The sequence below is a fragment of the Felis catus genome, chromosome E2 (genome assembly GCF_018350175.1).
Source record: "Felis catus isolate Fca126 chromosome E2, F.catus_Fca126_mat1.0, whole genome shotgun sequence".
In the NCBI taxonomy this organism is placed as follows: domain Eukaryota; kingdom Metazoa; phylum Chordata; class Mammalia; order Carnivora; family Felidae; genus Felis; species Felis catus.
In genome coordinates, this window is record NC_058382.1 from 2,378,206 (window position 1) to 2,519,916 (window position 141,711).

General features: G+C 47.4%; 5 protein-coding genes and 2 long non-coding RNA genes across 30 annotated transcripts in view; 2 read left to right on the plus strand and 5 right to left on the minus strand.

Annotated features, from left to right (window-relative positions):
- Positions 1–2,273: 2,273 nt before the first annotated feature.
- Positions 2,274–64,520, minus strand: ZNF667 (zinc finger protein 667). 9 transcript variants are annotated; one of them, XM_023246070.2, is made up of 5 exons: positions 64,205–64,520; positions 18,942–19,033; positions 16,410–16,536; positions 14,766–14,858; positions 2,274–5,136 (listed from the first exon to the last, which is right to left on the minus strand). In XM_023246070.2, the coding sequence occupies exons 2-5, from the start codon at positions 18,999–19,001 to the stop codon at positions 3,557–3,559; spliced, it is 1,860 nt and encodes a 619-aa protein (XP_023101838.1). In that variant the 5' UTR covers positions 19,002–19,033; positions 64,205–64,520; the 3' UTR covers positions 2,274–3,556. The 9 variants fall into 9 exon arrangements, with proteins under 9 accessions (XP_023101838.1, XP_044902689.1, XP_023101837.1 ...); XM_045046754.1 differs by lacking the exon at positions 64,205–64,520 and adding an exon at positions 36,934–37,114; XM_023246069.2 differs by lacking the exon at positions 64,205–64,520 and adding an exon at positions 30,483–30,609.
- On the plus strand, positions 29,483–42,643 carry LOC111558122. Of its 6 annotated transcripts, none has more exons than XR_002738698.2 (3): positions 29,483–29,868; positions 30,224–30,703; positions 31,818–31,866. It is a non-coding gene; the product is annotated as an uncharacterized LOC111558122 (long non-coding RNA). The 6 variants fall into 6 exon arrangements; XR_002738699.2 differs by having other exon boundaries at positions 29,705–29,868; positions 30,224–30,662; positions 31,818–31,875; XR_006590657.1 differs by having other exon boundaries at positions 29,705–29,868; positions 30,224–30,662; positions 31,814–31,861.
- A 4,798-nt stretch (positions 64,521–69,318) lies between the features above and the next one.
- On the minus strand, positions 69,319–83,210 carry EDDM13 (epididymal protein 13). Of its 5 annotated transcripts, none has more exons than XM_023246088.2 (12): positions 83,063–83,152; positions 82,872–82,880; positions 82,451–82,477; positions 79,401–79,418; positions 77,750–77,755; positions 76,947–76,955; positions 76,349–76,357; positions 75,971–75,997; positions 75,035–75,061; positions 72,807–72,934; positions 70,891–70,928; positions 69,319–69,598 (listed from the first exon to the last, which is right to left on the minus strand). In XM_023246088.2, the coding sequence occupies exons 1-12, from the start codon at positions 83,133–83,135 to the stop codon at positions 69,574–69,576; spliced, it is 396 nt and encodes a 131-aa protein (XP_023101856.1). In that variant the 5' UTR covers positions 83,136–83,152; the 3' UTR covers positions 69,319–69,573. The 5 variants fall into 5 exon arrangements, 4 of the variants coding, with proteins under 4 accessions (XP_023101856.1, XP_023101855.1, XP_023101854.1 ...); XR_006590653.1 differs by having other exon boundaries at positions 70,891–72,125; positions 83,063–83,205; XM_023246087.2 differs by lacking the exon at positions 69,319–69,598 and having other exon boundaries at positions 70,791–70,928; positions 83,063–83,202.
- On the plus strand, positions 70,848–85,326 carry LOC109497035. Of its 4 annotated transcripts, XR_006590662.1 has the most exons (6): positions 70,848–70,985; positions 73,447–73,591; positions 82,412–82,501; positions 82,712–82,993; positions 83,238–83,305; positions 84,131–85,326. It is a non-coding gene; the product is annotated as an uncharacterized LOC109497035 (long non-coding RNA). The 4 variants fall into 4 exon arrangements; XR_006590661.1 differs by having other exon boundaries at positions 82,412–82,993; XR_002153184.3 differs by lacking the exons at positions 82,412–82,501; positions 82,712–82,993; positions 83,238–83,305; positions 84,131–85,326 and adding an exon at positions 73,759–73,820.
- A 14,735-nt stretch (positions 85,327–100,061) lies between these two features.
- On the minus strand, positions 100,062–105,926 carry LOC101080671 (zinc finger and SCAN domain-containing protein 5B). Its single transcript, XM_045046912.1, has 4 exons — positions 105,591–105,926; positions 103,936–104,139; positions 102,005–102,211; positions 100,062–100,100 (listed from the first exon to the last, which is right to left on the minus strand). Exons 1-4 carry the CDS (start codon positions 105,924–105,926, stop codon positions 100,062–100,064), a joined length of 786 nt encoding a protein of 261 aa, XP_044902847.1.
- Positions 105,927–114,462: 8,536 nt separating this feature from the next.
- On the minus strand, positions 114,463–119,845 carry LOC109494653 (galanin like peptide). Its single transcript, XM_045046814.1, has 5 exons — positions 119,727–119,845; positions 118,003–118,051; positions 117,216–117,296; positions 116,155–116,232; positions 114,463–114,807 (listed from the first exon to the last, which is right to left on the minus strand). The coding sequence occupies exons 1-5, from the start codon at positions 119,808–119,810 to the stop codon at positions 114,752–114,754; spliced, it is 348 nt and encodes a 115-aa protein (XP_044902749.1). The 5' UTR covers positions 119,811–119,845; the 3' UTR covers positions 114,463–114,751.
- Positions 119,846–133,523: 13,678 nt separating this feature from the next.
- The window catches only part of ZNF444 (zinc finger protein 444), a 15,876-nt gene continuing 7,688 nt past the window's right edge, over positions 133,524–141,711 (minus strand). For all 4 annotated transcript variants that reach the window (XM_045046801.1, XM_023246081.2, XM_045046799.1 and 1 more), the window contains exons 3-4: positions 136,027–136,111; positions 133,524–134,612 (exon numbers count right to left, since the gene is read on the minus strand). In XM_045046801.1, coding sequence (XP_044902736.1) covers positions 134,017–134,612; positions 136,027–136,111 — 681 coding nt within the window. In that variant the 3' untranslated portion in view covers positions 133,524–134,016. The remainder of the gene's footprint in view (positions 134,613–136,026; positions 136,112–141,711) is intronic.

The window sequence follows — 141,711 nt, forward strand, 5'->3', positions numbered from 1 at the left end:
AAAAAAAAAAAAAAAAAAAAAGGAGGGGCGTCTGGGTGGCTCAGTGGTTAAGCGTCCGTCTTCAGTTCAGATCGTGATCTCATGGTCTGTGAGTTCAAGCCCCGCATCGGGCTCTGTGCTGACAGCTCAGAGCCTGGAGCCTGCTTCAGATTCTGTGTCTCCCTCTCTCTCTGCCCCTCCCCCACTCACACTGTCTCTATAAGAAAAATGAATAAACGTTAAAAAAAAAAAGGAATTTGTAGTTTAAGCCTTCCAAATATTTTCAGGTATCTTACTGTTGTTGCTAGTTTAGTTCTGCTATAGTCAGGGAATACAATTTATACAACCAGTTGTTTAAAACTTAAGATTTGTTTTATGGTTTTGGTAAAATGCTTCATGTGTATTTGAATGTATTCTCTTATGTTTTATAAATGTCAACTAGTTAACTTGGTCAATTTTGTTGTTCAGGGGTTCTATATACTACTTGTTCTATTAATAGCACAGAGACAATGGTGAAATCTCCAGTAATAGTGGATTGATCCATTTACCCTTTCTGTTCTTTTTTCATTTGTGTAATTTCTACCTCTGTAGTTTGATATATGTACAATTAGGACTGTTATGTTTACCTGGAAATTGATCCTTTTTATGTCTCTTTATCCCTGATTACATTTGTTGTTCTAATGTCTGCTTCGTCTGACACTAATATCGTGATTCCAACTTTCTTTCATCAGTGTTTGCGTGTTCTTTTCCCCCACTTTTAATTATGTATGCCTGTATATTTAAAGTTTCTGCTAGCATATGCTGGGTCCTGCTTTTCAATTCAGTTGTTTTGCCATCTCTTAACTGGTGTGTTTAGACCATTTGCATTTGCTATAATTTAAGAAATATATTTGGATTAAAAACCTACCTTCAAGGTTCACTTATTGTTTCCTTGGCTGTGTCAAGTATACTGATGAACCTGTTGAAAACGTGTTCATCTGTGTTCATTTCCATTATTTCCATGATTCATATAGTTCCACCTCTGCTCAAATGACCCATGTAGTTTGGCTGCTGTGCATCTTTTTGGTTACAGCCTCGAACATATTATAGTTGTTTAAAATTTTGTCAGCCCAACAGCTGTCACTTTGAGTAGTTCTGGAGTGCTTTGTCATTTGGTGGGGATGGAAAGTGTAGATTATTCTTGTTTTGCATGCTTTGTAATTCTCCCCCCCTCCCCGACCCCAAAAGCTAGGAATCGTGTGTAGAACCAAAACAGGTAAATAGATTCCTGGAAATGGTCATGTCATTCCTTCTGTTAAGCCGTGGATGGGGTGGGGGGAGGGAAGAATTCATTAATACAGACAAGAACTGGACTAGGTTTAAGTTTGGTTGCTGCTGTGGTTACCCTGAGTTCACCAGAGTCTTCAAACATCACTAGTGATTCCTTAGCCTATTTTCCCAAGGGTTTATCTCAATGTCTGAGTCACCTTCAGATTTAAGTGTTCCCTGACAACTATGGCTCAGAAAATCCAGTTATACTGAAACATTTTCATTCATTTATTCACTCAAGATCTCACTAGTACTTACCACTTCAATGTGCCAGTCACTATACTAAATACTGGAATTTGCCACTCCTCTAATACTCTACAACCTTCTGCCACTATCTTGTGCATGTGTACTTTCTCTCTTTGCCTTCAATAGCCTTCCAACTCTTAAGTGCCTAGTCAGCCTGAGTCCTGTTCTCCCTTTAATATGGTCACTATCTCCAAGTAATCCCTGTTCCCATGTCCTCCACTCACAATGGAGTTCACCATCTTCTTCTTGGTTATTATCTGTGTCTTTTATACATGTTTCCACATTTTAATATTATGTATTCCCTAGAAAACTCTAAACGTCTGCAGGCAAGTACAATGTCTTATTAGTTTATATTATATATAGTAGGTTTGTGACCATTGATTTGGAACCAATCTCTATGGCAGGTTGGCAAAGAAATTAACAAAGCCAGGGGTGTGGAAGGGGAGGAAGAATAGACCTGCCTCTCCATGAGCATTCTGTTAATTTGCTCACCCATTTGCTTCAAGTGTTGGAGATATTTTATGCTTTTACAGTACTATGACAAGTGTAAATGAAAAGTTAACTGTTCTATTATCCTATATGCATGCTTACCCTTCACAAATCTGGATGTTATTTTCTCAGTTGTGGTCAAAGTTAGAATGGCGTAACTCTCATGGTTATACATTTCGCAGTTATCTTAGCAAGATATGGGTGTTTACAAAAATGGTTTTTGCAGAATACTCCAACCGTATATAACCCAATAACAAAAAGAACTCTGATTTTATTTCTTACATACTTTGTACAAGCGGGAAACAGGGACTGAAAGCTGTTACATATGGTGATTAGCTGACAGGAAAAGAGACTGGTACATAAATCCAGAGTTTCCTCCCATGTATTAGTCAGCTTGGGCTGCCATAACAAAATACCATATCCTGGGTGACTTAAACAAAGGAAACTTATTCTTCAGTTCTGGAGATCAGGGTGCCACATGGTTGGATGGTAGGGAGAGCTAGCTTCCTGGCTTGCAGACAGCCACCTTCTTGTAGTATCTTCTCATGGCTTAGAGAGCAAGCTCTCTGGCATCCTTTCTTTTAAAGACACTAATACTATCATGATGTACCCTCATAAACTCATCTATCCCTAATTATCTCCCAAAGGTCCCTATCTTTAGAGGTTAGGGGTTTGACATATAAATTCTGAGAGGACACATTTAGGGAATGGCATCTCATTCTCCACCAGTCACTTATTGCACACCACTGTTCTTACATGAAAATACCACTGTTTATTCATATAAATATAAACAAATTTCTTTTCAAATAAAACAGTAACAAATAATTTCTCCCTGCTCTTAAGTTCCCATTCTTCAGTATATCCTGGCTTCTTTTTTCCCATTAGCCTGTCTCAGGCTTGTTAAGATTTTTCATACCATGAAGATTATGTATCTTCATCTTCATGGAGACAGTATGATAGTAACTCTACTGATTCACACACATTATGAGTGTTACCTTTATCCACTTGAAGATTCACTCTACTTTTTTCTCACCCACAATTTTCTGTCAGCTGAAAGTAGTACCCTCGTTTGCCCAGGAAATCTCTTATACATGATAGTCTAGTTCTAAGGGACAAACTTAAAACTCTTTCTTCATGTGACCTTAAATAAGGCTCAAAGCCCCATCTATAAATATGGGCTTTGTGGTTCCACTTTGTTGTATGTGACTAATGAAACAGCTTTCTAAATTACACTGCAAATAAAATATCAATGTCTTATGGAATGAAGAGTGGTCTTCATTAAAAATGATCCAGTCATCTGAACTTGCTGCTTTGAAATTAAGACCTATGGTAACATCACTGCCTCGGTTGATTACAAATTGTCTGGTCAAAGTCACCCTAATGACTTTTGCTCTTTGGCTTTCAAAGTGGGACACATCACCAAGACGGTCCCATTTTTACAAAATTTAGGTTATAGACAAAGGCATTTTTCCCATGCCTTGATCTCTGCTACTTTTATAGCCTCATTCTACGCTTTCACATATTTAAAACAAACTTAGGCTTTTTCCTCAGAATGTGTATTCTGATGTCGAATCAGAGATGAACTCCGACTATATGCCTTCCCACATTTACTACATTCATATGGTTTCTCTGAAGAATGACTTCTCTGATGCCGAATAAGATCTGAGCCACTACTAAATGCCTTCCCACATTCATTACATTCATAGGGTTTCTCTCCAGTATGACTTCTTTCATGTAGAATAAGGGATGTGCGTTGACTAAAGGCCTTCCCACATGTTTTGCACGTATATGGTTTTTCTCCAGTGTGAATTCTTTCATGTTGAGCAAGGTGTGCACTCTGACTGAAGGCTTTCCCACACTGATCACATTCATAGGGTCTATCTTCAGTATGAATTCTCTTATGCCGAGTAAGAGATATTCGATGACTGAAGGCTTTTCCACATTCCTCACACTGATAGGGCTTTTCTCCAGTATGAATTCTCTGATGTTCAATAAGAAATGACTGACGACCAAAAACTTTACTACATTTATTGCATTTGAAAGGCTTCTCTTCAGAATGAATGTTCTGATGTATTTTAAGGTTGGCAGTTCCAGAAAACATCTTCCCACATTCCTTACATTCAAACAGTTTCTTTTTCCTTGTATGAACTTTCTGATGTTGAATAAGGGATGAATGCCGATTACAGACTTTTTCACATTTACTGCATCTGTAGAGTTTCTCTCCATTATGAATTCTTAGATGTAGAATAAGGGTTGAAAGGCGCCTGAAGACCTTGTCACATTTATCACATTTGTAGGGTTTCTTTGATGTGTGAATTCTCTGATGAAGCAAAATGGATGAAATCCTATTAAAGGATTTTCCACATTCTCTGCATTTATAAGGATTCTCTAAATGGTGACTTTTCTGCAGTGGACTCTGACTTAAGGTCTTCTCACTTTCATAGGTTTTCTCTCCAGTGTGAATTCTTTTATGTATAACAAGGGCTGATTTGTTTTTGAAGCCTCTCCCGCATTTATTGCATTTATGTAATTTCTTTTTGCTGTGAATCTTCTTATGAAGTAAAAGGGATGACTTTCGAATGAAGTCTTTCCCACACTTTCCACACTGGTGGATATTCTCAACAAAGTGAATTTTCTGGCCCACAGTGACAGCTGGGTACTGACTCAAGGCCTTCCCACAGTCAAAGGTTTCTTTTCCATTATGAACTTTCCCATGTAGAATAAGAGATGTTCTCTGAATGAAGTTTTCTCCACACTTACCACATTCATGGCTTTTCCTTCCATTGTGAATTTTCTGATGAAGAATGAGGGATGAGATCTGTCTGAAAGCTTTTCTACAATTACTGCATTCATAAGGCTTCTCTCTAGTATGAGATTTCTGATGAAGTTTAAGAGATAAACTTTGACCAAAGGTTTTCCCACAGTCATTACATTTTAAAGATTTCTTTCCTGAATGCACTTTCTTGGGTTTTACTAGGACTGAACTTTTCTTGCAGCCTTTCTTTCCTATGGCAACTTTTTGTGATGCAGAAACTGGTTTCTGATAGCTGCTTTGCCCAGATTTGTTGCACAGAGATGTTGGTAACTTCTTGGTCTCATATTTAGACCTTGAGTCTGAAAGACACCAAGAAATTCAGTATTTGTTTTCCTATGCTGAAAAATGAAGTTTCTGTGCAGTTATTATCAATGATAATTACAATATCAATCATCATCAAACATAATAACAATGATGATAACCAGAAGAAAAATTTTGTAGTATCTTACTGTAATTTTAACATGCCAAAAGGCTTTATAGAAATATTTAGTAATTAAAAATCAAGAAAGCTTGTGATTTGAAATTAATAAATCAAAGTTTTATTTGTAGGATAAATTCATACCACATACCATATTAAACTCCATAGGTTATTCATTAGATGAATGTACTTTTATTACATGAAAGGTCCAAAAAGGGCAGAAGGTAAACTACAAACAGAAGGTAAATTAGTAGTTGCCTGTGGCTGGAGGTGGGACTAGGGTTTAATTGTAAATGGACATGAAGAATTTTATTAGGGTGATAAAAAAATTCTAAAACTAGATTATGGTGATGGCTACACAAGTTGTCAACTTTATTAAAAACCACTGAATTATACACTTAAGTGAATTTTACAATATGTACATTACATCCCAATGAAATTGTAAATTTTTAAAATGTATTCTTAAAATCCAATCTTAAAATAACAAACAAACAAAACACTGGAATTCTGGTTTGCGGTTCTTCATGTAAGAAGCTTGGAAAGCACAACTTCATCCTAACAAGTAAAAAGCTAAACAGATGTTAAAACCAACAACTCTTCTTGGATCCATAAGACAGGGGAGAATACAAACGGCTGCCTCCAATTTCAGCGGCCTCTAGCCATCCTGTCCCTCCTAAAGGGATAGGGTTTTGGTGGGGGGGCACTGAGAAACTGAAGACATTCACATTCCAGAGGCAAAGGCTCCCTAAAAGACACACCTCACCCATCACACATCACTAAAGGGCTGTTTACAATAGTTCCTTTTACCTGGTACATAACCTCTGGCAAGTAAAAAAAAAATTACAAGGCATACCAAAAGGCAAATAACACAATTTGAAGAGAAAGAGCAAGCATCAAAATCAGACTGATATGGCAGGGATGCTATTAATTCTCAGACCAGAAATTTAAAATTGATTAATATGTTAAGGGCTCTAATGATAAAGTATACAGCGTATTAGAACAGATGGGCAATGTAAGCAGAGAGATGGAAATTCTCAGAACCAAAACAAAATGTTTGAGATCAAAAACACTGTAACAGAAATAAAGAATGACTTAGACAGAATTCAACACAGCTGAAGAAAGATTCTGAGAGCTAAAGGATTTATTCTATTGGTAAATTAGAATTCTTAAAAATCAGGGGCTCCTGGATGGCTCAGTCAGTTCAACATCTGACCCTTCATTTTGGCTCATGTTATGATCTCACAGTTTGTGAGTCTAAGCCCTGTGTCAGGCTCTACACTGATGGTGTGGAGCCTGCTTGGGATCCTCCCTCTCCCTCTCTGCCCCTACCCTGCTCATGCTCACGTGCTTTCTTGCTCTCTAAATAAAAATAAACTTAAAAAAAAAAAAAAAAAAGAACCCTTAAAACTTGGAAAGCACAGTAAATAAAGACTGAAAAAAAGAGAACAGAATATCCAAAGACCATGGGACAACTACAAAAAAGTGACAAACGTATTATGAGACTACTAGGAGAAAGAAGAAAGAAAAGAAGAGCAATGAAGAAACAATAAGTGAAGGAAAAAAAAAAAGAAAAAAACCTTTATTTTTCTTATCATTTTCATTTTAAAGTTTGAGAGACAGAGAATCTCAAGCAGGTTCCGTGCTGTCAGCCTAGAGCTCGACGTGGGGCTTGATTTCACAAATTGTGAGATCATGATCTGAGCTGGAACCAAGAATCAGACACCCAACGACTGAGCCACCCAGGCACCCCTATTTTTCTTATTCTTAACTGACCTAACAGTAATATTCAAAATAATAGCATCAATGTATCCAATAATGTTTGGTCATCTTTTCATCTTATGTATGTACATGTAATATATACATGCTTATCGTATTTATATATAAATGAAATGAATGATAACAATGATACAGGTGATGGGAGGAAGAAATTAGCATTATTTTGTTATTATAAGGCACAGTCCCATGAAGTGATATACTGGTACCTGAAAGTGGACTTGGATTAGTTGTAAAGGTATACTGTAAACTCTAAGGCAACCACTTAAAAAACAAAAAAGTATAATTGATAACACTGGAATCATATGAAATGCTCGTTTAAAAACACAATAGGCATGGGGCACCTGGGTGGCTCAGTCGGTTAAGCAGCCGACTTCGGCTCAGGTCATGATCTCGCGGTCCATGGGTTCGAGCCCCGCGTCGGGCTCTGTGCTGACAGCTCAGAGCCTGGAGCCTGTTTTAGATTCTGTGTCTCCCTCTCTCTGACCCTCCCCCGTTCATGCTCTGTCTCTGTCTCAAAAATAAATAAACGTTAAAAAAAAAAAATTTAAAAACACAATAGGCAGAGGGGCGCCTGGCTGGCTCAGTTGGTGGAGCATGCAACTCTTGATCTCAGGGTTTGAGTTCAAGCCCCACACTGGGTGTAGAGCCTACTTAAAAATACATAAACAAAAAACAAAATAAAACCACAACAAGCAGAAAAAGAGAAGACAAAAGCAGGAATAAAGACAATAAAAAATATTTATTATGTATAGAAGTAGATATCAATCCAACTATATGAGTAATCATTCTGAATGCCAACAGTATAATTACTGTAACAATTAAAAGAGACTGTCAGGGTGAATTAAAAAACATGGCCCAATTGTGTGTTGTCTGTAAAAAACCCACTTTAGATATAGATTAGACATAGATTAAAAGTAAATGAATGGATGGATAAAGAAGATGTGGTATATATACACAACACAGTATCACTCAGCAATCAAAATGAAAGAAATCTTGCCATTTGCAACTATGTGGATGGAACTAGAGGGTATTATGCTAAGTGAAATTAGAGAAAGACAAATATCATACGAGTTCACTCATATGTGGAATTTAAGATACTAAACAGATGAACATAAGGAAAGGGTAGCAAAAATAATATAAAAACAGGGAGGGGGACAAAACATAAGAGACTCCTAAATATAGAGAACAGAGGGTTGCTGAAGGGGTTGTGGGAGGGGGGATGGACTAAATGGGTAAGGGGCATTAAGGAATCTACTCCTGAAATCATTGTTGCACCATGTGCTAACTTGGATGTAAATTAAACAGTACATTAATAAATTTTTTAAAAAGTAAATGAATGGAGAGAAATATACCATGCCAACACTAATCAAAAGAAAGCAGGAGTAGCTATATTAATTCTAGACAGAACAGACTTAAAAGCATGGAAAGTTACCATGGATAAAGAGGGGCATTACATAATGAAAGAATCAATTCTTCAGACAACGTAACAATTCTTAATGTGTACATGCCTAACAACAGAGCATCAAACTACAATCAACAAAAACTGTAAAACTGCAAGGAGAAATATATGAATCCACTATCATAGTTATTAAAACATTTCAACATCCTTCCCTCATAAATGAACAAATTGAGCAAGCAGAAAATTCAGGGGAACTCAACCACACCATTTTCAATTGAATATAACTGACATCTACAGACCACTTCATCCAATGACAGCAGTAGTCACATTGTCCCCAAGCTTACACAGAATATTCCCCAAGACAAACAACATTCTAGGCCTTAAAACACACCTTAACAACGAATAGAAATCACACAGTGCTCTCAGACCACAAGGAAATTAAACTAGAAATCAGTAACAGAAAGATCAGTGGAAAATCCCTAAATACTTGGAGGTTAAATTTTCAACAACACATGAGGGGCATGTGGGTGACTCAGTCAGTTAAGAATCAAAGTCTTGGGGCGCCTGGGTGGCGCAGTCGGTTAAGCGTCCGACTTCAGCCAGGTCACGATCTCGCGGTCCGTGAGTTCGAGCCCCGCGTCGGGCTCTGGGCTGATGGCTCAGAGCCTGGAGCCTGTTTCCGATTCTGTGTCTCCCTCTCTCTCTGCCCCTCCCCCGTTCATGCTCTGTCTCTCTCTGTCCCAAAAATAAACGTTGAAAAAAAAAAAATTTTTAAAGAATCAAAGTCTTGATTTTGGCTCAGGTTATTATCTCATGGCTTGTGAGATAGAGCCCTGCATGAGGCTCTGTGCTGACAAAGCAGAGCCTGCTTGGGAATCCCTCTCCCCCCACTCTCTGCACCTTCCCTGTTCATGCACCCGCACTGTCAAATTAAAAAAAAAAAACAAAAAACAAACAAAAAAAAACTCTCAAAAGGAATTTTTAAATATTCTGAACTAAATGAAAACAGAAACACAACTTACCAGAATTTGTGGGATGCAACGAAACTAGTGTTTATCCTAGGGAAATTTATAGCACTATATAGCACATTAGAAAAGAACAAAGATCTAAAATGAGGGGCACCTGGGTGACTCAGTCCATTGAGCATCCAAATCTTGATTTCAGTTCAGGTCATGATCTCACAGTTCGTGGGATCACGCCCTGCATCAGGCTATGCATGGACGGTGTGGAGCCTGCTTGGATTCTCTCTCTGCCCCTCCCCTGCTGGCGCACACTCGGTCTCTCAAAAAAATAAACTTAAAAAATAAATACATAATATCAGTAATCTAAGTTTCCTTCTCAGGAAAACATTAAAAGAGCAAATCAAATCCAAAATAAGCAGAAGAGGGGCACCTGGGTAGCTCAAGTTGGTTCAGCGTCCGACTTTGGCATGATCTTACGGTTAATGAGTTTGAGTCCCAAATTGGGCTCACTACTGTCAGTGCGGAGCTCACTTTGGATCCTCTATCCCTCCCCTGCTCTCTCTCTCAAAAACAAACATTAAAATAAGCAGAAAAAGTAAGAATTACAGCAAAACTCACTGAAATTGAAAACAAGAAATCAATAGAAAAATACAATGAAACCAAAACCTGGTTCTTTGAAAATCACTAAAATTGATAAGGTTCTAGCTAGGCCAAGAAATAGAGAAAACGCAAACTACTAATATCAGAAATGAAAGACACGACAGAAATACACATTTCATGAAAATTAAAAGAATAATAAAGGAAAACTATGAACAACTTCTATGCCCTTAAATTTGATAACCTAGATGAAAGAGACCATTTTGTTGAAAGGAACAGTATTCCAAAAGTCACACAAGAAATCAGAAAATGTGAATAGGCCTCTATCTATTCAAGAAATTGAATCAATAGGGGCACCTGGGTGGCTCAGTTGGTTAAGCATCCAACTCGGGCTTGGCTCAGGTCATGATCTCATGGGAGTTCAAGCCCTGAATCAGGCTCTGTGCTGACAGGCTCTCTCTCAGCCTCCTGCTCTTTCTCTCCCTCAAAATAAACTTAAAAAAAAAAAAAAAAAAAAAAAAAATGAACCAATAACCTTCCAAAACAGAAAGCACCAGGCCCAGATGCATCTGCTGATGAGTTCTAACAAATATTTAAAAGAACTCATACCAATTCTCCATCATCTCTTTCAGAGGACAGAAGCAAAAAGAATACTTGATAACTCATTATATGAGGTTACTTTTACCTTAATACCAAAATCAGACAAAGGCAACACAAGAAAAGGAAACTACAGATGAGTACCTCTGATGCATATTAATGCAAAAATTCTAAACAAAATACTAGCAAACTGAACTTAACAGCACATTAAAAAGATCACACACATGAGCAAGTGGGATTTACACCTGGAAAGCAAGGACAGTTCAATATGGGAAAATCAATCACTGTTATACATCACATTAACAAAATAAAGGACAAAAGCCACATGATGATCAATTGATACAGAAAAAACTTTTGACGAAATTCAAAACCCTTTCATGATAAAAACACTCAACAATCTACAAATAGAAAGAAACTACCTCAACATAATAAAATCTGTAATTGAAAAACCCACAGCAAATATCACAGTAAACATGGAAAGACTAAAACCCTTTCCTAAGATCAGAAGCAAGGCAAGAATGCTCACTCTCACCACTGCTATTCAACATAGTACCAGAAGTTGTAGCCAGAGCAGTGGGGTTGTTTTTTTTTAATTTTTTAAATGTTTATTTATTTTTGAGACAGAATGCAAGCAGGGGAAGGGCAGAGAGAGGAAGACACAGAATCCGAAGCAGGCTTCGGGCTCTGTGCTGACAGAGGTCAAACTCATGAACCGTGAGGTCATGACTTGAGCCAAAGTCAGACACCTAACCAACTGAGCCACCCAGGTGCCTCAAACCAGAGCAGTTTTTTAAAAAAAGAAATAAAAAGCATTAAAAAAAGGAAAAGAAGTGACATTCTGCCTGTTCACAGATGACATGATCTTCTTTGTAGAGAAGCCTAAACATTCCACACAGACATACAAAATGTTTGAACCAATAAACAAATCCAATCAAATAAAACAGCAGGATACAAAATCAAGACTCAAATCAGTTGTGTTTCTATACACTAACAATGACCACTCAGAAAGGGAAACAAGAAAAACAATCCCATGTACTATAGCATCAAAAAGGATAAAATATTCAGGAATAAATTTAACTCAAGCAATTTGTACATGGAAAACTACAGAGCACTGCTAAAAAGTCATCAAAGGTACAAATAAATGGAAAGCTATCTTGTGCATGTGGACTGGAAGACTTAATATTCCACCCAAAGCAATCTACAGATTCAATGCAATTCCTATCAAAATCCCAATGACATTTTTTACAGAAATAGAAAAAAAATTTCCTAAAATTCATATACAATGTCAAGGCACCCCAAATAGCCAATCTTGAAAAAAAGAAACAAAGTTAGATGCTTCACACTTTCTGATTTCAAAACATACTAAAAAAGCAGGGCCTGTGGCGCCTGGGTGGCTCAGCTGGCTGAGCATCTAACTGTTGATTTCGCTGCACTTATAATCCCAGGGTCATGGGATCGAGGGTCCTATCAGGCTCTATACTGAGTGTGGAGCCTGTCTGGGATTCTCTGTCTCTCTCCCTCTGCCCCTCTCCCCAGCTCAGGTGGTCTCTCTAAAAGAAAACAAATAAATAATTTAAAAAATCCTTCAAAACACACTACAAATCAACAGTAATTAAGATGATATGGTAGTGGATAAAAGATAGATATAAAGACTAACAGAACAGAATAGAAAGTCAAGAAATATACACTTGCATATCTGGTCAAATGATTTTCAATAAGGAGGCCAATACCACTCAAGAGAAAAGGGCAGTCTCTTTCACAATCAGGGCTGGGAAAACTGGGTATCTACATGCGACAGAATGATCTTGGACCCTTCCTTACACTTTATATATAAAGGTGTAAGCGGCTCAGGGGGTTGAGTGACAGACTCTTGATTTCAGCTCAGGCCATGATCCCAGGGTTATGGGATCAAGCCCTGCATCAGGCTCTGCACTGAGAATGGTGGAGCATGTTTAAGATTCTCTCTCCCTCTGCCCCTCTCTTCTGCTCACTCTCTTTCTCTCTCCCAAAAAAACCCTACAAAACCCAAGTAACAACAACAGAAAAAACTTCAAGGGGGGGGCACCTGGGTGGCTCAGTTGATTGGCATCCCACTCTAGATTTTGGCTTGGATCATGATCTCACTGTGGGTTCAAGCCCCACTTGGGCTCTGTCCTGACCGCGGGGAGCCTACCTGGGATTCCTTCTCTCTCACTCTTCCAAAAACAAAAATTTTAACTCAAAATAGATTAAAGACCTAAACGTAAAATCTAAAACTACTGAACTCTTGGGGTGCCTGGTGGCTCAGTCGGTTGAGTGTCTGACTTTGGCTCAGGTCATGATCTCGCGATTTATGAGTTCAAGCCCTGCATCAGGCTCTGTGCTGACAGCTCAGAGCCTGGAACCTGCTTCAGATTCTGTCTCCCTCTCTCTGCTCCTCCCCTGATTGCTCTCTCTCTCTCTCTCGTTCTCAAAAATAATAAACATTAAAAATAAATAAATAAATAAATAAAATAAAACTACTGAACTCTTAGAAGAAAACACTGGGGAAAAAGCTTCAGACATTAGATTTGGCATTGATTTCTGAGATATGACACCAAAAAACACAAGCAACAAAATAAAAAAAATAGGACTACATCTGCATGTCAAAAGGAACAATCAAGAGAGTGAAAAGGCAATCTATGAAATAAGAGAAAATAATTGCAAATCATCCATCAGATAAGGGACTAATACACAGAATAAAGAACTACAACTCAACAACAGATGACAACCCTATTTTAACAAACAAGCAAAAGACCTGAATAGACACTTATACACATGGCCAATACACCCATGAAAAGATGCTCAACATCACTAATCATTAGAGAAATGCAAATCAAACCCACAGTATCACCTCACACCTGTAAGGATGGCCACTATCAAAAAAACAAAAAATAACAAGTGTTGACAAAAAACTGGAACCCTTGTATACTATTGGTGGAAATGACAAATAGTGCAGCCACTATGGAAAACAGTACGGAGGTTCCCCAGAAAATAAAAAATAAAATTATCACATGATCCAGCAATCCTCCCTCTGGGTACATATCCAAAAAAACTGAAATCAGGACCTTAAATACATATCTGTACTCCCATGTTCATTACAGTATTATTTACAGTAGCCAAAAGCAGAACAACCCAATTATCCATTGATAAATGGATACAAAAAATGTGATAAATATAATGAAGTATTATGCAGCCTTAAAAAAGAAATATCCTGTCACTTATAAGCTACAACATGGATGAACCTCAAGGACATTATGCTCAGCAAAAAAAACCAAAAAACAAAACCAGTTATAAAAGATCAAATACTGTATGATTCCATTCATACAAAGTACCCACGGTAATCAAAATCAGAGAAATATAAAGAAAGGTGACTACTGAAGGCTGGGTGGAGGGAAATTAGTGTTTAGTGAGTATAGTTTCAGAAGTTATTAGAAGATGAAAAAGTTCTTGATACCTGTTGCACAACAATGTGAATACACTTAACATTAAAATGGTTAAAATGAACTCAATATTATGAATTTTTTTGCAACTAAAAAATTCTTATAAAACTGTTTAAGTAAGTAAAAATAACGTGATAAAAAAAGAATCTATCAGAAAAGAGAATGAGCTCTTGGAAAGTAGTCAAAGTGAACAGTTGTGGAAATTTTTTTTTTTTTTAAAAGAATGAAGGAACGATGTGAGCTTGAACATTATCATTAGAAATACTATCATGAGAGAAGGTGGAATATGCTTTCTCTGAAGGGAAATGCTGAGGCAAGGAAGGCTGGGATGAGGGCATTAAGAACTGAGCTTCTGAGACCAGAAACTGGGGTTCAAACCTAGCTCTAATGCCACTTCCTAGCTGGGTTACCGTAAGCAAGTCACTGAACTCTTCTGATCTTCAGTTTCCTCATATATAGACCAGAAATAATAATACCTACCTTAGAGGACTGGGAGGAACCTATACTTAAAGTATGTCTGTTACCTACTAAAGGTTTATTAAATGTTGGTTATTCTCCTTCTAGAGCTTGCACAAAAGAGACTGGAATTTTCTTCTCAGGCCTGGGGCCTTTAAGGTAAGGAAACTGGGAGCTCTCAAATATCAAGAGGTTGCCCCCTCAAGATGCAGGACGCTCTTACACACAATGGCAGTGTATAGGCTTTGGTTCTGTCACTCACCCAAGCCCCGGCGTTTTCTCACTGGCTCCACCATCCAAGGTGCTTTCCCTTTCTCCAATAAGGTGATCACATTTGGTCTCCGAAAGGAAAGTCCTGCATTCGGGAAAAACATCAGAACTGAGCAGGATGTGGATGCCACAGACGTCAGGGCCAAGCCCCATGTCAATGGGAACGGGGGTTTATGACCACAAAGGGTACACAGAAGACGTAAAGGGCAGGTGGAAAAGGAGGATGAAAGTTCAGTTACAGTGAGAGGTGGTGCTCATTTCTAACTCTACAAAGCCAACTATGGTCTTGAAAAGTCAGGCCAGAAACTCCTGAGTCTATTGCCTTTAGCTCCCACTCCCACCTTCTTTGATCTGTTTTGGGTCGAGGGGCTGGGGCTCTGCAATCCACACTTGTTCATCAGCAGCTCCCTATCAGCATCCACCAGCAACCAACCAGCAACCACCACCAGGGGCTCTGCTGGTTTTCATTTTTCTTTTTCCTGCACTCTCAGAACAAGCCTCAGCCTGACTCTTCATGACTGTAACAGACTAGTCAGCACACCTCTCTCTTCCTTCAGAAGTGTGAGTCCCTTCAAGTCCTAAAAACCCCAAACTCTCCCCTTTGTATGCCTAGCCCAAGGATGGTGGTGGCTGCAACCTACAGTTATCATCTATCAATCAGCTGTGTCCACTAGTTACCTTTTAACAGTACCTGCTGATTCCTTTTATTAAATTCTCTCTCTGGGGGCGCCTGGGTGGCACAGTCGGTTAAGCGTCCGACTTCAGCCAGGTCACGATCTCGCGATCCGTGAGTTCAAGCCCCGCGTCGGGCTCTGGGCTGATGGCTCAGAGCCCGGAGCCTGTTTCCAATTCTGTGTCTCCCTCTCTCTCTGCCCCTCCCCCGTTCAGGCTCTGTCTCTCTCTGTCCCAAAAATAAATTAAAAACGTTGAAAAAAAAAATTTTAATTATCTCAAAAATTTTGAGGGTGCCCTCAAAAGGTTACATATATAGTTACCATATGATAGCAATTCCACTCCTAGGTATATACCCCGAAGAAATGAAAATACATGTCCACAAAAATATTCATACACGAATGTTCACAGCAGCACATTCATAATAGCTCCAGTTAAAAACTGCCCAAAGGCCCATCAACTGATGAATGGATAAATAAAATGTAGAATATTATTGGCCATAAAAAGAAGGGGGCACTGATACATGCCACAATGCAGATGAACCTCAAAAACATTACGTTAAGTGAAAGAAGTCAGGCACAAAAGTACCACATACCTATGATTCCATTTCTATGAAAAGCCAAGAACAGGCAAATTCATAGAGACAGAAAGTGGATTAGTGTTTGCCTAATCTAAAGGAATTAGTGGGCAAGGAGAAATGAAGAGTGGTTGCTAATGGGTCTGGGATTTCTTTTGGGGTAATAAAAATGTTCTAAAACTGACTGTGGTGATGGATGTACAACTCTATAAATATTTAAAACCACTGAATTATATACATTGTATATATATGTGAATTACACATCAATACAGCTATTAAACAATAAAACAAAACTGTAGTGGCTTCTGTTTTCCTGACTAGACTAATTTATGTCCCACAATAGGCTGGTTGTGGATTATGGTGGTGGGGGGCGGGGGCAGGCCTTACCGAGTGAGACCAGATTCTGGTAGTTTTCCAACATGACGTCTTCATACAGATCCTTCTGAATGGGGCTCAGCCACTCCCACTCTTCCTGGGAGAAATAGATGGCCAAATCCCCAAATGTCACTGGCACCTGAAACAGAAAATCACATGTCCTTTCATCATGGGCTTATGCTTCCACATGGCTAGAGACAACAAGGAACTTGTTCCTAAAAGGGGACATAAATGGTGCCAGGAATCTTTTCAGGAAACATTTGGGGTTCTGAGGCCAAGAGGGGCAGGTATATTAAATAAAACAAATACAACACAATATGATATGATTTAGCTATTATCAAAGACTGTGTCGGAGCGCCTGGGTGGCTCAGTCAGTTGAGCATCCAACTTCAGCTCAGGTCATGATCTCATGGTTTGTGGGATTGAGCCCCATGTCAGGCGCTGTGTTGACAGCCCATAGCCTGGAGCCTGCTTCAGATTCTGTGTCTCCCTCTCTCTCTGCCCCTCCCTGCTCTCACTCTCAAAAATAAGTAAACATCAAAAAAAAAAAAAAAAAAAAGACTATCACAGGGGCACCTGGGTGGCTCAGTCAGTTGAGTATCCGACTCTTGATTTTGGCTCACATCACGATCCCAGGTTGTGGGATCAAGCCCAGCATCAGGCTCTGCTCTGCATGTGGTGGATCCTGCTTAAGATTCTCTCCCAGGGGCGCCTGGGTGGCTCAGTCAGTTGAGTGTCCGACTTCGGCTCAGGTCATGATCTCACAGCTCGTGGGTTTGAGCCCCACGTCAGGCTCTGTGATGACAGCTTAGAGCCTGCAGCCTGCTTCAGATTCTGTGTCTCCCCCTCTCTCTGTTCCTGCCATGCTCATTCTCTCTGTCTCTCAAAAATAAATAAACATATATATAAAAAAAAAAAGATTTTCTCCCCTTCTGCCCCCTTCCCTGACTCATACACTCTCTAAAAAATAAAGACTGCCACATAAAAAGCATAGCAACTTGGATTTACTGGGCACTGACAAAGGCAAAGCATTTTTCTAAGTACCCTACAGGTACTGACTCATGTTAGCCAGTGACTGGGGCACTGCTGAGAGGATCATAGCAATGTTACAGATGAGTAAACAGGAGGCCCAGAAGGGGAGGTGATTTATGGAAGATCCACAACTAGTGAATGGAGGAGATGGAATTCAATCTGAGCAGCTGGCTTCTGATTCATGCTCCTAACCACATACTCTCTAAAGAGCATGTGACTAAACTACACAGGCCCAAGATTCTTCGTAGATGTAATCAAGGTTACTAATCAGTTGATCTTAAATAGGGAGATTATCCTGGATTATCTAGGTGGGTGATGTAATCACAGGAGCCCTAACACTGGGGAATTTTCTGTAGCTGGAAGAGAACAGAAAGGAAGTCAGGGATTTCTGAAGCCTGATTTGACCTGCTATTGCTGGCTTGAAAATGGAAGGGGACCACGATGAAAGAAGGAACTGAATATGCTAATAACCAATGAGTTTAGAAGTAGACCCTGAACCTCAGATGGGACCCCAGAGCCAAGCGACACCTTTATTTCAGCCTCGTGAGACCTAAGGCAGGCCAAGCTGCACTCTGCCTGACCTCTGTCCCATGCACGAACTGTGTGCCATAAATACACGCTGATTGAGCAGCCAAGTTTGCAGAAATTTGTTATAACAACAACAGAGTACAAACACACATAACTTATAGGGCAAAAATGTTTGTTAGAGAAACTGCGTTCAAGGTGTTTACTGTAGAAAATCAGTTCATCATCTAAAGTGGTGAAGCACGGGGCGCCTGAGTGGCTCAGTCGGTTAAGTGTCTGACTTCAGCTCAGATCATGATCTCATGGTTCGTAAGTTCGAGCCCCACGTCGGGCTCTGTGCTGACAGCTCATAGCCTGGAGCCTGCTTCGGATTCTGTGTCTCCTCCTCTCTCTGCCCCTCCCCTGCTCACGTTCTATCTCTCTCTGTCTCTCAATAATAAATAAACGTCAAAAGAAAATTTTTTTTAAGTGGTGAAGCATGTTTTTTAATAGGAGGCTGACTCACTGGCCTGATTCCAACAAACCCAATCTGAATATAAGATTATGTGGAATTTCTTACACACAGAGAGATTTCCTCCTTGTATGTATGGGTTGTACAAGTGAAAACAAAGCAACATTAACAGATTAACTCTAGAGCACAACCTCGAATCTTCCTCTGCATCAGAGGTCTTGCCTGGGCACTCAGGTCTACCTCGAGAAATCATGGTGGCTCCCCTCTTCTGTCTGAGGAATAGCGCTGGCAGACACCCTGAAGATGCTGAACAAATAGGTGAATGGCCATGGGTACACTGAGAAAAAAGGAGAGGCAGGCACTGAGTGGTTACGTGGGGTGCTAGAGCTCTTATGCTCCTACCCTCCATGGTGATGGGAGGAAACAGAAACAGGTCTTGGATGGGATTCTGTCAGGTAAGAAGTTTCCATGGAAGGAAAGTAAATGGCCTATGTCTTATAAGATGAAACTTCCCCCCAAGAAGAATCGCTATTTACCTTGGACTTGGACTTCCCTCGTGCAGCAGGCATCCTTTCCTCCCCGTTGAGGGTCCGCATTTGAAGAAGGGCAGAGGGCTGAGAAGGTGGGGCTGGGGGAGAACAGAAATCATGAGGACGACAGGTCCTTTTGGGTGTTCCCAGAGTCTTTAGGATACAAATCCCCTGGCCCCTCCCCCTGGTTACCCATGCACGTACACGCGCACACACACGTGCATAGACACACACGTGCATAGACACACACAGAGGGATGACAGAACAATTTCTGCGGCATTCCTGCCCCTTCTCAGGGTTGGGAAAGGGCAATGGCCAATGCTATCTGCTCCCAAGACAACAAAAGGTTCCAGATCAGGAGGCAAATGAGACACGAAGACACCTATCCATTCATTTGGCAAGCATTTGTTCAGTTTCTACTACGTGCCAAGCATGTCCCAGGTGTTGGGGAAAAAGGAGAGTTAAAGCAGAGAAATACCAGCTCCCATGTACTTTACTCCAACAGGAATGGGCAATACAGAACAGTGGGGCATACAGAACAGTGTCAGCTGAGATCATTGCTATATTTAAAAAAAAAAAAAACAAAAAAACCACAGAGGAATGGGTAGAGTGATGGGACTGGTTGGGAGAGGCCTCTCAGAGGATGCAACATTGAGTTAAGGTTTGAATGTAGTGCGTGAGGCACTTGGAGAAGAACATTCTAGATAGAGATACAACAGGTGCAAAGACCCTACAGCAGGCACATGCTTGGTGTGTACAGGGAAGTGAATGGTGTGCTGAAGAATGAGGCGGAGAGTGGTGGCCTAGGAGATGGCTGAGGTCAGGAGAGAGCCACGTCATGAAGACAGTCAGGAGCACTTGGAATTGATCCTAAGTGTGATAAGACATCACTGAGGGAGCAGGGTCTGAAGAGTGATAAATCCGACTTAACATTTAACAAAATTTATTGGGTGGCTATGTGGTGAATGAACTGTGTCTGCTGGTGAGGGGTGGAGGGGACACAGGAGCTGAAGAAGGAACTCATTAGGCAGGTATGCGTAAATCCAGCAGAGACTTCAGTGGCCTGGATTAGGCCCCCTCTATCACTCTGAACCTGTTTTTCTACATGCGTGTCATTAGCCACTGGTGACAACTGAGTTCTAGAAATAAGGCTAGTGCCATTGAGTGTTTAATGTTATTTAATTTCAGTTAATTTATTACTAAAGTCATAATAAAATAATAAATATTAAAATAAATGAATTAAAATTTAGTTATCTAAAATTAAACACTGGGGCGCCTGGGTGGCTCAGTTGGTTAAGCGTCTGACTCTTGATTTTGGTGCAGGCCATGACCCTGGGGTGATCAAGTCCAGCATCAGGCTCCACACTGAAAGTGGGGCCTGCTTAAGATTCTCTCTCCCTCTGTCCCCATTCCCCACTCATGCTCTCAAATAAAATTAAAAAAAAATTGTTTTAATTAAAAAAATAAATAAAGGGGCGCATGGGTGGCTCAGTCAGTTAAAGCATCTGACTTCGGCTCAGGTCATGATCTTGCCTTTCATGGGTTCGAGCCCCATGATCTTGCCTTTTGTGGGTTGACAGCTTGGAGCCTGAAGCCTGATTTGGATTCTGTGTCTTCCTCTCTCTCTCTGCCCCCACTGTCCCCACTCACACTCTGTATCTCTCTAAAATAAACATTAAAAAATAACAATAAAAAAATAAAAAATAAAATTAAAAACTAATCTTCAATTTACTGTAAAACTTTGAAGGATGTTTGAAACTGGCTGTGTGAATCTACTTTTCCAATGGTAAGTTTTATGAAATTTAAATACAGATCAAATAATGTAAATTATGTATCTGAATTGAGGTGCACTGCATGTATAAAAAACACAGATTTCAAAGACTTAGTATGAAAAGAATGCAAAATATCTCATTGGTAATTGTTTATATTGATTACAAGTTGATGCTTAGAATATATTAAGTTAAATAAAATATGCTAAAATTAACTGTAATGATTTTTTTTTTTAATTTTTCCAATGTTGCTGCTGGAAAATTGAAAACTGTATGTCTTGCATTACATTTCCACAGGACAACTACTCTCTACTAGAGTCTACACCATTCTATTGCCCCATTTCCTTCATAGCACAAACTGCCTCCTGAAAACGGCTTGTTTATGTTTATGTAGGAACAATCTCCTTCACCTTAACTTGGGCTCCACGAGAACAAGCACTTTGACTGTTGCATTCACTGTTCTGGGAGCTAATAACATGCCTGGCACAGAGCAGTGCTCAAGAAATTCTTGTTGACTCAATCAATAACCAGTCCAGAATGCTTCCTTGCATGCTGAAATTGGGAGTGGAGTGTAACCATTTTATGCCAAAATCATCTTACAGAGAAACACTTCTAATAGCAATCATTCCAAGCCCTCTAAACTTGTCTTTTGGAGAAGGCCAGGGTCTAGAAAAGGCAGAAATGGGAGTATAATTTCCATTTTGAAAAATTTGAAATCTAGGAAAAAGAACAATAAAATGAACACCTGATTACTTTTTACCAAGTGTTAACATTTTCCTTTTTTTCTGAAATCATTTCAAAGTAACAGACATGATAGAAGTTCACGCCTAAATGCTTCAGCACACCTGAAGAATACCATCATCACACCCCAGTGCCAACAATAGTGGATACGGCACAAATTTTTTTTTTTTCTATGACAAAGGAATAGCAGCAAACGGTCTGGAAAACGGAAATAGGGATGTTTCTCTCTACAGATGTTCTTTTTTTTTTTCTCCCTTGAGGGTGGGGTTAGGGAAGATAAATGAAACCAAGGCCATAATTAAGTTTCAAATTTGAAAATGGTCATGTTTTGATTCAAAATCCCAAGTCGTTGGGGAGCCTGGGTGGCTCAGCCAGTTAAGTGTCTAACTTCAGCTCAGGTCATGCATGATCTCATGGTTTAAGCCTTCAAGCCCTACATAGGGCTTTCTGCTGTCAGCACAGAGCCTGCTTTGGATCCTATGTCCCTGTCTCCAGATCATTCTCTCCCCCTCACTCTCTCAACAAATAAAAAAAACTTTAAAAAAAAATTACAAAATGCAAGTCAGAAGATGACCTTGTACTGTTTAAGGGAACCTAGCCAGAAGAATGTTTGGTTATTACGCTTCTCTCTTTTAAAAGAGAAAAGCAGGGCACCTGGGGGAGCTCCGTCAGTTAAAGAACCAACTTTGGTTCAGGCCATGATCTCAGTGCTCGTGGGTTCAAGCCCCGCATTGGGCTCTGTGCTAACAGCTCAGAGCCTAGAGCCTGCTTTGGATTCTGCGCCTCCCTCGGTCTCTCTTAAAAAATAAACATTAGGGGCATCTGGGTGGCTCAGTCGGTTAAGCAGCCGACTTCGGCTCAGGTCATGATCTCGCGGTCCGTGAATTCGAGCCCCGCATCAGGCTCTGTGCTGACAGCTCAGAACCTGGAGCCTGTTTCAGATTCTGTGTCTCCCTCTCTCTGACCCTCCCCCATTCATGCTCTGTCTCTGTCTCAAAAATAAATAAACAAAAAAAAAAAACATTAAAAGAGAGAGAGACAGAGAAAGAGAGAGAGAGAAAAGCAGTAATAAGCAAGAGTAGCAATCCTAAGATTAATACTAAGATGAATAAATACAGGGCACTTTTGTGAAGATCATCATTTAATCCTCGCTCCTAACTTGCTGGGGCAGGTACTCTCATTAGTGCCATTTCCAGACGAGGAAAATGAAGCACAGAGAAGTAGGGATTACTTGCCCAAGGTCATATAAGGCTGGGAACTGGCAGAGCCCGGATTCAAGCTGAGGGTGATCCAGATATCCCACTAACCACTCTGGGTCAGAGGGAAGGGCTGTGTCAAACATCACTCTGGAGTCAGACCACCCAAGTGTGATGACTATTTTCATTAGCTGTGTTACCACGGCCACGTTACTGAAACTCTCTGCCATTTTTCTCCCGTTAAACAAGAACAATACAGAACTACTGAAGTTGTCCTCAGGCTTAACAAAACTTGAACTCAGATCCTACATCTCTCCTTCCTCATGCAGGCCTCCTTGCCAGTCCCAGAATTTGCTACCACAGCCCTGCCTCACTTCCTCACTCCTTTCTCTCTTTGTTCCAATCTCACTCTCTACCAGTCTCACCCTAACCTGTCTAGTAACACTGCAACCTGCCTCCCACCCTCCTACCTACCACTCCCAGTCTCCCTTGCCCAGCCCTGACTTCTCTTTTCTCCGCAGCTCTCATTGCTAATGCACTAAGTGTGAGAGAACTAAAAAGGCATACACTGGTCTCTGCCTTCCTCCTTGGTATGTTTCAATGAGGTGACTCTGGGTGGGCTCCTGGACAGGGTGTGGTCATCAGAAAGACCAAGCCATGAAGAGAAGAAGCCTGAAATTTTCAGCCTCAGGCAAGGGGGCCTACCAAAAGTCTTAGATGCCTGAATTCTCTCTGCATTAGACTCCAGGGCAGGGGTATGTTAAGTGATTTGTGGCCCTTGCCAATTTCCATGGTGTAAACACTCCCATTAGGGCCCCACTGTAAGCTACCAAACAGATGTCACTGAGCTTACAGCTGGGGAAAGGTGTACAGAACAGGTTTGTGAACTGGTGTCAGCCAGCCCCAGCACTCCGCAGCCACACAGCCTGAAAATAAAGCTCAATTCTTTGCCTGGGAGTTCTACTTTTAATTATCATTCCCAAAGCATAGAGGTAATGCCTAGTTCTGTGGGACACACCCCAAGGCAGTTTCCTCATTATAGAAAACTACTGCTGGTTGGTTCTATTTCGTTTTGAAACATCCACATGACTTTGGCATCCTATGTCATAATAAACCTGAGCCTGTATTAATGTAACCATACTTTAAACTGTTTACCAGATCAGTACATCCCTTGGCTTTTTTTCCCTTCCAATTCCTCAAGTACAACAGATTACTGCAGGAAGTGGCATCATGTCCATCCTGTGGTTTCTCATAGCTGCCTGAACTCAGCCATGCAACCCAATCTAGAAAAGCACAATCCTTGTCCACAAAACCATTTTCTCTGAGGAGCCCAGCACTGCTGGAGAAGAAAGAACAGCAGTTTGGTATTAGATTATTCCAGATTCAAAGTTTGCCTCTGCCGATTACTGGAGTAAAGAAAACCTACCTCACCATTAGCTGTTAGAAGTTTACATGAGCTACCTTTTTAAGAATTATTTTCAGCCACAGGCACATGGTAATTTCTTCCCTTCCTTCTCTTCTCACTTTTATCTCAGTTTATACCAAGCATCCCAAAGACCAAGGAAGCCTGAGATCCACTGAAAAGGCTGTGGGTAGAATTCTCACAGAGTGCTGACTGGAGAGAAACTGCCACCACCTCAAAGGAGGATAATTTGGCAACATCTTTGAAAACTGAAGGCACACACCCCCTCAACATAGTAAACCTCATTTCTGGTATTCGTCTTTGGAAGTCCTTGCATGTGGATAAAACGACACACAAGAGCATCCAGTGTGGCAAGACTTATAGGAAGAGGCAGTATGGTCCTGCGGTGAAGGACTTGTGCCTGGAGACTGTCTGGGTTCAACTTCTAACTCTGCTACCCTTCGCCAGTGTACTCTCTGGGCCTCTGCTTCCTCCGCTGGCAAATGACGCAAGCAACTGACGCCACAGAACTGTTCTGAAGACTAAATGAGTGAAAGCACATAACACATTTAAAACAGTGCCAGGGCTGAACAAATGTAAGTTACCAAGAGATTGGAGACAACCAAATTGCCCATCAACAGGGAAATGGCTAAGTGAGTGTTACATGAACATGATGCGACACGAGGTAGACCTTAAAAGGAACAAAGTAACACCACATCAGTGCTTCTTCGTTGAGGACAATTTTGCACCCAGGGGACACTTGCAATGTTTGGGGACATTTGTGGTTGTCACAGATGGGGTGGTGGTGGTAGTGCTCCTGGCATCTAGTGGGCAGAGGCCAAGACGCTGTTCGACACCCTACATTGCACAAGATAGCACCCCAAAGCAGAGAACGTCAACTGTGCCAAGGTTGAGAAATCTGCTGTACACGAATTGCGTGAAATGATCTCCATGATGTGATGTAATGACAGTGAAAAAGGAACAGAAAAACCACTTAGAGAAAACAAAATATGGAAAACATAATATATATGTTTGAAAAGGCAGACATGTTCTGGAAAAATAATCATGACATTGGCAGCAGTGACCATCTCTGAAGAGAGGACCTAAGTTACGTGGCATGGGAAAAGAAAACTCAAAAATTCACCATCCCCCCACCTCATCTGCACTTTGGCATCATGTTTCATGCACATATAACTACTTCTTCAAAGCAACACAAATAAAATCGTGTAAATCCCACACTACCTCAGGGGAGAACAGTATACCTAGCCTGTCTTCTGAGACTAAAACATAGTGTGGAAAGGGCTTGGCAATTTAAATTTAATACAAAGCTAACTTTTTTTTTTTAACATTTATTCCTTTTTTGTGAGACCCAAAGTGCAAGCAGCAGAGGAGCAGAGAGAGAGGGAGATACAGAATCAGAAGCAGGTTCCAGGTTCTGAGCTGACAGCACAGAGCCTGATGTGGGGCTTGAAAACCACGAATCGTGAGACCATGACCTGAGTCAGACAACCAACTGAGCCACCCAGGCGCCCCAATACAAAGCTAACTACTTGATCCTAAAGTGAGGTTGGCAAAAACCAGGATGGGAACAAGTTTCAAAGACATACTGGGCAGCGGCCATGCCTCTCCTCAGGAGCAGACAACTAGGGTTCTTCCTCTCAGCCCCAACATCTCTGTGATCCTGGGGGGCTGTACTGAGCACTCAACTGGGGGCAGGTCCTAATAATGTACCTGAGAACCAGGCACTTAATGAGCAATCTCATTGCTTCCCTTCAAAGTCAGCTTTTGCTCATAAGAGACTGTTAAAAACTGAGAACAAACTGAGCGTTGATGGGGGGTGGGAGGGAGGGGAGGGTGGGTGATGGGTATTGAGGAGGGCACCTTTTGGGATGAGCACTGGGTGTTGTATGGAAACCAATTTGACAATAAATTTCATATATTAAAAAAAAAAAGTCAGCTTTTGCTGTACCAGCTATCAAATATTTGACGATCACCCCTACTCTGATCCTGCCAGTCCCAGAGGCCAAGATAACAGGATACTTTCCTTAAGGACCCTAGTCTACCTGTAACAGAAAATACGGGCTTTGCACAGGAACAGATTTCCTCACTTGTAGGACGGGGCTAGGAACGTCCCTGATGCAGGAAAGCACAGCTGTCAAGACTGTCTTGGATAAAATATTGAAAGCACTTGTCACTCATGTCTCCTCCTCTTCCTCTACCAAATTAATTTACCTTATTACTCAAGTAAGCTCTCGGAGCTACAGCTCTCAACCTTGTTTGCCCATTAAAATGTCTCAGGAGCTTTTTAATAAACATTGATGGCTGTGCCCAACGGCAGACTAATTAAATCAGAATTTCTGAGAACCAAGTCTGGGCACTTCTTTTTATTTTTAAAAAAATTTTTAATGTTTATTTATTTTTCAGAGAGACAGAGTGCAAGCAGGGGAGGAGCAGAGAGAGAGGGAGACACAGAATGGAAGCAGGCTCCAGGCTCTGAGCTGTCAGCACAGAGCCCGACACGGGGCTCAAACCCATGAACCGTGAGATCATGACCTGAGCTGAAGTCGGGCGGGCGGTTCGACCAACTGAGCCACCCAGTTGCCCCCTGGGCATTTCTTTTTAAAGGAGATGCTAATGGAAAGCCATAGTTTAGAACCATTACCCCAGTCCCTATGAGCCTTGGGGTGGGGCTGAAGGTCTGACCTCTCCGGTAGAAACCCCCACCTCAGTGTTGAAGAAGAAAAGCCTACGATGACCTCAAAGCCAAACTCTTGGATTCCCCAACCAAAGGATACCACCAAGTCACTGACGGTGGCCACTACTGGCTTTGGAACCGAATGAGATGCCCACGGGAAGCCTGGGTATTGATCCTGTGCTTAGTCCCTAATCCCATCACCCTGCTTTACCCACAAAACGCTTGCCACTGCTTGTCATAAATCGAACCGTCTTCCTCCTGAATGCCAGTCCCAGATGGAGAGTACCCTGTCTTGTCCGTTAACTAGCACAGCGCCCGACCCATGGCAGCCGCTGGACTACGGAGTGAGTGACTCGGGCAGGCCGCAGACACATTCTCTTCTCGGGTAGACAACATCATCCTTATGTCTTCTTTACTCCAGCCCCTCGCCCTCTTTCCTATCTGCACACCTTGAGGGAGTCCACGGTGTGCCTTCATCACAGCTCTGACGATCCTGCCCTCCAGGGGACACCCCGCAACGTAGGGAAAGGTTTTTGCTGTCACACGTGGGGGAAAGGGGGGGCTCTGCTACGGCCATCTGATGGGTAGAGGCCAGAGATAATGCTAAACACCCTACAGTAGGCAGGGCAGGGCAGCGCCCCCCCCCCCCCCACAAAAATTATCTGGCCTGAAGAATCCACAACTCAAAGAAGGAAGACGCCTGGGCAGACACGGAAAAAATCTCCAGACCCCTGTGTTATCAGCAAATCCTTCCCCTCAGGCTCTGCCGCCTCCGACCCAGGTTATTCACCCCACAAGCTCCCCAGCGACACGTCCATCCTGGAAGACCCTGAGCCGCTGGCCTCCCCTCACACACCCTGCTACTGCCCTCCCAAGACCCGACTATGAAACTCCGGACCTAAGCTCCAACCTGGCCTTCCAGGTTACTTTCTAGGTGGGCCTGAAACCTCTACTCCGAGGCTCAGCTTCGGATTTTCCTCCCTCGGATTTTTTCCGGGTGTGAGACCCCTGGGGTGACTACGCCAATCATTAAGCAATTACCGCCCACTGCGGCTTACTTGGGCCAGGCACCCTTCTACTCCAGGCTCACCCCAAGCCCGGCATTATGAACCGTCCCTGTTTTAGAGATGAAACTGAGGGGCAGCGGAGTGACCTCTCCCGGGGTCGCACGACTAGTGAGCGATGGAACCTGGAGCCCCAGGGCTGCTGCAGAGGAGACCGGTCCCAGAGGCCAGCAGGGCTCGGCCCCCCACTTCAAATTCACTCGAAGGCAGGCTCGCAGGCTCGGCTACGGGGGGCAGCGCCCCTCAGCTGGGAAAGGCCGACCGCGCACCCCCAAGCTCGGAAATGCAAACGGCAGCGTTCACCACCGCACCCCTACCTCTGCCCCGACACGGCGCTTACTTAAGCGGCGCCAAGCCGCGGGCGGGGTGTCTCCCCGGCGTGACCGCGGGCAACCCTCCCACAGGGACGCCTGCACAGGGAAGGGGGAGACGACGGCACACGCACTCTCACCCGCCCAAGTCGCACAGCCGTCGGCGAGAAACGACCCCGTCGGTCTGGGGCGCACACAAACGCGCCCCACCAGCACGAGGCCTCGGAGCAGCACCCACGCACCCACATACCCACTCCCGGCTGTCCAAACATCTTTCCTGTCTTACAAACGACCACCGCGCACGGCGGTCCTCGGACGCGCGCCCACCTGCCCACGGTCTGTCTGTCTGTCTCTCACACACACACACATACACACAAGACGCAGAACGCCGACCACCTCACGTCCCAGACCCGGTGCTCCCCTCAGCGCTGCCACTGGCGCGCGCCGCCCCGGGCTCGCGACCGACCCCGCGCCGCTCCGGACCCGCAGCCTCACCCCACCTCAGGACCCCGCGTCCCCTCACGACCCGCGCAGCCCCGCCAGAACCCACACTGCGTCACGACCCTGCGCCGCCCCAGGCCCACGACCCCTCACGACCCCGCGAGGCCTCGTCAGGAATCCACACTGAGTCATGACCCGCGCAACCCCCGGCCCGCGCCCCCTCACGACCGCACGCAGACACACAACCCCACAGTCTGACAGGCCCACGCTCACATTCAACTCAGTCCTCCCGGGCCGGGTCCCGGCGGAGACCACTCAGACAACTGCGCGGCACCCCGCGCCCCCCAGTGCCCCTCCGCGCCTGCGCACTCCCCTCGGAGACCCCAGGCGCAACCGCCGGCCCCGCCCCCTCACACGCACAACACGTAGCAGGCCGCCGCCCCGCCCCCGGACCTCCCCGAGCGCGCCGGGCCCCGCCCCTAAACAAAGCCACGCGGCGTGCACGCGCTCACTCTCCTCGGGCGGGGGCGAGGGGACTCCCCACACGCTGAGCCTGAGGCCCGCCCCCTCACATGCAACAGACACTTACGCAAGCACGCCCCCGCAACCCCTGCACCGAAGCGCGCGCCAGGCCGAGCCCCGCCCCCGCACAACCCACGCAGCAGTAGAGCCGCGCGCACGTACAGAGTGTACCTGGAGCTCCCGGGGCCACGGTTCTCCTGTTAAATCATGTGGATGCCCTGAGGCGCGAGGGGCTTTCTGCGAGCCAGGGAACCAAACCCAGCCTCCGCAGTTGGCCTCCCTCACCGGCTAGCACACCCGCAGGTTCCCGTGCATGGGCTTGCACTGCGGCGCTCGGCGGTACTGGGAGCCGGGCTCCCCCGCGGTTGCGCGTGCGCACTGCGAACTCAGTCCGCAGCCCCCAGGAGCCTCCGGGGCGCTGCGGGGCCAGGCCCACAACGTGGGGCAAACTCCCGGTCTGCGCGTATCGAGATCTGTCCGGCCCGGAGTCGAAAAGACCGGGGAGAGGGGCCCAGGGACGGTGCTCAGGCCAGAAGTAGAGTCTCGTTCGCGCCAACGTAGAACGAAGGTTCCCCAGAGTCCCTTGTGCTGCGCCTCTCTGGCCCGCAGCCTACATTTCCCGGGAGCCCCTGCGACGCTTGGGGACGCGGCGGCGCGCGGAGAGGAGCGTCGGGCGGCCGCGCGCGCAGTGGCGGCATCTGAGGTGACCGCCTCGTCCCCCGGATTCTCTGATGAGAGGTGTGCGGTGTGGACCCGCCCCTGGCACCTGGGCGTGAGTCCCGGGTTGTGACGGTACGTCTGAGTCCGTGAGGCCCATTTTGTGCCATTGTATCTTCTGAGGCCCTGTGTTTGTGATTGTGTTTTGCGTGTGTGAGGGGAAACACCGGGGTTGAGTGTGTATGCTCGTGCCCGCAGGTGTGTCGTCTCTGGCTGCTTTGGCACCACGGCAGAGGTGAGCCTACAGAACCTTAAATTACCGTCTGACTCTGGATGATTGTGTGTGTGTGTGTGTGTGTGTGTGTGTGTAGGGAACCACAGAAACCGAATGGGGGTGTGCACAGAAACCACCGTTTGTGCAAGCGTATGTTTGTGTGCGTGACACCACGGTGACTAATTTTGTGGAGACTCTGTTTTTGCGTTTTTATAGGCGTGTGTGTACAATCCTGACTGCAGTCGCAGTGTGGACTCTCCCCGCCGTCGAACAATGACCCCACTGGCTTGAGCTACGATCCACCCTAATTCTGACCCTATCTCGCTGGCGACGGCTCAGCCCCCAGGACGGCGCTCACCCCCCCCCCCACCGGACCCCAGTTCCAGGTCTGTAGGTCAGAGTTTCTGGGGACCCTCCTCCGAGGGCTTAATATGCCAAGGGCGGATCACAGACCTGGGAGAGGCGTCTTACTTACCAGTCACCAGCGTTACAAAAGGACGTAACCCAGAAATGGCCCTGGAAGAGGTGCACGGGGTGAAGCTTCCACTCTTCCAGTGCCTCCACGCGTTCACCGACCCGGAAGCGCTCTGAACCGCGTCCTTTTTCGGAAGAGGCTACACCGCAAAGGCACTCTGGATGAAACCATTGGCCAATGGTGATGGAACTCAATTTCCAGCCCCTCTCCCCGGCACCGAGGTCAGGGGGTGGGATTAAAAGTTCTAACCCTCGCCCGCTGGCTTGGTTCCCCTGGCAACCAGCCCCACCAAAGGAGTTTCCCTCGATTTCCTGTTCGTTAACATAACAAAAGAGAGCCTTCCCTCTCTGCACTTAGGAAATTCCTAGGGTTGGGGAGCTCCAGGCCGGGAAGGGGCGAAGAACAAATACCTGTTTCTTACTACACAGCACTACATCGCACCACGTGTGGGGGAAACCCTGGGTTTGTGGTGGTGCCCTCTGGGAAAGTTTTATTTAATCCTTTTAACCCTACTGTTGTTTCTACTGAGCTCTCTGGTCTCCAGGTGCATAAACGGAGGCACAGGGAGGTCAGGTTAACTCACCCAAGGTCACACAGCTAGTAAAGATCAGAGCGTGTTTTTGAACCCGGGTCTTGCTGACTCCAAAACCCCTGCTTTTTGCACCCCTTCGGTTTTTTTTTTTTTTCCCCTGGAGCAAGCTGCTTCTTGAACTGGGAGATTCGTCAGTACCTGGTGGTGCTGGCGGTACCTCTGCTGACACCTGGAAGCTAGCACCTGCTGTCTGGGAAGGTGCTTTCCCTACGGAATTCACTGTGGGGTGGGCATCCACTGGCCAAGAGGCTGCTAACTGAATTCAGGAATGAATGCATGGATAAATGAATACTGCTAGTTTAGGCATACAGAAAGAACTGAGGCTCGAAGACATTAACACTGTTTCTTGACAAGTGAAAATTTGGGAGCCAAGGTTCAAACCAGAGATTTCTGGCACAAAGTCACAATGATATTCCAGAGCTTTATCTTAAGCCATTTTTGTCTATTTCATTTCACTTATTCTTTTATTTATCTAATATTTTAGTTTCTATTACGTACCAAGTATTTTGCCAAGTGGATGTAAAATGATAGAATCATAACAAAATAGAGGTGGTCTCCAAAGTCATGGAGATCACAGTAAAATAAACGACCCTTACAGTAAATAAGCAAATAGGAGTACAACATTCATATAACACACTGTAATTTAAGAATATTCTGATAGTTTATCCATTATGTCATCACATAAGATGGTTTGAAAGAATTTCATGCAATTTAGATAATGTGGGTTTTTGTTTTTTAGAGAGAGAGAATATCTCAAGCAGTCTCTGCACTGGGAGTCTGATGAGGGTCTCAATCCCATGACCTTGACACCATGACCTGAGCGGAAATCAAGAATCGGATCCTCAACTGATTAAGCCACCCAGGTGCCCCTATAATTTTGATGTTCATTTTTAACTTTGTTTTGAAATTGTACAAATTTCATAATTTTCATTCATGTTTTCCTTTTTACCCTAGAGTTGTTTAATGGAAATGTTTTATAATTTCTTGTTGTAAGCATCCTTTATTTAGGTTTTCATGTTCTCCTTTAAATCTCTTCATTTCCTGCATTGTGAGCATAAATGACACTTGTAATTTCAATTTTTTGACATACTGATGCATTCTTTGTAACCTAACCAAATATATGGTCATTTTTTTAAAATTTTTTTAACTTTTATTTATTTTTGAGACAGAGAGAGACAGAGCATGAACGGGGGAGGGTCAGAGAGAAAGGGAGACACAGAATCTGAAACAGGCTCCAGGCTCTGAGCTGTCAGCACAGAGCCTGACGCGGGGCTCGAACTCACGGACCGCGAGATCATGACCTGAGCCGAAGTCGGACGCTCAACCGACTGAGCCACCCTGGTGCCCCATTATATGGTCATTTAAAAAAGATTCTGTTCCTCACCCTGAATAGGAAAATTTTGAAGAAATAAAGGCTGAGATAGGCTGTCCCAAAGGTTTCCCTGGGAAGGCTATTAATCCTTGGTCAGATCCCGGGAAGTCAGGAGAAATCATGGCAGCCCAGCCAGGCTCCACCTTTTGGCCTACACGAACATCCTTCAATATAAACTTGCTCAGGAAAGCAGAACTGGAAGAAACAGACCAAGTTGTTAACAGTGGCCATCTATATAGAATATCAGTTATTTTCAGAGCGCCTGGGTGGCTCAAGTGTCAGTGGCTCAGGTGTTGGTTAAGTGTCAGACTCTTAAGTTCAGCTCAGGTCAGGATCTTACAGTTTGTGAGACCGAGCCCCACATGGGGCTCTGTGCTGACAGTGAGGAGCCTGCTTGGGATTCTCTCTCCCTCTCTCTCTCTGACCCTCCCCCACTGTCTCTCTCAAAATAAATAAGCTTTTTTAAAAAAATCAATTATTTTCAATATTTATCTTGATAACTTACATTACCCCCACTTTTCTAAAATAACCAGTTATCTGGGTGGCTCAGTTGGTTAAGCCTCCAGCTCCTGGTTTCAGGTCAGGTCATGATCTCACGGTTCGTGAGTTCAAGCCCCACATCCGGCTCTGCACTGATAGCACAAAACTTTCTTGGGATTCTGTCTCCCTCTCTCTCTGCTCCTCCCCTACTCGCTCTCTCTCAAAAATAAATAAATAAACATTTAAATAAAATAAGCAGTTATCACTCTTCCCAATGGTAAACCCAGACCACATTAATAAGGCTAAATAGTGGGAAGTCACACTTACCCATTTACCACAATTCTATCTGATAATAAATTACCTTTCCTCTAAGTGTAATGACTTAGCAGAAGCAAAAGTGATCGGAACCATTTAAGAGCTTTGGGTCCCTTAATCACTGATGCTTCAGTTCCTCCAGTTGGACTCCCTCCTACAGAAACCAAATGCCAGGCACAGACCTGGGCTTCACCCAAGCCTAGCCCTGCTGGAGCAATCAGGGTGACTTCCCAGCTGCTCCCACGAAGGCAGCCCCAGGGAAGGAGCCACAGTTATTGGAGAAAGTGGTTAAAACTGCAACAGCAGCAGCTCTGGGGAGTGCAGGGCAAGTCAGCAGGTGGCAAAGGAGGCATGACACCCCTCCTTCCAACCCACTGTCTGTGGGGCAAAGCACGGGGAGAGGAACTGTGCTCATAGCCCAGGAAACCCATCATTCAGTGTCATCCTCAGATGTTACTAGAACATGCAAGCAGACAACTGAGTATTCAGGAAGCATGAGATCCTCTCTCTGGAACTTGAAAGAAATGGCCCATTTCCCCAGGCTCCCCAAAGGAGAGATTCAACAATAGCACCCTTTTCATCCAGAGGGATGAAATGGATTCTGGAGAGAATGAACAAGCATAGATGGTATTTGCAGTACTGTTTTCCTGATGGCAGGAATAATGGGCAGTTTGCATCTTGTTGCGCATAGCTGAATAACTGACTTCTCATTCACCATTGCCATTTTCATGTGTGTGATGCGTTACTAGCACATTACATCACATTACTAGTCCCAGACTGACTCCTGGCTTGTGGTTGGCGCTCAGGAGCCAAAGTGGATGTATAGATGTATAGATACACCAGTGGTTCTAAACCTCAGGGGCCACAGGCAACATATGAAGATATTTTTGCTTGACACAGTTTGGGGAGGGGTTCTATTCTACAGCCTCTAGTGGGTGGAGGCCAGGGGTACTGCTAAACATCCCACAATGGACATGACAGCTCTCTCCTGAAGTTACCCTGCCAGAATCTCAACAGTGAGGAGGCTCACAGCCCTGCTTTACATATATAAACTTATGTCCCACAAAACTTTTCAATGGATTCACAGTTGTACATTTTGCAATATACTCTAATTTAGCCAATCCCCTTAACCATTCGTGCCTTTTCTCTTTTAAATATACTGGCATTACCTCTTGTGTGTTAATCTGGTAAGCAGCTGCCATCTCTGTTTCTATTTTCTTCTTGGGTCTACCCAGGAAGAAGGTGGAGGTCACAGGCCTGCAGCACGTTTTAATGTCCTTGGGGTTTCGGGGCTCTCCCAAATACATAGATGCCCTAAGTTCAGCCATTTTCTTGGGGTTTTGTGCTTCACTCAAAGCTCATGGCTATGGCAACAGACACTCCACCCTTAATTAAAACCTCTAGGAGAGCGTCAGGGGGGCTCAGTCGGTTAAGCGTCTAAGTCTTCAGTTTGGCTCAGATCATGATCTACGGTTTGTGAGATCGACCCTGCATTGGGCTGTGCAGTAGCAGCACAGAGCCTGCTTGGGATACACCCCCCCCCCCCCCCCCCGCCACTTCCCTGCTTGAGCTCTTTCTCTCTCAAAATAAACAAACAGGAGCATCAGTCATCTGGTTCTTCAAAGCCGATGACTACAGCAAGGACCCAAGAGAAAGACACACTGTGTGGTGTGACTCTTCACAAAAACAGCAGCCACTCCAGTTTTGCTTTCAGAAGCTTCCTCAAGGCTGAAGGGAGCACCAGCCTCCTTGAGAAAGGATGCCTCACCTGCTCTGTGGGATGAGGGGCAGCTCCTGGAGGATGCCCCTTGAGGCTCTGCTGTGTTGTCTTGTAGGCTCTGCGCCTGCCTTCAGCCCACCTGAGCAAGGGGCTCTCGGGCTTCACTTTGACAGGCCTGCTGATGTTGTTATGGTGGCCATCTTTGACCTTACACTCATCAAAAACTATTCCCTCATTCACTTTACCTGGAGACCACCTTGCAGAACTCTGCTAAGTGAATCGGGAAGAGGGGCACAGGAGAAGGGGACGAGATGACAGGGGGCTAGGCATGCCTGCACCAACATTTCCCATGCCCTCTTACAAAACATGACTCCTGGTCAACTTCCATGATTGTCTGCTACGTCTTACTCATGACTCTGCCTCCTACCTAAATTTGGAAAATGCAAATTTGATGACATCCGTATAGACGGTACTAATTAAGGATCACTTTTCCAAAATAATTGCAAGAGTGTGCTTCCCACACATTAAAATGTGCATCCAGGCTGCAGCAACTTCTTACTCAACACGTCTTCGGAGGCAAGGGAAACAAAAGCAAAAATGAACTACTGGGACCTCGTTAAAATAAAAAGCTTCTGCACACCAAAGGAAACAATCAACAAAACTAAAAGGCAACCGACAGAATGGGAGAAGATATTTGCAAACAACATATCAGATAAAGGGTCAATATCCAAAAATCTATAAAGAACTTATCAAACTCAACACCCAAAAAACAAATAATCCAGTGAAGAAATCGGCAAAAGACATGAATAGACACTTCTCCAAAGAAGACATCCAGATGGCTAACAGACACATGAAAAAATGTTCAACATCACTCATCATCAGGGAAATACAAATCAAAACCACAATGAGATACCACCTCACACCTGTCAGAATGGCTAACATTAACAACTCACGCAAAACAGATGTTGGCAAGGATGCGGACAAAGAGGATCTCTTTTGCATTGTTAGTGGGAATGCAAACTGGTGCAGCCACTCTGGAAAACAGTATGGAGGTTCCTCAAAAAGCTAAAAATAGAACTGTCCTACAACCCAGCAATTGCACTACTAGGTACTTATCCAAGGGATACAGGTGTGCTGTTTCGAAGGGACACATGCACCCCCATGTTTATAGCAGCACTATCGACAACAGCCAAAGTATGGAAAGAGCCCAAATGTTCATCGACGGATGAATGGATAAAGAAGATGTGTATATATATATACAATGGAGTATTACTTGGCAATCAAAAAGAGTGAAATCTTGCCATTTGCAACTATGTGGATGGAACATGAGGGTATTAAGCTAAGTGAAATTAGTCAGAGAAAGGCAAATATCCTATGACTTCACTCACATGAGGACTTTAAGAGACAAAAGAGATGAACATAAATAATATAAAAATAATACAAAAACCGGGAGGGGAACAAAACATAAGAGACTCCTAAATATGGAGAACAAACAGAGGGTTGTGGGAGGGGGGATGGGCTAAATGGTTAAGGGGCACTAAGGAATCTACTCCTGAAATCATTGTTGCACTATATGCTAACTCATTTGGGTATAAATTAAAAAAAAATTTTTTTTTTTAAATGTGCATCCAACACCTCATAGGTCAGTGATGCTGCTCTGAGTAACATGCACCCAGTGTTCTGGAAGTGAGCACACCATGGTGGATGAACTGAGATTGTGGCAAAAATGTATTCGAACCGTGGAAGAGTCCTACGAGCTAGGAGTAGTTTGGGTTCTCTAGAGGTGCACCCCACACACTATGATGAAGGGGAACGGAGGAGTCTGCCTGTGTTTGCAATGGGAAATCACATCTGCTGACTGTCATCCCAAATTGTCTACTGGGATTGGGGCCAATCTGTGCTTATATATTCATTCAACACTTTTTTGGTGACTGTCTACATGCTAGGGTCTGTGTAAGGGACCAAGGCTTACCTGTTAGGGGTCAGGCGGTAGCACATTGGTCAGGAACACAGGCTTTGTCTGTAGACTGCGTTCAAATCCCACGTCTGACTTGTTGATATAGTGGCTCTAGCAATTAGTAAGGACAATGCCTGTGATTTTTCTTTTCTTTTTTTTATTTTTTTATTTTTTTTTTTTTTACTTAAAAAAAAATTTTTTTTTTTTAACGTTTATTTATTTTTGAGACAGAGAGAGACACAGCATGAGCGGGGGAGGGGCAGAGAGAGAGGGAGACACAGAATCGGAAGCAGGCTCCGGGCTCTGAGCCATCAGCCCAGAGCCCGACGCGGGGCTCGAACTCACGGACTGCGAGATCGTGACCTGAGCTGAAGTCGGACGCTTAACCGACTGAGCCACCCAGGCGCCCCTGCCTGTGATTTTTCATTCACAAACTATGGGTAACGATAACATCTTCCTCACTGGGTTGGGATAAGGTAAACAAGTTAATACACATTAAGTTTTAAAGACTAAACGAGCTCATAGCCTTAATGCTGGAAAGTGCTGTCATGCTCTGCCCTACAGACAATTGTTGACAATGCATCGACATGGGAAGATTTTGAAAAATCAATGTATGAGATTCCAGAGAGAAGGTGACCTGGGGGATTGTGGGACTTCACAGAGGTGGGCAGAAGGGGATTTTAGAGTGGGCACACCTCATTTGTAAAGTCAGTTTTAAGGATCCTCCATGGTAATTCCTGTGCTAGGCCTGTGATAAACCTTTTTTTTTTTTTTTTCAGTTTTATTTAAGTAATCTCTATACCCAACATGGGGCTCGAACTCATGACCCTGAGCTCAAGAGTGGGACCCTCCTCCCACTGAGCCGGCCCCTGTAACAAGCCCTTAGCCCTCTGAAACCCTTTGTGATGCATCAGAGTCATGAGAAATGCTTTCCTCAACACCCCCACCCTCCAGTGATGTGACATTGGGCGAAACAGTCTCATTGCTTGTTTCTGTTTGGTTCACTCTCATATGAGATCATACAGTATTGGTTATAAAGATTAAGGAGAAATGACATAATGTGTGTAGTGCCTGTCCCTGTGCCTGGTCCTCAGAGCAGTCCTCTACCCATGGAAACACCCCATTTCCTTGCTCGGTTTTGTCATATCATTGTCTTCCTCAAAGACATTCTTGCCCTGGGGTGCCTGGGTGGCTCAGTTGGTTAAGCGTCTGACTTCGGCTCAGGTCATGATCTCACGCTTTGTGGATTTGAGCCCCGCGTTGGGCTCTGTGCTGACAGCTCAGAGCCTGGAGCCTATTCAGATTCTGTGTCTTCCCCTCTCTCTGCCCCTCCTGTTTGCACTCTGTCTCTGTCTCTGTCTCTCTCAAAAATAAATAAACGTTAAAAAAAATTTTTTTTAAAGATGTTCTTGCTGAGTAATTGGGACAATGTGACTTTGCATTGTGTCTACAAGAGTATACTCCTCTGAGAAATACAAAACAATTTTTTTAAATTTATTTATTTTGAGAGAGAGTGCACGAGCAGGGGAAGGGCAGAAAGAAAGAAGAGAATCCCAAGCAGGCTCTGTGCTGTCAGCACAAAGCCTGATGCAGGGCTTGAATTTACAAACCTTGAGATTATGACCTGAGCCAAAATCAAGAGACAGAAGCTTAACTGACTGAGCCACCCAGGTGCCCGAGAAATACAAATTTATATAATCATCCAACAAATGAGCTTTACAGTACTAACAGTTCATGATCTCTATGTCACAATGAATAATAAACATTTTCTCAGTGTTGCGAAATTACTTGTAAATATCACAAAAGGCAATGATAATCATCTTTGAAAAAGTCTGTACCTGAGATTCTGACAGCCTGAGGCCTCGTCACTAATCTGGGGGATTGAGGAAGTGACTGCAAAAGTCTGTCCTCTTCTGGTTTCCCTGGCTCCTGGGGACCAAAAAAGGTGACTCCAGCTCCCTCCTTGTCTGGGACCTGGATTCCAATTCTTTCTCTAGATATCTGAGGCTATCAGAAACTCAACTCAGCCTCTGGACTGCCTTTATTGAATTTAAAAATGTCCAGGGACACCTGGGTGGCTCAATCAGTTGAGCGTTCCACTCTTGATTTTGGTTCAGGTCATGATCCCAGGGTCATGGGATCGAGCTCCGTGTTGGGCTCCATGCTGAGCACAGAGACTGCTTAAGATTCTCTCTCTCCCCCTCTGCCATTCACCCTCACTCACACACTCTCTCTCTAAAATAAAATAATAAATATTAATTAATTAATTAATTAAAATGTCTACTGGGTTTTGAAAAGCTGCCCTAAAATATCATGAATAATCTCCTATGATCCTAAAGGAATAGGACCAGTAAACACTACTTTACTCTTTTGTTAGTGTTTTGATTCCACCAAATAGAGTTGTTCTAAATGACATTTTGGACATAATGGAAGAAGACCAATCACACTCTGTCTCTGAATGCTTGCTGATTAAGCAGGAGCATGCTTTTATTTTCCCGTTCTCTAGTTTACTAATCCTGCTCCAACCTACCTGCATGTATGTTCACCCTCCTCACATCTGTCAAATAGCATCCCCAGATATCAGCAAGACGACCCGTCCATGAGATAAAGCCAAGCTCCCTCCAATCCCAGCATGACAGAGCACTTCCTCAATGATGTCTCCTATGGCACAAAAACAGACACATAGACCAATGGAATAGAATAGAAACTCCAGAACTAGACCCACAAACGTATGGCCAACTCATCTTTGACAAGGCAGGAAAGAACATCCAATGGAAAAAAGACAGCCTCTTTAACAAATGGTGCTGGGAGAACTGGACAGCAACATGCAGAAGGTTGAAACTAGACCACTTTCTCACACCATTCACAAAAATAAACTCAAAATGGATAAAGGACCTAAATGTGAGGCAGGAAACCATCAAAACCTTAGAGGAGAAAGCAGGAAAAGACCTCTCTGACCTCAGCCGTAGCAATCTCTTACTCGACACATCCCCAAAGGCAAGAGAATTAAAAGCAAAAATGAATTACTGGGACCTTATGAAGATAAAAAGCTTCTGCACAGCAAAGGAAACAACCAACAAAACTAAAAGGCAACCAATGGAATGGGAAAAGATATTCGCAAATGACATATCGGACAAAGGGCTAGTATCCAAAATCTATAAAGAGCTCACCAAACTCCACACCCGAAAAACAAATAACCCAGTGAAGAAATGGGCAGAAAACATGAATAGACACTTCTCTGAAGAAGACATCCAGATGGCCAACAGGCACATGAAAAGATGTTCAGCGTCGCTCCTTATCAGGGAAATACAAATCAAAACCACACTCAGGTATCACCTCACGCCAGTCAGAGTGGCCAAAATGAACAAATCAGGAGACTATAGATGCTGGAGAGGATGTGGAGAAACGGGAACCCTCTTGCACTGTTGGTGGGAATGCAAATTGGTACAGCCGCTCTGGAAAGCAGTGTGGAGGTTCCTCAGAAAATTAAAAATAGACCTACCCTATGACCCAGCAATAGCAGTGCTAGGAATTTATCCAAAGGATACAGGAGTACTGATGCATAGGGCCACTTGTACCCCAATGTTCATAGCAGCACTCTCAACAATAGCCAAATTATGGAAAGAGCCTAAATGTCCATCAACTGATGAATGGATAAAGAATTTGTGGTTTATATACACAATGGAATTCTACGTGGCAATGAGAAAAAATGAAATATGGCCTTTTGTAGCAACGTGGATGGAACTGGAGAGTGTGATGCTAAGTGAAATAAGCCATACAGAGAAAGACAGATACCATATGGTTTCACTCTTATGTGGATCCTGAGAAACTTAATAGGAACCCATGGGGGAGGGGAAGGAAAAAAAAAAAAAAGAGGTTAGAGTGGAAGAGAGCCAAAGCATAAGAGACTGTTAAAAACTGAGAACAAACTGAGGGTTGATGGGGGGTGGGAGGGAGGAGAGGGTGGGTGATGGGTATTGAGGAGGGCACCTTTTGGGATGAGCACTGGGTGTTGTATGGAAACCAATTTGTCAATAAATTTCATATAAAAAAAAATGATGTCTCCTAGCCTCTGCGTGAAGGGGGCAAGTTGGGACCTTTTCTTTTGTGATTTGAAGGTGGTTTAAGTGGAACTTTCAATGCAGAGTTTTCCTAAGGATTGAGTAGGAATCATGCATGATACAATGATTTTGGAATGAAGAGACAAAGTGATGACAAAGTCAATCATCTGAGGTAAGGAGTTCAAAGACTCTTGACCTCTAAACTGTTGTATAATGATTTCTGTCAAAGAGATGGACCTTTCAGACAGTTCCTAAAATGAACGAAGGTTACTTGCAACCTTTGTTATGTTGTGTCCCACTCACAGCACAACGATAGCAAAGTTGTTGTGTGAGTAGAACTGTACAATCAAACAGGAGTGGACAATGGACTGTGTGTGAATGTTGTAGTAAGTACGCTGTATGTGTGGATTTATCCACTCTGATGTTCCGTGAATTTTTATAGGTAAGAGAGAAGTAGAGGGTACTAAAAACCACAGGTGAATAGTAGCAAGTTTTACAAAAGGCTAAATGGCCACTGGACAGCTAGATGACCACTTATTTAGCTATCAGAACAAAAGAAAGTGGAGGGTCAGTTCTCCCAACTATGCTATTTATCTTTATGGGTAATACACAAATATATAATGGATGCTAGTCCAAGACTCATCAGACCAATAAGGTGAAAAGGAAACCATAATTAGATTCCAAGTAAGCATAAAAGTTTAAGAAAAAATCTATGGAGTAAAAAATAAAAATAAAAATAAAAAGACAAAAGGTTATATCATCATTGAGAACCAAGGTATTAACAATACTATTGAAAGACACAGAAAGCACTAGAAATTCCCAAGAATAAAATTGTATCTTTTTTTTTTAAGATTTTATTTTTAAGCAATCTCTACACCCAACGTGGGGTTTGAACTTACAACCCCAAGATCAAGAGTCACATGCTCCACTGACTGAGCTGGCCAGGGGTCCCTGTCTTCAATGTCTTATATCAGTGTCTTATAGTTTTCTGCATACAGGCCTTTCATCTCCTTGGTGAAATTTATTCCTAGATATATTATTCTTTTTGATGCTATTGTAAATAGGATGGTTTTCTTAACTTCTCTTTTTGATAGTTCAGTATTAGCATATAGAAATAACTGATTTTTGTATATTGATTTTGCATCCTGCAACTATACTGAATTTATTATTCTAATGGATTCCTGACTAGTTCTTGATGTTCCTGTTCAGATTTTTGGAGACAACCTTTGAAGGGGCTGGATGCTTTGCGCTGGCCATTGAGGAGATCAACAGAGATGCCAATCTGCTTCCCAACCTCACCCTGGGTGTCTCCCTTTGGGACTCCAGGTGTCCCTGGCCCTTCAAAAGGTAGTGAATCTGCACTCAGGTTACAAGGGCTGCACTCCTAACTACAGGTGTTGGGGCAGCCCCCCTCTGGCTGCAGTGGTTGGAACAACAAGTTCAGCTCTTTCTAGTCCCATGGCAAGACATCTGGGGCTTTACAAAATTCCTCAGGTGAGTAGTCCTGAAACCCCCATCATTATGCTTAATTACATCCCTATTACAAGCATCATGGACTTATTTATACAAAGTCAAATTCTTTTTGAGCCTCCTTATCCTAAACTACAAAATAAAGAAAACCATAGTCTTCTCCTTGTAAGTTGGGGGAAGGACTGAGGAATAGATGTGAAGGGTGAAAACAGACTAAGTCCTAACGTGGTGTTATTGTCTTGACTCTTACCCTCCTCCTCTTCTTCATCCTTCTCCTCTTCTTCTTCAATTTCCTGTTATCATTGGCAGTTTTCTTATCACATAGTAAAATATCAGAAATTGTATTAAGGTCTCATACCCTGTGGTCATCATGTACCAAACCAACCTTTCAGATTCTCGGATGACAGTCAAATCTTGTCTCAGAGACATTATTTATACATCGCTACCATAACAAAAACAACCACAATAGTAGCATCCACTTAAGAAGGAACTCTGATTCTCCTGGAATTTTTCTAAGAAATTCTCATTTTGAGGAATCTGTGGTAGCGAGGAATTGTGCCTTCATTCTTGCCTGGGGATTTCAGAAGCCGTGAGTCCCAGCCCCCTGTACCAGCCAGGAGAGGAGAATAGAAATAGTGCACGGAGTATTCTCAGAAGAAAGCCTTATTGGACTTTCCATTCTTTTATGTGTGGCTGACTGTCAGTCAGAGGTCTGTCTGGGGCGCCTGGGTGGCTCAGCTGGTTGAGAGTCCAACTTTGGCTCAGGTCATGATCTCGCAGTTCATGAGTTCAAGCCCCACATGGGGCTTGTTGCTCTCAGTGCAGAGTCTGCTTTGGATCTTCTGTCCCTCTCTCTCTGCCTCTCCCCTGCTTGTGCACATGTGCTCGCGTGCTCTCTCTCTCTCAAAAATAAAGTTAAAAAAATGTTGAAAGGGGCGCCTGGGTGGCGCAGTCGGTTAAGCGTCCGACTTCAGCCAGGTCACGATCTCGCGGTCCGGGAGTTCGAGCCCCGCGTCAGGCTCTGGGCTGATGGCTCAGAGCCTGGAGCCTGTTTCCGATTCTGTGTCTCCCTCTCTCTCTGCCCCTCCCCCATTCATGCTCTGTCTCTCTCTGTCCCAAAAATAAATAAACGTTGAAAAAAAATTTTTTTTAAATGTTGAAAATAAAAATGAAAAAATAAAGGGGCGCCTGGGTGGCTCAGTCGGTTAAGCATCCGACTTCAGCTCAGGTCATGATCTCACAGTTCAGGGGTTCAAGCCCCACATGGGGCTCTGTGCTGACAGCTCAGAGCTTGGAGCCTGCTTCGGATTCTGTGTCTCCCTCTCTCTCTTCCCCTCCCCCACTTGTCTCTGTCTCTCTGTCTCTCTCAAAAATAAACATTAAAAAAATAAAAAATTAAAAAATTAAAAAAAAAAAAAAGATAGAGGTCTGTACCTATGGTGTTTCAATGCTTCGGGTTGGATTTAAACACAGCTTTTAAAAAGAAAGATGTACAAGTAGACACCAGAAACAACTGTCTGGCCTTCTGAATTACTCAGTGATGTAACGTATTTCAACAAATGCTATGGAAGGATATTCTCTCTTCCTATTTAGCCTAGCTGTGTTCAGTGCCAGATAAATGGGGCAAGCCAACCAAGAATGGAGATACATTGTTGATTTTAAAGTATGTCCATCCAGCATGGTAAAACGTGGGAGGAAGGCACAGTGGTGTGGGTGGTTGTCATAGAAACGGAAGCACGTTCCAATTGAGCAGCTTTCTCAGAAGGGTTATTAGTGGGATTTGAATTTTAACTCAGAGATGAGATATTTAACCACCACAGCATGTCCTGCTGCAAATGACACCCTTTGAACAAAAGAGAAAAGACAAAGGGTACTGGGAAATCTAGGGGATCTATTACATTGGTGTCCAAGCATTCAAGAGGTTTTATTACATGCTCTCCCTGGTATCCATGTTTTCTTTCACTCCTCCCTAACTGTTGTACCCTGCATCCTTCTTGATGCAAAGAAATGTCAATTTTATTATAAATTTTAAAAAGAATAATCCATAAAAATAAAATATTAAAAAGCATTATTTGAGAGAGAGGGGCAGCATGCGTGCAAGTCGGGGAGGGGCAGAGGGAGACAGAATCTTTTTAAAAATTATTTAATGTTTATTTATTTTTAAAATTTTTTTAACGTTTATTTATTATTGAGAGACAGAGGCAGAGCATGAGTGGGGTAGGGGCAGAGAGGGGGGAGACACAGAATCCGAAGCAGACTCCAGGCTCTGAGCTAGTCAGCTCAGAGCCCCACACGGGGCTTGAACTCACGGACCATGAGATCATGACCTGAGCTTAACGAAATGAGCCACCCAGGCGCCCCTAGACAGAGAGACTCTTAGGCAGGCTCCCGCTTGCGCTTTCTCTTTCTCTCTACAAAAGAATAAAAAGAACAGTCTACAAAAGAGAAAAACCATCAAACCTGGGTGGTGGGGGTGAGAGGGCTGGCTATCCACATCGTATCAAATGTGCAATGCCCCGTCTTGGAGAGAGTGACAATCTTTTTGTTCCTTCCAGACACAAACAGTGCAGGCTCTGCCCGAGGGTCATTATCCAAATAAGAAAGGGGACCACTGCCTTCCCAAAACGGAGACTTTCCTGGCCTGACTCTAGCATGTCTCACACTGTCCTTAACTGCCCTCTCCGTTCTGACCCTGGTGGTGTTTGTGAGGCATTGAAACCCCCCTGGTCAAAGCCAACAAGCGGACCCTCAGCAATGCCCTCCTGTCTCCCCCATGCTCTGCTTCCTCTGCCCCTTGCTCTTCCTCGGCTGCCCCACTGCTGCCACCTGCCTCATCCATCCGACAGACCACATCTGCAGCTGGGTTCACGGTGGCCCTGTCCCCCATCTCAGTCAAGACCATCACTGTAGTCATGGTCAACAAGCAGGGTCCAGAGGTGAGCGGGTCCTTGCACAGCTCACTCCTCTGCTCCTCGTTCAAGGGGTCCTCTTGGGGTCTGCCTGGGGATGTCTCCCCCCTTCCTGGACAAGGACCCTCAGTCTTCACTCGGCCACATCACCATCCAGTGTAATGAGGGCTCTGATGCCGCCTCCTACTGTGTCCACCTTCTGCCCTGTTACCTAGGCTTCTTGATCCTGGGACCCCTGCTGTTGCTTTCTGGGTAAGAAACCTGCCTGACACCTTCGGTGAAGTCAAGTTCCTCACCTTCAGTATGCTGGTGTCCAGCAGTGTCTGGGTGGCCCTCCTCCCAAGTCGCCATGGCGCCCAGGGCAAGGCCACTCTGGCTGTGGGGATCTTCTCCATCGTGGCCTCCAGCGCCAGGCCACTTGGCTGTATCTTTGTCCCCAAGTGCTGTGTGATCCTCCCTCATCCAAAGGAACACCCTTTGGTCTTTAAAGAAAAGGCCCAAGAAACCAGAAACAAAAGGACCCCATCAGGATCGGGTTAAGATGGTGGAGCAGGATGGAGGCCCTGAGCTTGTCTTGTCCCTGAAATGCAGCTAGATCAGCACCAAGCCATTTTGAACACCTAGGAAACTGATCTTGGGATTAACACAACAATCTGCATAACCTGAGGCACAGAACTTGGCCGTCTGCGGTGCAGAGAGGTGAAATGGGAGAAAGAAAAACCGTGGAGGGTAGGAAACTGTTTGTGCAGAGAGAAGACAGAGGAAGAGAAAGGGGAGAGTGTGGCACACTGGGGACTGTGCAAGAAAAGCACTCCCCTGAAAGCAGCTGGAGAGAAAGAGACAGAAAGAGTGAAAACACTCAGAGGGGACTGAACAAGAAATCTGTTCCCCAAAACCATTGAGGAGAAGAAAGGAGAGGGTTTCGATGCCACCAGCATTCTATAAACAGTGGAGCACAGAGTCTGAGGTTCCAGATTTCAGTGCCTGGCAGTGCTCTGGCAAGGAAATAGGACAAATCGCCAGGAGCAGGCAGTGGGGTCTGAGGGATCTGTGTGCCACACCGGGAGAAATGGTTCCCCTACTTGTAGTGCATTTGGTAGAAGCCATACAGCCTGGCCTCATCACAGGCAAAGGTCCCAGAGGACCCTGGAGAGCAGCCGCATTTGTTGGTATTGGGACAAAGACACCAGAGTGCAGTGACAACTGGTGCCAGCTGTGTGTTACGATTTGACTTAATCTCTGAACCTCTGCTGCTATGTGATTGCATGAACATTTTCTGGGGCAAGCTGGCACCTGGCCATTGATTTGTAAGACCCTCCCCCAGAGGGCTGGCACGGGTCCAAGCCACAGGGGTCTGTGGGGGTTTTCAAACACAACCCCATCTAAGATAAAACTCTGGAGGGAGGTGCCACCTAGCAGGCAGAGCTTGGACACTGACAGGGTAGAGGCAGGAAGTGAACGGAGGCCTGAGACAAAGGTAGGGTGCTTGATCATGCGGTGGTGAATGAACCAAGTTCCTGTGCTGGAGACTAGGGAGTTGGGTGAAGTCATTTCCACCTCTCCCTCCCCCCGGCCGCATGTGCATCACATTGATCCACCCCAGTAAGCTAAGCAGCGCCACCTAGTGGAAAATGGGGCCATTACACCAACCCCCACCCCCCCTACCCCCCACCCAACTGCGCCCTCCAAGCACATCCCCTAGAAGACCACCAAAGTCACTTCACCCACTTAGAGTATGGACTACAGAACGCTTCATAGTTTCAGTCCTAGGGGAAACTGGATGTAACGTCATTCAAGTTTCATTCTGTTTGCTGGCTCGTTTATTCGTTTTCTTTGCTTGTTTTTGCTTAAATTATTTTTTTCCTTTTTCTTTTCTCCCCCTTTCTTTGTTTCTTCCTCATTCTTGGATACAGAAAGATAAATTTTTATTTTTTTTTGTTTTTCTTACATTATTTTTTATTTTTCAAATTTTTTATTCTATTTCATTTTCTTTACTTCATTTTATTCTATTTTCTTATATAAATTTTTTTTAATTTTAAAAATTTACTTAACTTTTTTTCTTCTCTTTCCCTTTTTCCTCTATCCTATTGAGCTTCTTTCAATAAGCTTCTTTCAAAACACACCTAAGATCTAGCTTCCTTTATTCAATTTTTTGTTTTGTTTTTAATTTTTTAAATTTATTTTATTAATATTTTTTTCTTTCTTCAAAATGACAAGGGACACCTGGGTGGCTCAGTTGGCTGGGCATTCGACTTCGGCTCAGGTCATGATCTCAGTCTGTGGGTTTGAGCCCCCGCATTGGGCTCTGTGCTGACAGCTCAGAGCCTGGAGCCTACTTTGGATTCTGTGTCTCCCTCTCTCTCTGCCCCGCCTCCATTTGTGTTCTGTCTCTCTCTCTCAAAAATAAATAAAATGTAAAAAAATAATTAACAAAATGACAATATGAAGGAATTCACCCCAAAGAAAGAACAGGAAGAAATGACAGCCAGGGACTTAATCAACACAGATACGAGCAAGATGTCTGAACTAGAATTTAAAACCACGATAATAACAATACTAACTGGGGTTGAAAAAGCATAGAATCCCTTTCTGCAGAGAGAAAAGAAATAAAATCTAGTCAGGACGAAATTCAAAATGCTATAACCAAGATGCAATCACGACAGCAAGGATGGATGAAGTAGAGCATAAAATCAGTGATTTAGGAGATAAAATTATGGAAAATAATGAAGCAGAAAAAAGAGGGAAACAAAGGCAAAAGATCATAATACAAGACTTAGAGAACTCAGTCACTTATTAAAAAGGAATAACATCCAAATTATAGAAGTTCCAGAAGACAAAAAGAGAGAAAAGGGGGCAGAAAGTTTATGTGAGCAAATTATAGCAGAAAACTTTCCTAATCTGGGGAAGGACAGAGACATCAAAATTCAAGAAGCACAGAGAACTCCCATTAGATTCCACAAAACCAACCATCATCAAGACATATTATAGTCAAATTCACAAAATACACAGACAAGGAAAAAATGAAAGCTGCACAGGAGAAAAGTCCTTAACCTCTAAGGGAAGCAGATCAAGGTTCATAGCAGACCTATCCACAGAAAACTGGCAGGCCAGAAAGGAATGGCAGGATATATTCAATGTGTTGAATTGGAAAAAGTGCAGCCAAGAATCCTTTATCCAGCAAGGCTGTCATTCAGGATAGAAGGAGGGATAAAGAGTTTCCCAGACAAAAACTAAAGGGAGTTCATGACCACTAAACCAGCTCTGCAATAAATTCTAAGGGGAACCCTTGAGTGGAGAAAAGACAAAACAAAACAAAACAAAACAAAAAACAAAGCAACAAAGACTAGAAAGGACCAGAGAACACTGCCAGAAACACCAACTCAACAGGCAACACAATGGCACTAAATTCATATCTTTCAGTACTCACTCTAAACATGAATGGAATAAACACTCCAATCAAAAGTCATAGGTATCACAATGACCCATTGTGAAAACAAGACCCATCTATATGCTGCTTATAAGACACTCATTTTAGACCTAAAGAAACCAGCAGATTGAAAGTAACGGTATGGAGAACTATCTATTATTCTAATGGTCATCAAAAGAAAGCTGGAGTAGCCATACTTATATCAGACAAACTAGATTTTAAAACAAAGACTGCAACAAGAGATGAATAGGGGGATTATATTGTAATTAAGGGGTCTATCCACCAAGAAGATCTAAGAATTATAAATATTTATGCCCCCAATGTGATAGGACCCAAATATATAAATCAATTAGCCACAAACATAAAGAAACTCATTGATAATAATACAATAGTAGAGGACTTCAACACCCCACTTACAACAATGGACATATCATCTAAGCAGAAAATCAACAAGGAAACAATGGCTTTGAATGACACACTGCACCAGATGGACTGAACAGATATATTCAGAACATTTCATCCTAAAGCAGCAGAATACACATTCTTCTCAAGTGCACATGGAACATTCTCCAGAAGAGATCAGATAGTAGGTCACAAATAAGCTCTCAACAAGTACAAAAGTATCAAGATCATATCATGCACATTTTCAGACCACAATGCTATGAAACTCGAAATCAACCACAAGAAAAAAAACTGGAAAGACCATGAATACTTGGAGATTAAAGAACGTCCTACTAAAGAATGAATGGGTTAACCGAGAAATTAAAGAGGAAATTAAAAAGTACATGGAAGTAAAAAGTACATGGAAGGGGCGCCTGGGTGGCGCAGTCGGTTAAGCGTCCGACTTCAGCCAGGTCACGATCTCGCGGTCTGTGAGTTTGAGCCCCGCGTCAGGCTCTGGGCTGATGGCTCAGAGCCTGCAGCCTGTTTCCGATTCTGTGTCTCCCTCTCTCTCTGCCCCTCCCCCGTTCATGCTCTGTGTCTCTCTGTCCCAAAAACAAATAAACGTTGAAAAAGAAATTAAAAAAAAAAAGTACATGGAAACCAACGAAAATGAAAACACGACAGAACAAAACCTCTGGGACACAATGAAGGTGGTCATAAGAGGGAAGTATAATGCAATTCAGGCCTTCCTAAAGAAGGAAAAAAGGTCTCAAATACACAGCCTAACTTAACACCTAAAAGAGCCGGAAAAAGAACAAACAAAGCCCAGACCAGTAGGAAAAAAGAAAGAAATAATAAAGATTAGAGCAGAAATCAATGATACCGAAATCGAAAAACAAGAACAGATCAATAAAGCCAGGAGCTAGTTCTTTGAAAGAATGAACAAAACTGATAAACCCCTAGCCAGATTGATCAAAAAGAAAAAGGACCCAAATAAATAAAATCAAAAATGAAAAAGGAGAGATTACAACCAATACCGCAAAAATACAAACAATAATATGAGAATATTATGAGCAATTATATGCCAACAAATTGGGCAATCTGGAAGAAATGGACACATTCCTAGAAACATATAAGCTACCAAAACTGAAACACAAAGAAATAGAACATTTGAACAGATCCATAACTAGTAAGGAAGTTGAATCAGTAATCAAAAATCTCTCAACAAACAAGACTCCAGGGCTGGATGCCTTTCCAGGGGAATTCTACCAAACATTTAAAGAAGAGTTAACACCTATTCTTTTGAAGCTGTTCCAAAAAATAGAAATGGAAAACTTTCAAACTCATTCTATGAAGCCAACATTACCTTTATTACAAAACCAGACAAAGACCCCACTAAAAAGGAGAACTACAGACCAATTTCCCTGATGAACATGGATGTAAAAATTCTCAAGAAGATACTAGCAAACTAGATCCAACAATATATTAAGAGAATTATTCATCACAATCAGTGGGATTTATTCCTAGGATGCAGGACTGGTTCAATATCCACAAATCAATCAATGTGTTACATCACATTAATAAAAGAAAGGATAAGAACCACATGATCCTCTCAATAGATGCAGAGAAAGCATTTGACAAAATACAGCATCCTTTCTTGATAAAAACCCTCAAGAAAGTACGGATAGAAGGATCATACTTCAAGATCATAAAGGCCACATATGAAAGACCTACCGCTAATACCATCCTCAATGGGGAAAAACTGAGAGCTTTCCCCCTAAGGTCAGGAACATGACAAGGATGTCCACTCTCACTCTCACCTCTGTTATTCAACGTAATGTTGGAAGGCCTAGCCTCAGCTCTTAGACAACACAAAGAAATAAAAGGCATCCAAATCGTCTAGATAGAGGTCAAACTTTCATTCTTCACCGATGACATGGTACTCTATGTGGAAAACCCAAAAGACCACCAAAAAACGTGCTAGAACTGATCTATGAATTCAGCAAAGTTGCAGGATATAAAATCAATGTAAAGAAATTGGTTGCATTTCTATACACCAATAATGAAGAAACAGAAAGAGAAATCAAGGAATCAATACCATTTGCAATTGCGTTAAAAACCATAAAATACCAAGGAATAAACCTAACCAAAGAGGTGAAAAATCTATACACTGAAAACTATAGAAAGCTTATGAAAGAAATTGAAGAGAACACCAAAAAATGGAAAAATATTCCATGCTCGTGGATTGGAAGAACAAATATTGTTAAAATGTCGATACTACCCAAAGCAATCTACATATTCAATGCAATCCTTATCAAAATAACACCATAATTCTTCACAGAGCTAGAACAAACACTCCTAAAATTTGTATGGAACCAGAAAAGACCCCGAATAGCCAAAGCAATCCTGAAAAAGAAAACGAAAGCTGGAGGCATCAAAATTCCAGACTTCAAGCTGCATTACAAAGCTGTAATCATCAAGATAGTACGGCACTGGCACAAAAACAGATACTTAGATCGATGGAACAGAATAGAGAACCCAGAAATGGATCCATTAACGTATGACCAACTAATCTTTGACAAAGCAGCAAAGAATATCCAATGGAATAAAGACAGTCTCTTCAGCAAGTGGTGCTGGGAAAACTGGACAGCGACACGCAGAAAAAATTAACCTGGGCCACTTTCTTACACCATACACAAAAATAAGCTCAAAATGGATGAAAGACCTAAATGTAAAACAGGAAGCCATCAAAATTCTAAAGGAGAAAACAAGCAACAACCTCTTTGACCTCGGCCGCAACAACTTATTACTTGACATGTCTCCGGAGGCAAGGGCAACCAAAGCAAAAATGAACTACTGGGACCTCATTAAAATAAAAAGCTTCTGCACAGCGAAGGAAACAATCAGCAAAACTAAAAGGCAACCGACAGAATGGGAGAAGATATTCGCAAATGACATTTCAGATAAAGAGTCAATATTCAAAATCTATAAAGAACTTATCAAACTCAACACCCAAAAAACAAATAATCCAGTGAAGAAATCGGCAAAAGACATGAATAGACACTTTTCCAAAGAAGACATCCAAATGGCTAACAGACACATGAAAAAATGCTCACCATCACTCATCATGAGGGAAATGCAAATCAAAACCACAATGAGATACCACCTCACACCTGTCAGAATGGCTAACATTAACAACTCAGGCAAAACAGATGTTGGCGAGGATGCGGACAAAGAGGATCTCTTTTGCATTGCTGGTGGGAATGCAAGCTGGTACAGCCACTCTGGAATGAAGGTTCCTCAAAAAATTAATACTAGAACTACCCTATGAGCCAGCAATTGCACTACTAGGTATTTACCTAAGGGATACAAGAGTGCTGATTCGAAGGGGCACATGCACCCTAATGTTTATAGCAGCACTATTGACAATAGCCAAAGAATAGAAAGAGCCCAAATATCCATTGACTAATGAGTGGATAAAGAAGCTGTGGTATGTATGTATATATGTGTGTATATATGTATATATATAATGGAATACTGCTCGGCGATCAAAAAGAATGAAATCCTGCCATTTTCAACTACATGGTTGGAACTAGAGGGTATTATGCTAAGCGAAATTAGTCAGAGAAAGACAAATATCATATGACTTCACTCATATGAGGACGTTAAGATACAAAACAGATGAACACAAGGGAAGGGAAGCAAATATAATATAAAAACAGAGAGGGAGACAAACTATAAGAGACTCTTAAATAAAGAGAGCAAAGTGAGGGTTGCTGGCAGGGTATTGGGTGCAGGGAAGGGCTAAAAGGGTGAGGGGCATTAAGGAGTGCACTTGTTGGGATGAGCACTGGGCGTCATATGTAAGTGATGAATCACTAAATTCTATTCCCAAAATCATTATTAGAGTATATGTTAACTTGGGATGGATGGATTGGATAGATTGGATGGATGGATGACCCCATCATACATAGCCTGTTTGTTGCAGAGAAATTGTAACCTGATTATACAAAATACCCCCCAAAATCAATAAAAAAACAAATGACTTATTTGAAAAAAAAAATGAAAATGAAAAATGAAAAAATGAAATACAGACAGGCAATTTACAGAAGCAAAACCTGAATCATCAATGATTAGTAAAAAGCTGCTAAGTTTGATTAGAAATCAAAAATAAATTTAAACCACCATGGAGTACTCCTCATGACAATGCCAAAAACTACAAGTCTGTAATCACTGTTGACCAGGATGTAGACACACACACACACACACACACACACACACACACACACACACACAAAGGACTGGATAAACTTGGCACCTGTTAAAGAATATTTCCAGAATGAATTATTTTTTTTTAAGTTATTTATTTTATTTTATTATTTTTTTTCAACGTTTATTTATTTTTGGGACAGAGAGAGACAGAGCATGAACAGGGGAGAGGCAGAGAGAGAGGGAGACACAGAATCGGAAACAGGTTCCAGGCTCTGAGCCATCAGCCCAGAGCCTGATGCGGGGCTTGAACTCACGGACCGTGAGATCGTGACCTGGCTGAAGTCGGACGCTTAACCGACTGCGCACCCAGGCGCCCCCAGAATGAATTCTTAAGTAAAATTAGGAAGGTATAAATGAGTGTCAACTGGGGTGCTTGGCTGACTCAGTGGAGCACGTGACCCTAGATCTCGGGGTTGTGAGTTAGAGCCCCATGTTGGGTGGAAGGATTACCTAAAAAAATAAAAAAATTGTGACTTTTGAACCATGTGGACATTTTACATGTTCAAACATAAAATTTAAAAAAAGTCAAAACACCACCTATTAAAAATAAGGAGGGGGGCATTCAACCTCTCTGTGCCTGTCTCCTCCTTTGCAAAATGTGGATAACAACAGAATCCACCTTAAGGACTTGGTATAGAAACTCAATGAAGTCATCAATATATTGCACTTAGCAAAATCTCTAACATGTGCTCAGAGCTAAATAAAGGTTCCTATTATAAATTGATGATTTTAAAGTTGAGCTAATAATCACTATCCTTTAAGTTGCAGGGAAAATTATACGACAATAATGCAGGTAAAGCATGGGGCACATAATAGGCAATTAATAAAAAACCACTACAACTTAAGATTCTCTGGAGAAACAGACCAATAGGATATATATAAAGAGATGTCTTTTTTTTATTTTTTTAAAACATAGTTTATTGTCAAATTGGCTAACATACAGTGTGCTCTTGGTTTTGGGAGTAGATTCCCGTGATTCATTGCTTACATACAACACACAGTGCTTCTTAGGACCAATCGGCTCATGTGTTTATGGGGTCTGAGAAGACCCACAGCTTGCCATCTGCTCGCTGGAGACCCATGAAAGCCAGTGTTGTAAATTCCACACCAAGGGGTCAGCCTGAGACAGAATTTGCCCCTTCCTCAGCCTTTTTTTTGTTTTATTCAGGCCCACAGTGGATTGGGTAATGGCAACCACGAAGGCAGGGTCTTTGGCTTTATTCAGTCTACTGATTCAAATGGTAACATCTTCCGCAAACACCCTCACAGACTCACAGACATCACTTTTTTTTTTTTCCAGAGTTTATTTTTAAGTAATCTCCACCCAACGTGGGGCTTGAAGTCACAACTCCGAGACCAAGAGTCACATACTCCAGTGCTGAGCCAGTCAAGTGCCCCTCAGAAATCATCTTTAACCAAGTATCTGAGCAGCCCATGATCCAGTCAAGTTGACACATAAAATTAACCACCACAATCACCAAAAATGGGGGTGAGGTTAAGATTTATTTTTTTTTTAAGATTTTTTTTTCAATGTTTATTTATTTTTGGGACAGAGAGAGACAAAGCATGAGCGGGGGAGGGGCAGAGAGAGAGGGAGACACAGAATCGGAAACAGGCTCCAGGCTCTGAGCCATCAGCCCAGAGCCTGACGCGGAGCTCGAACTCACGGAGCGCGAGATCGTGACCTGGCTGAAGTCGGACGCTTAACCGACTGCGCCACCCAGGCGCCCCAAGATTTATTTTAAAAGTCATACATGACCATATAACTAGATGTCACAAAAATGATGGGTCATGGGCTACAGTCAGACTCCGGATGTGTCTGGCCAACACAGTGTTTGCAAAACAATTTCTATTAGTGCCCATCTCTAAAAATAGAGACGCTTTCCACATGAATTGGCGTTCCTTGGGGTGAAAAAAAATCAGTTTAGGAGAATTCTAGGTAAGTCTGCATCCCCACATAGCAGCACTCTGCTGGAGATGTGGGATGGATTCCGTCCACAACTATCCCCATCGCTCTCTACGTCTCACACCCTGCCAGCACCCCTCACTTGCAGCATTTGCCTGCCCCGCACGGCGAGTCGAGTTTGAGAACGCCTGCGTGCAAGCAATACCCCTCAGCCCGGCTGAGCAATTGCGGGATGTGGCCACCAGGTGGCACCATGGCTGCGTGCTGCTCAACCACTAGATGGCACTCGATAGCTTTAGAAAAAGCAACTACCATCTGCTGAGCTCCTACTGTGTGCTGGGAGCATCAGATGTGACTTCCTTAAATCCTCACAAGTATACATAGGAGTTGTGCCTCCTATATGGTGGCGGGGGCGGGGGGAACTGAGGCTCAGAGAGAGGCCCCATTTATAAGACCGGACAAAGCATCTCTCTGGGTGGCCAGAAGGGTTCAAGGCCATACTGGGTGTCAAGCGTTCAGCCTAACTTCTGCTGCACAGTGTGTGCTTGGCAAATGGCACTTAGTTGCTATATTATTACCACAGTTGCTTGGTTATTATTAGCAGATGCATCTGACCGTCAGTTCTGCTGGTTGCTCCCAACAGTGAAAGAACCCTGACATTGAGCTGGTCCATAGCCACCCTGAGTCAAGGCTACCCTTCTTAGCCTCCCTCACAGCCGGTGTTAATGGAACACGGGCAGAGTGATGTATCCCCTTTATGCCCACTTTCATGTGATCTCTCCCTTCCTTTAGATTGCACTGCACTTCCTCCCAGAAATCCTCCCTGGGGTAACCCCCACTCTGCCTCCCCTCTCCCAGCTTGGGTGGAGGAAGCATTTATTAGCTTGTGGTCCCTCAGGATCCTATACTTTTCCTCATCTCAGAGCTTTTCACACTCACGGCTGCCCATTTGTTTGTCTGCCCAACCTCTGCCCACACCACCTCACCCCAAAGGACTCTGAGGTGCAGGAACGAACGAGGAAATTCTTCTTGGGGTAGAAGAATCTCTACCCCTGTGGTTCCCAATCTGGGCTGAGCACCTGAAGAACTCTTTCTTCTTTCCAGCTTGATTATCACTGGCACATGACACTGTGTAAGTTGAAGGTGCACAGTGTGTTGACCGGATACAATTATACTGCAAAATGGTTAACACCACTGTTAGCTAACACCTCCATCCAGTCACACAAATACCATTTCTTTAAAAAATTGGGGGGCGCCTGGGTGGCTCAGTCGGTTGGGCGTCCCACTTCAGCCAGGTCACGATCTCGCGGTCCGTGAGTTCGAGACCCGCGTCGGGCTCTGGGCTGATGGCTCAGAGCCTGGAGCCTGCTTCCGATTCTGTGTCTCCCTCTCTCTCTGACCCTCCCCCGTTCATGCTCTGTCTCTCCCTGTCTCAAAAATAAATAAACATTAAAAAAAAATTTTTAAAAATGAATAAATAAAAATAAAAAATTGGAGCAGCACCACCTGGGGCCAAATGAAGCCCAGTGTCTGGGATGGAGCCCCCCACGTGATTCCAAACTGCATGAGGTAAAGGAAATGTTATAAGGGTGCTGTGCAGACCCTTGGTTATTCTGTCAAGGTCTTGTTAGAGTCAAAAGAAAGAAGGGATCTTTCTTGGGGGAATGGGGCCCCAGGAATCTAGAATGGGGTTACATGTTCCAATCGACACCAATTGTAATGCCTTTTGGTTTTTTTCCCCACTTGCCACCACAAGCAGTTCTCTGACACCAGCTGGGGGTCCTACAATTTCAACTCTTTTTTAAAAAATTCCTTTTCATGTTTGTTTATTTTTGAGAGAGAGGGAAAGAGACACAACGTGTGAGCAAGGGAGGGGCCGAGAGAGAGAGGGAGACAGAATTTGAAGCAGGCTCCAGGCTCTGAGCTGTCAGCAGAGAGCCCGATGCGGGGCTCAAACTCAGACCACGAGATCATGACCTGAGCCGAAGTCAGACGCCCAACCAATTGAGCCGCCCAGGCGCCCCCAATTCAACTCAATTCTAACACCTTACCAGAAATAGCGTGACATCCCACAGTGAAGGGCTCACTCCTACAAGACTGGCCCCACAACCTTCATACACCAATCCAGGTTGTCTCCTGTGCTTCTGGCCAACCGGCTGTCAATCAGAGGTTCCCATGACGCCCTCCTCAGGTTCAATTAATTTGCTAGAGCAGTTCACAGAATCCAGAGAAACATTTTACTCACTAGATTAGTGATTTATGATAAAAGCACAGAACTTGAGAACAGCCAGATGTAAGGGATGCTCGGGACCAGGTACGGAGAAAGGATGTCTGGGTCTCTCCAACATCTCCACACGTTCACCAACCTGAAAGCTTCCAGAACCCCATGCTTTTGGGGTTTTAGGGCGGCTCCATTATATAGGCATGATCAATTAAATCACTGGCCATTGGTGTTTGATCCAACCACCAACTCCTCTCCCCGCCCAGAGATCAGGCGGGTGGGGGCTGGAAGTTCCAACCCTCCAGGACTTGGTCAGTTCTCTTGGCAACCAGTCCCATCCCTATGTGCTTTCAGAAAGTCACCTCATGAACATGTTCAAGGCACCTTCATCACTCAATTCCAAGGAAATTCCAAAGTTTTAGGAGATCTGTGCCAGAAATGGGGATGAAGACCAAATAAATTATTTCTTATTATAAATCACACATGTATATCGCTATGTAATCACTGTAACATCGGAGGTAGAAAACAGCAAGGCTAACGGGAGGTTCTGACATTCAGTGGATGAGCAGGCTATACACTTGTTTTGTGGCCCTGCCCAAGTGGGACAGCCCACTCTGGGCTGGATTTTCTTGTTGATGAAACGGGGATTGTCGAGAGTAGACTACATTCGTGGGGCTACAGCGAAGGTGCGGTAACGTGCTTTACCCACTTTGGCACATAGTGAATATTCAGTACATGGCAGCTATTATTAGCAATATGAATTGTATTAAACAGATACTATGTGTCATCTTGATAAGCAATTAGGCGCCAGCCACTTCACATTTACTATCAGAAGAAAAACAAGCGAAACCACCACCGACGGTTATTGGACTCTTGTGGTGGGCACTATTTTTAAGAGCTGTAGTTATTAGCTTGTTTACTCTGTGATAATCCCGGGAGGTGACATAACCCACCGTCCTGAACAGGAGGACTGCTCGCCATCACCTCCGTAGCCAGGTAGCTACAGAGCCAAGATCCTGACGCAGGTCGGCAAGCACTGTGTGGACTCACAACAGGATGCATCAGATCAAGCAGCAGGAGGGGAAAGACAGCACAGAAGAGGGTAAAGGACGCCACTTCAAGATATGCCTCCTTGACACGGCAGACACAAGACAAGCTCTAAAAACAGAGTAGAGGCTACCCCTTTTTAAGTGACATTCACATTTATAAGGGAAATCTCCATTTGTAAGGGGGGCTCCCTGAAGACTGGGAGGACTCTAAATCTCTAGGAAACCCTGGACCAATGGGAAAGGCTGGACTTCAGTCTGCACTACAACCCACTCTTGCTTACTGCGCTTTCCCTGGTGCCCTCCCGTAACTAACGCCCAGGAAAATCTTTTGTCTTCAGTTGAAGATGGTATTGAAGGCAATGGCTTCTACCATTTCGCAGTTACTGTTTCCCTGGGTCTCTCCCGTGTGCACAGGAGGTGTGTATGTTATTAAACTTTTGTTTTCCTCCTGTTAATCTGTCTTCTATCAATTTAATTATTAGACCAGCCAAAGAACCTACAGGGGAGGTTCCGCCTGGGAGTGAAGTGAGGTCCAGGTCTCAGTATTTTGTTTGGTCTATGAGAAGCACTCCAAATGGCAGCTCACATCAGCATTAATAAAGCAGGAGCATGGTCCAGATCACTGGTCAGTTTGTTTTTTTTAAGCAGCCCAGCTATTATTGGGGTACATGGGTAGCTCTGTTGGTTGAGCATCTGACTTTGGCTCAGGTAATGATCTGGTGGTCTGTGAGTTCAAGCCACACTTAGGGCTCTCTGCTGTCAGCGAAGAGCCTGCTTCAGATCCTCTGTCCCCTCTCTCTGTCCCTCCCCTGCTTGCATTCTCTCTCAAAAAAAAAAAAAAAAATGGGGCGCCTGGGTGGCGCAGTGACTTCAGCCAGGTCACGATCTCGCAGTCCGGGAGTTCGAGCCCCGCGTCGGGCTCTGGGCTGATGGCTCAGAGCCTGGAGCCTGTTTCCGATTCTGTGTCTCCCTCTCTCTCTGCTCCTTCCTCGTTCATGCTCTCTCTCTGTCCCAAAAATAAATAAATGTTGAAAAAAAAAATTAAAAAAAAAAAAAAAGGCAGCCCAACCATTATCAAATGACTTCTTGCAAAGTGAGGTGGGGGGGGGGGGGGGAGAGGGGCGGGTAACAACAGGCTCTTTCAATACCTTCCCCACCCCACCCTCCACAGGAGTGCTGTAGTTGGAACACTACCAGCCTAATTCTAGATCAGACCTAATGGAGGGTGGGGATAAATCATAATAGCATTAGAGGGAATTAGATTATTTGGGGTTGGGGGTCATAGGTTGAAGGCACAACACGGCCCCACATCAGGGCTCCTGGCTTCTGCACAAGTTGGCTACAAATTCAGAGGGTCCCACTAGTACGGGGCTAGTGGACTCCCAGAACTCAGGAAAGCACCATACTTACAGTTACAGTTTTATTATAAAAAATATGTTGGGGAAGACAAAATTTCCTTTACCCTTCAAAGGTTTTTCTGGCTGGTCTAGGAATTAAACTGACATGAGATAGATTAATAGGAGAAAAACAAATTTGATTTTGAACACACGGGATCCCCACACACATAAAAGAGAGAGGTTTCAAGACAGAAAGGTAAGATGAGGTACCCATGCCATCCTGAGCTAAGGAGTGGGGTCGGGGGCTGGGGCTTCAAAGGGGAGCAGGGCAATAAGAACAGACGTTTGGTAAGTGGATGTTTGCCCTGCCATACAGATGGGTCACTCAGGTAATATTTATCTCTGGTAATAACGCTTATTCTGGAAAGACCCCCAATGTAGATTCTTCTAGGCAGTGAAGGGAGGGGTAAGTTTCTCCTGAGCCTGCAGGGTCTTGACTGCCTTCAACTCAAAATTGTCCACATGCCAAACTGGCACCTTTTGGGGAGCCTTGCAAGGAACACCCTCACAATTATTTAGATGAAGGGGTTAGTTACTGAATGAAGGAAGGCAAAGTAGGCAAAGACCTCTTTAGGACTTAGGAATGAAAACATTAATGAGAGTTAGAGCACAACAGACCTTTACAGATGACCTGGTCAGTGTTTCTCCAACCTAATACGTTAGAATCTTCTGAGGAGTTTTAAAACACAATGCGCTGGGTCACAACCACCACAATTTGAACTCATCTCCAGAGGTGGATCTGAGCACAGTATTATTTTTTTAAATTTATTTATTATTTCGAGACAGAGAGAGAGACACACACACACACAGTGTGTGTGTGCAGGAGAGACAGAGAGAGGGAGAGACAGAATCACAAACAGGCCCTGCACTGCCAGCATGGAGCCTGATGCAGGGCTCGAACTCATGAACTGTGAGATCATGACCTAAACTGAAGTTGGACACTTAACCAACTGAGCCACCCAGACGCCCCGCACAATATTATCTTCTTTAACAGCTCCCAAATGGCTCTGATGTAAAACCAAGCTGAGAACCAATGAATGTACAAAGTTGTGGTTTTTTGAAGATTTTTATTTAAAAAAAAATTTTTTTTTTAATGTTTATTTATTTTTGAGACAGAGACACAGCATGAGCAGGGAAGGGGCAGAGAGAGAGGGAGACACAGAATGTGAAGCAGGCTCCAGGCTCTGAGCTGTCAGCATAGAGCCCGACGCGGGGCTCAAACTCACGAACTGTGAGATCATGACCTGAGCTGAAGTCGGACGCTTAACCAACTGAGCCACCCAGGCGCCCTGAAGATTTTATTTTTAAGTGCTCTCTACACCCAACATAGGGCTCAGACTCACAACCCCAAGATCAAGAGTCACACGCTCCACAAACTGAGCCAGCCAGTCACCCTGTACTAAGTTTGTTTTTAAAATCTTTCTAAAAATCTTTTTAACTTTTTTTTTTTTTTTGAGAGAGAGAGAGACAGAGGAGAGAGGGGGAGGGGAAGAGAGAGAGGGAGACACAAAATCCGAAGCAGGCTCCAGGCTCTGAGCTGTCAGCACAGAGCCAGACATGGGACTTGAACTCACAAACCACAATCGCTTCTCGGCCTTTTGGCTAAGATCAAGTGTGAACTCACAAACCACAAGATCATGACCTGAGCTAAAGTTGGATGCTTAACCCACTGAGCCACCTAGGTGTCCCTGTGTACTAAGTTCATTTTTTTTTTTATTTTTTTTAACGTTTATTTATTTTTGAGACAGAGAGAGACAGAGCATGAACGGGGGAGGGTCACAGAGAGAGGGAGACACAGAATCCGAAACAGGCTCCAGGCTTTGAGCAGTCAGCACAGAGCCCGACGTGGGGCTCGAACCCACGGACCGTGAGATCATGACCTGAGCCGAAGTCGGACGCCCAACCGACCGAGCCACCCAGGCGCCCCCTAAGTTCATTTTTAAGATGAAACTTCATATACTGCCCCAAATGGAAACCCAGTATCACCTGCCATAAAGATAGTCCCAACAGTAAATACAATGAAAACAGATATAACCTGATAAAAGGGATTGGTAAGCATTAAGCTGCTACAGATAAACTTACCTCTTCACTGAGAAAGCCTGAACGAGAAATGAAAAAATAACTTCCTGACCACAGGATTTGGGCCTCCAGAGGTCATGAGGGGCACTGACCTAGTTAAACCCTGATTTTAGAGACAGGGCAAGGGAAACATGACTTAGCCCAATTTTGCTAGACAATTAAAAAAAACAAAACAAAACTGGAGCGTCTGGTTGGTTCAGTCGGTTCGATCCTGGTGTCGGGCTCTGTGCTGACAGCTCGGAGCCTGGAGCCTGCTTTGGATTCTGTGTCTCCCTCTGTCACTGTCCCGGACCCACTCACACTATGTGTGTCTTTCTCAAGAATAGATAAACATTAGGGGCGCCTGGGTGGCTCAGTCGGTTAAGCATCTGACATCAGCTCAGGTCGTGATCTCATGGTTCGTGAGTTCAAGCCCCACGACAGGCTCTGTGCTGACAGCTCAGAGCCTGGAGCCTGCTTCAGATTCTGTGTTCCCCTCTCTCTGCCCCTCCCCCAATCACCCTCTGTCTCTGTCTCTCTCTCAAAAATAAATAAACATTATGGTGCAGCCACTCTGGAAAACAGTGTGGAGGTTCCTCAAAAAATTAAAAATAGACCTACCCTATGACCCAGCAGTAGCACTGCTAGGAATTTACCCAAGGGATACAGGAGTACTGATGCATAGGGGCACTTGTACCCCAATGTTTAGAGCAGCACTCTCAACAATAGCCAAATTATGGAAAGAGCCTAAATGTTCATCAACGGATGAATGGATAAAGAAATTGTGGTTTATATACACAATGGAGTACTACGTGGCAATGAGAAAGAATGAAATATGGCCCTTTGTAGCAACGTGGATGGAACTGGAGAGTGTTATCCTAAGTGAAATAAGCCATGCAGAGAAAGACAGATACCATATGTGTTCACTCCTATGTGGATCCTGAGAAACTTGACAGAAACCCATGGGGGAGGGGAAGGAAGAAAAAGAGGTTAGAGTGGGAGAGAGGCAAAGCATAAGAGACTCTTAAAAACTGAGAACGAACTGAGGGCTGATGGGGGGGTGGGAGGGAGGGGAGGGGAGGGGGGGTGATGGGTATTGAGGAGGGCACCTTTTGGGATGAGCACTGAGTGTTGTATGGAAACCAATTTGACAATAAATTTCATATATTAAAAAAATAAAAGTTATAAAAAAATAAACATTAAAAAATAAACATTAAAAAAAAGGCAATGCAGGCATATCTGAGACTAAGAATAAGATGCTGGATACAAAGGGAGGGTAAGGTGGGATGAGGAGAGGGACACCAGATCTTCTGACTGCAATTCAAAGTGACCTCCAAGTCAACTGAGCTCCCCCTGGCTATTTTACAGATGACGCGAAGATGGACAGGACAGCTTGCCCAAGCAGAGTTAGGGCCAGTGCTTGGACCAGAGTGAGAATTAGAAGTCCGTCCCCATAATTTTCCACTTGAGGAAACTCAGAGCTCCTCAAGGACGAGAACTGACCAGGGTCGTGCAGCAGCGGACGTGACAAGGGCAGATTTCTGGAATTACAGGGTCCTACTACCAAACCCCGTAGCATCCCTCCGGTTAGACAGTCATTGGCTGTGTGCTGAGAAGCAAGATTAACGTTCACAAAACCCACTACGTCCATTTCTCAAATCAACACACCGAGACTCCAGAGTAGGCGAGGGACTTGTCCAAATCCCCAAACCAAAGATGACGACGATGACAATCAGACACTAACACTTGAGAGGTCACGGTGTGCGGGGCACTGTCCTAAGGTTCCATCAGAGAGTCAAATTCCATCATCCCCCTCAATTTGGGGGAAACCGAGGCACAGAGTGTGTGCACCTCGCCCGGGGTCTCAGAGCTAGTAAGGGGCAGAGTAACTCCAAAGATCATTTCACAAAAGGGGAAACAGGCCTACAGAGGACGAAAGGGTTCCAACCCAAACTCCCCGTCGCAGGGGGGGGGGGGGGTACAAGTGGGCGACTGAGAATCTACGACACCTTCAAATTTGCCCTCTCCCCCTAGATGGGAGCTATGACGTCACATGTCGGTGAGTGGGGGCTGTTACTAGGAGCTTGGGCATTGCATTCGGAAACCCGGGGATAACCGGGGGTCGCACTCACCTCCGGACGCACTTCTTTGGAGCCGGCACTTCTGGACTCGTGACCGAGGCCCGGAGCGCCCCGCCTGCGCAGACTCGGCGTCCCTCCACCAGCGCGACCTGCGACACTGCCCAGGGACCGAGGCTCGCGGACCCCTGGACACCACGGACAGCGAATGCGCGCGGCCAACTCAACGCGCATGTGCGCCCCCGACCTGTCGTTCAAAGCCTGCGGTGTGGCATCTCTGCCAGTCGGAATCCTCCTTCCAGCCTGGCCCCGCCTTATGCGTCAAGCTTCCGGCGTCTGGCTGTCTCCAGGGCAACCATCAAACTGATGGCCTAGGAAAGCGAGGCCCAGAAACTTCTGGGTGTCGTAGACTCAAAGGGGCAGAGAAACAGGAGGTGCCTGGGAGTGAGAAAGGTCTCCGACGCAGGCGTCCCCGCCTCCTTTCCCTGGCCCAGCTCGCCAGGTCCTGCCACAGTGGCCGACCCGTTCGCGACCCTTGGGGTCGGTTGCAGGGTGCTCTGCCCTCACAGGGGGCATAGCTGAGCTGGCCGCGTTCGCCATGGTAATACCTCTGGCTCGCCGCCCGCCCCTTGGTGACGTCACACGCCGAGCCCTGAGGGAAGGCAGTGGGCGCATGCGCCTGAGATGGGAGGCGTGAGGTTGAGCGGTGGGCGGAGCCGGGGAGCGGGGCGGGGCCGGGGAGCGGGGCGGGGCCGGGGAGCGGGGCGGGGCCGGGGAGCGGGGCGGGGCCGGGGAGCGGGGCGGGGCCGGGGAGCGGGGCGGGGCCGGGGAGCGGGGCGGGGCCGGGGAGCGGGGCGGAAGGGACTCCTCTGACCGGTCAGTTTAGGGTGCTTTCCTTTCTGGTTTTTTTTTTTTTTTTTTTTTTTTTTTTTATAGTTTTGAAAGATTTTTTTTTTTAATGTTTATTTATTTTTGAGAGAGAGGCAGAGAGTGAGCAAGGGAAGGGCAGAGAGAGGGAGACACAGAATCCAAAGCAGACTCCAGGTTCTGAGCTGTCAGCACAGAGCCTGACATGGGACTCGAACTAATGAGCCATGAGATCATGACCTAAGCTGAAATCAGTCGCTTAACCAACTGAGCCACCCAGGTGCCCCGGGTGCTTTCTTTTCAGAAAGTGCTCAGAGACTTCGCTGCAGGTCGTTCACTCGTTTTTACTTGCTCCCCATTTGTTTTATTTGCTCCGCACTGGTTGGAAACAGACTTTCCATGTCAAGCCTGCCTCCAGGCAAACTAGGTCCCTTTGAGCTCTCAGGAGCATCCTACCTCCCCCTGCCTGCTCTGGGCCTTGATGACAGGTTCGTGCTATCCGTTGACTCATCTAACAGGTCGTTATTAAATGTCTGATAAATGCTGGTGCCAGGGAGACAGCTATGACCAAACAGGGAGCTGGCCGCAGACTTCTTGTTTTGAGCAAGTAGAGAAAAAAGTGAACCCATGTTTTTCAACCTCGGTATAATTGACATTTGGGTCTGATTATTCCTTGGGGTGGGAGCTGTCCTGTGCATTGTAGGGTGTCAAGCAGCATTCCTCTGCCCACTAGAGGCCAAGAGCAACACCCTCAGCCCTCCCACCAGTCGTGACAACAAAAAATGTCTCTAGACACAGCCAAATGTCCCCTCGGAGGCAAACTCGGTCCCGTTGAAGAACCACTGCTTTTTAAGGGGGTTTCTTAGGGGCACCTGGGTGGCCAGTTGTTTAAGCACCTTACTTCGGCTCAGGTCATAATCTCATGATTTGTGAGTTTGAGCCCCACATCAGGCTCTGTGCTGACAACTCAAGGGCCTGGAGCTTGCTTCAGATTCTGTGACTCCCTCTCTCTCTGCCCCTCCCCTGCTTGCATTCTGTTTGTGTGTCTCTCTCTCAAAAATAAATAAACATTAAAAAAGAAATTAAGGGGTTTTTCCAAGCACTGGTCCTATTTTCAAATAACTTGGGCACCTCATAAACTCTCACCAGGTGATTAAAATCTGATGTCTGGGTATTTGAGGGTTGCTACCAGAGTGGATCTTTAAGGTTCGTATCACAAGAAAAAAATTATGTAACTACATGTGGTGATGGAGGTTAAGTAAACTTATTGCAGTGATTATTCTTCAATATATACAAATACCAAATCATGTTGTACACCTGAAACTAATAGAATGTTATATGTGAATTATACCTCAGTAAAACTTGGGGGGGATCTGATATTGATTGCTGAGATGAGCTGGCATATTAACAAAACTCAGTTTTAGATAAAGTTTAAGAGAGCCCCACTTCACCACCACCAGCACCACCATCAAAGGGAAGGTGATTGGGGGCGCCCAGGTGGCTCAGTCAGTTAAGTGACTTCAGCTCAAGTCATGATCTTGCAGTTCGTGAGTTTGAGCCCCACATCAACCTCTGTGCTGACAGCCTGGAGCCTGCTTGGGATTCAGTGTCTCCCCCTCTCTCTGCCCCTCCCCTGCTTGTGCTCTGTCTCTTAAAAATAAATAAATGTTAGAAAAAAAATTTTTAAGACGGGAAGGTGACTGGATGTACAAAGGTCATAAAGATACGCGTTCTTTTTATTAAAGTAGCAACCCGGTCCGTATGCAAATTGCTGTAAGAAATGATGACAGCTTCCTTGAGCTCAGACACAGTTGTGCCAACGCAGTGACACCCCCACCCCCTTTAAATTCAGGACTTTAGTTGACTTGGAAAACTAGTTTTACATGCTCAAGTAGTCACTGGGGCTCAAGCATGTGAAATTACCCTCAGTGTGTGCAATCACCCTCTGAAGAGTATCGTCAAGCCTTTGTTTCCTTATTGACTGCCTTCCCACTCTTCCTTTAAGTGGATTTCCCACGAGGGGGGCGGGAAAGGTGGCATCCTATTTGCCAAGAACAAACATAATCACATTTTGAGATAGAGAAACCGAAGAACTCCATAAAAACCTGCTTCTTGCTCCTTTTCTATTCTTGCTAGGGCCTGCACCCCCAACTTCACACATGCTTCATATTGCAAATAACGTATATCCTCCTTGTAGGGGACAAGGAGTTAATCATTTCTTTGGAACTGGCAAAATCTAATGAAGGACCAGGGGAAAATGACCCAATAAAGCCGTCATATGCGCATTCTAGATCTCCACCACTGGGGCTAGACCTCTCCACGCCAAGATCTGCCTCCAGGGAATAACACCTGAGCCCTGGTCTTTGCTCTAACCAGTTCCTGGATGCCTGAGAGGACCTGTAGTCCAGACCACAATCCTCAATAAAAAACCCCAGACCTCAAGCAAAACCGAGGCTCTCACCTTCCTGAGTCTCCTGCACACTGTGTCTATACCTACACTCTCTCTCTACCTTCAATAAAGTCTGCTCTCACAGCCTGCCCGCTCACATTTGGTTTCTGTCCTGTGCACAGCCAAGGACCCTCTTGGCTGGTCCTGGAGGACCCCATCTGGGTCCTCAGACTGGCCTGCCGGCAAGTGTCTCATCATACTAGACAAGACCCAGCTGACCATGAGCTCATGACCTGAGCCAAGATCAAGAGTCTGGTGCTTAATGGACTGAGCCACCCAGGCACCCCAATCAGATGTTTTTTTTTAATGTTTATTTTTGATAGAGCATGTGAACAGGTTAGGGGCAGAGAGAGAGGGAGACACAGAATGGAAGCAGGCTCCAGGCTCTGAGCTGTCAGCACAAAGCCGGATGTGGGGCTTGGACCCACAAACCCACATGAGATCATGACCTGAGCTGAGTTGGAGACTTAGCTGACTGAGCAACCCAGGTGCCCCAGCAGACACGAGTTTTAAGTGACTCCTGGGGTCACTGATGTTCCCCATCCTCTCTCTCAGAAGCACTGGCTGGTGTCCAGGGCTTCGGAAAGCCCATGGCAGGCACAGTGCTTTCTAAAATGCCTGAACCAGGGCTCCTGGCTGGCTCAGTCAGTGGAGTGTGTGACTCTTGATCTCAGGGTTGTCAGTTTGAGCCCCATGTTGAGTGTAGAGATTCCTTAAAATAAAATAAAATCTTAAAAAAAAAAAGCAGAACGACAAAAATGTATTAAATTTGAATGGGTTAGACAGCTGTAAGAATGGACTTTTTCACTTGTTTTAGTCTAGAAAATTTCTACCTTCCAACCACTCTGCAAGAACGTTTGTCGTTTTGCTTCTCCTTGAAAGGACAAATTGAACACTGTAGGTCTGTAGACACGTACTAACAACAAAACAAAAAAATAAAAAATAAAAATAAAAACAAGACAAAACTTCGGTTCCATCAGACCAAATGAGTGTACACTTGTATGTCTTAAAGTAGTTTTTTTTTTTTAATGTTTATTCATTTATTTTGAGAGAGATAGCATGAGTAGGGAAGGGGCAGAGAGAGAAGAAAGAGAATTCCAAGCAGCCTCCCCGCTATCAGCGTGGAGCCCAATTTGGGGCTTGATGCTACGAACAGTGAGATCCTGACCTGAGCCGAAATCAAGAGTCAGACGCTTAACCAACTGAGCCACCCTGGCGCCCCTTAAAGTAGTTTTAATTAGCCATTTTAATGAACTTTGTGATGAACAAATGACCGGTTCTGATCATGATAATAAGAGGGCTTCTACTCTGTCAGTACCCCCATTTTGCAGATGACAAAATGAGGTACAGAGATACAATAACTTCCCCAAGGTCACAATCCAGTAAGGGGTGGCACCGGGATCTGCACTCAAGAAACCCGTCTCCTCCTTAGAGCCCAAGCTCTCAACCAGGACGATGGACATCCTCAAACATGGGCAAAAGTCCACGCAGGTGGGACAGTTGGGACATAGCCTAGTCTCGAGATCACTACATCTTCAGATGCCTATTTCTTCATTTGGGAGACCTAAATCTTTATACCAAAAAAAAAAAAAAAAAAAAAAAAGACTTTGGAATGAGTCAAACCTGTCATCTGTGTGACCTTGGACAAGTTATCGATCCCTCTGGGCTATAGTTTCTTCACCTGTAACAGGGACAGCATAACAGAATTCTTCATGGGGTGATTGCCAGAATTAAGGGGTATACATCATTCTTGGCCCCCTTCTTTCCCCCCCCCCCCCCAAGGTATTAATTCTGTGTCGCGTGAATGGAAGAACTGAGCCCTCATGGTCTCAATTAGTGGTCATTTAATTAGAGAAACAGTGGGGGTGGGGGGGTGGGAAGAGGCCACGGACAGCGGTGTGGAAAGCCCCCTAAGGGCCCTCGCTCGCCCTGGGTCCACCTCCTCAGGACCCTCAGGGTCACCTTCCTGCAGAGACAGGTGTCACCCCTCAGAGGACCCAGTCCGTCACTCTCCAAACTGGCGGTCCCGGGAAGACAGGGTTCTTGGGGAGAGACTAGCGGGTAGATGAAGGACTGGCGACCGCCCAGAGGGGACGGAGCAGGGTCGCTAGAAAGAGCAGCAGGGGTCGTTCCTGGGGGAGGGAAGAGGGCGGGGAGAAAGGTAGATGTGCCTCGCTCTGCGCCGCCGCTCGGTGGTTCCACCGACTGGAACGCGCGTCCCGGGGTCTGAGCTGGGGGGGCTCCAACTGGTCACTCCCAGCAGGTGCCTCCCCCTCCGAAGGGTTCCTGCGACCACGCGGAGGGAGGAGGCCGCCCCTCCAGTTCCGTCTGTCACCGTCCGGCCTTCCAGGACACTCACCTGATTGCCAGTCACCCTCCAGAGGGCGCTCTCCGTGACCTCGAGGGCCTCCCCTGCCGCAGCCCGTCTGTGCCCCGGCAGCTCGGTGACCCCGGCCCTCCGTGACCCCGGCCCCTCGGGATGCTCGCCCCTCGAAGACCCCGCCTCTCCGTGACCCCGGGCCCTTCCGTGACCCCGCCCCTCCGTGATCCCGGCAGCTCTGTGCGCCCTCCCCTCTGTGACTCCGCCCCTTGATGACCCCGGCCCCTCGGGACGCCCACCCCTCTGAGACCCCGCCCCTCCGTGACCCCGCTTCTGCGTGACTCCGGCCGCTCTGCGCCCCCGGCCCCTCCGTGCCCCCTGCAGCACCGCGCCCCCGGCTCCGGTACCCCCAGCCTGGCACACTGGAGCCTCGCCAGGTTGGGGCAGGGAGCGAGTATACAGGGTCTGCTGTGCGTGCTGGGGTCCCCGGGGTACATCCGTCCGGTGGACTTGCTCCCAGAGGGTCTCACAGCGCAGTGCGGGGGTCCTCAAACTACAGCCTCCCCCACTTTTTATAGGTTTTTAAAACAGGTAAAATCCACATTGCATAAAATTCACCATTTAGCCGTTTTAGCTACTCAAGGATCCACCATAGAATCGTCGCTCAACAAAAGCTTGCTGAACTCCTCAATCAAGTTCAACAGCAGCAACCCCGCGGCCAAGTGTGTACCCGGAAGAACTGAAAACAAGTGTTCAGACAGAGGCCTGGACACAGATGTCCACAGCAGCACTATTCACAACTGTCAAAAGGCGGAAGACACCTCAAATGCCCTTCTGGGGGACGTATAACGAAATGTGGTCCCGCCGTCCCGCCGGCCGATGAGGTGTACCCAGACTGCTCGGCCACCGTAAGAACGGACACATGACCCCTGCCACCTCCTGGATGAACCTGGAAAGCGCAAAGCGTGACACGGGCCACGTGGTATGTGGTTGCACGTCTATGACGCTATCCGTCCAGAACGGGCCAAGCCACGCGGACACAGAGAGTTGAGTGGTGGTTACCAGGGGCTGGGAGGAGAAAATGCCCTTCTGGCCGTCACGTACCTGATGTCCACTTCCGTGCTGCAGGAGTGACAGTAACACTTGGGTGGTTGAGGAGGAAGTGAACCGGAAACAGAGAAAGAAACAGGAGGGGTGAGGTAGGTCGAGTTCCTCCCCTGGCTTTCTCCCCTTCCCTGTTGTTGTGACACCCTGAGGGCCTGCTGGTCTGTCGCCCTCACCTCCCACCTTCTGTCCCATCTTCCAGCCAGCTCTTCCCATCCTCATCAGTAACCGTCCTCTCCCCTGGGGTTTCTCAGCTTGATCGCTACTGACATTTTGAGCTGGATCACTGTTTATTTGGGGGTAGCTGGCCTATGCAATGCAGGATGTCGAGCAGGATCCCTGGCCTCCTCCCACTAAAGGCCAGTAGCACCCCGTCCCCAGTCATGACAGCCAACAGTATCCCCAGATGCTGCTGTGCCCTCTGGGGGGCAAGGTTACCCCACTGGAGAACCACCGGTCTAACCAAGGGCCCAAGTCCAAGCCTGAGGCTCATCTCCTTGGTGCCATTTTCCTCGTCCCTCACATGCAACCCGTTAGCATTTTTATTTTATTTTTCAGAGAGAGACAGAGTGTGAGCAGGGGAGGGGCAGAGAGAGAGAGGGAGACACAGAATCCAAAGCAGGCTCCAGGCTCTGAGCTGAGCTGTCAGCACAGAGCCCTACGAGGGGCTCAGGGGCTCGAACTCAAGAGCCATGAGGCAAGAAGTCATGACCTGAGCTGAATACTGAGGCTCAAAGGACTGAGCCACCCAGGTCCTCATTCAGCACCCAGACTGACCCTTTCCTACTTGATGTCAGATCTTGTGGATGGCTCTCCACCCAACTTAGAATAGAACTTTCCTTCCTTCCTTCCTTCCTTCCTTCCTTCCTTCCTTCCTTCCTTCCTTCCTTCCTTCCTTCCTATGGGATGCCCTCTGGCTCTCCCAACTCATGCAGACTTTCCTTTGGTCCCTCAGAGGCACACAGTGCAGTTCAGCCTCGGGTCTTTGCCTCGCATGTTCCCTTTGCTCAGGACGGCTGTCCCTGCAGCTCTCAAGGCAGGCTGCTTCCGCCAGCTCAGCTCGCCTTTTCCAGTAAAGCAGCCCACCGCTTTGCGTGCTCTGACAGATCCCCTGATTCGCTTCCTTTCCTGGAGCTCACTGTCTGTTTTGTTTCTGTCCTGCCCCTATCCTGTGAGCTTGTGGGGTCCAGGGACCTTGTGGGGTCTTGTAGTCCCGGCATCCAGCAAGGGGCCTGCTGCATGTGTAAATATTTGAGTTTGCGGATGAAATGAATGATTACTGCCCATTTCTTGCAGGTAATATTCCCATGCCTCCGCCCCCCTAACCTCTACCCCCAGACCTCTACTTACTGCTTGGTAAATGACTTGGTCCTTAAGAACCTACCTTATTTACATGGAGAGAGAGAGACAGAGAAAGAGAAAGAGAGAGAGAGAGAGAGAGAGAGAGAGAATGAATGAATGGTAGTATTTCAGAGGAGTCTCTTAGCCGTGTTAGTGCAGAAGGGAGTGTCTCCTAGCCAAGCCTGGTGGTGGAGGGGTGGAGGTAGGGGGTGGAGAGAGACAGTGAGGGAGGGGTGATTCGATTTACAGAGTAGGGGTCTTCCTTCCTACCCCTTCCCTTGCTTGGCACCTCCTTCACTCCCTCCCTTCTCTGTGCCTTCCATCTCTGTCTCTGGCATCCTTCTTCCCTTTTCCCTCCTCCCTACCCCCTCCCTTCTCCCTGCTGCTCCCTCCTCCCTGGTCCCCCTCCTTCCTGCCCCCTTCCTCCTCCCTCCTCTTTGTCCCTCCCTCCTCCCTGGTCCCCCTCCTCCCTCTTTCCTGCCCCACCTCCCTCCTCCCTTTCCCTTCCTCCTCCCTCCTCCCTCCTCCCTGCCTCCTTCCTCCTCCCCCCTCAAAGGTAACAGGCTCCTTCTTACCCAGTCTCCTTTGTTGTAGGACACAAACAGGAAGGTGACCATCATATAAGTGCATTTCAACAAGTTCCATCTGGTCCGTTTCGTGGGTGGTTTCTTGGTGGAGGTGGCAGTGGCTAGGGAAATCTTCCCTGGGAGAAGCCGGTGGGAAGGATGTACGCTGAGGATATGCCCGTCCCCATCCAGAAATCCCTGTCCTCCCGAAATCTCTGTTCCCAGCACAAGTCCCCTCCTGACCTCTCCGCACCACATCTCCACCTGACACCCTGAACTGAAATTTTGGTCTCCTGGTGCCGGTTCCCATCCCTCCTGTCCACCCAACAAGCAGCCAGCTACACGTGCTGTCCTCCCCGATTCCTCACCAGCCTCCTGCTCACCTTTCTGTCCCTCAAGCCTCCTCCAGCCTCCATGAGGGTGCCAGGAGGGTCTTTCTAACACCCAGATCTGAGCACGGGGTCTGAAGGTCCCCGCTTCAGACCTAATGTGATTTTCACCTCCCCAACGTCCTTCCCTGCCCTGTCATCCGAAACATCTTGCTCAAGTATTACATACAGAAAGCCCCAAATTTTTGCAATAAGCATTTTAGGACCGTGTAGGTACAAAGTAACATCTATGTAAAATGAGTTTCCTTTCTGACTTTCAGGTCCTTTCTCTTGCCTGGATAGGACGTGCACAGGATGGAACACCCAGTACGATGGGCAATAGAAGTGGTGACCCGGAAAGCCGTCCATTCACGAGCTGGGGGCTGGGAAATCTGTCACATGTCCGCATTGAACAGGTTGTTCCCTGTGAGTTTGCGGGGGGCTTCTCTTTGTCATATGGAGATGTTCTCTCCATCCCTGGTGTGCTGGGATTTTATTTTGTAATCAGGAATGACTGTTGGATTTTATCTTTTTTTTTTTCTGTATCTGTTGAGATGATAATATGATTTTTTTCCCCTCTTTATATTAATAAGGTGGGGATTCCAGGGGTACCTGGATGGCTCGGTCAGTTAAATGTCCAACTTCGCCTCAGGTCATGATCTCGCAGTTTGTGGGTTCGAGCCCCACATCGGACTCTGTGCTGACAGCTCAGAGCCTGGAGCCTGCTTCGGATTCTGTGTCTCCCTCTCTCTCTGCTCCTTCCCCACTCATGCTCTGTCTGTCTCTCTCTCTCACTCTCAAGACTAAATAAACATTAAAAAAAAAAAGTTCCCTGTGTGGTTTTAAGCTATTTTGTGGCAGTGTTCCTAGAAGTGGTTTCCTTTATATTCATTCCCTTTGGCATTCTCAGAGCTTTTAAAATCTGTTGCTTGATGGTTATTTTTTTATCAGGACGCAAAATTCTTAGCCATTAACTCTTGAGCTATCACTTCAGCTTCATTTTCTCTTGCTTTTCCTTCTTAAATTCTCATTTCACATGTGTTACAAATTTTCACCAGTTCTCATAAGTCTCTTATTTTATGCTTTTTTCTGTTTTCTTTAATTTTTAAAAAACTATTTATTTTGAGAGAGAATGAGAGAGAGAGAGAGAGAGAGAGAGAGAGAGCAGGGCAGGGGCAGAGAGAGAGGGGGACGGAGAATCCCAAGCAGGCTCTACAATGTCAGCACAGAGCCCTGCATGGGGCTCGAACTCAGGAACCGTGAGATCATGACCTGAGCCCAAATCAAGAGTCAGACGCTTAACCTACCGAGCCACCTAGACGCCCCTTTTCTGTACTTTTCTATTCTTTTATCCGTTGTTCTGCACTTAGAATAATTTCTCTTGACCCATTTTCTAGCTCACTGATCGTGCTTTCTGCTAAGCCCAACCCCTGAACTCTTCATTTCAGTTACATATTTTCAATTCTAGAATGGCCATTTGACTTTTTTTGTTAAAACAAATTATAACTCTCTGGTGAAATGACTCATCTATTTTTGTGAACTTAATCATCATAAGCTTTTTTAAAGTGCTTATGGCCAAACTCTGGGTCCCCTGGAGGCTCGCTCTTATTGCCTGGTTTCCCCTCTCTTGGTTTTTTGGCCACGCAGCCCTGACACTCGGGACTTACGTGTTATTTCCAGGGGGAACAGGAATGTTTCCCACACCTACCTCAGTGGGTGGGGCCTCCTTGGCACCCACGAGTGGCACAAAGGAACAGAAGGCTTTGGATGCCCTTCAGAAGGACACCTTCGCAGGTACTGGAGCTGTGCCCGCGGTTACCTGGGGTCTTCTCCATGGGGCTGTTGGATTTTAGCGGATCCATGACTTACCTGCTTCCTTGCAATCATTTGTTTCTTCTAAAGATGAACATGGAGGAGGAGGAGGAGAGGAAATCAGTAAGGGAGCTTGAGATGGATGGATAAGTGCTTCTAGTGCCTGGGGAGGGAGGGGGATGCAGTGACCTCCTTGGTCTCCTTGCTGTCCCTCAGTTCCCAGCCACTCTCCTCCCTCATGCTGTTCCCTGCGCTGTTCCTAGGCACTCTCCTCCTCTGTGGCCTGTGCACATGCTGTTCCCTGTGCCTGGAGCACTCTTGTGCACTCGACTGGCTCCCTCCTTCAGGTCTTTGCTGAAATGTCACTTTCCATCATCACCCTCTAAACGCCTGTCAACCTGTCCCAGCTCTATTTCCCTCTTCCTTTCTCCAGTGTTTTCCTAAGACTCATCAACATCCAACAGACACTTAACCCCTTTTTTTTTTTTTCTTTTTTAACGTCTTTTTTTGAGAGGCAGAGCACGAGCAGGGGAGGGGCAGAGAGAGGGAGACACAGAATGGAAGCAGGCTCCGGGCTCCGATCTGTCAGCACAGAGCCCCATGTGGGGCTTGAACCCACAAACCATGAGATCATGACCTGAGCCGAAGTCGGACACTTAACTGACTGAACTACCCTATTTATTTGTTTTCTTTCTCTTCTCCCTGGAATGCAAGGTCCACCCAGGCACAGATTTCTGTCTGTTTCGTCCCCTGCTATCTCCCCAACACCTAGAACAGGACTTAGCACAGAGGAGCTAATATTAACCAGCGTTTGTTGGATGAATGACAAAAATGTTAAACCATTTATGATGGTAACGATGAGGAGAGAGAGCGTAGGGTTTGGTGATATCTAAAGGCTCTTCCAACACTAATTAAAAAAGCAAAGAGCTCTGTGTTTCTGTGCACAGGAGTGAGAACAAATAGTGGGACCCAAACAGCACAGTCACTACTTACCGCTTAGCACCTGGAGGCTCAGCAAACCTAAGGAAGACAACACACAGACTGAATTACAAAAAGCAGCATGATGAGTGCTCTCGGGTCAACAGGTTCAACAGGCTCGCCACAAGCTAGCTCTCCTCCGAGAAGCCCTGCTGGGTTGTGGGCACCTTTTCTCCTTGCCACCGTGGGCAGGACATTGATCCATATTGCATAATAACCACCTGTCCCCCAGTAGACTATGAGCTCATGTACAAGTCTGAGCATGTCAGGTTCATCTTTGGGGTCCCCACCGCCCTGCATGGTCTTGGCACATACTGAAGTGTCGAAGAATATTCTCACCAGACAAGATATTCTCACCAAAATCCCAGGGCATGCATGGAGTGAGATTCTTACCTAGGATCTCTGAGGTCACCCATCCAAGTATAAGGGTGGTCCCAGGAGGCAAGACCATGGTGGCAGACAAGGTCCAGAGTGTTGAGTCCATGGGGTCATGAGCGATGAGGCCATAAGGAGGAAACAAATCACCAGATAAGAAGATGGGGAGACTGGGAACGCATGAGGACAGAGCCCAGGTGGCTTGTGGTGATCAGTTAGGACTTAGCAGTGAGCAGGGGAGACCTTTGAAAGCCTCATTGTCTGGGTCAGAGAGGAAATCAAATGGCTTAAGGGACTTGCACTGGGTCAGGGTTAGGCTGGGCAGGCAGCCACCATCCCTCTCCATGTGTTTAGTGTCCCCATGTTGTCGGCACCTTGCACACTTTGGGTGAATAATGCCTACTTTGTGAACAAGTTGTGGGGAGCCCTGATTTGGTTCCCAGAGGATACCCCACCTTTTTGAAAGTCAAAGTAGTACAGCTAGTTTTTCAAGTCCCTGGGTTAAAAAAAAAAAATTATCCAAGAGATGATCCCTGGCTAGGAATGGACCCTTTAGCAGCGATAAGAAAGGGAACAAAGTGGAGGATGAGGGAGCAATGTGAAATAAGAATCTTACGTTTCAATACTGTTGAGATGTGAGCAGCAAGGAGAGAATCCAGAAGGGGTCATTGGGCAGCGACAGAAACAGAGAAGACGAAGAAGGTGTTAATGGTTCCTTCTTAGCTCACCCCACCCTGATGGTTCTCAAAAGAGGCCCCCCCATAGGAAGGAAAGGAGGGTACCCCCCCAGATTTCATGGGATGCACTGGGGACCAGGGTGGGTTGCTTTGACTTACACTTATCCCCTTTGGAGACACATTTATCCAGGTGGCCAGAATCCCTGGGTACCATTTTCCTTGGGGATTCATCCCCCAGAAATTAAGAGGTTTAACAGCAAAGGATCCCCTTGACCCATTTTTTATCTCATCTATCTCCTGAGGGTCAGGTGAGAGACAGGTGGAGGAAAGAGTAGGCTACACTCTCAAGATCTCTTTATCCAGTAGCTCTTTGCACACATACACAAAACTCAATACATCCTTGTATTCTATGGCAGTGGTCGTTGGCTTTTGAGAGTCTGATAAAATCTGGGGACCTTATATGCATATGTGCTTCCATACCCAGTCACACCTGCAGCCTCAACCCACCTGACTCCCAGACACCCTCTCCCTGTTTTCCCTGCAGCCTCAGGGGTCCTGTGGACCCCTACAGTTCGTCTCGTAGGGGTGGGGCAGTGGATTGTGACCTCCCTTAGCAGAGGGTGTCTCTCAACCTGGTCCCTGAATCAAAGAGAACAAAGATCCCCTTCTCATTCTTGTTTTCTATACTTCATAGCACCCAAATACATCCCAGTTACCCCTAGAAAAGGGAAAACTAACTTACCTTTCACTGTAGGGCACCGCAGAACCAGAAGTCAGGATGTCAATATGGAAAAGAGAGAGCAAGAGAGTAGGATAACATTAATACCTCCCCAAGTACATTCCATTATTCCTTCATTAAGTAATCTTAAAGTTGCGTTTAACTTTTTATTGTGTACTATTTATAGACTCACAAAGTATTGCAAAAATAGTACAGAGGGGTCCTGTGTAACCACCAATCCAACTTCTCCCAATGGTGGCATCTTACATGACCGTAGTACTTTATCAAAACCAGTAAGTTAACATTGGCACAATACCAGTAACTGGACTGTAGAACATACTCAGATTTCATCAGGGTTTTGTGTGTGTGTGTGTGTGTGTGTGTGTGTATTCCTTTTTGTTTTAATTGTATTTTATGAAATACCTAGCTATCTCACGGTCATAGGGAAGCTATCTTAAAATAATAAGGATATCATTACCTTGCTCTATAAGTGAAAGAAGGGAGATTCATATGGTTCCTAGGGGTCTCTAGGAGAGCCAGACAGTGACCCAATGCAGGTGGGTACCAGTGAATCCCCGCCTCTCATTCTCAAGGGGCAAGTAGAAGCGGGACTTGAAGCTAATATTGGAGATGAAAGGGGGAGCACTACTTCTTTATTTGTCCACTTCACCCCCGTAAATCATGATGGGCCCCACCTAAACAATCTGCTTGTTGAGTTGAAGTTGGTGGGTCCATATGTGTATTAAGAATCAACACCTGGGAAGCTTATTACAAACAAGGAGCCTTAAGGTCCACCCCAGATGTCCTGATTCCTTAGGTAGATCTGAGATGGGCTCTTAATTTTAAACAAAGTCTCAGAGGTCAACAAACATCTTCTGTAAAGGGCCAGATAGTATCTATTTTAGGCTTTGCAGGCCACACAATCTGAGTATGACTACTCAACCGCTTTGCCAACCAGAAACCAGCCATAGAGGATACATAAACGAATGTGTGTGACTAGGTGTCAATAAAACTTTATTTAAAAAAAAAAAAACAAAGGCAGCAGGCCAGGTGGTAGTTTGCCAACTGCTACTCTAGCTCATTGGTTCCCAAACCATCTGAATCACATCACCTGAGAAACCTTTTGAAAGAACAGATTTCAAGATCCCTTTCTTTGGTATTCTCATGCCAAAATTGCAGGTGGGATACAGAAATTTGTGTTTTGTTCTTTCAAGTTTCTGATTATCTCTTGTTTGGGGAACCACGTCTTCTAACCTAGGCTCCATCTGGCTCACAGTGCCATTATGAGACAGAGATAGATGCTCCAATATTATTCTCTTTGACTCCTTCCAATGAGCAAAAGTACCACGCATTAGCAGTTGTAGGGAACATTCTTTTCCCTTAAGAAACATTTGTGTAGCCCAACTGTGTCCCAGACCTTTCTTCTAGGGCAAGTCTTTGCCTCGGAGGAGCAGTAGACATGTACCCTTTCCCACCTGTCCTTCTCCCCAAGAGGCAGTTACTAAACATCTGCCAGGACACTGCAGCTTAGATCCTTCAGTGGAATCTGCCTGTACTGATTATGCTCCTGACCCCAGGCCAATATCTAAACACCAGGGTCTGCACCCACCCTTGCCCACAGAAAGTTACGAGTATGATCTCAAGGACACAAAGTCAAAATGGTCACAGTACTCACTTTCTTCTTCTGTCCTATCTGGAGGGGAGAATGCAGGCAGCCAGGTTCCGAGGGAGGTGTAGGGTAGAGAAAGACATAGGCATTAAGAGTGGGATCCTAGGGGCGCCTGGGTGGCTCAGTTGGTTAAGCGTCTGACTTTGGCACGGGTCACGATCTCACGGTTCGTGGGTTCGAGCCCCACATGGGGCTCTGTGCTGACAGCTCAGAGCCTGGAGCCTGCTTCGGATTCTGTGTCTCCCTCTCTCTCTCTGCCCCTCCCCTGCTCATGCTCTGTCTCTCTCTCAAGGAATAATAAACATTAAAAAAAAAAAAAAAAGACTGGTATCCTAGACACCAGCAAAGGAGTGTCCCTGACTGGTCAGAAGAGAGCAGTGGTGGAAAGACCACTGGGGATGAGACAGATGAAGACTCAGACTCCACCGTTTGCTCCATCATTCCCTCCCACAAATCTTTTTTTTTTTTATGTTTATTTATTTTTGAAAGACAGAGAGCGAGCAGGGGAGAGGCAGAGAGAGAGGGAGACACAGAATCCAAAGCAGGCTCCAGGATCCGAGCCATCACCACAGAGCCCGATGCGGGCTCGAACTCACAAACCGTGAGGTCATGACCTGAGCGGAAGTCGGCGCTCAACCGACTGAGCCACCCAGGCGCCCCATCTCCCCCACAAATCTTGGCGGAGCATCTACTATGTGAGGACACACGAACAGCAAAGCGGGCAAGGTCCTTATGCTCAGGGAAGCAGTGACAAGGGTCATCTATGGGGTACAAGCAGGGTGAGTGTGTTTGGGTAAACCTGCAGGGGGCAGGGGGAGCCTGTAAGCCGGTGCTGGTGGCTGACCTTGTGGGGGTGCCAGGGAAAGCACCCTGGAGGCATCGCTGCTGTGCCTGAAACCTGAAACGTGATTGGGGTTAACCATGTGACGACGCTTGGAAGCAGGGAGAGAAAAGCATCCGGGCAGAGGGAACAGCATGGGCATGGTCCTGGGTGGGGAGGAGCCCAGGGCTTTGGAATGATAGCGAGAGACTCCCCCCACACACTCACATAGGGGCACGATGATATAAGATGACCATGCACAAGTGTATCTGGAGCAGAGCCTTGTAGGCGATTTGAAAGCCCTCAGACTTCATCCTGAGAACAGCCATGCAGCACTGAAAGGCTTGGACCCGTGTCCAAATCTCGGCTGTACAAACACTAGCTTTGTGATCTTTGGCAACTTACCTCACCTCTCTGTGCCTCAATGTCCTTGTCGTAAAAATGGAATTCTAACAGGATGGCCAGGCATTCAGGCTTGCCCGGGACCGGAGGGGTTCCCAGCAGAGAGTGTTTTCATGCTAAAACCAGGAATGTCCTGGGCAAACAGGGTCACTTTAGATGATGATGGCGTCTACCTCTGTTCTAAGAGCTAAAGAAACAATGCACGCGGAGCCCTAAACACACACTGGCTTTGTTAAGGTGCTTAATGAAACTTTTGTTAGTTGCCACTTTACTCCTGATAGTCTGGTTCTTTGTGGACCTCAGTTTCCCCAGCTGTATACTGGGTCACATGATCTCCAGCCCCGTGAGTCTATGACTCAGGTTGAGGGTATTACACCTAATAATGGCTTTATTACATTGATCTTCTGCTTCCCGACAGGTGCTTGGCACTGGGAAGAAGAAACATATTTTACTTTTTTACAAAGTGCAGCTGCCCTTCCAAGGAGGGTGGTCTGGTCCACAGAGGGCTGACGTGAATGGATTATCTGAGGACGGGAGTCAGGGAGAGCTGAATTATTTGCCCCGCAGGCAACGCAGGAGGAAGGGAAGGAGAGAGGGAAAGAACCCCCACTGATGTCCAGTCTCTCCATTTGTACAAAATGGGGACCCATTTTCTTTCAGCCATCCCACCACTGAAAAATCAAAAAGTTATATAATTCCCTGTGTGACCAAACGTGTGGAGACATAAGCATTCTTGTTGGCTGTTGATGGGAGTGTAAATCTGTTTATCCTCTGTCCAAGTGTTTTGTTTTATTTTATTTTATTTTATTTTATTTTATTTTATTTTATTTTATTTTATCTTATTTTATTTTATTTTAATTCTATTCTATTCTATTTTATTTTAATGCTTATTTGTGTATTTATTTTTGAGAGAGAGACAGCACAAGCAGAGGAGGGGCAGAGAGACAGACAGACAGACAGACAGAATCCGAAGTAGGCTCCAGGCTCCGAGCTGTGAGCGCAGAGCCAAATGCGAGCTTGAACCCACGAACCATGAGATCATGACCTGAGCTGAAACCAAGAGTTGGACGCTCAACCAACTCAGCTACCCAGGCGCCCCTCCTTTGTCCAAATTTTAAATGCCAGTGCCCTTTGACCCAGTCGTTTCCCTGTTAGGAGTGTATCTCACACATAAGTACATGCAAACATGAGAAAATCCAAAAAGTGCAAGGATATTGTTGTAGCACTGCTCACAATGGCATAAACATGAACTGAAGCAAAACTGAAACGAAAATAAGAGGTAAACAAAAGTCCCGTAAACAGAAAAGACCCATTAAATGACGTGAGTCAGTGAAATATCATTCAGGTATCTGAAGGAAAGAGACGAGTTCTGCCACTGAAATGCATACCCTCTTTAATCCAGATGGTTGAGGATATCCATACATATGTGTTACTCTTTCTGGTTAAGAATAAACCAGAGACTACTCATAGCTGTTTCTAGACAGACCTGAGATGGGATGAGGAGGAGATTCTGACTTTTATTTTATGTCCCCTTGACTTCTTCCACGTGCATATACTATTTTTTTTATATAAATCTACAGCATAACAATTACCAGGGAAAGTTCCAACTGTGCCATATGGCAAGAAAAATTTCTATCACCTTAAAACTCAGAGAAACAAAATGGGACTGGATGCTCTCTGAATGGTTCTTCCCAAATGAATAGGACATAAAATAAACAAATTGATAATTACATACTTATTTTAAGTAAATAAATAACAACCTCAATGACTCTGTTAAGTCTGCATGTCCTTGTAGACAAGAGAAACACCCTAAGGATATAGGCTCCCTACTTACCGTCCGTTGACAACCTGCTCATCATACCTGAAGAAGAAGATATACCACATGGTATGCAAGTACAAGACAAAGAAATATTCCTAATTAATGGATTTCTCCAACTCAACAGATGTAACAACCTCTCTTCTTTGGGAAGTATGGCTTACGGTGGCTCAGGCATGATTTAGGGTGTCCCCCAATACCCACCACTGTCCCTTTTCCCCATCTTCACTAGCCTGCATGTCTAATATAATCTGTTCATTTGCGTCTCTTCTCTACCAGCGTCTGAGTTTCTCAAGGACGAGCATCTCTGATCCATCTCTGGGTTCCCATCACCCAAGGATGGGTCCAGGCTCATAGTGGATGCTCAGAAATTCATGCTCAAGGTTCGCCCACCAAAGTTCACAGTCCAAAGCCATCACGCATGTGGCATGGTATTTACCTAGGATTCCTGGCAGCAGCCCATGCAGAAGAGGAGTTGGCAGCCAAGGTCACAGACGCGGTACAGAATGGCGGGATCGTGGAGATGGCGCCACAGACCAAACATAAGATGAGATACTGAGGGTCAGGAACGGGCTGGGGAGCAGGGTCAACCATGGGTCGTGGTGGGCGGTTAGAGGCTGAGACCCAGACCTCTGTGAGATGCTGGAGTCTCTGCATTTGATTTTGGAGGGAGCTTCAGTGAGCTGGGGAGGGGAGGGACCATTCCCCCACCATGGTAGGAAGAGATGGGGGAACAAGCCGTTACTGACTCCAGAAGGAAGTGCCCAGTCTTTACTTCCGGTGACTTCATGCCACCCCCCCTCAGATCAGACCGTTGGCCCCATGTTGCCTGTGAAGATCACTCAGGAGAAATCATGACACCTCATGCAGCTGGTAAGTGAGTGCAAGAATTCAACCTCAGGAGCTCTCCGACCTCCTCTGTAAACCCCTACATCCTCATCTGCAAAATGGGGATGTTAACACCCATAGTGGGGTTGGGGTGAGGTTTCCTACATACCAAGGACTTCTGCTGTTTGTTGGGGGAGGCTTCTGTATTCTGTATTCACAAAACCACCCTCCATATCACTTAAAGTAATCAGGTAGTAACTTGTCGTCAGGAGTATTGGCATGGGAGTTGAATGTGACATCCTGGTTATATGTGTTACTAACCAGGTGATCCTGGGCCGCTCACTGAACTCACAATGCCTCTGCAAAATGCAGATATTATGTCCCCTTTGGAGCTGTGGCAACAATGAAGGAAGAATGCATACAGAGGGGTCGTGGAACTTAACCTAATTCCTGGCCCAAGGCATGTTAGAAATAGTAATATGTTGTAAGTGATAATAATAATTGCATTTGTATTTAGAGATGAGTGTGTGTGTGTGTGTGTGTGTGTGTGTGTGTGTGTGTGGTTGGGAGAGGGGAGGAAGGGATATAGTATTTTGTTTTCAAGATATTCTATCTAGGGGGCGCCTGGGTAGCTCAGTCGGTTAAGCGTCCGACTTCGGCTCAGGTCATGATCTCACGGTTCGTGGGCTGGAACCCACGTCGGGCTCTGTGCTGACAGCTCAGAGCCTGGAGCCTGTTTCAGATTCTGTGTCTTCCTCTCTCTCTGCCCCTCCCCCACTTGCACTCTGTCTCTCTCTGTCTCAAAAAATAAATAAACATTAAAAAAAAAATAAGATATTCTATCTAGTACTGGAGTTGTTATGTTTCTAGATTGGGAGCCGGGCTACAGCCAGGAGAAGAAAGACAGCAGAAATTACCCTCCCTCTGACACGGGCAATCAAACCGAACTGAGAGAGCTGGAACAAGAGTCTTACCTTTCAGCACTTGTTGATGTTCAAGCAGTGGGAAGGAGAGGTCCGATGGTGGCCGGCAGGGGTCATTTTCCCAATAAAGGTTCAGAGAGAATACGAAATCAATCAAGTCGTCCTGTGTACCTCATGGCACCCCATAGGTCCCAAGACGGGATAAGGAACCAGAAAGAGAAGCTGTGACCCATTCTAAGAGTCCTGGACCCCTTTGGAGACACATTTACCCCAAAGTCAAAACCCCCCAGGGATCCCAGCTGCCTGGGGCATCCAAATTCTCCCCCTCCATCTGAGTTTTGGGAGGTTGGCCGAAGGAACCAATTATCATCCCCAGTTTTCAACTGGAGACCGGGAGTGTTAATACTTGGAAAAGAGGGAAGCCTGGCCACCCTACACCATATTTTTCTTGTCTAAAACCCACCAAATGAAAACATGCAATCCAGCCCAATTCGGTTGTACTTTTTGGAGCATGTCACTGATCCTACTGAAAATCTGATCAAATCTATGAATTCCATATTCCCAGAAAACCACACCAGTTCCCTGCCCTCTTTCTCTCTCTCTCTCTCACACACACTGAGTTTTATGCAAGATTACAAAGGCTCTCTGAAGTCCATCTATTTGCCCCCTTGGATATGCAGATTCTGGGTTTGGAGCTTGAGTTGGGACCAAGAGCATCTCCCAGAATCTGCCTTGGTTGAATGTGGTGGTCAGAACTTTTGTCTGTTCCTTTCTCCCCCTTCTCTGGGTTGAAGGGCTCCCTAGTGAGGTAGGGAGAAGGAGATGGGACTTACTTACGTTTGACTAGAAAGGCAACAGAACCAGGAATCGGTGAATTGACATGGAAAATAAAAGCAAGGGAGAGAATAGGGTTAATGCTAACATTACTTATCTCAGTTAATTTATTTATTCCTTCTTGGAGCATTTATCTGCCTTTACCACTTAGAGTTATGCCCTGCCCCCAAGACAAAGCCTGTGTGGCAGACCCGAGTCCCACCTTTCCCCAGAATTCCCTGAGGGGTGTTGACATCAGAAGGAATCTGAGAGGAGTTAGTTAGCTGTGGGAATATAAACTTGGGGGTTCACACAGTTCTTACTTTTTTCTTCAATGGCCACTGGATGAGAAGGTGTCAGCCATCCGGATGCCAACAGGAGCAGGAAGCAGGGAGAGAATTTGGTGTTAGATCACTGTCATGATCAAGAAGACAGATAACCCAACCACTACTCAGGTCTACCCACCATCCATCCATCATTCACCCAACCAACACTTATTTGGCACAGACTCTGACCACTGCCATATGCCTGGTGTTGGTGATGTGGGTGACTCAGACTCAGCCCCTGCCCTGTAGGCATTTGCGGTACCGCCTGGGGAGAGAGGTGTTGGTTCAGAGTTAACAAGATATCTCAAGCCCTGCTCTCACAGAACTCGTGACCTATGGATTTCTTTTTTTTTTTTAACGTTTATTTTATTTTTGAGACAGAGAGAGACAGAGCATGAACGGGGGAGGGCCAGAGAGAGAGGGAGACACAGAATCTGAAACGGGCTCCAGGCTCTGAGCTGTCAGCACAGAGCCTGACGCAGGGCTCGAACTCACGGACCGCGAGATCATGACCTGAGCTGAAGTCGGACGCTTAACCAACTGAGCCACCCAGGCGCCCCATGGATTTCTTGAACTTCCTACGGACTCTTCCAACATAGCGTGTCCCAAAGAGAACTTGTGGTCATCACCCTCCCGCCCATCAAAAAGTGATGTTATTTTTTGTTAATTAAATATCCATGTGTTCACAATGATATAAGTAACTACTCGAATAAATGAAGAGAACATATGGGTCAGCTCTTTCTTACACAAGAATTCCAATTAATACATGTAGAAGGAATACCGGAAATAGAAAATCAGCACAGAGCAACTACCACCATGATCATTTTTGCAGGCAAGATCCACAGGTGGATGCTATAATTGGTGGGCAAATGTTTGAGGAGAAACAGGATATTGTGCATAGTCTCCCACTATCCCCACCCCCCACGATGTTCATTAATTACAATGAGGGAAATAGTTACTGGACTGTGGAGAACCCTGGCAGACACCACCTCAACCAAGTGATCAAGGTTAACATTGCAGGTAATGACACACATCAACGTCCTCGAAGAAATGCACACAGAAGGGCATAGCACCACTTCTGGGACTTTCCTGCCCAAACTGCATAACCTCAATGTGATCGTAAGATAACCTCGGACAAGCTCAGAACGGCACATTCTTCAGAGTGTTTGACCAAGACTCTTCTTGGGAAGGGTCAAGGTCATGAAAGATTGGCCAAGTCAGCCACGAGTTCTAAGGACTAAAGGCGAGATTGGGGAGACGTCATGACTTAGTGAGATGTGGGCTCCTGGACTGGATCCTCACTTGTGGGCAAACTAGTGAAATTTGAATAGAGTCTGTAATTTAGGTAGTAGTTTTGCAGTGGTGTTGAGCTCCTGGCTTCGATCACTATACTAGGTTGGGTAAGATGGTAACATTAAGGGAGGTTGGGAGAAGGCTGTTTAGGAACTCTAGTTGTGTGACTTTTCTGTACGTCTAAAATTACTTCAAAATAAAGTTAAAAAAATCAGTTGTAGGGGTGCCTGGGTGGCTCAGTTGGTTGAGCATCTGACTTCAGCTCAGGTCATGATCTCACGGCTCATGGGTTCGAGCCCCACGTCGGGCTCTGTGTTGACAGCTCAGAGCCTGGAGCCTGCTTCCAATTCTGTGTCTCCCTCTCTCTTTCTCTCTGCCCTTCCCTTGCTCATGCTCTGTCTGTCTGTCTGTCTCTCTCTCTCAAGAATAAATAAAACATTAGGAACAATCAGTTGTGGTATATCTTGGTTACGGGTAGCCTCAATTATCCAACTGCAAAACTGAATGAATGAATGAATGAATGAATGAATGAACGAACGAATGAATGAAATTATTGGAGTCTTTCTTCTCTCTTTCCCTAACCTCCAGCCTCATCTATCATTCAGTCTTATATACCCTTGCTCCTAGATACCTCCGACTCCTTCACCTCCACCCTGAGGATTGCAACCATCTCCTACCTGGTGTCCTTGCTTCCGTTCTGGTTCCCGACCAATCTGTTCTTCAGGACCAACACTGATCATTTAAACACACACACACACACACACACACACACACACACACACACCCCTAAATATGACATTCCCTTTCTGAAAGCCTTTCAGCAGCTTCCTGTGGCACTTATAATATCCACATCCCTGATCTGACCCACAAGACCCCATGTGTGCTAGTTTCTGCCTTCTCTCCACTCTTAGGTGTAACAATCCCCACCCACCATGCACCTCTCCCTGTCCACCTTGCTCCAGACACACTGGCTTCTCTTAGATCCAGGAATGGACCCAGTGCCCTCCTGCCCTAGGACCTTTGCATGTGCCAATTCCCCCACCCTGAACCATCTCCCTAACTCTGATGTTAGCTCCCACCCACCATCAGCGTCTTGCCTCAAATGTCACGTATCCAAAGAGGACTTCTCCTAGTGGCCACACTGTGATGTGCTTATTCGTGTAACATGCAAATTCCATGAAGATGAGACTATGTCTGTCTTTTTCACCCACTGCGTTCCCAGCATTGAGCACAGGGAACGAACCAGGAACTCAACAAATATTTGCCGGACAAATGAGGCAATAGGAACTCAGCTTTGTGACAAGACTCTCAAGTCCTCTTTCTAACATATGGTGTCTTTATATTGTAAAGATCTGGGGTCTTGGTGCATCTGGGTATCTCAGTCGGTTAAGCGTCCGACTTTGGCTCAGGTCGTGATCTCACATTTTGTGGGTTTGAGCCCTGCACTGGGGATGTAAGGGCAGAGTCTTCTTGGGATTCTCACTCTATCCTCCCTCTCTCTGCCCCTCCCCTGCTCATGCTTTCTTTCTCTTTCAAAATAAATAAATAAAAACTTAAAAAAATAAAAAGATCTGTGGTCTCGGTACAACTCCATAACCATGATAATGTCAACTCCCAGACACTATGCAAATGTAACCTTATCAATGACACACAGAAATCCAATGGGCTGGAGATTTTCATGATGCCCATTGCTTCAATGAGGACGTCAGGCTTATTCAGGCAATGTCTCAACCCCAAAGCCACCAAGAGTCCCTGAGGAAGCCAGGATTCACATGCAAGTCTGTCTCTGAGGCAGGGCTACGGTCGGTACCAAGGACTCAGGCACCGACCATCTCCACCCAGGAAGAGAGAGAAGGGATGCTAACACCTGAAGCAGCGAGTCTGGCTGGACCGCAGGAAGCTATCCAGAGCCAGCCACAGAACCTGTCCACTGTAAGCAGAAATGGAGAGGAGACAGGGAGTGGGTGCAGGCATCACCTTCACGGGGAATGCAGGCTTCTGTCAGTCCCAGGAAAAGCAGAATCAGCAAGGGCATCCTCAGAACCAGCTCGGATCTGCGCATCATGGGGTGGGATTTGGGGTGGACGTTCTCCTTCCAAGGCAAACAGGAACTCTGGTCACCCGCTGTCCTCCCAGACTCCCAGGGCAAAGCTAACTGCCCACACATGCCCTCCAGCTGGCCCGGAGGCTGGCAAGTACGCACACCTGGGCCCCTGCCGCCAGCTGCTGACGTAGGTGCTGCTCTTCCTGCCCACATTGCTTATCTTAAAGCAACAATCTAGATAAAATGCTGGGCATCCTGCTTGCTATCCCATGACCCGCAAGGCCAAATCCTGCCTGTCTCATGGGGCTCATGAGCTAAGTGTTCTTTTATATTTTTAAGTGGTTGGGGGTGGTGGAAGGGGAGACAAAAGAATATTTCATGACAAGTGAAAACTGTGGATTGGGAATTCTAGCATCCAGAAAGAACGTTTTTTTTTTTTTTTAATTTTTTTTTCCAACGTTTATTTATTTTTGGGACAGAGAGAGACAGAGCATGAACGGGGGAGGGGCAGAGAGAGAGGGAGACACAGAATCGGAAACAGGCTCCAGGCTCCGAGCCATCAGCCCAGAGCCCGACGCGGGGCTCGAACTCACGGACCGCGAGATCGAGACCTGGCTGAAGTCGGACGCCTAACCGACTGCGCCACCCAGGCGCCCCAAGAAAGAACGTTTTATTGGAACACAGCCCACTTATTTAGATACTGCAGGAGGACTGTCCTGCTCCAATGGCAGAGCTGAGTAGCGGTGACAGAGACCGTCTGACCCACAAACCCTAAAATATTTGCTACTGGATTCTTCACTGAAAAGTTTGAAACCCTGTCCTAGACAAATTGTAATTTTCAGAAAACCAAGCAAAAACGCCTGTCATACTTCTGCTCAGAGGTAAATATTATTTTCACATTCTTGGGCATATACGTGTTCCAAACACTTACTAGCTGTGTACCCTGCACAAGTTACTTAACCCCTCTGTGCCTCAGTTTTCTCATCTATAAAATGGGGATAATGGTATTTCCAACCTCGTAGGTTGCTGAAAAGCTTAATTGTGTATATATCTATAAAACACATGAAACAGTGCATATAGTGTCTCTGTATGTATATCAAGAATGCAGAGGCATCTGGGTGTCTCAGACGGTTAAGCGTCCGACTTCTGCTCAGGTCATGATCTTGCGGTCCGTGAGTTCAAGCCCTGCATTGGGCGCTGTGCTGACAGCTCAGAGCCTGAAGCCTGATTTGGATTCTGTGCCTCCTTCTCTCTCTCTGCCCCTCTCCCCCTCTCTTTCTTTTTCTCTCTAAAAAAATAAATAAACATTAAAAAAGAATGCAATATATGGACATATCATGATTGTACATACATTTAATACATGATATATGTGGTATCTTATGCATGCAGATCTTAAGAAGTGATCATGTCGTGCATAAAGTATTTAAAGTACTTTATTATATATGCACATTGTAAACTGAGCATTTCTCCAAGGCTTCAAATATTCATCAACTGCAAAGTTTTACAGGCAAAACTTAAAAGTTTTTGTCATAGAGGCACCTGGTGGCTCGGTTGGTTAAGCGACTGATTCTTGACTTCAGCTCAGGTCATGATCTCATGGTTCGTGGGTTCGAGCCCTGCATTGGGCTCCTCGCTGACAGCACAGAGCCTGCTTGGGACTCTCTCTGTCTCCGTCTCTTTCTGCCCCTCCCCCACTTGCTCTCCCTCTCTCTCCCTCTCTCTCTCAAAAGAATAAATAAACTTAAAAAGAACATTTTAAGTGTGGGAAAATATATTAAAAATTTCTCAAAATAGCAACCAAATATAATTCTGTATTACAAAAAAAAAAAAAAATTGCAGGCCCAGTGACTGCTCATGTTAAAGCTAACCCAATTTAGGGTCTGCCTGAGTGATTCAGTCCATCAAGCGTCCGACTTCGATTCAGGTCACGATCTCATGGTTTGTGAGTTCGATCCTGTCCCCTTCTCCCTCTGCCCCTACCTGCTCACGCTCTGTCTCTCTCCCAAAAATATAAATAAACATAAAAAAAAAACTAACCCAATTTAAAAATTAAATCAGCAGCAGCAGCCCCCCCCCCCCCGCCCCAGCTCTTTACAGGGAAATTAATGAAAACAGTTCAATCCTTCCACGCAGTTCCTGAAGCAATCCCAGAGCTTGGTCACGGTGGGAGGGATGAGCACTGTGTCCCCATCACAGGGGCCGTTACTCCCACAGACTACACCCACACGGGTGGTCACACCAGCTAGTGTGACCTGCTTCTGTCACCGGGCAGTCTGGCCTCCTTACCCCAACTTCCAAAGAATCTCAAGCCAACGGCTAGGTCCTGCCATCGACAACCCACTTCCTAGGCTCGGGCTGGCTCTCTGCTCAGTTTCCACACACCTATCCTGGATGGAGGGTCCATTGCACTCTCTTGTCCCCCCCCCCCCCCACTGAACACACGAGGGAATGATGAGCTTAAGAGATTTGCCCGGAAGGGGCTTGCACTGTGTAATGGGAATGAGCCAAACTGTGGAATCAGAAAGCCGTAGGACCAAGCCTCAACTCCTCCACTTCCTGGTCTGTGAATTTGGACATATTATTTTTCCTTTTTGGTCCTCAATTTCCCGAGAAGTAGAAATGGAAGCATCACAGGAATAGCTAATGCTTTTTACAGCATCGACTACAAGCCTGACACCCTTCTAAGGGTCTTGTCACCCAGTAACTCCTACAACCCTACAAGATAGGAACTGGTATGGGTCCCACTTTATAGATGAGGAAACTAAGGCCTAGAAAGTGTAAGGTCAACACAAAATCATGCACCAAGTAGTCTCGGTATGGGGAATGCACCATGTCTGGCTCTAAAGAGTTTATGTTCTAGTGTAAGAAGACAAACGATAATATGACTTGGGTCCTGGTCATTGCTGCAAAGAAAGTCAATAAAATAGGGTCATGTGGCAGAGAGTGAGGGCATTGAGATGCTCCGTCAGAGGGAGGTTGTCTGGGAAGGCCTCACCAAGGTGGTGCCTCGGGTTTAGGTCTGAATGGGTGATGATCTGGGGCAGGAGTATCTTGGATACAGCTTGTGCAAAGCCCCTGAGGCAGAAAAGAGTGGGAAGAATGTGAAGGACACATATGACATAGAAACCCACGCGTTTCCATTAGCCCCTAGCGTCTCTTCTGCAGGACGCTATGTCCAAATGATGCATTTTAGAAATATTTGCCCACAGCAGATCAGAAAGGGCAAAGTTCTTCATAGTATTGCTCGTTTCTACCAACCACAAATGAACTAAATCAAGAGCCAAAGACTGGTGGGAAATATTCTAAAGATTTATTTTTGTTTACATGTATTTGTTTCCTTAACTGCTGATGGAAATGACTTAATTTTTTTTTTAAACTACAAGGGCTTTTTTTCCACCTTTATTTATTTATTTTGAGAGAGAAGGACCACGTTTGAGCAGGGGAGGGGCAGAGAGAGACAGAGAGACAGAGAGAGACAGATCCACACTGTCAGCGCAGAGCCCGACTCAGGACTCGATCTCACAAACTGTGAGATCATGACCTGAGCTAAAACCAAGAGTCAAATGCCTAACCACTGAGCCACCCAGGTGCCCCCAAAGTCTACGAGCTTTTGAAGCTACAATTTAAAAACTTTCTTCCAGGGGTGCCTGGGTGGCTCAGTCGGTTAAGCGTCCGACTTCAGCTCAGGTCACGATCTCACGGTCCGTGAGTTCGAGCCCTACGTCAGGTTCTGGGCTGATGGCTCAGAACCTGGAGCCTGCTTCTGATTCTGTGTCTCCCTCTCTCTCTGCCCCTCCCCCGTTCATGCTCTGTCTCTGTCTCAAAAATAAATAAACGTTTAAAAAAAAAAGAAAAAAAAGAAAAGAAAATAAATAAAAACTTTCTTCCAGCAGAACAATGTCTGTGCCTTCGGAGCAGATAGGAGGTGACAGGATTCTTAAAAAACCTTAAAAAGGCCTAAAATACCATTTTGTAATATTTGTTTATATTCATATTGGGAGGCAGGATCTGAACCCATCCTCCACTTTCAGATCAACTGTTGGGCACACATCCCAAATCCCAAATATGAAAATCCTTACAAAGACGCTTTGAAAAAGCCCCTCAGACGTGTGAATTTTCGGGCGCTAAAATCTGGAACTCACATGGCTTCGTGCATTTTGTGTGTTCTTCTCACAGACAGGAAGGGCAGAGGGCAGATTCGAGGAAGGATAGAGGAGAGCTTGGAATAAACAGAGACCAGATCCGAAAGAGAATGTCCTCTGGACTGTGCAGATGAACACCCTTGGGGGGACCGTTGGAGGACAAAGCAGGGACAGGGCGGGGTCAGAAGTGCAGGGTGGGAAGTGTGACGCTGCTCCAGTTACCTGTCATGGGTTTCCCGTTTGGGGAATGGGTCACCCCAAAACTCAGTGACTCAAAACAGCAATAGTTATTTGAGTACCTCTCGTAGCTTCTGAAGGTCAGGAATTCAGGGAGGACCCCACTGGGTGGTCTGGCTCAGGCTCTCTCACAGGGTGACTGGAGCCAGAAGTACCAGTGACAGGTGGTTGGCGGCCACCTCTCTCTCTCCGTGTTGTCCAGGGCGTCTCCAGCGTGGAATGGGCTAGTTGGGTCTCTGTCACAACATGGCAGCCTCAGGGCAAGGGCAACGGGACAAGGGAGGCCAGCTTGGGCCTTCTGTGCAAATAAGGAACAGGGGGAATTATCCCTGCTGCCACTTTCTGTTGGGTGCAAGCTAATCACCTCCCAATCCCTCCCCCACCCTCAGACACAAGGAAAAGGAAATCAGACCCATTTCTCCACCAGGAACCGGCTAGTTTAGAGCACATGGGATGGGAGGGAGTGCCATGACCATCCTTGAGACATGAAGCGGATGTGTTTGTGTGTCCCTGGCCTCCGTTCCACAGACGGTAAGGTCTTCACGGGCAGGAACTCTGATTTCTGTCAGTCTGTCAGTCCCCACAGTGTGCACACGGGTCTAGGCTGTACGGGTGGCTGGACGAGGGCTTATGGGAAAGGTGGGCTTCACTGATGCAAAACGGCACCCCTGTAACTCCCTAGGGACAGCACCAGGGGGCAGAGGCGGGGCAAGGTTCTTGAAGCCTGCCTGAGGTTTGCGGGTCCTCCCAGGCCTGTGTCCAGCAAGATCAGATGGGGGCAGTCGGAAGGGACCAGGGTGAGAGGCGGCCCGTTGCCAGTCAGGTGAGCACGGAGGGCGTCTAGTTCCTGCACGCCAGCCATCTGTCCAGTACTGGAGGGACTCCGCAGCCCATGTCCCAGAAACAAGCCTTCCATGTCCTTCCCATAACTTCTCCTGAGAACATGGAGATCAGCCCTTGGCTTCTTCTCCAGTGTCCTCCAGCCCCGAGGAGTCACCTGCTTCCAGGAACTGTCACGCCTCAGCATCCCTCAAAACTCTGCTGTGCTGTCCTGACCCAGCCACCCCCAGCGTCCCCCTGGGCCTTGCTTTTCCTTCCCTTTGTCCTTCCTCTGGTACCTGATCCCCGCACTCTCAGTTATCTGGGCTCATGAACCCCTCCGGAGTGGACGGCCGAGTCTGGGGTGCACTCCTGGGCCCTATGCCTCAGTATCCCGTGGACCCCAAGCGTCTCCCTGGACGCCCCACAGACCTCACGGACTGCTAACAGTGAGCACTTAATTTCCGCCTTCAGACCCGTTGCTCATCTCGTGTTTCCTTTTGGGCGGAACCCCCAAAGCAACTGGTTTGCTTTTCTTTACCATCTGGTACAGATGGGCCATCATGACACCTGCTGATATTTACATAGTGCATGTATCCATCCATGTGGGTTGTTACACGTGTGTGTGTGTGTATGATGTATATATGTATCTATAAATGTGTCTATTACACACACATATGATGTATACATGTATCTATAAATGTGTCTATTACACACACACATATGTGATGTATACATGTATCTATAAATGTGTCTATTACACACACACATATGTGATGTATACATGTATCTATAAATGTGTCTATTACACACACATATATGATGTATACACGTATCTATAAATGTGTCTATCACACACACATATGATGTATACATGTATCTATAAATGTGTCTATTACACACACACATGTGATGTATACACGTATCTATAAATGTGTCTATTACACACACACATATGTGATGTATACATGTACCTATAAATGTGTTTATTACACACACACATGTGATGTATACATGTATCTATAAATGTGTCTATTACACACACACATGTGATGTATACATGTATCTATAAATGTGTCTATTACACACACATATGATGTATACATGTAACTATAAATGTGTCTATTACACACACATATATGATGTATACACGTATCTATAAATGTGTCTATTGCACACACAACACACACACATAGAAAAAATATCAGAAGGACACACTCTAAATATCAAATCCGCCTGTCTCTACAGGATGGGATTATGGGCGGCTTATTCTCCATTACTCTTTCCCCGTGTATTTAAAATGTATTCGATAAACATATGTATATTATCTTTATGGTCAGAAGCAGATGATAATCGCTGTTTTTAAAATAAGCCATTGAAAGGAAGCAGGCCACCCTGGAGGCTGGCAATCAACAATGTTTTCCAGAACTTCAGAGTGAACTTTCTGATGGCAATTTAGCGCCACGGCAGGCAGAAAGTGAGCCTCGTGCTCTGGGGCTCATTAAAAAAAATCGCCCTAACAACCCTCACAGGGACCCTGAAAGTAGGGGAGGCTGTGTTCTTCATCATTGCTGCAGCTAGGTAATTACGATCCACTCAACCCAACGTGGGACTGGCAGGAAAAACAGCTTTCTTGTTTTCAGGGGCAGGAGGGCGGCGTTGAGATGCCAGAGGGAAAACCTCTTGGGCCACAGGCAAGAGAACTTTGGGAATAAATAAATTTAAACACTTGTGAGGGAATTAAAACTTTGAAATCGCAAGAGGAGAGTTACATCAGGCTGCAATCAGGCAGAAGCCACCTGTGAATGCTGAGGCTGTTTTTGTTTTCCCAGTTTGCGTGAGGGCAGGAGTTGCTGGAAGGGGGTGGGGTGTTATTCTCTGCGGCCAGAGGACAAACTTTTCTCCAAGTCACACCTTTCGCTTCCCTGATCCCCACCTCCCAGGTTCCCAACAGGATCTCGACCACACTCGGGCTCAACATTTACATTTTTGGAGTCTCAAGTGAGACACAAGTTTGTGTACTTTTTCACTACAGAGTCACCGAAAGCTTTTACACTAAAATAACAGTACCTTAACTGTTTCCGAAGAGAGCAGCTTTAGAAATACAGAGAAAGTTCAAATCTCCTTGCCCGTTCCTCTCCTTTTTCCCCTCTTCACCTTAACCCTGTTGGCAGTTTGCTGTAGTCCTTTTCCTTGCCTGCATGGACGGGCACACCTGTTCCCAGTTTCCAATATGCAAATGCAGAACACATCAAGTCTGTGGTGAAGTAACCCGCTTTTTTTTTTTTCTCCAGTTATCAGTTTGTGATGGACATTTTGCCAGAGCAGTAGACAAAGATCGATCTTATTCTTTCTCAATGACTGCACAATGTTTACGGGGCTATTGCTGGGCTCTGTGCTAGCATCTGGGGATGTCATTGTAAATAAAAGGTAATAAAAGACATAGGGACTCCTGGGTGGCTCGGTTGGTTAAGCATCCAACGTCAGCTCAGGTCATGATCTCACAGTCTGTGAGTTCGAACCCTGCGTGGGGCTCTGTGCTGACAGCTTGGAGCCTGGAGCCTGCTTTGGATTCTGTGTCTCCCTCTCTCTGCCCCTCCCCTGATTGCACTCTGTCTCTCTCTCTCAAATATAAATAAACATTAAAAAAAAAATTTTTTTTAAGATTCCCTTTCTCCTTCTGCCCCTCCCCCTCCTCTGTGTGTGTGTGTTCTGTCTCAAATTTAAATACATAAATAAATAAATAAATAAATAAAATATGGGAAATGACGACAGTTTCAGTCTGATAAAATTGCATTAACAAATAAAATAGGTTATAGTCTAATGAGAAGATCATTATCAGTAATCACAATTTTATCTCTGTGTAATACTTTGGGATTAATAAAAACTGTACAACAAAATATTTCATGAAAAAAATTAAATACGCAATTCTAGTAAAGGGAAAAAACTGCAAATCATGTGAATTACCATATGAAGGATCAAATTTAGCCCCACACTAACAGCAGAAAGATTTACTTTTTTAAGAGCTATTCATTCGTTGGTAGAAAACCATTTTCCGGTGGAAACACTGGTTATTGGAAACGTTGGTGGAAGAACCCGCGAACACAACCCAGTGGAAGGTCTTTGCTGCCATCTACTGGACGTTGTCACAAAAAATATACAAATTAGCCCTAAAATCAATTATTTTAGAATTTAAAATGTTCAGAGGCACCTGGGTGGCTCAATTGGTTAAACATCTGACTCGAGTTTGGTTCAGGCCTTGATCTCATGGTTCATGAGTTCGAGCCTCACATTGGGCTGACAGTGTGGAGCCTGCTTGGGATTCTCTCTGTCCCTCTGCCCCTTCCTGGCTCATGTTCTCTCTCTCTCTCTGTCTCTCTCAAAATAAGTAAATAAATTTTAAAAAAAGGGAAATTTTTTTAAATGTTCAAAATGGGGGACCTGGCTGGCTCAGTCAGAAGAGCGTGTGACTCTTGATTTCGGGGTCATGAGTTTGAGCCCCACATTACGTATAGGTTACTTACATAAGTAAATAAAGTTAAAAAAAATAAAACGTTCATGGGGCGCCTGGGTGGCTCAGTCGGTTAAGTGTCCAATTTAGGACATGATCTCACAGTTTGTGTGTTCGAGCCCCACGTCAGGCTGTGTGCTGACAGCTCGGAGCCTGGAGCCTGCTTCAGATTCTGTGTCTCCCTCTCTCTCTTCCTGTCCCCTGCTCGTGCTCTGTCTCTCTCTCTCTCAAAAATAAATAAAGGTTAAAAAAAATAAATAAAAAAAATTTATAATAGTGTCAACACAATTCTGCGAGTTGCAAATAAAATTAAATTATTAAAAGGTAAGAAACAGAGCATACTAACAACTAATATCTCTGGATATTGGAAGCAGCCTTTTTTCTTAAAGTTTATTTATTTTAAGAGAGCGTGTATGAGTGAGGGAGGGGCAGAGAGAGAATCCCAAGCAGGATTCCCTCCGCTCTGAGCCTGATGGATGCAGGGCTTGATCTCACAGAGCTGTGAGGTCATGACCTGAGCCGACATCAAGAGTCAGAATGCTGAGCTAAGTCACCCAGTAAGTAAGGTTTTTAAAAGTGTTTCTTTTATTGTCTCTATGTTTAATAATTACTCCATTGTGTGTGCACAACCTAATAAAATATTTTTTTCATTCTAACAACCTGAGATATATATATATATATATATATATATTTTTTTTTTTTTTTTTTTTTTTTTTTTTACTCGTAACCAAGGTATGCCACTATTTAGAAATCTGGGACAAAAGGGGGATGTGAGGCAGAGAAGGAAGAGGAGAAGCCAGCTGGAGAAGAGCGAGCCAAGGGGACGAGGGGTTTTTAAGAGGGTAGAATTGTTACGGAACAAGGCTGGAACGCTGGCGGAAAAATCAAGCGGCACTTGGACATTTTGGTAGATCGGAGATTTATTTCACACCTGCGGGCTCAGAGGAGACTGTTTCTCCAAAGATCTGAGCCCCGAATGCAAGTGGGAAGGGTAATTTATAGTTGTCCGCTTCCATATCTGTGGGGGGTTCCGCGCGGCAAATAGGGCAAGAAGAATGTGGAAGAGGGGTCTCTAAGCCAGAGACCAGAGCTTGTCTTCGTCCCACGGGCCATCTTTGGTGCGGTACTTGATTCACTTCTCGAACAGAATGGCCGGTTCCATCACCGGCTGCACTGAGTTTGACGACTGACTTTCAAGGAGACCCAAATCACTGTCGGCTCTGATAAGAGCTCTTTTAGTGGGGATGTGGGGGAAGGAAGCCCAAGTGAGAAGAGGACAGGCTGGATAGAAGTAAAAACACGTCTCTACACACCTGTGTCACTATAGACGTCTAAATACATTGGCCTTGTGCCACTTATGCATCTTTTAATAGACTGGATCCAGGGTCCATGGGACCTCTGGGCACTGTTTTTAAAAAACAAACAAAGCAAAACACTACTGCGTGATTGACAGTCTAAGAACCAATGTTGAAGGACAGTGGTTGGAAAATCTCACGGCTATTAGAATCCCCCTGGAGGGCTTGTAAGATGGAACCAGGCACTGCCCACCCCCCCCCCCCAAGGGTTTCTAATTTAGTAGGTTTGGGCTAGAGCCTGATTGTTATTTAATTTCTATCGAGTACCACAGTCCAGTGGGATGCATCTGGTCCTGGCCCACACCCAGAGGGTAGGAGCGACTGAATGGTTGATCACACTTGACCCAGTCACCTTCCACTAAATCCTAACTATCCCCCGGGAGGCATGGAGAAAGCAGCAGGGGGGAGGGGGCAGGATCGCAGACCTCTCTGAACACACAGCAATGTTCATCCTCTCTGTTGGCCATGGAGGTGGGCTGTGAAGCCATTGAAATGGCCTCATGGGTTTCAGTGGGGAAGGGGACCTTGTGGTGTGACAAGCCATAGGAGTCACTAGGTAACTACAATGGGCAATGAGAAGACTCTGAGCTGGCAGAGTGAGCCACACATAGGATCACCTGAGGAGCCTTCAAAATTCCCAATGCCCGGGATGCGCCTGGGTGGCTCAATCAGTTAAGTGTCTGCCTCTTGATTTCAGCTCAGGTCATGACCTCACGGTTCAGGAGTTTGAGCACCGAGTTGGGCTCCACGCTCACAGCATGGAGCCTGCTTGGGATTCTCTCTTTCCTCTCTCTGCCCCTCCCTTGCTCATGCTCAATCTCTATCAAAAATAAATAAACATTAAAAAAAAAGAAAAGAAAAGAAAACCCTCAATGCCCAGGCCACACTCCAGACTAGCCAAATTCTTATCTCTGAGTGTGGCCCCCACGCGTGGGTGGTTTTTTGGTTTTAACTCTCCAGATGGCTCCAACATGCAGACACATTGGAAAATGGGGTGAGGCTCATTGATGAGAGTCCCTATGATGAAAACAAACAAGGTTGTATCATCAAAACATTTCCCAGGTCTGGTGAAGAAAGTCGGACTTAATCGCCATGGTGGAGAACCACCAAGAACGCTCAGAGCCTGAAGTTTCTGGGTGAAGAGCAAGTCCACACAGGATTTCAGATGGGGAGCCTGCCCCAGGGAAGGACTTTAAATCCTCCTTACAAACAGGAGGACTTGTGTAAAAGGCCACCTCCTGTGGGAAGTGACAGACCCAGAGCTTTGAAAGTTACTGGACCCCACCTAGGAGCTAAACTTGCTTTTCTCAAAAGGTCCCAAGAGCAGGAGCATCAGCATCATTTGGGAACTTCTTCCAAATGCAGATTCTCAGGTCCCTAAAGACAGGGAAGATCTGAGAAACTGTCACCACCAAGAGGAACCTAAGGAGGCTTGACAGGGAAACGTAGTGCTGGATCCTGCATAGGAGGCTGCAACGGGACATCACGTGAAAATCAAGGAAATCAGTAAAGTATGGGACTATTCCAACATATTAACAGTTGACAGATGTTCCATGTGGTGCACAAGGTTAGAGGAAATGGTGCAGGACGTGAGGGAATCCTGTGGGCTTGGGAAAACTGTTCTAAAACTCAGCTTTTTAAAAAACACTTTTTTAGTTTTATTTTGAGAGAAAGAGAGAACACAAGCAGGGGAGGAACAGATAGGGAAAGAGAGAATCCCAAGCAGGCTCCACACTCAGCGCTGAGCCTGATGCAGGGGTATGATCCATGACCACGAGACCATGACCTGAGCCGAAGCCAAGAAAGAGTTGGACGCTGCACCGTGACTGAGCCACCCAGGCGCCCTAAAACTCAGTTTAGTGTGGGCCTGCCCACCTGTGGCTTAACAAGGCCCTCGGGGGATGCCCATGTCACTAAATTAAGGTGACCTACTAATGAGTGTCTCAGAATGCCTCTGTAGTCAATGTGGGAAATTACAGTTTGCCAAATTTAGCCAAACATCCAGGATGCAAGTGACAAAGCAGAATAGGCAGAGCACAAAGGATTTTTAGGGCAGTGACACTACTCTGTATGAGACTACAAGGGTGGGTGAATGTCACACACCTGTCTAAACCCATAGAATGTGTAACACTGAGTGACCCCTAAAGTATACACTCTGGGTGAAAATGACATTAGTGTAGGCTTATCAACTGTAGCAAACGCCACCACTCTGATAGGGGATGCTGATGGTTAAGGGAGGATGTGTTTGACTGGGGACTGGGGGCCTCTAGGAAATCTCTGTACTCTGTGCTGTTTTGTTGAATCTAAACTTGCTCTAAAAATGTCTAGTTGAATTGTTCGGTGGTATGTGATGATTCAGAACGTGTTTATACTTTGAGAAAATGTTCATCTGAGATCCAAATTTCATTGAGCATTTCATATTTAATCTGGCCACCCTACCTGGATCATCCTATTTTTACAAGGGAGTAATGGATAACAGGAGGGGGATCTGGGTGGCTCGGGTCGGTTGAATGTTCATCTCTTGGTTTCAGCTCAGGTCATGATCTCGTGGTCATGAGACGGAGCCCCATGTCAGGCCCCTCGTGCTGACAGCTTGGAGCCTGCCTGGGATTCTCCCTTTCTCTGCCCCTCCCCAGCTTGTGCTTGCTTGCGCTTTCTCAAAATAAACTTTAGGGTGCCTGGGTGACTCAGTCGGTTAAGTGTCCAACTTCAGCTCAGGTCATGATCTTGCAGTTTGTGAGTTTGAGTCGCAGGTCAGGCTCTGTAGTAACAGCTCAGAGCCTGGAACCTGCTTCAGATTCTGTGTCTCCCTCTCTCTCTGCCCCTCCCCTGCTCACACTCTGTCTCTCTCTCAAAAATAAGCATTAATAAAAATAATGGATAACAGAAAGACATTCAGCAGCCACCATCTTTATAAGGAAATATTGACAATAAGATTTGCCTTCATAAACCAAAAAGCCTTATAAGGAAACAATGGGACATAATTAAAACAGAAAATGAAAACCAATAAGGAAGATGTCATCATTCCAAGATCCTCCATAAATTAACATTTATGGAACATCTACTGTGTTCCAGAAACCTTGTAAGTGCTCACAATATCATATGTCATTTTTATAAAATAGGTGACAAGTCGCCATTAACTTCCTTCTTGGAGCAGAAGGGACTTAAATCTGATGGTGGAATCATTGGGAAGTCATTTTTTAATGTATTTTTTGGTGGCGCTTAAAAGTGCCCAGCTGACGAAAGGCACAATTACACTCATGACACGTGTAGGGCTTTACCCCAGAGTGGGTGCGCTGGTGAACATTGAGGTTCCCTTTGTGGCTGAAAGCTTTCCCACACTCTTCACACACATAGGGCTTCTCCTTTGTGTGGATCCTCTTGTGGCTCCGCAGGGTGGAGTCGTGGGTGAACGTCTTGAGGCAGATTTCACAACAGTAAGGCTTCTCGCCTGTGTGGATTCGCTGGTGAACTCGGAGGTCTGAAGTCTGCATGAAACTCCCAGAACAGGTGTTGCATTTAAAGGGTCTCTCTCCCGTGTGTGTCCTCCAGTGGATGGAAAACTGAGATTTATAACGAAATTCTTTCTTACAGAGGCTACAGACGTTTGATGTCCCTCCTGTGGTTTTTTTCCCAACAGGATGAACTGATGACACAGGCTGTCCTGAAAATTCTCCTTTGTCCAAATGTGTGGCCATGTCTTGGGAAATGGAGGTGTTTTCCTGTTTTCTCCTTTTGGAACTTCTTTGAGTCTTCCGGGAATCTCTTCTCTTCCCATTCTGAGTGGACACTTGTCTCTCTGAAACCTGTGTGGAAGGCTTTTCGGCATCCACATTTTTAATACGGGTTCCTTCTTGGAGAGTCTTCATGGGAGCTGTTGAAAGAAGGGTTAACACAACAACACTTAATAAAGAGCATTTTCAATGATACCAACCTCATTTGAACCAAACACTGAGGTGGGCTAAGAACTTCTCATCAATCAACAAACTTGAGATTGGGTTGTATGTAGGACGCTCTGGAAATCAGTGATGGAGAAGGCATTTGAGAGCCTCCCCACCACCAGCACCACCAAGAGATGTCAATGCTTGATCCCCAGCCCTCCCCAGCAGAGAAGTCACTCTTTCCAGTTTCCATGCTCACCAGGACCCTTCAGAAAGGGAGGCTCTTGGGATTTAAGTATTTTTGTCTCTTCCAAGTCTTCTGTCAGATTCTTCTCCAAGTTCTCCTTAGGTCTCAGACCCTCCAGTACACCTTTTCCAGGAATGGTCTCAGGCAGGAGAGCGTTCTGTCCCTGACAATGGGCAGTCACTGTAGTTACCAATATGCCTAAATTATGGGGTGGAAAGCTCTCGTCTCTTCTTTCCCCATCCTGCCCATCTTTCTAATCTGAGACCCCAACTTTCTCCATAGTAGTGTTGTGAATATATCCCCGACTTCCCTTGGACCACCCCATCACCCCTGATAATCACCTGATTCTCAGAACTTTGTTAACCAATACCCACTACGCCTTTAAATCATGTCCACACATCACAACTTTTGTGCCTAATTCTCTAAGCACACTTCCTAAAGCCACCCCTGCTTCCCCTTGTCCGACTCTGGAAGCAAGATGGCCCTAGGTCCAGGTGTCCCTACTCAGCACTACTGATACTTTGGATGATTCCCTGTTGGGAGGCTCTCCTATGCATTGTGGGACAATTAGCAGCATCCCTGGTCTTACCCAACAGGTGTCAATAGCACCCCACATCCCCACCTCCATTCTGACAACCAAGAAGGTCTCCAGACATTTGCAAATGTCTTGAAAGGCAAAATGACTCTGAGTGAGAACCCTCCTTTAATTTATTGACAGTAGTCCCCAAACTGGTCCTTTGGCCAATTGTCATTTCATGGAATGCCTTTGAGGAACTCGACTATGGAAAAATCAGCTTTCAGTTCATTACCCTGTGGCAAATTGACCTGGTACCATTTCATCACCACCATTTTCCTCCAGCCTCAACACTAAAAGCCTTAATGGCAAGGGGACAAAGGCTGAAAGGTCCTCATTCTCCACAGAGGCTCAGAAATGTCTAGGGACTTGATGCATCCATGGGAATTCCTAGGGCAAAAGGGCCTAGTTCGGTGCTGTGCTAAATATCCCAATTATTCTAGCAGCTGCACACACTTCTGGTACCTTCTGCCACCACTCCCTAGAGATTGAGGAGGGCATCACACTCACCTGCCTCTTTGATGGTTCACTGGTTCCTGGCAGGTTCTGTAGCTCTCTGTTGACCTGGATGTTCTCTGGATGTATCTCACACCCAGAGGATTGGGGCTTCTTCGACAAGTCTGTCACAAGATCCCTGTCACCAGCCTCGGCGTTGGCCATCTGAACATCTGAACTTCGCATGAGAAATTCCTGTCCTTCTATGCTAACTATGGTCTGTGGGGGGTGGGGGAGAGGGAGGAAAATAAAACAAGATCAGACTCTGTAAGAGCCAGAAGGTAGCTCTCTTGTACAGTGCGCATCCTACCACACATTCAATTTGTTGGAATAACTTGTTTAAAATGGCAACCAAAAATGTCTCCAAACATTGTCAAATGCACCCCTAGGGGGTGAAGGTGAAATTACCCCATCCCCTTGTGTTGGGCAGCTAACTACTGGCCTAGCCACAATATCTAATCAACTTCAATACCTCCCTTTTATTTCCCACTGCCCCAGCTAATACTAATACTAATACTCAGCCCTCAAATTGTCCTCCTGATCTAGGCACATGCAACATGGTGCCGTGAAAACCCCAACCCCTCCCCCAAGTGAGGCTGCCAATGTTTGACCTACGTGTCACCCAGCTGGTCTTAAATCCCTTTATCAATCATTCCAGATTAAAACCTTACAGTTTTCACAGCTATTTTTCCACGATGTTGTGGAAGCTTGTAATCTCCATTCTTGGCTCACCCCCTGGAGGATTTCATGTCCTACCAGAGTACACAGGGAAAGGGGGATTGCCATGTTGGACTTAGTTCCCTCCTGTCCACTGGTTACAAAATTACCTGTAGAGGAACCCATCCCCTGTGACTGGAACAAATATGCATGTGGCACACCAGGTCCTATTCCCTTCTAGATCCTTCTGAACCCTTCCTTTTTCTACAAAGGATAAAGGCACATTCAACCCACCATGATGGAAAATGTTCCCACGTAAATAAAGTCTTACCTGGTCTGGTGATTCTTACCCAAGAGCCAAAGTTTTGACCCTATGAGACATTTGGCAACCACCAGAGATTTTGGGGGGATGGGGTGGGGTGGTGAGGTTTGATTTTCACAACTAAGGGAAGTTGCCACTGACACAAGGGTGCTGCAAACCACCCTACAATGCACAAGAAAACCCCCAAAGCAAAGGATGGTCCACCCCCCGGTATCACTAGTTGATCTGAGAACCCAATCCAGTCAAAAACCTACTATCCCAACCCCCTCCCTTCCTCAGCATCTTCCCAGGACTCTAGTTGCCATGACAACACATCCAATGCACCTCTCTGCACCCTGTAGTTGCTTTACTCAGGTAGGACCACTTTTAAGAGGGTCTCTGGCAATACCAAGAATTGTGGGGCCAGTGGACCGGTTTCAGCCTTTCTCCTCGAGTGTCTGGAACATCCCTTACACAACTGTCCCCTTGAGAGGTAGGGCAGGGTTAGGTGACAGTAAAGTGTGCAGATTCACGAAGCCCACCAGATGCCAGTAATGTCCCCCCTCCTCCCTGTTCAACAGCCAGAAATGTCTCTAGACATTGCTGAGTGTCTCCTGCCTTCCACTCGAGAACCACTGGGCCCAGAAAAAGCCCCTCCTGTCCCCCATACCAGCCCCCACTTTCCCATTGCAACGAGGAAGGCGCTACTCACCCATTTCTTGGGCCGCTGGCTGCTTCTCAGCACATCCTGCAGGTCTTTGCAGCTCTGCACAGCACTTTCCTTCACTAAGACCTGGAGCTCCTGTGGCATGGAGATCATGAACTGCTCCATCACCAGCATATCCAGAATCTGCTCCTTGGTGTGCAGGTCTGGCCGCAGCCACAGATAGCAGAGCTCATAGAGCCTCCTCAGGTCCTCCACAGGGTCCGACTGCCCCGAGCCGCTAAACGCCCTGAAGCTCATGTGCCACTGCTCACAGCTGCTGTCTTGTGTTCCAGCGAGGGCTCCTTGGGCTTTCTCCCGTGAGAACGTCTGGTCTGCGGCCATATTTACAGGAGAATTTTCCAGTATGGCTCTGTGCAAACTCTCTAAGGGCTGGTGCCTAATTAAGACCTACCTAAAGCTATTTACTCTGGTTTTCCTCAGCAGTAGACTGGCTGTTTTTTCACAAGTCTGGGGGTGGGGGGAGGAATGAACCAGATTAGTTTATTGTTTATTTTGAGGAAGAGAGAGACAGCAAGTAAGCAGGGGAGGGGCAGAGAGAGAGAGAGGGAGAGAGAGAGAATCCCAAGCAGGTTCCACACTGTTACTGCAGAGCCTGACATGGGGTTCGAACTCACAAACCGTGAGAGCATGACCTAAGCTGAAACCAAGAGTCAGATGCTTAACCAACTGAGCCACTCAGGTGCCCAAAAGATTAAACTTCTTACCCTTCCTCCCCTCACCCAACACTAGACACCAACTGGTCTGTGTTTAATACATTGGAAAGTGAGCCCCACTATTATTTTCCCAATGTCCTTTATAGTAAAAGGTGGTTTAATTGTCTGAATGGACCCCTAAGTTCTGAGCATGAAATATAGAGGTGGGCTCAGTTTTTGCATCTATAAATTGGGACAATATTGTTCTTTACTATAAATTAAATATAACTAAGTGCAGGCACCAGGGTGGCTCAGTTGCTTAAGCATCTGACTCTTGATTTCAGCTCAGGGCAGGATCTCTTGATTTGTGAGTTCAAGCCCTATGTGACAATGGACAGTGAGGAGCCTCGCTGGGATTCTCTCTCTCAAAAATAAACTTTGTATATATTTCAATTTTGAATTTCAATTCAAAATATATTTCGATTTTTCAAAACATATATTTTGATATGTACAATTTATTTTAACAATGTCAATCTTTGTACTTTCTCATCAGGACAGCATACATGGCAAAACTGTTAGTTGTAATTCTGCAGAATACAGAAATATATTTCCAACCTAAGAATTTCATGTGGTGTAGAAATGTTGGAAATATTAACCTAGGATTGTCCCCCAATACATTTCCTTGTTCATCCCAGGATATTGATTTCTTCCAGGAAAGGGAGAACTCAAAAGAATCCTAACAGGATTAACAGGTAACTTTGTCACTGTGATAAAATACACATTACATAAAATTCAGTCCTTTAAAGTATACAATTTTGGGGCAGTACTCACATTTGCAATGCTGTACAACCATTCACCACTGTCTATTTCTAGAACTTATTTATCCCTGAAAAGGAAACCCTGCCTTCCCCACCCACCTTTACCTCCTGGTAATCCATTAATGGGCTCTGTCTCTATGGGTTACACATACCTAATCTCATCCCAGAAAAAAGGATTTAAAATCCAACGCTCTTTGAAGTTTTCAAAGAAGATTTTAAGAGAGAGAGTTTTTAAGAGGTTCTCAACCTAGCTCCCAAAGGCAAGAACCACTTTGTTACTCTGCAGACTGGTGGGGGGACTCAGTTCACAAGTGAGAGCCACGGGGCCCCCAGGTAAAGGGGCTCTAATCCTGGCCTCTCTAGTAGGTTGATAAGAGGCCCATAATTAAAGGTTTGATTTTACCCCGTGGACAGCAAACACCCAGTGATGTGTTTTTAAGCAAAAGTGTGGCACGTTTAGAAATCTCAGGAGAACCATGTGCCACATGGAATTCAAAGGTAAGACATTTTGCCTAAAACCCACAATTGTCCACTTTTATCCTGTTTCAGATCGTTGGGGAAGCTTGCTTGAGCTCAGTGTTGTTTTAGTTCCATGCTTCAGCTTCAATTAGCTGCGGGGTCTTGGGCAAGTCAATCAGCTCTTTGGAGACCACAACCCTTCTCCATGACATGGGCAGATAAAACCTACCTCTTATGTGGTGTGAGGATAAACTAAGGAGGCTAAAGACATGCCTGGCACACGTTTACTGGAGGGAGTGACCCCAACATTTCGATCTGTGGTTCTCAACAAAGGTGACCTTTGCCCCTGTTCCCCACGCACCTCGGGACTTTGGGCAACATCTGGAGACAATTTTGGTTGTCCTAACCCAGGCATGGGGGAGGCGGGTGGGGGGGATGTCACTAAACATCCTGCAAGGCACAGGGCAGCCCCCACAACCCACAACTCCCCTCCCACCACCCCAACAAAACGGCAAACAATTATCTGGCCAAAAATAGCATCTGAGGTCGAAAAACCTTGGTTCAAAGTATAAACCACACCCACCATAGCACGAATGTATTAACATGATTCTCATTTCCCAGATGAATTCGACAATGAATCAAAGTTAATAATGGGGTATATGAAGATAACATTGCCGTCACAAGACCTCAGAGCTAATGCGTAGTGAATATAGACCTAAGCCTTCCTGGTTCCAACCTCCATCCATCCATCCATCCATCCATCCCAGTTTCCAAGCACCCTTAGGCATTCCCACCCATAGCTTACCTCCTACATGTCTTCCTGCCTCCGAGGGACCAGCTCTCAAACTGTGCCTCGGGCTGAAATGTCTCTGTTTATATACGGCTAGAGAAACTCCAAACTTCCGGTTACCTCATCAGCCTGATGATTGGTTTAAAGCCATAGAATTAACAACTTTAAATGGTTGAGTGGATTAAATTTCTCACTGAAACCCCATCAAGAGAAAAACTCATTTATTAAGTAAGTCTCTTTGGAGACAATATTGGTTTTCCTGCTCTGGTGAATTATTTATCATATGCCCAAAGTGCTCAAAGGAATCGGGGAACATAGAGCTGCAAGTTTTAAGCACTTTGGGTCAAGGTTTTATTTAAAATGGGTTGACAACTCCTCATCAGGGAAATACAAATCAAAACCACACTCAGATATCACTTCACGCTGGTCAGAGTGGCTAAAATGAACAAATCAGGAGACTATAGATGCTGGCGAGGATGTGGAGAAACGGTAACCCTCTTGCACTGTTGGTGGGAATGCAAACTGGTGCAGCCGCTCTGGAAAACAGTGTGGAGGTTCCTCAAAAAATTAAAAATAGATCTACCTTATGACCCAGCAATAGCACTGCTAGGAATTTACCCAAGGGATACAGGAGTACTGATGCATGGGGCACCTGTACCCCAATGTTTAGAGCAGCACTCTCAACAATGGCCAAATTATGGAAAGAGCCTAAATGTCCATCAACTGATGAATGGATAAAGAAATTGTGGTTTATATACACAATGGAGTACTACAGGGCAATGAGAAAGAATGAAATATGGCCCTTTGTAGCAACGTGGATGGAACTGGAGAGTGTTATGCTAAGTGAAATAAGCCATACAGAGAAAGACAGATACCATATGGTTTCACTCTTATGTGGATCCTGAGAAACTTGACAGAAACCCATGTGGGAGGGGAAGGGAAAAAAAAAAGGTTAGAGAGGGAAGGAGCCAAACCGTAGGAGTCTCTTAAAAACTGAGAATAAACTGAGGGTTGATGGGGGGGGAGGGGAGGGAAGGGAGGGCGGGTGATGGGCGTTGAGGAGGGCACCTATTGGGATGAGCACTGGGTGTTGTATGGAAACCAATTTGACAATAAATTTCATATTAAAAAAATAATAATAAGTAAAATGGGCTGACAAGTAGGCATTTAAAAAAACAGAAGTTGCATGCAAGTAGGGAAAAATACATTGACATTGCATCAATTGCACAAGCCATGCTTTCCCTAAAGGCGGAAGGCAGTGATACATCATCAAGGATGTGTGAACAGATGATAGGCTGGTGTCAAACCAGTGATTTCATCTAGCTCAAGGGTGCCTGGGCGGCTCAGCAAGTGGAACAGGAGACTCTTGACGTCGGGGTTGTGAGTTTGAGCCCCGTTGTGGGTAGAGATTACTTAAAAATAAAAATAAAATAAAATATTTAAGGGGCGCCTCGGTGGCTAAGTTGGTTAAGCGTCCAACTCTTGATTTCAGCTCAGGTTGTGATCTCACGGTTCGTGGGTTTGAGCCCCATGTTGGGCTCTGTGCTGACAGTGTGGAGCCTGCTTGGGATTCTCTCTCTCTCTCCCCCTCTCCCTCTGCCCCTCCCCTGCTCCTTCTTTCTCTAACGCTCTCAAAATAAATAAACATTTAAAAAATAATAAAAAATAAAAATAAAATCTTCAGAAAAAAATAACCCTAGCTCAACCAAAGCTTTAACATATTAATTCCAAGGCACTGAAAAATGAAAAGTAAATATTGATACATAAGGAATACTAGTGACTTTTTAAAACTTATTTTTATTATTTTGCAATATCTTGGGATTAATGCCTTAAAACTCTGCTCAAACTAGATTAAACCGCTGATGTGACACTTGTCAATTTACCCTTTTATAAAAACAATGGAAAACAGACACACAGGGGCGCCTGGGTGGCTCTGTCGGTTAAGCATCAACTCTTGATATCGGCTCGGGTCATTATCTCATGGTTTGTGGATCCTGCGTCCAAGCCCTTCTTGGGATTCTCTCTCTCTCCCCCTCCTTCTCTGCCCCTCCACTGCTCATGCACTCTCTCTCAAAATAAACTCAACCTCAAATTTATCTTAATAATGGATTTTATGATTCTCTTCGAGTCCTAATATGTGATCCTGTATATGTCAGATAAAGATATATAAATATAGATGTAGATGTATAGATACAAAGCTATGCATGAACATAAAATAGAATACTTAGCCACAATATGTAGTAAATGTTTTATGTATAGTGTGTTGTTTAATTTAGCAACCAAACGAAACTATCATACCCTTGGTTCTCTGTGAATTCTGGATTTGCCCCTGACCTTTCAGCCAGCCTATCTAGAAGCTAGAGACCACGTTCTCACAGTACTGCTGTTGTTGATGTTGTTGATGCTATATTTATACTATTTACTGGATCGTTATGCTTTGTTTCATGCTTAGCATCTATTTGTTGAGCGTTTGCATTATGTGTTCAGCTAAGCATTTGATATGTGAGATATACATATTTTTAAAAATTTTTAAAGTTTATTTTTAGAGAACGAGAGAGACAGAGTGTGAGTGGGGGAGGGGCAGAGAGGGAGACAGAATCGGAAGCAGGCTCTGGGCTCGGAGCTGTCAGCACAGAGCCCCACGCAGGGCTCAAATCCACGAACTGTGAGATCATGACCTGAGAGGAAGTCAGGAGTTGGATGCTTGACTGACTGAGCCCCCCAGGTACCCCTCTTATAAGCATTTTTGAAATTCATTCTTCTGTGACCACCAGGTGTAGATTTTTCCTGCTCGTCCTGAAGAACACTACCGGTCTGAGAGGTTTTTCGTCTTTAATCTTATGAAATTTATCTTTATGATTTCTTACAAACATCTCCTTCTCCCCCTTCTCATTTTCCCCTGGAGTTGGCCTTGGATTCTTCATACTTTCTTGCTTCTGGAAGAGACTGCAATGTTTTGTTCCTTTTCTTAATTTGTTTCTCTGTTGTGTCCGTTCTGCCCTATGTCCCGCCTGGCATGTTCTTTAGTTCAGCTACTATGTATTTTTCTTAATGAATATTCGCTGCATTTAAAAGATGTTTAATTATTTCATCTTGCAGATTGCTTTTCTTATGGGTATTTCTATTTTTTGGATGACAGTTCTAATAGCCCTGTTTCTGAAAGTATCTGAAACCAGCTTTTCTATTCTCCATTGATTTTGCTTAACGAGCTGGCTCCTTATCGGGCCCCGTGAGTTAGAATTCTGTGGGATTGGATAATCTCTCAGTTCCGGGTAATTTGGTTTCAGGTGAACGCTCAACAATGGCTGGAGATGTGGTTGGTTGTCACAACCGGGGAGAGAGTGCTGCTGCTATCTTGTGTGTTGATTGGGGGGGACGCTGTTGAACATCCTGTAACGCAAGGGATGGCCCCACAAAGAGAATGATCCCAACAGAAACGTCAGTGGTGCAGAGGTTGAGAAATCCTGGGATGGGGGTACCGACTGTAGCTGATTAACCTGGCAAAGTCTAGTAAGCCAGAGGCTAACCTGTTCTAGCTCCAGTGCCCTCAAGGAGAGGAGATTAATCTACAGTTAATGCTGCCTTTGGTATAATCCTACCAAGTAAAACCTCAGATCAGGGTCACAAAATTAAGCCCAGCCCCTCCACCATGGGGGAAACCAGCACTGGGAGAAAGCCCTCCCTATATGTGAGGTTCACAATAGAATCACCAGGAAAGAGACCACCCACAGCTTTGCCCCACCCTCCGATCCCTTGGTGGATTGATTTGGTCTAGAGTGGGGCTTAGACAGGATGTTTTCAAAGCACCCAGGTGATAGGGAATATTACTCAGCCTTAAAAGGAAGAGAATCCCATCAGAGGCTGCAACACCATGAGTATGCCAAACGAAGTAATCCAGACACAAGCGGATTCAATTCAGCAAGCAGGACCCTGGTTGCCAGGGGCTGGGCAAGGGTCCTGGGGAGTGGTTGTTTAATGGCGGCAGAATTTCACTCTTGAAGGAAGAAAAGCACTCTGTGGATGGTGGGGCTGGCTGCACAATGGTGTGAATGCCTTTAACGTCACAAAACTGTACCCCTTACATGTGGATACGATGGTAAATTTCATGGTACGTGTATTTCACCACAATTTAAAAAATTTTTAATTAAAACTTTTTTTTCAGGTACCCAGCTTAGGGCTCGAACTCACAACCCTGAGATCAAGGGTCGAGTGCTGCACCGACTGAGCCAGCAGGGCGCCCCTTGATTAGATATCTTTAAGAAGACACTTGTTTGGGGAACTTGACTAAGGAGGGACCACGGCTGGATGTGTGTCCACCTCCCTCCGACTTACTCAGGTGTGTCCCTCACCTGCCGTCTGTGCACCAGCAACATCTCTGCTCATCAGGACTCATTCGTCACCAGGACATCTGGAGGGAGATTTGCACCTGCAAGGAAAGCCCTCTCCCTCTTCGAGAGCCCACCCCTCCCCTCCCCCTCTGCAGACAGCCTCCCAGGTGAAGACCCGTCCAGTGAGTGGCCCTCGGAGGCCACAGCCCTCCAGCCTTGGGGGGACACGGCAGAGCTGTGCTGAGAGGCTGAGCAGAGCAGTCTCCTCTGGCATCAACCCTTTCCTTCCCGAGCTGGAGAGAAGAGGAGCAGGGAGTGACGCTGTCTAGGGATGGGTCTCCGACCCCACAGCCGCTCGGGGACAGCGACCTTTATCCTGGACAGCCGGGTGTTGATGGCACTCTGGGAATGAAGCTGTGCCTCCTTAGGGTTGTCAGCGGTGGAGAATTCAGGATGCCCGGCTGACTGGGAATTTCAGGGAAGCCATGAATAATTTTCAGCAGAAGTATGTCCCGTGCAATGGGGATTATCCGAGTATATAATCTATTGCAGGCAATACGAGCCCACGTGCTCAACATTAGGACAAGCCCTCTGTGGGGTTCCAAGCCCCTGTCAGTGTGGGTGAAACCCCAGCACCTGGGCAGGACCCCTACCCTTTCTCTCTCACCTTAGAGCTCACATACTTACCACTCTCTGCCTTGGGGCCATCAGGTCTCATCTCAATCTATCCTTTACTTGTGTTTTTATCTGGTTCCCAAACAAGGCTCATTGTCCCCTGGCCACCCCTCAGCCCCCGGGCCCTAGACGAACCTGACTCCGGGTATCCCCTATTGTCCCCCACTTCCTGAAGCGTCTTCTCTGAGGAGAACCCTTCACCCCCAGCCTCCTCTCTGAATGTCCTTCAGGGCTCTCACCCAACGGGTCCCTGTGCTACTGTCCCCACACCGCCTCTGTGCCCCAATTTCTGTGGTTTCTCCCCCCCCCTCCCCCCCCCCCCGTGAGATCTTTGAAGGCAGGGCCTGTGTGCCTTTTTCGTGCCTGGGGCTTGAGGCTGTCTCTTGATTCTGCAATTTAAAGTTGCTAAGGGCTTACACTGAGATTTCTGATAGTGCATTGCATCCGGCCAGAGATCCAGGAATCCCGTGTGAGTGATCCCAGCCACGGGGCGCTGCTGAGGAAGGGGTGAATTCAAAGGACAACAGCGACTCAGAACGTGCGACCGAGCGCCTACCTCCACCTCTTCCTTTATGTTGTGTTCTTACGGGGGCACGTGCCCCCAGCTCAAGAGGACCGTTCCCCACCTCCCACAGGACTCAGAATAGCCACGCACAGGTGTGTGAGCCAACACGACAGGTGCTGTGCAGGGACTTTTCTTTAAAAGAAGTGGGTCGGCCGGGACGCCTGGGTGGCTCAGTCGGTTAAGCGCCAACTTCGGCTCGGGTCGTGATCTCACGGTTCGTGGGTTCCAGCCCCACATCAGGCTCTGTGCTGACAGCCTGGAGCCCGCTTGGGATTCTGTGTCTCCCTCTCTCTCTCTGCCCCTCCCCCGCTCACACTCTGTTTCTCTCTCCTTCAAAAATAAGTAAACATTAAAAGAAGTGGGTGGGCCAGGGCGCCTGGGTGGCTCAGTTGGTTGAGCATGGGACTCCTGATTTTGGCTCAGGTCGTGACCCTGGGGTTCATGAGGGGATTGAGCCCCACATCGGACTCTACGCTAGGCACGGAGCCTGCGTGGGACTCTCTCTTACTTCTCTCTTTCTGTCTCTGCAACCCCCACCTCATATGGGCTCTCTCTAAAAAAACAAAACAAAACAAAAGAACGCACCAAAATGCAAACAAATGAAAGAATACAATCACTTTACGCGGACTACGGCAATATTCCCTGATTACATTAACCAAATGGTTCCAGAATTATTCTTGAGCTTGTTAACAATGCCCAGGAAAAATCAGTGAAACCCGAGACAGTCTGGGAACTTTTGAGGGAAATTCTGCCAACACTCCAAATTTTCGACATAGGATTTGGGGACTTAATTTCAAGATCCTAGTCTCAGTGGAGGGAGCTAGAGGGGGGCTCAGGAGGAGCTGGAGAGAAGGATGCAGAGGAGAGGTGTGGAGACATCTAAGACTGCAGGACCTCTCTCTCCCTGGGAGCTTTCTTGCTGAGCTCGCCCGGGTCTGTGGGAGAGAAAGAGGCAAATTTTGAATAGTTCTGTTCACTGCCACCACCCAAACCAGGTCCTCGAGGCTGGGGATGAGGAGTTCGGCTGCGGTTCGTTCCATATCCCATCGCCTTCCCTGTTCGCTCTCCCTCGATCCTTTTTGCTCTGCCCTCCTTTCTTTGCATCTACCCACATATTTCCCTTTTCCTCCCCATTTAAGATGGCACGTGATGGTGGCGGGTGTTTTCGAGAGCCAGAGGGCTGCGAAGGTTGGCGTGGGGCTTAGAGGGTTGAGGAGGTCTGTTAAGAGCAACGCCGGTAAGATGTGCAATCAGTGCTTTCCAGAGGGGCTAGCACAGCTGGGATGAAAGTATGCTGTTCGTTTCCAGAAACCGGGCTGGGGTTGAAGGAACTGGGGCGAAGTCCAGCCAGAGGAGGGCAGGAGAAAGCGGGCCTTGATCGTTGACTTGGGTCGTGGTTGGGTGGGAAGCCAGCACTTGGATAATTTAATCCATTCCATTAACAAGTATCTTCCAAGAGCCTACCACGTATCATCCATCATCGTCCCCTGCACTAGGCAGCGAGCAAGACAGAGAAGGTCCCTGCTCACGTGGAGCTTAGATTTTATCGGGAGATGACAGAGAACAAGCAGAGAAATGTGCAAACCAAAGACGAGGTGCATCCTGGCACCTGGCAAATGTTACTATGAAAATAAGAGAAGATGACAAAAATGGAGGGAAGGTAGGTTTACGTCAGATACAAAGGTCAGGGGCAGGCCCTACGGTGGAGGAGTTGGCTCAAACGGTTTCTGCGAGAGGCGAAGGACGCAGCCATGCAAAGCTCTAGAGACAGAACATTCCAGACTGAGGCAGCAGCTGGGGCAAAGGTCCTCGAGGGAAATGGACCCTGTGTTCTGAGGAAACCGGGATTCAGAACGGGAGTCGAAGGACACACCTGATCGTGAATGCAGATGAGCACAGGGTCCAGAGGGAGTTGAGAGGCCGGAAATAAAGATCTTACTCCAGACACAGGTCAGAGCCAGAGGTGACCCATGGGGTCCAAGTGAGGGCTTGAGGTGAGTGTTGCAGCAAAGGCCTGGGGTGGTTTTAGGGCAGATCAAAGTTTGGGAGTGGGGTCATGCCTGGAAAAGGGCCAGGTTGTGGGGAAATATCTGGGGTTGGCTGGGAAATTCGTGTTGGGCCGAGAGGCAGGGAGGGAGGCGAAGGAGCACAGAGGGAGGGAACCGTCATGGCCGCGATGGGTGTTCAGAGTTGACCCTCAAAGCTCCTTTGGCCATTTCTCCTGTCCCTGTCTCCTGTCCCCGTCTGTATCTCTTTCTCTCCTTCATATCTCCCATGCTTACCTGCCGTCTCTGGTTTGGCCAAGGTCTCCCTCGGACTCTTCTTGGTGGCCTGCTGAGGGTGGGGATTGGGGAGCCCGTCTAGGAACAAAACCAGTTCAGGGCTTTGTACCAACTGACTTATTTCCTGGGAATTTCCTGCAGCTCTCTTATTCCCTGGGAATCTCTCGGTACCTTGGGGTACCCGTTCAGGGTCATTTTCTCCAGCCCGGGGATACTTGGGAATGTGTGGGGACACCTGTGGCCCGAACACCGAACCATCGGCACCAAATACCAACAGGGCCACCGGCGAGGAACCAGCCCTTGATATGCCTCTATGGCCTGGCAGGTGACAACAATGAGACTCAGTCCAGGTCACAAGCTGCGTTCACAGTGTGCCTGTCCAGGGGTCTGAACCTCCGTGCACACCCGTGATTCTTTCCCTTCAGATGAGGGTGGGACAGAGTGGGGAGTCTCAGAGACGGGACGCGGCCCAGTGAGCAGACGAGGTAACAGCACCAGGGATAAGGACAAAGTGAATGTGGATCTTGCAGGGAGAGAATATTAAAAATGGCAACCATAGGGGCCCCCTGGCTGGCTCAGCCGGTTAAGCATCCGACTCTTGGTTTCGGCTCAGGTTATGATCTCATGGTTCGTGACACTGAACCCCGAATCAAGCTCCGCACTGACAGCGTGGAGCCTGCCTGGGATTCTCTCTCTTCCTCTCTCTCTGCCCCTCTCCCCCACTCTCTCTCTCTCTCAAAAATATTTAAAACAAATAAATAAAAATTTAAAAATAGATAGATAATTAAACCAACGTGGCAACTGTGACTCCTTTAGTCTCCATCACATGCCAGACTGTTACCTGCCTTCTGTCGGCGAGCCACACAACAGAGCCGTTGGGCCTTTCCACTGATACGTTCTGCAGGTGGTGGACGTATTTGAGGCTGGAAAGAATCGCCCTTCCCTGAGCTCCCCCAACCAGTAGGTGGCAGAGCGAGGGACGGAGCCCACACCTGCCAGTTTCCAAAGCCAGCCGCGGGCAGGCAAGGGGGGTGGTGGAGACAAATGCCCCACGCGCTCACCAATGGCCTTCCACAGGTCCGGGACCTCCAGGGCTGTCTTCTTCCCGCTGCTGCGGTCCCTGCTCTGAAGAAGGTGGAGCTCTGGAGAGGGGTGGGGGTGGAGGACGGGGGAGAACAGGACCCATGGATCTGTGAAATGGCAACATAACGGGGAATCCAGCAATCCTGTCACGCTACTCCCTCGATGGAGCACCGCCACCAAATCCGCGGGACGGCGTGCATTTGGCAGGTGAGAAGTGGAGATGGCTGCCCGGAGTTACTACACCGCTAAGTGGCAGAACTGGGTTCTGAACCCGCCTGTGTCTGGATCCAAAGCTCAAGTCCTTCCTGCTTTCATACGGTCCCGGGAGCCTGGGTTTTCCTGGACCACCGAGCGGCCCTGCCTTGAGCATCACAGGGACGCGGCGGCTGGAATTGTCCCCGAGCCCTGTACACAAGTGCACAGTGAGGAAGAACCAGGGGAGACGGGGAGCCAGCGATGGAGGAACATAAGTATGCACTGGGGATCGTTCCCGTTCGTCTAATCCGCACGACATCCTCGTGAGGCAGGGGACCAGCACGACGCCCACTGTCACAGGTGAGGAAACCAAGGCATCCAGAGAATTAGGCGGGGATGTGAACACAATGCCGTGGCTCCGTGGCCCACACGCCCATCCCTCTGCTACACTAACTCTCGAGACGGGTCTGGAAATAAAACCCGTGGACCCCAGTGAATGTGAGTCGAGGGTCTTCCCGGGCTCGCTGAGCCTGGCCGCTGGCGGGGGCAGCCCTCAGCAGGCTCACTCACCGGGACCCAGGAGGTAGCCGGCACTGTTGAGGGTCCAGCCTCCTCGGCCCTAGACAGAGACGGAGACAGCGAGACTCAGACGGGCAGAAAGGGTGGCAGGCAGCCCTCAGCTCTGGGGTCGCGTGCACCAGCCGCCACGGTCCCGCGAGCCTGGCAAGCGGGTTCACGGAACCCACATTTCACGAGCGCGGAAATCGGAGGCTTCCTGAAGCACAGCAACTCGGAATGGGAAGAGGCTTTAAAGAGCACTGCCGTGGGGCGCCTGGGTGGCTCAGTCGGTTAAGCGTCCGACTTCGGCTCAGGTCACGATCTCGCGGTCCGTGAGTTCGAGCCCCGCGTCGGGCTCTGGGCTGATGGCTCGGAGCCTGGAGCCTGTTTCAGATTCTGTGTCTCCCTCTCTCTCTGACCCTCCCCCGTTCATGCTCTGTCTCTCTCTGTCCCAAAAATAAATAAACGTTAAAAAAAAATTAAAAAAAAAAGAGCACTGCCGTAAACCTTTCCACGCCTTCACAAACCGCACAACACACGCGTGTGTGCACGAGTGCGGGATCGAACCAGGCTGCGTCGCTGGGTGGTTTTAGCCACGTTGCTGCGTCCCTCTGATAATTACAACGGCTGACACTAATTGTGGGTTTACTACCTGCCAGCGTCCGTTCCAAGCAGGACTGGATACACGATTTAGGGGGCTCAGAACAACGTGAAAACATGGGGCCCTCTTGCTCAGAGGCGATTAAGGGTTTTGAGACGGCCGCAGCGAGCGTGGGCACCTCCTGGGTGGCGCACGCCCACATCCCATCCTGGTTCCAAGTCCTTGAGGTGGTTACCACCTGGTGCCCACGACGCCCCGAGTCAGGCTGAAACTCTGGTTTGCTTCATTTAATGAAACTTGCATTAAGAGGTCTGCCAGCTTGCTTAAATCAAGCCAGGAAGCAGCTAGAGCTGGCCCGCAAACCCAGGCGGATTTCAGACTTCACGGCCACGTGTACCCAATACTCACGCCTCCGTTTTCCCTCGTGCAAAATGGGGAGTAACGAGGCCGAATTGCCGGACGAAGTGGTAGAGCCCGGGTTGCCGGGGCCGGGAGAACACGCACACCCACCGACCCTCATCAGACCTGCCTGGCACCTCGGTCAGAGGGTCACCGTCGGCCCCCTCGTGACACAAGAGCCAGGAACGCTCCAAGACACTGGAGTGCCAAGCCTGGGCCCTCTGGACTGGGCAGTGCACTAGCTAATGAGCCTGAGACCCAGGAGCTCAGTTAGCCCTCGCGGTGCTGGGATCTCACAAAGCACTTGGGGGACAGAGATCAACTAGGCACCTTGTCAGGAGGCGTGCAGCTAAAAGGAGAGAGCCAGGATTCCAAACTCCATGGGGGTCTCCGGTCTCCACAGCCCCTACTCCCAGTCAGGACCCGGACCAGGGGCCGGCATCAGGCTCCACAAGAAACCAGAGGGGGCGGGACGCAGCCCCTGCTGACAACTTGGAATGGCAGGGAGCTGTGCCTTTGAAGTCATCTTTTTGTACCTCTGGGCCATGTTAATCCTCGGGACGTTTGTGCTTCCTGACCTCTGGGTCGTGGGTTCGACAGACCCCCCCACCCAGGGCCAAGGCGCCCCCACAGCCCATGGCTCGTGGCTGGGCTGGGAAAATTAGAAAACTCTTCTAGGAGGGCAGTGACGGGGGTGGGGGTGCCGTAGGTGCAGACGGCTGCTGCAGGGTCCCACCTGGTGGACGGGTGCGGAGGCGGGGGTCACCGCCAGGCTGAGCAAGACGGCCAGGAGGAGGACCAGACAGACAGAGGGAGCCATCTGAGGGCCGGAAGGGTGGGCGCTCAGACCTCCAGGACACTGTCAAGAGAGAGTGGTGAGTGTATTTGTTCACATCTAGTTTCATTAGGTATAATTGCTGTTCAAGAAATTTCCTGTCTTTGGGGCGCCTGGGTGGCTCAGTGGGTTAAACGTCCGACTTCAGCTCAGGTCATGATCTCACGGTTCGTGAGCTCAAGCCCCGCGTGGGGCTCTGTGCTGACAGCTCGGAGCCTGGAGCCCGCTTCGGATTCTGTGTCTCCCTCTCTCTCTGCCCCTCTCCTGCTCATGCTCTGTCTCTCTCTCAAAAATAAGTAAACATTAAAAAATTTTTTAATTAAAAAAAATTCCCTGCCTTTAAGATGTACATCCGGAGGAATTCGTACATAGGCATACACCCAAGATATGCGGGAGTCATATCCATCACCCTCAAAAATCTCCTTGCGTTTTTTTGATTGTTTCAGTTTCTTGTTTGTTTCGTTAACACGAGATCTGTCCCGACATACTTTTTTTCTCTCAGTCTTACTGAGATACAACGGACATCCAGCACCGTGAGTAAGGTGTGCAGATAGCGGCTTCACACATATACACCGCCAAGAGGGTCACCTCGTAAGTCTGGTTAACAGCATCTGGTACCTCGTACAGGTGGGGAAAAAAATGACGTTCCCTTCGTGGTGAGGATTTTCAGCATCTACTCTCTCTCTCTCTGGGCACCTTTCAAATACACCACACGGCAGCGTCCACGACAGCCGGGAGCCATCCATCACGTCCCCAGGACTACGGGTCCTACACGGGGTCCTACACGGGCCCCAGCCCCGCCTCTGGTGAGCCACCCATCTGATCTCTTTCCCTGAGTGGGTTTGGGTGTTTTTCTCCCAGTCCACACATAAGCGAGGTCATATTCATCTTCCTCTGTCTGACTTTTAACAAACTATAAAGTGCCTAACACTGTCGAAGGTTAACCTCTGTGTCTTTCTGCCTTAAATGTACGACAGAAAAATAAAACCAAGGCTTCTGAGTTCATTGCTGGTTTTTCTGGTGGGGCTCCATTTTGGAACGCTTTTGTTTAAGTAAAAAAAAAAAAATCAGAGAGTTGGTTGAGGGAAAGGGCTGAAGGAGACAGGTAAACAGTAGGATACTGGGCGCAGAACCGCAGAGCCCCACGTGCAGGAGTGACCAAACTTTAAGAGTCACAGAGGCGTTAAGCCCCTCTCCATCCTTCCGGACCCCTGGTTGCCACCCCCCTCCCCCCTCCGCTTACCTCACTGGTGTTGGCAGGTGCCCCCAGCTCTCTCGGGGTCCAGCTCCTCCACATCCTCCACGGCAGCTTTTATGCCTCCCGAGGAGAAAGGAGGTGGGCAGGGCAGGGGAGAGGGAGGGAGTCAGCAATTAGGGGGGAAGACGGGAGAGAGTGCCAAGGCTGGAGGAGGGGTGGGGCTTCGCGGATACCAGGGGCTTTTATGAGCTGAGCTCAGAACGGGGTGCTTCCCGCAGGGAAGTGTTTCTGTGTCTCACCTCAGTTTCCCCCCGCAGACCCTCTAATCCGACGTGTACATGACCCTTCCCCCTCCCCTCCTGCCCCTCTCAGGTGTGATTTGCGCTTCAAGCTCTGCGTTTACTCGAGCAATCCCCCGGCCTGGATCTGCCCAGGCCAGGCCTGTCTGGGCCCCTGCACCCCACCTCTACCCACGACCCCGCAGCGCTGGGCTCCCTTCAGTCCCTCCTGCTCCGTCTTCTGCTTCTCCCTTGTATCATGCACCTTGTCCGTATGTTTCCTTCATTGTCATGCATCTCCCGCTCCCTGGAAAAAAGGCTTGGTGAGGGGTGGGAAGGCGCGTTGCTCCCTGGGGGGCATTTGCCCACAGGCTTTCTTTCTTTCTTTTTTTTTTTGCTCACCATGACTTGGGGGTACTTCTGTGTGATCTCCCTCTCTGTTTCTGTTCTTTTTTTAAACCTGTCTTTTTGTTTCTCTCCCTCTTTGCCCCAGAGATCAGCAGGTTTCCAGGGGAAGGAGCCCTGGCATCAGGGAAGGGCATGCACCCCTGGCTTTGCCCTCTGCCCCCTGGAAGTCCTGGTCCTCACCAGACATGGTTTCCCCATCTGTACCATGCAGAGCTGGGGTCCATCGGTATACCTTCTTTCCATCTCACATCAACCCCCCCCCCCCCCAGAAGGGACCTTCCTCATCTCAGTGATAAAATGAAGTCCCTGGGGGACGCCGGGGTGGCTCAGTCAGTTGAGCGTCCAACTTCAGCTCAGGTCATGGTTGGTGAGTTTGAGCCCCACGTCCAGCTCTGTGCTGACAGCTCAGAACCTGGAGCCTTCTTCGGACGCTGTGTCTCCCTCTCTCTCTGCCCCTGCCCCACTCACGCTCTGTCTCCCTCACTCTCAAAAATAAAAATAAACCATGGGGCGCCTGGGTGGCGCAGTCGGTTGAGCGTCCGACTTCAGCCAGGTCACGATCTCACGGTCCGTGAGTTCGAGCCCCGCGTCGGGCTCTGGGCTGATGGCTCGGAGCCTGGAGCCTGTTTCCGATTCTGTGTCTCCCTCTCTCTCTGCCCCTCCCCCGTTCATGCTCTGTCTCTCTCTGTCCCAAAAATAAATAAAAACGTTGAAAAAAAAAAAAAAAACTATGTTTAGGGGCACCTGGGTGGCCCAGTCGGTTAAGCGTCCGACTTCGGCTCAGGTCACGATCTCACAGCTCGTGAGTTCGAGCCCCGCGTTGGGCTCTGCGCTGACGGCTCAGAGCCTGGAGCCAGCTTCGGATTCTGGGTCTCCCTCTCTCTCTGTCCCTCCCCCGCTCATGCTCTGTCTCTCTCTGTCCCAAAAATAAATAAAAACGTTGAAAAAAAATTTTTTTTTAAATAAAAATAAATAAAAATAAACCTTAAAAAAAAAGAACGTTAAAAATAAGTAAATAAATGGAATGAAAACCCTGGACCATGGGTAGAATGAGAGCAAGAAAGAGGACCACTGGACCACATGGACTGTTTGCTCCCATTTTCATTTCTGGGCATCCAGGCATCCGTGGGTCTCTTCTGGAGGAGGAGGGGAGGAAGTGACAGGAAGGTGTAAATGGCTTTGCTGGGAAAGAGGGTGAAGAAGGAGGGGTGCTGCTCACAGAGGAGGGAGAGAAGGACAGACGTTGCTGGAAACCCAGACGTGGTTACCTGGAGACCGATGAAGAGTCAGAGGACAGAGACCTCGCTTCCTCATTAACCAGGTCTGGAGAAATAAATGGAGTCCAAATCTCATGCAAAACAAAACCAAGGTGTGTGGGAGGAATGTCACTTTCTTTGCACTTCTGTGGCTGAGCCTGCTGTCTCAAGTCTGCATCCCTCTTAGCAACTTGGAAACGTGGGCACTGCAGTTTCCCGTCTGACCTTTCTTTGCTGCTATTGGTGATGAGTCTGCTGGGTTTTATCTGAACATCCACAGCCTCGCTAAGTGTCCCAGTGCTGTGGAGAATGCTAACACATGCCTGCCCCTAGCAGGTGATGGGAGACTGGGATCGAAACTTATCCTTCCTTCCAAAGATGGGTATTGGGTGCCTAACTGTACTCTGTCCCTGCCCACAACCCAGTGAGCCAATGACCCAATTATCCCGGCTAGCAAAAGCAGAAAAGATACTTGCTGGAGCTTCTGGGAACAAAACAAAACAAAAAAAAATCTTCCTTTTTTAATATTTTATTTTGAAATAATTTTAGACTTCCATGAAAGTTGTCCAAGTCATTCCCCAGTACTCAGACTCTCCAAATGTTTACATTTTTCTGCATTTGATTTCTCTGATACACCCTCCCCCACCCCGTCTGCCTCTCTCCTCTCCGCATATGCACATATAAATATTCTGAACTGTTTGAGAATAAGTCACAAACATTATATTCTCTCAGTCCTAAATTCTTCCGCACGTCTTCCTAAAAACGAGGACATTCTTGGGGCGCCTGGGTGGCTCAGTTGGTTAAGCCTCCAACTCTTAATTTCAGCTCAGATCCCGATCTCATGGTTCATGACTTCGAGCCCCACATCGGGCTCAGTGCCGACAGCATGGAGCCTGCTTGGGATTTTCTCTCTCCCTCTCTCTCTGCCCATCCTCTGCTCACTCGCCCTCTCTCAAAAATAAATAAGCTTGAAAAAAGAACATTCTTTGACATAACCACAGTAAGATTGTCAACATTGTAGAATGAATGTTGACACCCTACTAGCACCTAAGCTACAGACCTTACTAATATTTCACCAATTGTCCTAATGGCTTTTATAGCAAAAAAAAAAAAAAAAAAAAAAAAAAAAAAAAAAAAAAAAACCAAAGAAAAAACAAAACAAAAAAAAGCAAAAGAAACACCTCCACCCCATGCCTCTTTGTTGGTCCCCTTTACAGCTAAAGATTGTCTCTACTTTATCTTTCATGACCTTGATGTTTTCCTTGAAATTTTGGTGAGAGTACCAGTGAAATATTTTGTGGAATGCTTCTCAATTTGGGTTTGTCTGACACTTTCTTGTGTTTGGGTTGTGCATGTTGTGCAGGAAAGTCACAGAAGTGATTGGGGTGGTGTTGTATCAATTATGTCCTCCTGGGTGCATCTGGCCATGGGAGCTTGGGACATCAGTTCATCCTGCTCCTGGTCAATCGCCTGGTTAAGGCGGTGTTGGCCAGATCTCTCCACTGCGAAGTTACTTTTTGTCCCTTTTTAATTGATCACTGTCTTGTGGGGAGATACTTGGAGATGATGTAAGTGTGTTTCCTCAGTCTTTTGAGAGAATTTCTGGAAGCATATCTCTAGATAGATATGTATTCCTCTGTATCTCTTCCTTGAAAAGAAGCCCAAAGCCCCAGGAGATGTTTGGTCACCCGGTCACCATGAGGGGGAACAAAACGCAGGATTGGAACTGAAACACAGAAGGCAGGATGGGAAGACAGAAACTGAATCAGGACAACACTGAGAAACCGAGTCTCCCAGATCCGAAAACTTACCCCATTCCTGCATTTCCAATTATGTGCTCCTATGCTGTCATTAAGCCAATTTGAGTTGATTTTTTTTTTTTTAATTTTAGAGAAAGAGAGATGGCGTGAATGGGGAAGAGGAGAGAGAGAGGAGAGAGAGAGGGAGAGGGAAAGAGAGAGAGAGAGAGAGAGAGAGAGAGAGAGAATCACAAGCAGGCTCCGTGCTCAGTGTGGAGCCTGACACAGGGCTTGATCCCATGACTCTGGGATCATGATCTGAGATGAAACCAAGAGTCAGACACTCGACTGACTGAGCCACCCAAGCTCCCGAGTTGGATTTTTAAAAGAACAGCTTTATTGAGGTATACGGATGTACAAAGAACTGCGCATATTGCTAAGTTTAGACACAGACCAGGGCCCGTGGCGCCATCACCACAATCCAGGTAACAGACACACCAGCACCTCCCGGAGTCTCCTGTGTCCCTTTGTGTTGGGTCTTGCGCGCGCGCGTGTGTGTGTGTGTGTATGTGTAAGAACACTTAACATGAAGTCTGCCCCCCTAGCAAATCTTGACATGGGCAAGGCAGTTGTACGGCAGATCTCACAGCGTCTAGAGCAACTGAGAGTCTTCCCCGACCGCGAGTTACTGTTACTACAGAAGGTAAACTGGAGAGTTCACAAGCATGTCAGAATCAAACAACAGCCAACAGGGCCGAGAAAAAAATTGAAAGGGAAATCAAAAAATGTCTTGAGGGGCGCCTGGGTGGCTCAGCTGGTTGAGCGTCAGACTTCAGCTCAGGTCACGATCTCAGGGTTCATGAGTTCGAGCCCTACATCGGGCGCTGTGCTGTGCTTGGGATTCTCTCTCCGTCTCTCTGCCCCTCTCCCACTCACACACACTCATTCTCTCTCCTTCTCTCTCTCAAAATAAATAAATTAAAAAAAAAAATGTCTTGAGTTAGGCTAGATGACTTGGATTTCTAGAACTTGTGGGGAACACTTCCCGAGAGACCAAACCTCCCATCTCCACCATTGCATCCCAGTTTTCTTGGGGTGGGCGTGTGAGGTCAAGATGTCAACGGTGGCTCATCCTCAGTGCTCTGGTCTGAAGGGTGGAAGAACACGGACACTGGCGACTATGAGCTGCAGGCACTTGAATCCTTACTCCCACCCCTACTCTCTACACACACATTCTGCTTCTGCTGGGAACACTCATCAACATCCAAATAACTGACTGCACACTCCATTTCTTTTCCATCAAGTACTAGAGAAACAGAGGAAGATTCAGCCTGCCCCCAACTAAAAGTATATTTGAGGGTCTAAAGGATGAAGGCTGTGAACTGAGAGAGTTGAGAAAAAATAGGGAATTAGAAATGGTGGATAGATAGACAAAACAGAAGAAAAAGATGCAGAGGGTCAGTGAGAATATTTGCATCTAAGATTAGATGCACGCTGTTCCTCAGAGCTAAGGGAATGGAACAAACATTTGCAGAACAATGCTAAGTGGATGATAAAAATAATAGCTTCTGATTCAGACCTTTACTCTGCCAGGGATAGAGTGTCTTTATATGGGTTATCTCATTGAATCTGAAAAACAGCCCTATAAAATGGGTAGTATTGTGATCTCATGTATTTTATTTTTATTTTTTAATGTTTATTTATTGAGAGAGAGAGAGAGAGAGAGAGAGAGAGAGAATCCCAAGCAGGCTCCACAATCAGCACAGAGCCCAACTTAGTGCTCGATCCCACAACCCCGGGATCATGACTTGAGTCTAAGTCAAGAGTCGGACACTCAACTGGCTGAGCCACCCAAGTGCTCCTGCCTTGTGTTCTCATTTTAGAGGGGGAGATGTAGGTTCTGAGAGTGGAAAAAACATGGCCAAGATCACACACCTCCCAGGGGACAGGGGCAAGCTTGCTCTTTGGCCGGCACTCCTCACCGCTGCATTAGGCATGCGTTCAATCACATGAAGCAGGCAGTGACCATTGCAGTACCTCAATGCTCCCACACACGTCCAATTCTTGAGTCTCAAACCCTACAAGGCAACTCCGTCAAAAGCTGTGTACGTTTTGAGATTCTGGACGTATGTTTCCAAGTTGTCCTTCAGCAAGAGTGTACCAGTTTCTGGTTCCACAGAGCCACAGAAAGGTACCATGTCGTCGGAGAGAGTGACAACGGTCAGGAGAAGTTACCGGGAGGGTTGGGAAGCCCCAGGCCCTGTTGGTGCGGGAGAAAGACCTACCTGAGTTACTGAACCAGAATTCATTGAATTCTCAGATTTTTAAAGGGGGTTGGGCTGGTGAAGCTGTAATTGTGATGTCAGAAGGATCAAGCACAACACCCGTGGCCAGAGCGGACTCCCCCAACAATGTTTCTGTGCAAAGCTGAGGAGAACCAGAATGGAGTGGGGCCAGTGGCCGTCAGGTGGGGGTGGTGCGGCTGACTCATGGGCCACAGTCACCAGAAGTGGAAGGGCGTCCTGGGGTTGGGCGGATGACAAAGGTGGTGATGGGGAAAGACAGAACGAGTGGATATCAAATGGTGAAAATTTGAAGAGTGAAGAGGCGGCAACCTGTCTGGGTTCCGAATCCGAGGGCGCGTGGAGAATGGTACAGAGATGGTTATGTGGGTGGCGATGGGTTCCTTCATGTTGCTGGGGTGGGCCGTATCTTTCTCGTTTCTGCTTTCCTCGTAGGTGCACAGATAATATTAGTAGAATATTGAAAAGGGGGTAGTGTCCCACCACGGATGGACAGAAAGGGCGAGCATTCTGCTGTTGGCTCTGTCTGGAATGCCCCCGCCAGATGTTGCGTGGGTGAGTCCCTTCCTTCAGAGTCTGCAACACAGCAGACTGAAAGAGGGTAAATAAAATAAAATGAAAGAAAAGATCATAATGAAGAGACGGGGCGAGACCTTGGCACAAGCACGGCAGGCTACTCTTTCCTGTTGGTTAACTCTGGTCACCATGAGGTTCGGGGAGGTGCTGTAATGTGGAGGGACTGTTACGCATCATCACGGAGACAGGTACCCGTGAATGTCTTCGGATTTTACCCCTGTGGAGTGAGGCAGGCTCTAAAAACCCATAAAACCACTCACAAAAGTCTCCTAAGGTTTACAAATTTAGACCCATGTTTGTCTTTTCAATCTTACCAAAGAAATCCCCTCACAGACGTACGATGAAAGTGAAAAGGGGGTCCTTGTACAGTTCAAAAGCAATTTTGCACGGAAGCTGTATTTCTCCTTCCCATCCAAGCAGGTAAAAACGAGCTTGGGGGGAGTTGGGTGCATGCTTCTTTCCTCCTGCAGGTCAGCTTTGAGCACCCACCTCTGTCCATGGTGCCGAATATTCAAAATGTTCTTCGTTTCTTTATTATCTTGGACCCAAATTAGGGAATTGCAATTAATCCTCTAAAGGACATAGGCATGCTATTGTTTGGGGCTGGGAACCTGGGTTAGGATTAAGACCCCACTCCCTTTACTGTCCATAACCCCAAGATCAGTGTTGTTCCAACACCCCTGGGTTCTCCACTCGTGTGTCCACTTAACCCCTGGGAAAGGAAGGACTCAGTCAGTTGCCTCGAGTCTCTCAGACGTCTTCACGTCTCACTGGCCTGCCATGCAGTTGTGGGAGAGTCACGACAGATCTCTGGATCTCCGTTGCTTTACTGGTAAACTGAGGGATCAGGTCAGATGTCGTAAAGGGGTAACCCCGATCAGACCCTCTTCGGGTTCCTCTGCGGTGTTTCTGACAAATCGCAAGCCGAGCCACCGGCGTGGAGAGTTCAGGAATTTCAAGTCCAGACCTGATCTCTGGCTTCTCGCGATGTGTCAGGGGGTCTGTACACCCCCAGATGGCAGCCACAGGCCGGGGCTGAGTGGCAGCTCTTGACAAGGTGTGTTCTTTCCAGTTCACTGCAGACCTCACCAGCCCCTACTGTGTACCCCTCCCTCCTTCACCTGTTTCTGCAGTATCTCTGGTTCCCATTATGTCACTTGGGACCTCCTGCCCTAGAAACCCTCCGATGTCCTGGATTAAAAAGATGAATCTGAGACTTTTCCTTGGGCTCTGTGATGGGAAGGGGATATGTGCAGAGGCTTTGAACTGGCTCCCCGCCCTGGAACTCAGCTCTTCCCGATATCTTCGTGTCCTGGCATCTCTCATTCCCTGGGCTGCTCTGTGTTTCTTCGGAGGAAGAAAGGGATGTGGAAAGAGAGCTTTGGAACCGGACATACCTGGGTTTGAATCCCAGCTCTGCTGCTTCCTAATTAGCCTACTGTCGACTTCTTCATCTTTAGAAATGATGGTTTTTATTATAAAAATAATAATATCTCCACGGAGTTGTTATGAGAGCAATTAAGTATTGAGGACTCTGCATATAAGGCAGGCTGGGAAGGGACCCACTGTGGAAAGGAGCCTTCATCAAACATCATGGTCAGGGGCGTCTGCATGGCTCAGTTGGTTAAGTGTCTGACTCTTGGGTTCAGCTTAGGTCATGATCTTGTGGCTTCGTGGGTTCGAGCCCCGCATTAGGCTCTCTGCTGACAGCAATGCAGAGCCTGCTTGGGATTCTCTCTCCCTCCCTCTGCCCCTTCCCCACTCACGCTGTCTCTGTCTCTGTCAAAATACATAAACTTTAAAAATAACATAATCATATTTACAGTAATCACAGGCACTAACCGGGCTGTAAGTGATGTGCTAAGGACATTGTGTGTCTGACCTCACTGAACCCTCCTGATAACCCTGTGAGATAGGTATGACCTTCACTGAACCAGTGACAAACACAAAGGCTCAGAGAGGTTAAGTAACTTCCCCAAGATTGCACAGACAATAAATAACCACATCCAAACCCAGGCGTTGGGACCCGGGAGCCTGTTTGCTTACCCATCATGCAGCCATGCCTGCAAGTGAGAGTCTCCCCTGTTTGTGTGACTGCAGGATAGAGACGTGGTAGGATCCAAGGTCACGAGTGAGGAAGCGGAGGGCGCTTTCTTCTCTCCTGGACCGGACTCACCCCCTCCTGCATGTTGTCTACACTGAGCAATGCCTCTGAATTGCCTGCTCTCATCTTCTCCCCACCTCCCCCCCAACCTGTTTTCCACACGACAAACAGTGCCCTTAAAGGGCCAAAACAGTGCCCTTAAAATACAAGCAGGATAACGCGGGGCTTGCCCAAAACCTTGCAGCGGCTTCCCAGCGCCCCGAATTTATAATTAACCTCTCACGGCAGCCCGGATGCTCATGGCTCATCCTCCCTTCCTTCCTCGCTCCGGCCACCCTGGCCTCCTGCCCACACCAGGCTCTCTCTGCCCCGGGGCCGTGGCCTGGCTGTGTCCTCTCTCCGTAAGGTCTTCCCCAGGCCTCACCCGAGCCCCTCCTCAGACCTTCCCGACTCTTCCATCTCCACCGTCTGCCCCCAAACGTGCCCTGGACCATCTGAGCGTAAACTCAGCCAGGCAGGGACTCCGCCTGGGCTCTCCTCCTTCCATGGGCCACTTGACGTGGTACCGGGCCACTTGATGTGGTACCCGGCCACAGTGCGTGCTCATGAACGACTTCTGAGCAAACGGAGGGGTCTTAGCAGAGGGGCTGCACTGCCGGCCCCACCCTTTCCTGCATCCACACCGTCTGCACGTGACCCTACGACTCCCTCCTTCCCCTTGACCGCGGGCTGGCCTTGCAGCTGGCTCTGGCTGAGAAAAGACGGCAGGAAAGTTGTGCTGGCTTCCAGCCTATGCCCAGGATGCCTTGCCTACCCCTGCTCCTCTGGCTCACCCTCGAAACCCTGCCTCTGCCGTGGGAACGAGCCCAGGTACGTCTGAGAGCGGGCCCCTCGTCCGAGACAAGGGTGGCCTTGCTTACTGATGACAGACTCAGGTTTCCTCAGACCCTAACACCGCCTCTCGTTTGCAGCAGGGGTGAGGGGTGTGGGGGAACACCTAGGCTTGGCTCAGAGTTAGGGGTAACGAAAATGAAGGGCACAGCTTTGGGTGTATTTTGGGAGTGAGAGCAGAGTGGATTTGGGGGACCTGTGAGCAGACAAAGAGCACGGCCCTGGGTGCTCCTGGTCACCTCCTCGCACCGCGGTTCAGGAGCAGCGTTGGGTTCGCCCGGTGTGCTGTCCCGTTATGGGGAGAGAGGGGTGCAGCGGCCTCAGGGGAGCCCCCACGGGGACCTACGCACAACAGTCTCCCTCCCTGTCGCTGAAGAAGGAAGCAGGGAAGCCTCCAGAACCACAGCCCAGGCTCTCTCCGGGCTGTGGTGCCCGTGGGTGAGTAAAAGCTTGCAGATAAGGCGGCCTGTGGTAGGACGGCTCTAACGTCGCCCAGTCTCGTCCCGGCGGCCTCTGGGGGGCGCGGTGCTGGCTTTTACCTGCTCCCTTCTCTTGAGACGAAGTCTGCGACCCTCACGCCCTCCCTTCTGGGCTCCCCATCACTGTTGGTTTGTGCAAAACCATTTTATTTAGCTCATTTGTGGCTAATGCCAGAGGTCGTAGGGAAGAGGCATTCGAGGGCCAGACTGCGTGGTTAGCGGGGAGCAAGGCTGCTGCGTCCAGACGGGTGATGGAGCGCAGGACAGTGAACCGTTAACACCCTGGGCTTATACCTGGTCTACCACACTCAAGAAAGACCTCGCAGGAACAACCTTGGAGCACGTTAACCTGGAAACGGCGGGAGTGGCAGACAGCAGCCTCCAAACGATGGTTGGTCAAACATGGTTTTGTTACAAGATGACCCTCAGAGAGGATTTATTTTTGAATGCTCTACCGTGATTTTATAAGGAGGCACCGTTGAATTTCGTCCTTATTTCCAAGCCTTGGGCTTTTCCCAACAATGTGGGTGCACCCCTCCCCCACTCTCCAGGGGATGGACATTCACGCCCCCCCCCCACTCGGTGCCGCCCCAGCCACATGGAGTGGGTGTGTCTGGTGACCCCCCGGTGACCCCGTCTGCAGCACTCTGCACCCCCAGCAGCTGGCACGAAGCTTGTTTCAGCCTTCTAGCATGTCCTTCCGGTCGGGGGGCCGCCCCCAGGTCTCGGAGGGAGACGCGGCCCACCTTGGCTGTGGAAGCTGAGGTCAGACGGATGTGCCCGCTGGCGGGCACTGAGGGGAGAACACCTGGGTGCCCATCTCCCCATCTCCTTAGTTGTCTCCTAGGGCATTCTTCAGTGGCCCCTCCAACCCTAACCAGGACGGAGGCTCACGAGGACACGGGGGGAAGTGGGGGTCCACACCGATGGACACAGTGTGTCTGTGTGTGTGTGTGTGGGGGGGGGGTGGTTCCCGGAGCAAACCAGGGTATAGGGGAGCTTGTCCGAAGGGACGGAGCAGTGTCCGCGCTGCTGGCAGAGGCGGGGAGCCGAGTGACACAGGAGCCTGTCAACGGTCACTGCGTGATGAGTGGGCGCAAGGCACTGGGGTCAGACCGCCCGGTTCACACCCACGGCCATGACCCAGTCGCTTCCCCTTTCGGAGCCTCAGTTTCTCCATCTGTGAACGGGGGTGGCAGCAGCACTTGCCTCGTTGGGTGCGGTGGTAAGTGAGACTGTGGATGTCAGCACGTGACACAGGACTTACTGTTCGCACCGGAACCCGTCCTCAGGCCCCGCCCCCACTCCTCAGCTCCCCCTACCTCCCTGCTGAGGTCCTCAGACCTCCCCCTACTTCTCCGGCTCCCCCTACTGCCTTGCTGAGGTCCTCAGACCCCGCCCACTCCTCAGCTCCCCCTACTCTCTGCTGAGGTCCTCAGACTCCCCCCCCCCCCTCCCCCTACCGCCCTGCTGAGGTCCTGCAGCTGCAGACGCTGCTTCTCCAGGCCTCTTTCCTCAGGAGGACAGCAGGCACAGGGACACGGCGCCCTGGCCGTGAGGGCACCGTGACAAAGGTGTGTGCGGGCCGCTCACGCTGGCAGTGCTCTGTGTCCATGTTCAGTGACCACTGGACTTCCGACTCACAGGCGGGGGCGGAGACCTCGGAGTACACTCTGGACATTCCCGGACGCTGCCAGCCACCCAGACCTGCCTCAGCTGTGGGGACGGTCCTGCCTCACAGGTCTCGGAAGGTGGAGCCAGCCTCTGGCTATAGATGCCCGACAGTCTAGCTGGCCACTTTCCCAGACCCACTTGCAGCTAGGGCATGGAGTGTGGCCTGGGTCTTGCCGGTCAGATACACCAGCACCTTCCTAGGGAAGGCACCAGGGTTTGGACCCCAGGACTCTGCACTGAGATGAGGACAAGGGGTGGGGGAGACAGCACCCTGATGAGGCTGCCCAGGGACTGCATTCAACAGTGAGCCACACCCAGGCCCCTCCTCAACCACCTCTGCGAGGTCCCAGACCCATGGCCCCCGAGCTCATACCCAATCCTCAGCAACAGACTGGATTCCTCTTCGCAAATTGGGTTACCCCAGACCTACTGAAACCGGTATGCGGGGGTCCCCATGAATGGGTGGCCTCCCACAATTAACACTCTAGCAATGCCCGTTTAAATCTGCTGCTTACAGATGTGAATGCGGGAGCCCGGAGCGGGTGAGATCTAAGATCACGCGGCCAGGAAGCCACAGACTGACTTCAGAACCCCAGCCTCCAAGGCTCCTCCAAGGCCGGCCTCCGTAAGAGAGCAGTGCTGCGAGCCACACCCAGGCCCTTCGATGGGCCGGATGGAACCCACCTCCCCCTGGTCTCCAGGCGCAAGGACGAGGAAATGGTGCCCACGGCCTCCTGGCGATGGTGGGGGTCCAGGTCGGGTCTGGCCACAACAGAACCTGGGACTGCGGGGTGCACAACTCAATGACTTTATTACTCTCCATATGCTGAATTGTCTCCGCGGCGCCTCCCAGGAGCAGCCATCTGTCCATCACACGCCTCCGGCCGCAGAGAGGAGCAAGGCCTAGGAGCCAACTAGCAGAGCCCCACCGTCCTGTGGGAACCACTGGCCCCTTCCCGTCCTCTCCTCCCCTCCCCCAGACGGGGAGGGGTCTCCCTCCTTCGGCCCTCCTCCGGATCCAGGCTCCACTTCTGGGCTCCTGGGCCTGGGGCGTCCTTCCCGCCAGGGCAGGAGGCAGGTGCGGAGGGAAGGGGAGGCGGGGCCTGTGGGCGCACCGAGTAGGGTGGGAGGGGCTGGGAGGGCTTTGAAGCCGTAACACGAAAGTGGGGAAGGGACAGAAAGAGCAAAAGGACAACGTGAGAGCCCGGGCCGGCAGAGGAGCCGGGGCAGGCACCGGAGGGGGGCTGCGGGCCCGGGCAGCACCGAGGGCAGAGGGAGGCAGGCGCTACCCCAGGGGCCAGGCCGGGAACGCGCCCCCGCCCCCGGCCCCCGGGCCCGCCGCCGCACCCGCGCCGCCCGCCGCCCGGCCGTGGATGCGCTGGTGGCGCAGCACGTGCTCGCGGCGCCCGAAGCCCTTGCCGCACTGCCAGCAGGCGAACGGCCGCGCCCCCGAGTGCGTCTTGCGGTGGCGCACCAGGTGCTCGCGCCAGTAGAACGTCTTGCCGCACTCGCAGCAGGCGTGCGGCTTCTCGCGCGCGGGCAGCGGGCGCAGGGCCGGCCCCGGGCCGCCGGGGTGCGTGCCGCGGTGGCGCCGCAGGTGCTCCTTGCGCCGGAAGGCCTTGCCGCACTCGGGGCAGGCGTGCGGCTTCTCGCCCGAGTGGCTCTGCCGGTGGCGCAGCAGGTGCGCAGGCTTCAGGGCGGCCTTGCCGCACTCGGGGCAGGAGGCGGTGCCCGGGGCCGGCGGCAAGGCGGGCGGGCCGGGCGCAGGTGGGGCAGGTGGGGCCGCCGGGGCCGGCGGAGGGCTGCCGGGCTCCTGCTTGTAGGGGCGTGCGGCCTGGGGGTCCCCCGTCGCCAGCACCTCAGCCCCGGGGACCGCATCTCCTGCCGGGCAGAGGCACAGGGTGAGGGCGGGTGGCTCCGCAGACGGCGGGGGCGGGGAGGGCAGGGGCAGGCCGGGGATGAAGGGCCCCCCGCTGGAGCGGGTGGGGAATGCTTAAGGCCTGGAAACCACGGGGCGGGAGAAGGGCTGACTGCAGGCTGCTTATTCACCTCTAGGAGCCCTGTACCCAGCACGGTGCTTGGTACACACCACAAAGTCATCGCCAAATAAATGCACGGATATGAGGGAGGATGGGTGAATGGATGTGAAATTCGTGGTGTACAGAGGAGGGGCTTGATGGGTGAAGGCAGGTCAGCAGGTGGGTGGACAGAGGAGGAGGAGATGGGCAGACGAATGAATCCAAAGTACCAGGGTGTAGATGGATGGGTGGGGGGATGGATGGGAGGGGAAGTGGGGAGACAGATGAATGAATGAGCAGGAGGCAGACTGATGGGTGAACAGTGGGTGAGGAGGGAGTAGACGGCTAGGTTAGCGGGGGGTGGGGGTGGGATGGGGGGGCTGGTTGAGCGAGTTAGTGCGTGAGTGGACAGGCTGACTGCTTGCCCCAGGAAGGGGGTGGGTATCTGGGTAGGTAAGCAGGTAAGTCAGGTGGACGAATGAACCTCATTTCCTTTCTCCCGGCTTTCAAACTGCTCTATGGCGTTCCAGGTAGATACGCAACGCGTTTCTATCCGACTTGCCTCACAAGCTTCCAGCTCACGACTCAACTTACAAAAAACAGTTCCAGCACAACTGAAGAGTCTGGTCCCCCTGTCCCACCCTTCCATGCCAACCACCAGGTCCCAAGCCATGCTGTCCCGGCCTCCCCCCAGCCTGTGGAGTGGGTGCAGAGACACCTACTATCGGGCAGAAGCCCCAATCCCTATCTGGCTCTGGCCCTGACTTGTTGTGTGGCTTCAGGCAAGCTGCTTGAGTTCTCCTGGCCTCGGGTTGCTGCTGTTAGATCTAGGCTTCCGGAGAGCCGAGTGTACCAGCTGGGCAGCCAAAGGTGACGTGGGCTTGGTGCACGGCAGTGTATTTAAAAATACAAAAAACGTTTAAAAATCAGGCAACATCCTAGAAATCTACACTCCTGTCTTCTCTTGAGGAAAAAACGTAGACGTACTGTGCCCACATTCCCATGTGGCAACGCAGGCTGCAGGAGACTGGCAGGACAGTGCCTATCACTCGCCAACAGCTGGTGCGTGTCACCGGGCACCTGCTATCCTGACCCCCCACTCACTGTGCCCTCCGTGGGGGCGTGTCTGACCCATCTCCAGCCCTGGTGCCCAGCTCAGGGCCTGGCACACGGCAGGGACACCACGAATGTTCACTGAACGAATGAATGGCAGGCAGGAGGAGAACACCTTCAGGGTAAGAGGGGAGCACAGTGTGAAAGGGGGGTAAGCTACTCACCTAAAGGCATCATCACACCATCTTCCTTTCCGACAGCCACCCCAGAGCCTTCCGTCACATCCTGAGGTGCCCTCATTGCTGGTCCCTGAAATGAGAGATACGACACTCAGAACTGAGAGACACAGCGATAGCCTCTACTTTTCTCCCCTGCGACCCCTGCTACATTCAGACGGTCATCAGGTCCTATCACAAGCTCCAGGGGAAGCCGGCCACCAGGCCTCCTGCCGGCCACCATGTGAGGGACCCATCTGGGGAGTGGACCCTCCAGCCTCAGCCACAACCTGAGACACTTGTGCCAGATGTGCCCCAAATTCCTGACCCGTGGAAACTGTGTGGACAACAAACGTTTGTTGTTGCAAGCTGTCAAGTTTGGGGTGACTTGTATGTAGCAAGAGACAACTGATGCACCTTCTTTAAATCCTGCCTTAGCTTTTTACTGCCCTTCGGGTAAAGTGCAAACTCCTTGACAAAATACACAAGAGAAACACATAAGCTACCTTTAACTCAAGAAAAAAATAAAGTTGTTTTTTTTTTCCCCATCAGGAATGGATTTTTTTCCCAGCACAAGTGGTGGACCGCTTCTGAGCACGATGGTGCCAGCCAGGAACACCAAGGTTACCGAAAATGTTTCAGACTAATTTAGGTTCCTTTACGCTATTGTCAATGTTTCTCAAGCCCTTGCCCCCCAAGGAACAGATCAGAATCCTGGTGCTGATGCAGGTGACTACTGAGTTCCACACATCCAACCCTACCTCTCACACTACCTCTCACATTTTACTTCTTTCAAGTGTAACGTTTAGGATGGAAGTCAGCAATACCTAAAATCTTTTTTTTTTTAAGTTTATTTTCAGAGAGAAACACAGAGAGTGAGAGAGCAAGCGGGGGAGGGGGAGAAAGAGAGAGGGAGGGAAAGAATTCCAAGCAGGCGCCAGTGTCAACACGGAGCCTGACGTGGGGCTCAAACACACCAACCGTGAGATCACGACCTGAGCCAAAACCAAGAGCCGGCTGCTTCACTGACTGAGACACCCAGGTGCCCTAGTAATGCCTAAAATTCTCTCACCTAGCAAGAAGAGTCTTCAGGAAGCTTCCAAAGCCTTTCTCAAACGTGCGTGGTTTGGAATCTGTGATGCCTACGTTGCCTGGTGGTGGCAGGATGAGTACTTTGCGTGGTCGCCTTTCTGCTCTGGCAGACTGAAATGGTTCCCGGCCACTGGTGCAGCTCAGGGTGTCATGGCACTCAGGGTGTCATGGTGCTGCACGTGCCACCCCGCTGCTTGCTGCTACTGTGGCCCACGAGGCCCGCGCCCGGCCCCGCCTCTCGCCAGGGTCCTGCCTGGAGCCCCACAGTAGAACGCTTTCGGCGCTCTGAGTGTGCCAGGCTCTCTCAAACCTCTACTCTTCGTTGTTCTCTGCCTGGAACCCACTCTTCGTCCCCTTTCCCCTGTCTACCTTCTACATGTCCTTCAGGACCTGGCGGAGCCCACATCCCTGCCATTACACACAGGCTTAGGACCCTGTGTGACTTGGGAACAGGCCCTACCCTGGTCCCCAGCACACTGCACTTCACAACAGCTTTACTCAGAACAGACGTACAATAAATGCACACGTTTAAAGCATACGATCAAGTAAGTTTCAACACGTATACACGCGTGAAGCCACCATCACAATCGGAATGGCGGACACATCTAGCAGCCCCTGAAAGTCTCCTTGTGCACGTCTGTGATCGCTCCGCCTCCTCCCCATTACGCCTCAGCACCTGCTGGTGCACTTCTCACTGCTACTGGGCGGTTTTCACGTTCTAGAACTTGACACAGAACCACATGATAATTAGGTACTTTTCTGGGGTGGGGGGGGCAGTTCCTGAAATATAATTATTTTGAGATTGGGGATACTGGCCCACAGTTTTCTTATCTTGTAAGCTCTTTGGTTTTGCACGTCAAGGTAATGCTGGCCCCGCAGAAAGAGCTGGGAAAGTGTTTGGAATGTTCTGGATGCCGCATTAATGGAATCTTGCAACACACGGTCCCTTTCGACCGACTTCTTCCCTTTCCCACGTTGTGTGTGTGACGGTCGCCCCAGCCGCGTGGCTGCTTCCACTGCGCGTGGCTGAGTATCGCTCCATTGTGAAGCTGGACCACATGTGTTTATCTGTTCAGTGAGTCCCCACAGGGGTCGTTTCCGCTTTCTGGGTGTCACAGATGCCGCTGTCCTGCCATCGTTGACCTCACAGAAGGGACGAGTTCCGTGTGGACGACTCCCAGGAGGGGCACTGGTGGCTCACAGGGCGGCCCCGTGTCTAACCATCACGGGAACCGCAGACACCGCACAGTCCCACCACCATAGGAGAGGGCCCGGGCCCCTCGGCAGATGCCAAGCTAGTGAACAACGGACGTATCAAAGGGCAAAACCGTCTGCCTTCGCTCTGATGAAGGAGGGTTTCCTAAAAGGGGATGTCCTGACATAAGGGGGAACCGAAGCATGGGGTCAGGGTTTGGCCCGTGACCGACTAGGTCCCTAGGTGCCTCCAGCCACACACCCACTTGTGGGACCCCGAGCAAGTTCCTGCCCCTCCAGGGTCGGTGCACGGGGGCTGAGGTGCACTCGGTCTCCCCGAGTCCGAGGGCACAATCTGGGGTACCACCTGCTCCCTGGCCTGCAGCGGGGCTCCTGCAACCCGCAGGTGCCCGCCCTCACTGGCCTCCACTGCGGCCAGGTCAGCATGCCGCGAGCAGAGCCCAGGACGCTGCACTGCCAGCAGGCTCTCCTGGCGGTTCTGGGGCCCGCACAGGCTGAACGCCCTTGCTTCCTCTGGAGGACCCTATGGATGTCCTGCGGCTCTGGTTTGGGCTCCCGGACAGCGGACGCTAGACCGTGCGGAGACCAAGCACTGTCCACAAGAAGATACCCAGGCAGACTGGCGGTGGGGATAAGGCTGATGCCCTGGGCCAGGCGTCGGGGGCTCAGTATCCGCTGTACAGCAGGGGTCAGAGCAGAATCTAGAGCGAGGGCCTGCGGGTTCTTTTCCTCCCGCTGCCCCCTAACTGGCCGTGTGGCCTCAGGCAGGTTGCTTGGCCTCTGTGGGACTCACACCTTCATCTGTGACAGAGGATACTGAGGCTCCAGGGCCGCATGCAGAGACAGGGAGGCCGTGCTGACAATGGGATTTATGGGGACTTGTAGCCTCCAGAGAGGTGGAGATGAGGGGGAGCCATGAGGTGGCCAGCTGTGTCTATACGGCTGACCCCCAATAAAAACTGTGGATGGCAGTCTGGGGAGCCTCCCTGGTTGGCACGAGCAGGCGTCGTCCACACGGCGCCCCTGGGCGAGGAGCTTCACGGGCCCTGCCCGCGGGCCTCTCGCCTTTACTAACTGGACTCCACGTCCTTCACTGAAACGCATCTGAAGTCCTGAGTCCTTCTCAGGAATTACGGAACCCAGGCTGGTCCTGGGGATCCCCAGACTTGCAGGTGGTGTCACAGCGAGGGCATCCTTGGGGGAACCCCTGAGGGCTGTGCACTGAGCCGCCTGGCAGTCAGGACCCCGGGGTGCACGTCCACACTTCCCATCCTGGCGCTCGTTCATGTACTTACTTGAGCTCTACCGGGCAAGGGGCGGGAGGTGAGGGCCACGGGCCCTGCAGGCCACAGCAAGAAGGCGGGACGTCCGTCTCGCATGGGTCTGGGGTCTGGCCCAAGTCCTGCTAAGCACTCAGATGCGTCATCTCGGTGAGCCCCGCCAGCCACCCTGAGCCACGGCCACGACGCCCCCTCACCTTCCTGCCAGCCCCACAGGTCCATCCGCCGACCTTGGCTTTCACGTCTGACAGTGGACCTGTGCTCTCTTCTCTGAAGCCTCAGCACTCCCCTGAGTGCTGACCTCTGAGGCACAGACTGGGCGGGTGTTTCCTGTTGTGCTGATCACAGCTGGGCCTCCCCGCTCCTGCCCGCCCACCAGCTTTCCTCCGGGCTTCCCGGGCTGGCGGACGCCCAGCCCCTTGGCTACGGTGTGCCTGGACCGGACTCGGGTGACTGACAGCAGGCAAGTCGGTCCAGCCCCATCCACATCCCATCACCTGCAGAACAGACCAGGCTCTCCCTCAACAGAGGGGACAGGAGACCTCACACCGCTGCCCGCGTCAAATCTTCTCTCCCAGGACAGACGAGGGAGGCCGGGGAGGCTACTCATCCACTTGCTGGCAAGCACTTTTTGGAGCACCTACTATGCACCAGGCACTACTGAAAGCAGGGAAGCACTGGTGAAGGAGACAAAGGCCCCTGCGCCCTAGAATCTACGTTCTGGCCATTAGACAAACCATAAAGAAGTAACGAGTTCCACAAGGCTGGCTTAGCCAGGTAGGGATTTCTTTCAGCCTCCTGGAATGGGGGGGGGGGGGGAGGGAGTCCTTAGAAGCGTGGAGTCTCGTACGCGGTTGCGGGGACGCCAAGTGAGAAGCCACGCGGGAAGCATTTTGGCAACTTGTTCTAAAATTACACACACTTGGGCCACATGCACCCCGATGTTTACAGAGCACTATCAACAAAAGCCAAATTATAGAAGGAGCCCAAATGTCCATTGGCGGATGAATGGATAAAGGGATGTGGTGTATGTACGCAATGGGATACTACTCGGAGATGAAAAAGAATGAAATCTTGCCATTTGCAACTATGTGGATGGAACTAGAGAGTATTATGCTAAGTGAAATAAGTCACAGAAAAACATATGGTATCACTCACATGTGTAATTTAAGAAAGAAAAAAACAGAACATATGGGAAGGGAAGGAAAATAAAATAAAAACAGAAACAGACCATAAAAGACTCTGAAATACAGAGAACAAGCTAGGGGTTGCTAGAGGGGAGGTGGGTGGGGGATGGGCTAAATGAGTGATGGGCACACAGGGCCCCAGGGTGACGGGGCCGTGAGGGCAGCACTTGTGGCCCTGGGGTGACTGCACGGCTCTGTGTCCTGACTGTGGCTGTGGTTACGATTAGCCACCGTGTGTTAACAGCAGAAAGAACCATATGCCCCCTGGAAATGTTAGAAACACACAGCCAAGGGGCGCCTGGGTGGCTCAGTCGGTTAGGCCTCCGACTTTAGCTCAGTTCGTGATCTCACAGTCCGTGGGTTCGAGCCCCGCGTCGGGCTCTGTGCTGACAGCTCAGAACCTGGAGCCTGTTTCGGATTCTGTGTCTCCCTCTCTCTCTGACCCTCCCCCATTCATGCTCTGTCTCTCTCTGTCTCAAGAATAAATAAACGTTAAAAAAAAAGAAACACACAGCCAAAGCCACAGCTCCTCGCACTGTCACAACGGATTCAGCACCTGAGAGTGAGACCCTCCAAGAGTGTTTCTTGAAGCTTCCACGTGCTCTAATGAGCGGCCAGGTCTGGAGACACAGCCGGACACCCGAGCACACACAACTCTGTCCTGGCAGGCTCCGCCAAGGATGGGCACCCACAGACCAGAGCAGCCCTAGTCCTGGGGGCATTTCCCAGATGCCAGCTCTCCCTGCACCTCCCACAGCGTCACCACAATGGCCTAACACCCTAGCGATAACCGCTGTCCACAACTTTCACCTAAATGGTCGTGAGTCACACCGGAAGTGGGGCAAGGGCATCACAGGGACACTGTGGACAATTCAGCGCGATCACGTAAAATGGCGCCACCCCAGAGCCCTGAGCCCTGG

What these genes read in the sequence shown, in the direction of transcription:
- ZNF667 (XM_023246070.2), bottom strand. Translation starts at nt 19,001, where the DNA reads ATGCGGACCCTCAACGGGGAGGAAAGGATGCCTGCTGCACGAGGGAAG. An exon ending in CCAGAATCTGGTCTCACTCG is followed by an intron (nt 14,859 to 16,409) that starts GTAAGGCCTGCC and finishes TCCCGAATGCAG; the next exon opens with GACTTTCCTTTCGGAGACCA. An exon ending in GAGAAAACGCCGGGGCTTGG is followed by an intron (nt 5,137 to 14,765) that starts GTGAGTGACAGA and finishes GGTGTCTTTCAG; the next exon opens with ACTCAAGGTCTAAATATGAG.
- LOC101080671 (XM_045046912.1), bottom strand. Translation starts at nt 105,926, where the DNA reads ATGGCCGCAGACCAGACGTTCTCACGGGAGAAAGCCCAAGGAGCCCTC. An exon ending in GCCAGCGGCCCAAGAAATGG is followed by an intron (nt 104,140 to 105,590) that starts GTGAGTAGCGCC and finishes CACCCCCCACAG; the next exon opens with ACCATAGTTAGCATAGAAGG. An exon ending in GTGAACCATCAAAGAGGCAG is followed by an intron (nt 102,212 to 103,935) that starts GTGAGTGTGATG and finishes AGTTTCATGCAG; the next exon opens with ACTTCAGACCTCCGAGTTCA.
- LOC109494653 (XM_045046814.1), bottom strand. Translation starts at nt 119,810, where the DNA reads ATGGCTCCCTCTGTCTGTCTGGTCCTCCTCCTGGCCGTCTTGCTCAGC. An exon ending in CGGCTACCTCCTGGGTCCCG is followed by an intron (nt 117,297 to 118,002) that starts GTGAGTGAGCCT and finishes ACCCCTCTCCAG; the next exon opens with AGCTCCACCTTCTTCAGAGC. An exon ending in GGACCTGTGGAAGGCCATTG is followed by an intron (nt 116,233 to 117,215) that starts GTGAGCGCGTGG and finishes TTTTGTTCCTAG; the next exon opens with ACGGGCTCCCCAATCCCCAC.
- EDDM13 (XM_023246086.2), bottom strand. Translation starts at nt 83,135, where the DNA reads ATGGTCCCTCCCCTCCCCAGCTCACTGAAGCTCCCTCCAAAATCAAAT. An exon ending in GAGCCTCCAGGTGCTAAGCG is followed by an intron (nt 75,062 to 75,970) that starts GTAAGTAGTGAC and finishes GTTCATCTTTAG; the next exon opens with AAGAAACAAATGATTGCAAG. An exon ending in AAATGATTGCAAGGAAGCAG is followed by an intron (nt 72,935 to 75,034) that starts GTAAGTCATGGA and finishes GGCTTCTCCCAG; the next exon opens with GGAAGATTTCCCTAGCCACT.